The following is a 121,896-nucleotide window of genomic DNA, read 5'->3' as shown; positions in this document are numbered from 1 at the left end:
AGCTGCCCTCAAAATATGGAATTTGGGCCTGCTCTCTAACAGGGGGTTGGCAGTGAAAAACTTCTCATCAAACAAGGGGTTTCCAAGCCCAAACAGTGCTTTATTGTGTCACTTTAAGCAGTACAGATGATCTTTCCAGTTATAACATCACTGGGTGAGGTTCCAGCTCCAGCACCAGAAAGTATAAATACAAAATAAACTCCTGCCCGTCTAGGCTCTAACTAACATATAGGTCTTTATCTCATCTAAGCCACTGTTCACACCAGGGGATAGATCCGGCTTCACTCAGCCTCACGGTCTGCCAGTTGCCAAGCCTTTAATCACGCAGGTCTGCTCTCTGGGGCATATCTCTCCCCAGACTCCCCCCCCAACTGAGGATTGCTGCTGACTTTTAAATGAGAACCGTGGACATAGGCCACCTGTGAAACCCGGAGTGGATTGTGGGGAATAAGCACCCACTCAGCTCTATGCTTATTCCCAATAAAACCAGGCCCAGATTAGCTAAAACCAGCTATGCTAAAGAACAACAGTGTCCACTATCTATCCTAGTGGACACACTAGCTACTGGCTTTTACTCCACCAAGGCCGGGTACTTTGGAGACACGTCTCAGGTGAAACACAGCAAACCATGATATGCATCTTCTCTAATAGGTTTTGTGCACCATTCTAGCAGCCACATATCTTCCCTCATATATGAGGCCTGTCACTGCCTCACAATATATCTAACTATCACAAAAAAAAATTAATCGGCACAGTAAACTGAGCAGATGCAGGACGTACGCACACAGATATTGTGTGCGTACAAAAATCTACCCTAACATTACCTAAAATTGATTTCTATATAACAGTAAATATAATTTTTCTTCACAAAAAAAATAAATATAGAAAACTGAGCACAAAAGCGACCATTAAAAAATATGGTACTAATTGGTGCTCACGGTTGCAGAAAGCAAGCAAGCTGATGTTTGGTGCATCCGTGCAGACACTGCAGTATAAAAATTTACTGCAGTTAACAAAAAAAATGAACACTAGCTAAAAATGAACTTATATATAGATGAGCTTCTAACAATTACTTCTTAAAAAAAAAAAAGAAAAAGTACCTGTGCCAAAAAACTGAGCCCAGGTGCTGATCAGTGAAGTACGGACTGATCAGCACTTGGCGTTCACAACTCGCACACAGAAAAAGTGATGCAGAGCAAAAAAAAAAAAGCCAGATAAAAGTGACAAAAAAGTCGGAAAAATCGAACAGGGGTAGGGGGATAGAGAGGGATTAGGGCTTGGGAAAGGGGGGTGGTGGATTAGGATCTGGAACTGCTGCAAAAAAAGTAAAAAAAAAAAAATACAGCAGATGTTCCAGATGTTCTTCTCTTCTATTTTCAGGTACTGTATATCCCAAAAATGTAAGCCAAAAAATCTTCAAACAAACATAAAAAAATAGAGCAACCGCCCATATATATCAACACCATACAATATGCAATCCACACATGCCTATGGCAAAAGCATATACATATTAAAAATTGCCAGACCGCATGAAGTATAAATATAATTTATTGACATAATTCATGATTGACAATTCATACATAAAAACAAATGCAGGGGAAAGATAGGCGGCATCCACATAGGAGACACAAATGGTGACTCAATTACATATATAAACAATAATAAAGTGCATAGTGCATAAAAATATTAAATACCTACATACAGAACCAAGAGTCTATTTAGCCATTATGTGTCTCCTTTGGGATGGCGCACGCCCCGACATGCGTTTCGGCGGACCTTCGTCTGGGGGTCTATGAAATTGGAAAAAGTACATAAACCAGTGAGAGGAGGTGATTATACACAAATGGTATTTAAAAATCGGGAAGCGTATTGAATGCAAGGTTTCAGAAGGGCTTTAATCCCAAAGCATTTATTAATTATTAATTTATTAATGATGGTTTTAGTATAATCAAAACATCCATTTTACAGTGTCGCTCACTTTAGATCCCACCAAGGTTTTGTGATGTGGGTGGGGGGCTAGTATAGTGATATCTCTAAGTTGGTTTTAAAAGTAAAATGTAATTTGTCAGTAGTTGTGCTGTGAACATGAGCTCTAAACGTGTAAATAAACAGAGTGCATTGTACAATTTTTTATGAAGATGGAATAACCAACTGATTTGATCATGCACCAGATAATCTGTTTTGTATACTGTTGCCGCTGGTCAACAGCCTCAATGCGATGGATGTTTCAAGCTGCCTGCAAATGAAGTGGAGCCAAGGTGGTGAGAACAATGTGGTACAAGGATGACACAACAGGACCTACTATTCTGTATCAAAGAGAGCAGAGTCTAGACAACCTGACCGCTGCATAGAAATGCCACTGTATGAGGAATGAAAACCTGCCTAACGTAAGGATTACTGAGTACATGTGCCTGTTCCACATAAAATGAATTCAATGCACTAAAATACAACTTGTATTTATCCATTAACCCCTTCAAGCAACAACCTGTTTGGACCAAATGCCGGAGCCCCATTTTTCAAATCTGACATGTGTCAGTTTATCTGGTAATAACTTTGGAACGCTTTTACTTATCCAAGCTATTCTGAGACTGTTTTCTCGTGACACATCATACTTCATGTAAGTGGTGAATTGGAGTTGATCCGTTTTACCTTTATGCATAAAAAAATCCCAAATTTTTAGAAAATTTGGAAAAATTTGCTATTTTCAAAATTAGAATTTCTTGGCTTTTAGGATTGATAGTGATACTTAATAAAAAAAATTACTTAACATTCCCCATATTTCTACTTTATGTTTGCATCATTTTGTAAATGTCATTTATTTTTTCAGGAAGTTAGAATGCTTAGAAGTAAATTTTAAAATCTTTAAGAAAATTGCAAAAACCCACTTTTTTAAGGACCAGTTCAGTCACTTTATGGGGCTTACATAGTAGAAACCACCCATACTCACTTTGTTAACACTTTAGGTGTTCCACAAGAACTCAAACAAAATGCAGGGGCAATTTTAAAATTCAATTTTTTGTGCAAATTTTCCATTTTTATTGATTTTTCCGGTAACAAAGCAAGGGTTAACAAACAAACCTCAATATTTATTACTCTGATTCTGCAGTTTACGACCCCATATGTGGTCGTAACCTGCTGTATGGGCACACGGCAGGGCACAGAAGGAAAGGAGCGCCATATTGTTAATGGAGGGCAGATTTGCTGGTTTTCAGGTGTTATGTCACAGTTCAAGAGCCCCTGAGGTACCCATAGAAAGAAAACCCCAAAAAGGGACCCAATTTTACAAACTAGACCCCTCAAGGAGTAAATCTAGGGGTCAAGTGAATGCTTTGACCCAACAAGCGTTTCATATAATTTAGAAAAACTTGGCTGTGGAAATGAAAAATTAACTTTTATTTCCAATATAATGTTGCCTTGCCCCAAATGTATTATTTTCCCAAGGAGTAAAAGGAAAAAATGCACCCCACAATGTGTAATGCATTTTTTAATGAATTTGGCAACACTATATATGTGGTCGTAAACAGCAGCATTCAGAAGGGAAGGAGCGGCATCTGGGATTTTCTAACATGTAATTTGCTGATATTGTTTTTAGGGGCCATCACATTTTTTTCTTTCACCAATGTAGCTGTGTTAGGGCTTGTTTTTTGCTAGATGGCCTGTAGTTTTTATTGGTATCCTTTTGAGATATATATCTGTTTGATAACTTTTTTTAACATTTTTTGTGGAGGTGAAGTAGGTCAAAATGTCAATTCTGTCTGTGTTTTTTATGGGGTTCCTCTTGCGGTAAATATATAATTTTATTCTGTGGGTTGTACGGTTATAACTATACCAAATGTATATATTTTTTTTATTTTAGGTTTTACTACTTTTTCAGCATACTTTTTGCATCATGATATACTATAACATCTATAACATTTTTATTTTTTCACCAATGTAGCTGTGTGGGGGCTTGTTTTTTGCGAGACAGGCTGTAGTTTTTATTGGTATCATTTTGGGGTACATACGTCTTTTTGATCAGCTTGTCTATGCCTCTGTGCCCTAGTGTTGAATTCTTGAATTCATAACATAAAAACTAATCATAATACACATCCATAAAATAATAAAAAATATGTTCCGCATTTTTAATATACAAGATTGTGAAAGTGACATCATTTAAAAAAAAACAATATAATAAATATCAATTGTGAATAATCTGCCAGAAGACATCAGCGCTGTTCATGACCCGACATCCACCACTGAGGTTCTGTCACTAGATGCTCTTGATACTGTGAAAACAAAGACAATGGGGGAATTTATCATGATTAGAAAGTTAGAATTTAATAAATTTGTCTCATCCTTAGGCCTAGTTCACACGAACGTTTTTTTTTTTGTGTTCCGTATACGGTCCGTATACGGAACCATTCATTTCAATGGTTCCGCAAAAAAAACGGAATGTACTCCGTATGCATTCCGTTTCCGTATTTCCGTTTTTCTGTTCCGTTGAAAGATAGAACATGTCCTATTATTGCCCGCAAATCATGTTCCGTGGCTCCATTCAAGTCAATGGGTCCGCCAAAAAATGGAACATATACAGAAATGCCTCCGTGTCTTCCGTATCCGTTCCGTTTTTTCTGAACCATCTATTGAAAATGTTATGCCCAGCCCAATTTTTTCTATGTAATTACTGTACATGGCATACAGAAAAACGGAACGGAAAAACGGAAAGGAAACACAACGGAACTCAAAAACGGAACAACGGATCCGTGAAAAATGGACCGCTAAAAACTATAAAAGCCATACGTTCGTGTGAACTAGGCCTTAAACCTAACACTTTTGTTTATAACAGCTCCTCAAGTTATTCTACTTCACCCTCCTAATGGAGTGAGAATGCGACTTTTTAAGAAGGCTTCAGTGATAAACCTGGCCCACTTTCCCACTCATATTTCAAAACTGTAGTGAGCGATCTAAAAAAATGCAAAGTCACAAAAGCCCCATTTTGTAACTTTTTGAAGCCAGAATTCTGGAGGGAAGGCATGATTAATCAAAGCCTATGAATATTTTTTCTGGAGACTTTACGGTATAAAGTGCAGGATTGTCCTTCTAATTTGCAATCACTGTAGACCCATAAGAAACACTGCAGTTTTTACATGGAGAACTGTAATGTGTTTTTTAAGAACACTTAAAACTGGTACTTAAAAAAAAGTTGCAGGAAATCACAGCAAATCCTGTATGTATCTACATAGACAGCTGTAAAAGTAGCCTTAGACACACTTACAGGCTATGTACACCTTTGGGGGAATTTTTTATTTATTTATTACTGGATTGTACTTATTTTGAGCTAAATTATTATTTTTTAATTGGTCTTTATTAACCCCTTCAAGACCAAGCCAGTTTTCACCATAAGGACCAAGCAACATTTAGCAAATCTGACATGTTTCACTTTATGATTCAGTGTGTGGTGGCTCACCTAACAAGATGATACGGAATAGGGTGCTCTGTTAGAAGAGGTTTCCCCTAAACAACGGGGACCACATGAATGCTATTTAAAGAAATCACCAATTACAACATATGTGCCGAAAGTATCGAGGACAAAAATCACCACCCATTAACAAAAGGGAATATCCCTGACTGCAGAAACAAGCGGGCGACCATCCAGCGGGGGTGAGATTCCTACAACCCCTGCAGCGGTGAAGCACACGAACACATGGGACGCTAACTCCAACAAGCCAACATCACACTGCGGACTGAAGAGAAAGACACGGCCGGTGAAAACAGCAACTGCTCCCAGCACTGGCACAGATATGGTAACCCAGCTACATAGTAGCAAACAGCAGTATACAGTACTGTATTAACCACTGAACTCAGTGACAATATTGCACTATATGAATTGACCCAGGTCAACAATTGAGTACACATAGAAAAGACACCATCACCAATTATTATCTTCAATCTCAGCTTCATCTTTATATCAACACTAGGGAAATAATTGACTCCAAGTTTTTTTCACCGACCTATTTTTATATATATATATATATATATATATATATATATATATATATATATATATATATATTTTATACTTCATTTTCTCTATTTCTATTTTCTATACTTTGCACATTCACAGGACAAAGACCATTTTTTTTTTAAAAAAAAGCTCATATATTAATTATGGAAAGACCGAATTGATTGACAATACAGAGAGACACTGATCGATTTTTAAACTTGAATCTCTATAACTGGGAATTTTATCTGACCTTTTATATAGAGTTTTAATCTAATTGACATTGTGTTAAACTATAAATAAATTGTATATCTATGATTAACCCTTTCATGACCAAGGGTCATTGATGTCCTAATGTCCAGGTCAAAATTTACAAATCTGACATGCGTCACTTTATGTGGTAATAGCTTTGGAACACTTTTACTTATCCAAACCATTCTGAGATTGTTTTCTCGTGACATATTGTACTTCATGATAGTCATATATTTGAGTCAATATATCTCACCTTTATTTATGAAAAAATCCAAAATGTACCCAAAATTTTGAAAAATTCACAATTTTCCAAATTTCAATTTCTCTGCTTTTAAAACAGAAAGTGATACCTCATAAAATATTTATTATTTAACATTCCCCATATGTCTACTTTATGTTGGCATCATTTTGGAAATGTCATTTTATTTTTTTAGGACGTTAGAAGGCTTAGAAGTTTAGAAGCAATTCTTCCAATTTTTAAGAAAATTTCCAAAACCCACTTTATAAGGACCAGTTCAGGTCTGAAGTCACTTTGTGGGGCCTACATAGTGGATACCCCCATAAATGACCCCATTGCAGAAACTACACCCCTCAAGTTACTCAAAACTGATTTTACTAACTTTTTTAACCCTTTAGGTGTTCCACAAGAATTAAAGGAAAATGGAGATCAAATTTCTAAATTTCACATTTTTGGCAGATTTTCCATTTTATTGCATTTTTTTATTTAACACATTGAGGGTTAACAGCCAAACAAAACTCAATATTTATTACCCTGATTCCGCGGTTTACAGAAACACCCCACATGTGGTCGTAAACTGCTTTACGGGCACACGGCAGGGCGCAGAAGGAAAGGAATGCCATACGGTTTTTGGAAGGCAGATTTTGCTGGATTGGTTTTCTGAACGCCATATGTTTTTTATTTTTCTGCCGAAAGTCTTGTGCAAGGGCTCGTTTTTTGCAGAAAGTGTTGAGGTTTTAATTGGTACCATTTTTGGGTACATAGGATTTTTTGATCATTCATTATTACACTTTATGTGGCAAGGTGACCAAAAAATTGGCTGTTTTGGAACAGCTTTCATTTATTTATTTTTACAGCGTTCATCTGAGGAGTTGGGTCATGTGATAGTTTTATAGAGAAGATCGTTACGGACGTGGCAATACCTAATATGTATACTTTTTCTTATTTATTTAAGTTTTACACAATAATAGCATTTCTGAAACCAAAAAAATTATGTTTTAGTGTCTCCATAGTCAGAGCCATAGCTTTTATATTTTTTGGGCGATTGTCTTAAATAGGGTATCATGTTTTGCGGGATGAGGTGACGGTTTAATTGGTACTATTTTGGGGGTCATAAGCCTTTTTTATCGCTTGCTGTTGCACTATTTGTGATGTAAGGTGACAAAAATAGCTTTTTTTGGCACAGTTTTTTATTTATTTTTTTAATAGTGTTTATCTGACGGGGTCTATCATGTGATATATTTATAGAGACGGTCGTTACGGACGCGGTGACACCTAATATGTGTATTTTATTTTTTCATTTTTTTTATAGGAAAAGGCAATTTCTTTTTTTAATTTACATTTTTATTTATTTATTTTTCATTTTTATTATTTTCACTTTCCTTTTTTATCAAGTCCCTCTTGGATCATGAAGATCCAATGGGGCTGATGGCTGTACTATACTTTGCAATGCTCTTGCATTGCAAAGTATAATACTATTAGATGCCCTGTAGGTGGCAGCACCGGATGCCTTTGCCATGGCAACCATCGGGCGCTGCTATCAGCGCTGCAGCCCCGATGGTTCAGAGAGGGAGCTCCCTCCCTCTATTAACCCCATGGATGCTGCAACCGCGGCATCTATGGGGTTACAGCAGAGTGTCAGCATAGAGCTGACACTCGCTGCTGATGGCGGCGGCTCAGGAATGGAGCCGCCGCCATCACACACAGCGGGGGCACAGGATCGGGGGCAGCGCTGGATGGGGGGGGGTATTGGGGTACGGCGGCTAACCTTGAGGGTGAGGGAGGCTGGGGCAGGGAGACAGCATGGGGCGGACCGCATCAGGGAGGGACTACATGAATATGGATCGGGCGGGGGAACTACTTCATCAGGGGCAGGCGCACACAGGGGGGTGTTGGAGGAGCACAGATCGGGGGGCACAGGAAGGGGGCACAGATTGGGGGCCACAGAGACACTACCTGATTTCAGGCTGTGGTCTGCAGAGCGCAGATCAGAGCCTGAAACCGGCATTTTTTCCACTGCCGCGATCCGATTGGTTAGTCTGCACAGACTAACCAATCGGATCGATTGTCGGCAAGGGGCCACTCTGATTGGCCCCTTGCCGACATTACTGAACTGTATGCTTTGCAGGGGCAGAAGCTTTAGTCCAAGCGCTTTGCAGCGCTTGGATTAAAGAACTGTCTTGACGTTTATAGACGTGATAGCTGCACGGGGCATGTGCAGCTATCACGTATATATACAGATTGCAGTCGGGAAAGGGTTAAGAACTTCATGTATTCAGATATAATGATTAAGAGCTGCATGTATTAATATTCATTGATCTATATATATATATATATATATATATATATATATATATATATATATATCTTTTTTCATATTACTAGAGGCGTGCCAAACACCAAGATAGTCACCAATTATCCTAACTATACCTCTCCACCACCAATATACTGACACCAATCCATATCAATATCCTAGATACAGCCTTGGATGTAGGATTGCCTGTTAATTAAATTATGTTTCACTTTATGTGGTAATAACTCTGGAACACTTTTACTTATCCAAGCAATGCCATCTGTGTTGCATCCCTGTTTCACGGAATATCAGGAAGAGATGCTTTGAATATTATTTTTCAGTGTCAGTGAAACACGGAAGGCACACGGACAGCAAAAAACAGACCCATGGACCCAACATGGATCCTTCACGAACAGCTTCACGGATGCATCACTGACCACCTACTATCGGATTTGAGCACTGACACAGACGTGTGAATGAGGCTTCATTTTTTTGTTGTTTCAGTTTAAACATAAAAAAGCATTTTTAAAAACTAAAATAATGTTTTTGTGTCTTCATTTTCTGAAAGCTACATTTCTTTTATTTTTCTGCCCATCGACTTGTGCAGGGGCTCTTTTTTTGCAGGAAGAGCAGGACATTTTTATTGCTGACATTTATAGTGGTACCATTTTTGGGAACATATGATTTTTTTGATCATTCAATATGACACTTATTTGGGGCAAGGTGACCAAAAAATGGCTAATTGGCATATTTTTTATTTATTTATTTTTAATAGCGTTCACCTGAGTGGGTAGATCATGTGATATTTTTATAGAGCAGGTAATTACGGACATAACAATACCTAATATGTCTATTTTTTATTTATTTCAGTTTTATATAATAAAAGCATTTGTGAAAAAAACACAAAAACATTTTTTTGTGTCACCATTTTCTGAAAGCCATTATTTTTCTGCCCATGTGTATGGGCTCATTTTTAGCGGAAACAGTTGACGTTTTTAAAAGATAAAATTTTTGGGTACATATGATTTTTTTGATTACTCAATATTACACTTTATGTGGCAAAGTGACCAAAAATGATAACACTTACTGGTAATCAGATTTTCCAGACCCCATGACCGCACCACAGAGAGGATCCGCCCCCGGGACAGGAAACCTACAGAATAAAAAGGTGGAGCCTCTCTCCCACCTCAGTGGTTTACAGAGCACGGAAGTGACTTTGACTAAGGTTAATCCAGTTATCTTAACAGACTTTTTTTTATTTTTTTTGCAACCAGAAAGGAAAACCAGGGGAGGAATATGGAAGGGTACATAGTGGGTTATGAAAAATCTGATTACCGGATTTCTCCCTTCCCCCACGACAGCACCACAGAGAGAATTATAGGGGAAAAAACACTCCTCCTTTAAGGAGGGACCACCGATTACAAAACCTTTCTCCCAAGAGAAAGATCTGAGGAAGAACTCGAACTCGAAACGGTAGTGATGAAAAAAGGTAGGAGAAGCCCACGCGGCAGCCTTACAATATTTGTTCAATAGATGCGCAGGCCCTTTCTGCCCAAGAAGTGGAGACAGAGCGGGTAAAGTGAGCTTTCACCAAGTGTGGAAAACAACCTGCCTCTAGATAAGCTAGGAAAATCCCTAACCTAACCCATCTAGCCAGGGAGCTCGTCGTAGCCCTATTTCCTTTATTGGGATCAAAAAACAGAATAAAGCCAGAGATCTCCGCCAGGCTTCCATAGCCTGAAGATATTGCAAAATGCCTTGCCTCACATCTAAAGAATAAAATTCTACTTCGGGGTTGTCACAAAAGGAGGGAAGAATAATCTCTTGTGCCCTATGGAATTTTGAGGAAACCTTTGGTAAAAATGGCAGGTCTGGACGAATAACAACCCTCTCCTCAAGAATAGTAATAATAGCGGGATTGCATATAGCTCAATAATTCTATGGTCAGATGTCAGAGCAACCAGTAAAATTAATTTTAGGGTTAAGTGTTTAATAGAAATCTTGTCAATCAGCTCAAATGGAGGATGTGTCAGAGCCTTAAATACGAGGTTCAAGTCCCAGGGAGGAACTCTTGGAACCATAATCGGAGTAGACCTAGCTACTACTTTAAAACATCTAATGATCCAAAGGTCTAGTCAAATTTTGATCAAACAAAACAGAAAGGGCATAGATCTGGACTTTCAAGGTATTTTATAGCTAATCCTAAATCCAAACCCTTCTGAAGGAATCCAAAACCTGAGAAGTTGATTTAGAACATGGTAAATCTTTAGGGTCTAGCTTATAACATTCAATAACCTTCTTCCACACCATAGCAAGGATAGAGATCATCACTGCCTTTTTGCTTTAAGGTAAAGTGGCTATCAGACCTGGAGAAAACCCTTGACTAGTAGGCTCCTTTCAAATTACAAGCTGTCAAATGTAGTCCCTGAACTTCTGAATGCGGGATGGGACCCTGCATCAGAAGGCACGGGACTTCTGGAAGGATCCAGTGATCTGAGACAGACATGATCCTGAGCAGAGTGAACCATGCCTGCCTGGGCCAAAACGGATCAATCAGAATGACCCTTGCTCACTCCCTCCTGATTTTCTTCAACACTTAGGCCCCTTTCACACGGGCGAGTATTCTGCGCGGATGCGATGAGTGAAGGGAACGCATTGCACCCGCACTGAATACCGACCCATTCATTTCTATGGGGCTGTTCACATGAGCAGTGATTTTCACGCATCACTTGTGCGTTGCGTGAAAATCGCAGCATGCTCTATATTCTGCGTTTTTCACGCAACGCAGGCCCCATAGAAGTGAATGGGGTTGCGTGAAAATCGCAAGCATCCGCAAGTGCGGATGCGGTGCGCTTTTCACGCACGGTTGCTAGGTGACGATCGGGATGGAGACCCGATCATTATTATTTCCCCTTATAACATGGTTATAAGGGAAAATAATAGCATTCTGAATACAGAATGCATAGTAAACTAGAGCTGGAGGGGTTAAAAAAATAATAATAATAATTTAACTCACCTTAATCCACTTGACCGCGGAGCCGGCATCTCCTTCTGTCTCCTTTCTTCAGGACTCGGGTAAAGGACCTGTGGTGACGTCACTCCGGTCATCACATGATCCATCACATGATCTTTTACCATGGTGATGGATCATGTGATGACCGGAGTGACGTCACCACAGGTCCTGAAGAAAGGAGACAGAAGGAGATGCCGGCTCCGCGGTCAAGTGGATTAAGGTGAGTTAAATTATAATTTTTTTTTTAACCCCTCCAGCCCTATTGTACTATGCATTCTGTATTCAGAATGCTATTATTTTCCCTTATAACCATGTTATAAGGGAAAATAATACAATCTACAGAACACCGATCCCAAGCCCGAACTTCTGTGAAGAAGTTCGGGTTTAGGTACCAAACATGAGCGATTTTTCTCACACGAGTGCAAAACGCATTACAATGTTTTGCACTCGCGCGGAAAAATCGCGGGTGTTCCCGTAACGCACCCGCGCATTTTCCTGCAACGCCCGTGTGAACCCAGCCTAAAGGAATTAGTTGGAAAGGCGGGAATGATTATTCTGTACCTTCCAGTTTTGACCAGAGGCAAAGAGATCTATGACTGGCATGCCCCAAAGGTCTGTAATTTTGAAAAAATTATCGGATTCAAAGACCACTTCCCTTGTTTCAACTGGTAACAACTTAAAATCTGCCTGATAGTTCCATGGAATGCCTTGCACTAGATTCTCCCTGTTTTCCCCCCAAACCAGGTTTTCTAAGGTCCTGAAAGATATTTGTATTCTAGCCTCTAGAAACCCCTTGTTTTTCTTGAAGGCTGTCAGAATCTCTGCCTACAACTGACGGGAGTGAAATTGAGCCCATTCTACTGCCGGAATACAAGACACCATCAAGCCCAGGCCTTCCATATTGTTAGATTGGGGGATTTTAAGAATTGCAACCTAGAATGAATCCTCAATCTTTTCTTCCGGTAGGACGAATCTCTAAACAGTTAAAGAGAAGGCCCAAAAACAGTTGTCGTCTCTTTGGAACTGGTCTGGATTTTTTGGAGTTTACAATTAGAGTTGAGCGGACACCTGGATGTTCAGGTTCGGACGAACTTGAGAAAAAAGTTCGAGTTCGGGACCCGAACTTGACCCAGAACCCCATTGAAGTCAATGGGGACCCGAACTTTTGAGCACTAAAATGGCTGTAAAAATGTCATGGAAAGGGCTGCAAATGGCATCACAATGTGGTTAAGAGCATGGCAAGTGCTCTGCAAACAAATGTGGATAGGGAAATTACTTTAAATAACATAAAATAGGTAAAAATAAAAAATTATAATCTTGATCTAGGAGGAAGAGGTCCATATGGAGTAGGAGGTTGAGGAGGCGGTGGATGTGGCGGTGTAGGTGGAAGCGGAGGTGGAGGAGGAGGAGGTAGCCTACACTGCTTTTTGGTTTTACATTTTATTTTTAAAATTAGGGTACACCCCAAAACATTGGGAAATATAACCTGTGATAACCCCCTCCAGTCATGCTAAACACACGTTCAGACAATACACTGGCTGCAGGGCAGGCCAGCACCTTTAAGGGGTAAAGGGCAAGCTCAGGCCATGTGCCCAATTTGGAGACCCAGAAGTTGCAGGGTCTGACCCCTGTTAGTCAGTTCGTGTAGGCGTGTGCACACTTAGTGCCCCACCATGTCGCACGTCCCAGTGACGTTCACGATCCAATTTGATATCTGCTCTATCAACTTTTGATGTTCTTTTATGCGCCTACCATGGTGATCACGGGTGGCGGGGAATCAGGGTTCCAGGCCAGAGAGAGAGCGTGAGAAAGAGAGACCACATCCAAGGTAGGATTCCTTTTTTCAAATTTAAAATTATAGAGTTGAAATATGGGAGAAATTATTAAAGCGTAAAAGTTGGACAACTTTTCAAAGTTTAACCACTTCCCATCTGGCCCATTTGCCCCCTTCCTGACCAGGCCTAATTTAGCAAAACTGACATATCTCACTTTATGTGGTAATACCTTTGGAACGCCTTTACTTATCCAAGTCATTCAGAGATAGTTTTCTCGTGACACATTGTACTTCATGATAGTCATAAATTTGAGTCAATATATTTCACCTTTATTTATGAAAAAATCTCAAATTTACCAAAAATTTAGAAAAATTTGCAATTTTCTAAATTTCTATTTCTCTGCTTTTAAAACAGAAAGTGATACCTCATAAAATATTTATTACTTAACATTCCCCATATGTATACTTTATGTTGGCATCATTTTGGAAATGTCATTTTATTTTTTAGGACGTTAGAAGGCTTAGAAGTTTAGAAGCAATTCTTCAAATTTTTAAGAAAATTGCCAAAACACACTTTTTAAGGACCAGTTCAGGTCTGAAGTCATTTTGTGGGGCCTACATAGTGGATACCCCCATAAATGACCCCATTGTAGAAACTACACCCCTCAAGTTATTTAAAACCGATTTTACAAACTTTGTTAACTCTTTCCACAAGAATTAAAGGAAAATGGAGATCAAATTTTTAAATTTCACTTTTTTGGCAGATTTTCCATTTTAATCCAATTTTTTCTTTAACACATCGATGGTTAACAGCCAAACAAAACTCAATATTTATTACCCAGATTCTGCGGTTTACAGAAACACCCCACATGTGGTCATAAACTGCTGTATGGGCACACGGCAGGGCGCAGAAGAAAAGGAACTCCACATGGTTTTTAGATGCCATTTCCCATTTGAAGCCCCCCTGATGCACCCTTACAGTAGAAACTCCCAAAAAGTGATCCCATTTTGGAAACTAGGGGATAAGGTGCCAGTTTTATTGGTACTATTTTTGGGTACATATGATTTTTTGATCATTCATTATAACACTTTATGGGGCAAGGTGACCAAAAAATTGGTTGTTTTAGCACAGTTTTTATTTATTTATTTTTACAGAGTTCACCTGAGGGGTTCAGTCAAGTGACATTTTTATAGAGCAGATTGTTACGGACGTGGCGATACCTAATATGTATACTTTTTCTTATTTATTAAAGTTTTACACAATAATAGCATTTTTGAAACAAAAAAATTATGTTTTAATGTGTCCATGTTCTGAGAGCTATAGTTTTTTTTATTTTTTGAGAGATTTTCTTATGTAGGGGCTCATTTGTTGCGGGATGAGGTGACAGTTTTATTGGTACCATTTTGTGGGACATACGCCTTTTTGATCACTTGGTGTTGCACTTTTTGTGATGTAAGGTGACAAAAATTGCTTGTTTTGACACAGTTTTTTTTTTTTACGGTGTTCACCCGAGGGGTTAGGTCATGTGATATTTTTATAGAGCTGGTTTTTACGGACGCGGCAATACCTAATATGTATACTTTTTTAAATTTATTTTACTTTAACACAATAATAGCATTTTTGAAACAAAAAAAATGATGTTTTAGTGTCTCAATGTTCTAAGAGCTATAGTTTTTTTTATTTTTTGAGATATTTTTTTATGTAGGGGCTCATTTTTTGCGGGATGAGGTGACGGTTTTATTGGTACCATTTTGTGGGACATACGCCATTTTGATCACTTGGTGTTCAACTTTTTGACAGTTATTTATTTTATTTTTTTATGGTGTTTATTGGACTGGGTCGATTATGTGATATATTTATAGAGCAGACCGTAGAAATACACCCCCCAGAGAGGCTGTACAGCGCAATACAGCGCAATACAGCGCTGTACAGCCTCAGTGCAGGGCTGATCGAGGTCTCTGAAAGACCTCACACAGCTCCTGCACTCTCCGGTCCCGCATAGTGCTTACTGCTCTGTATACACAGCGCTCGGGCAACCCGATCAGCAGCTGCACGATTAGCGTGCAGCTGCAGTTTCAGAACGGACGTTCTGGAACGTCCATTCAGAAATAGAGAACCACCTCCCGGATGTTTATAGTCAACGTGCAGACGGGAGGTGGTTAAGCATTGACTGAAAGGATGTGGCGCGCATTAATTACTGAATAATATATTACATTTTATTCCATGTCACCTATGCATAGCAGGTGTTTATTCACGTCTAAAATTGTATAATCTCAACCCAAGAATGTAACAGAAAAATTATTGAAATTAATTAAGCTGTCAACTAGGTAGAGGAGGGGTATATTACACCCAAAAATTGCTGAATTTCACCCAAAAATGTAACTGACAAATTTTTATTTCTTTTTTCAGTCTACTAGGTATTTTTTTTTGTTTAACCTGTCTACTAGATATAGCAGTGAAACACAGAGAGGAAATGCACCAAACAGAAATGCTACTGACTATACTGGGAAGTCATACATGCAGGTATTAAAAGCTGAGACTTTTGCCAATATGTTCCAGTCAGGAAGATATCGGAGCCCATCAATGCACCACGTCACGGTCACTCAGCATGGCAAAGGGTCCTAGCCGCTACTCTAACTATGGTGTGAACATGGTCTGGGGGTGATATAATTCAGCACACAGCCAAGCCTCCACACAAAGGCCCAGCATGAATACTGTGGTAGTACAATGTGAATGAGGCCAGGCCGTGAGCCACACCTATGCCAGACCATGTGATGGAAGTTACCAGGTGCAACAGAGTGTCCAAACACACCCAAATCTAACAAGACAAAAACACAGAAATGAAGTGGCAATTCTGGAGGAGCTGCTCAGCCCCTGACACTGTGGCGTGTCTTTTATTGGGGGAGCAGCCCCACCGCATGTGGACCGCAATAATCGACTAACCCCAGCAGAATATGCATACAATGGAGGACGTCGACGCGGTCCACATGCACCACAAGAGCAAACTACACAGAATGTAGCAAATAAACATACCTGCATGTATGACTTCCCAGTATAGTCAGTAGCATTTCTGTTTGGTGCATTTCCTCTCTGTGTTTCATATGTTTATTTGCTACATTCTGTGTAGTTTGCTCTTGTGGTGCATGTGGACCGCGTCGACGTCCTCCATTGTATGCATATTCTGCTGGGGTTAGTCGATTATTGCGGTCCACATGCGGTGGGGCTGCTCCCCCAATAAAAGACACGCCACAGTGTCAGGGGCTGAGCAGCTCCTCCAGAATTGCCACTTCATTTCTGTGTTTTTGTCTTGTTAGATTTGAGTGTGTTTGGACACTCTGTTGCACCTGGTAACTTCCATCACATGGTCTGGCATAGGTGTGGCTCACGGCCTGGCCTCATTCACATTGTACTACCACAGTATTCATGCTGGGCCTTTGTGTGGAGGCTTGGCTGTGTGCTGAATTATATCACCCCCAGACCATGTTCACACCATAGTTAGAGTAGCGGCTAGGACCCTTTGCCATGCTGAGTGACCGTGACGTGGTGCATTGATGGGCTCCGATATCTTCCTGACTGGAACATATTGGCGAAAGTCTCAGCTTTTAATACCTGCATGTATGACTTCCCAGTATAGTCAGTAGCATTTCTGTTTGGTGCATTTCCTCTCTGTGTTTCATATGTTTATTTGCTACATTCTGTGTAGTTTGCTCTTGTGGTGCATGTGGACCGCGTCGACGTCCTCCATTGTATGCATATTCTGCTGGGGTTAGTCGATTATTGCGGTCCACATGCGGTGGGGCTGCTCCCCCAATAAAAGACACGCCACAGTGTCAGGGGCTGAGCAGCTCCTCCAGAATTGCCACTTCATTTCTGTGTTTTTGTCTTGTTAGATTTGAGTGTGTTTGGACACTCTGTTGCACCTGGTAACTTCCATCACATGGTCTGGCATAGGTGTGGCTCACGGCCTGGCCTCATTCACATTGTACTACCACAGTATTCATGCTGGGCCTTTGTGTGGAGGCTTGGCTGTGTGCTGAATTATATCACCCCCAGACCATGTTCACACCATAGTTAGAGTAGCGGCTAGGACCCTTTGCCATGCTGAGTGACCGTGACGTGGTGCATTGATGGGCTCCGATATCTTCCTGACTGGAACATATTGGCGAAAGTCTCAGCTTTTAATACCTGCATGTATGACTTCCCAGTATAGTCAGTAGCATTTCTGTTTGGTGCATTTCCTCTCTGTGTTTCATATGTTTATTTGCTACATTCTGTGTAGTTTGCTCTTGTGGTGCATGTGGACCGCGTCGACGTCCTCCATTGTATGCATATTCTGCTGGGGTTAGTCGATTATTGCGGTCCACATGCGGTGGGGCTGCTCCCCCAATAAAAGACACGCCACAGTGTCAGGGGCTGAGCAGCTCCTCCAGAATTGCCACTTCATTTCTGTGTTTTTGTCTTGTTAGATATAGCAGTGGTACTATACACCCAAAAGGTTGTTAACCCTTTCATGACCAAGGGTCATTGATGTCCTAGTGTCCAGGTCAAAATTTACAAATCTGACATGCGTCACTTTATGTGGTAATAGCTTTGGAACACTTTTACTTATCCAAGCCATTCTGAGATTGTTTTCTCGTGACACATATATGATAGTCATATATTTGAGTCAATATATTTCACCTTTATTTATGAAAAAATCCAAAATGTACCCAAAATTTTGCAAAATTCACAATGTTCCAAATTTCAATTTCTCAGCTTCTAAAACAGAAAGTGATACCTAATAAAATATTTATTACTTAACATTCCCCATATGTCTACTTTATGTTGGCATCATTTTGGAAATGTCATTTTATTTTTTTAGGACGTTAGAAGGCTTAGAAGCAATTCTTAAAATTTTTAAGAAAATTTCCAAAACTCACTTTTTAACAACCTCAGCCCTCCTAGCTTAAACACCCTTAATGACCAGACCACTTTTTACAATTCTGCACTACACTACTTTCACGGTTTATTGCTCGGTCATACAACTTAACACCCAAATGAATTTTACCTCCTTTTCTTCTCACTAATAGAGCTTTCATTTGGTGGTATTTCATTGCTGCTGACATTTTTACTTTTTTTGTTATTAATCGAAATGTAACAAAATTTTTGCAAAAAAATGAAATTTTTCACTTTCAGTTGTAAATTAAAAAAAAAAAAATACATTTCTATATACATTTTTTCTCTAAATTTATTGATCTACATGTCTTTGATAAAAAAAAAATGTTTTGGTAAAAAAAAAAAAAATGGTTTGGGTAAAAGTTATAGCGTTTACAATTTCCGCATTTTGAAGCAACTCTGACTTTCTGAGCACCTGTCATGTTTCCTGAGGTTCTACAATGGCCAGACAGTACAAACACCCCACAAATGACCCCATTTCGGAAAGTAGACACCTTAAGGTATTCACTGATGGGCATAGTGAGTTCATGGAACTTTTTATTTTTTGTCACAAGTTAGCGGAAAATGATGATTTTTTATTTATTTTTTCCTTACAAAGTCTCATATTCCACTAAATTGTGACAAAAAATAAAAACTTCCATGAACTCACTATGCCCATCACGAAATACCTTGGGGTGTCTTCTTTCCAAAATGGGGTCACTTGTGGGGTAGTTATACTGCCCTGGCATTTTAGGGGCCCTAATGCGTGAGAAGAAGTCTGGAATCCAAATGTGTAAAAAATGCCCTGTAAAATCCTAAAAGTACTCATTGGAATTTGGGCCCCTATGCCCACCTAGGCTGCAAAAAAGTGTCACACATGTGGTATCGCCGTACTCAGAAGAAGTAGGGCAATGTGGTTTGGGGTGTATTTTTACATATACCCATGCTGGGTGAGAGAAATCTCTCTCTAAAAGTCAACTTTTCCCATTTTTTTATACAAAGTTGTCATTATAGAGAGATATTTCTCTCACCCAGCATGGGTATATGTAAAAAGACACCCCAAAACACATTGCACAACTTCTCCTGAGTACAGCGATACCACATGTGTGACACTTTTTTGCAGCCTAGGTGCGCAAAGGGGCCCAAATTCCAATGAGTATCTTTTAGGAGGGCATTTGGATTCCAGACTTCTTCTCACGCTTTAGGGCCCCTAAAATACCAGAGCAGTACAAATACCCCACATGACCCCATTTTGGAAAGAAGACACCCCAAGGTATTCCGTGAGGGGCATGGCGAGTTCATAGAAGTTTTTTTTTTTTGCACAAGTTAGCGGAAATTGATTTTTTTTTTGTTTTTTCTCACAAAGTCTCCCTTTCCGCTAACTTGTGACAAAAAATAAAATTTTACATGAACTCGCCATGCCGCTCACAAAATACCTTGAGGTGTCTTCTTTCCAAAATGGGGTCATTTGGGGGTATTTATACTGCCCTGGCATTTTAGGGGCCCTAAAGCGTGAGAAGAAGTCTGGAATATAAATGTCTAAAAAATTTTACGCATTTGCATTCCGTGAGGGGTATGGTGAGTTCATGTGAGATTTTATTTTTTGTCACAAGTTAGTGGAATATGAGACTTTGTAAGAAAAAATAAAATAAAAAAATAACTAAATATCAATTTCCGCTAACTTGTGCCAAAAATTTATATGAATGGAGCCTTACAGGGGGGTGATCAATGACAGGGGGGTGATCAGGGAGTCTATATGGGGTGATCACCACCCTGTCATTGATCACCCTGTAAGGCTCCATTCAGACGTCCGTATGTGTTTTGCGGATCCGATCCATAGATCCGTGGACCCGCAAAACACATATGGACCTCTGAATGGAGCCAGCCTTACAAGGGGGTGATCAATGACAGGGGGTGATCAGGGAGTCTATATGGGGTGATCACCCCCCTGTAAGGCTCCATTCAGACGTCTGTATGTGTTTTGCGGATCCGCGGATCCATGGATCGGATCCGCAAAACACATACGGACGTCTGAATGGAGCCTTACAGGGGGGTGATCAATGACAGGGGGGTTATCAGGGAGTCTAATATGGGGTGATCAGGGGTTAATAAGTGACAGGGGGGGGTGTAGTGTAGTTTGGTGCTACTTATTACAGAGCTGCCTGTGTCCTCTGGTGGTCGATCCAAGCAAAAGGGACCACCAGAGGACCAGGTAGCAGGTATATTAGACGCTGTTATCAAAACAGCGTCTAATATACCTTTATGGGGTTAAAAAAAAAAATCGCATCTACAGTCTGCCATCGAACGATCGCCGCTGGCAGGCTGTAGATCAGATAGTTTACCTCCGGTTCCTGTGAACGCGCGCGCCTGTGTGCGCGCGTTCATAGGAAATCTCGCGTCTCGCGAGAGGACACGCCGGCGCGTCCAGGAGGAATAACAGGGCAGCCGCCAGGACGCAATCCTGCGTACGGCGGTCCCGTAGTGGTTAAGGACCAGTTCAGGTCTGAAGTCACTTTGTGGGGCCTACATAGTGGATACCCCCATAAATGACCCCATTGTAGAAACTACACCCCTCAAGTTACTCAAAACTGATTTTACAAACTTTGTTAACCCATTAGGTGTTCCACAAGAATTAAAGGAAATGAAATTTCTAAATTTCACTTTTTTGGCAAATTTTCCATTTTATTAAATTTTTTTTCTTTAACACATTGAGGGTTAACAGCCAAACAAACCTCAATATTTATTACCCTGATTCCGCGGTTTACAGAAACACCCCACATGTGGTCGTAAACTGCTGTACGGGCACACGGCAGTGCGCAGAAGGAAAGGAATGCCATACGGTTTTTGGAAGGCAGATTTTGCTGGATTGGTTTTCTGAACGCCATATTTTTATTTTTATGCCGATCGTCTTGTGCAGGGGCTCGTTTTTTGCAGAAAGTGTTGAGGTTTTAATTGGTACCATTTTTGGGTACATAGGATATTTTGATCATTCATTATTACACTTTATGGGGCAAGGTGACCAAAAAATTGGCTGTTTTGGAACAGTTTTCATTTATTTATTTTTACAGCGTTCATCTGAGGAGTTAGGTCATGTGATAGTTTTATAGAGAAGATCGTTACGGACGTGGCAATACCTAATATATATACTTTTTCTTATTTATTTAAGTTTTACACAATAATAGCATTTCTGAAACCAAAAAAATGATGTTTTAGTGTCTCTATAGTCTGAGAGCCATAGCTTTTATATTTTCTGGGTGATTGTCTTAAATAGGGTATCATTTTTTTGCGGGATGAGGTGACGGTTGGATTGGTACTATTTTGGGGGTCATAAGCCTTTTTGATCGCTTGCTGTTGCACTTTTTGTGATGTAAGGTGACAAAAATAGCTTTTTTGGCACAGTTTTATTTTTATTTTTTAAGGTGTTTATCGGACTGGGTCTACCATGTGATATATTTATAGAGACGGTCGTTACGGACGCGCTGACACCTGATATGTGTATTTTATTTTTTCATTTTTTTATAGGAAAAGGCAATTTCTTTTTTAAATTTTTTTTTATTTTTCATTTTTATTATTTTCACTTTCTTTTTTATCAAGTCCCTCTTGGATCATGAAGATCCAGTGGGGCTGATGGCTGTACTATACTTTGCAATACTCTTGCATTGCAAAGTATAATACTATTAGATGCCCTGTAGGTGGCAACAGCGGAGGCTTTTGTAAAGCGTCCGGGAGCCATGGCAACCATCGGGCGCTGCCATCACAGCGCAGCAGCCCCGATGGTTGAGAGAAACCCATGGATACCGCGGCATCTATGGGGTTACAGCAGAGTGTCAGCATAGAGCTGACACTCGCTGCTGATGGCGGCGGCTCACACACAGCAGGGGGACCGGGGGCAGCGCTGGAAAGGGGGGGGGTATACGGCCGCCAACATTGAAGGAGGCTGGGGCAGGAGGGAAGGGGAGAATGCATGGGGCGGACCGCATCAGGGGCAGACTACATGAATATGGATGGGGCGGGGGAACTGCATCAGGGGCAGGCGCGGACAGGGGGGTATTGGAGGCGCACAGATCGGGGGGCACAGAGACACTACCTGATTTCAGGCTCTGATCTGCAGAGCGCAGATCAGAGCCTGAAACCAGCATTTTTTTCACTGCCGCGATCCAATTGGTTAGTCTGCACAGACTAACCAATCGGATCGATTGCCGGAAAGGGGCCACTCTGATTGGTCCCTTGCCGGCATTACTGCACTCATGTTGTCCGTGACAGCAGCAGTGCAGGGGCAGAAGCTTTAATCCAAGCGCTTTGCAGCGCTTGGATTAAAGAGCTGGTTTGACGTTTATAGACTTGATAGCTGCACGGGGCATGTGCAAATATCACGTATATAAACGTATTGCAGTCGTGAAGGGGTTAATTTCACCAGAAAATGTAATTGACAATTTTTAATTTTTTTTTTTAACTGGCCTACTAGGTATAGCAGTGGTACTATACACCCAAAAATTTGTGAATTTCACCCAAAAATGTAAATGACAATTTTTCTTTTTTTGTTTAACCTGTCTACTAGGTATAGCAGTGGTACTATACACCCAAAAATTTGTTTATTTCACCATAAAAAATGTAAGTGACAATGAATTATTTTTTTTACCGATCTACTAGGTATAGCAGTGGTACTATACACCCAAAAATTGGTGAATTTTACCCGAAAATGTAAATGACAATTTTTCTTTTAACCTCTTCAGGACACAGGGCGTACAGGTACGCCCTTATGTCCTGGTACTTAAGGACACAGGGCGTACCTGTAGGCCCTGTGTATTTCTGATCACCGCCGCGCGGTGATAGGAAGCCGGTGCCTTCTCAAATCATTGAGCAGGCACCTCGGCTAAATGCGCGGGGGGGTCCCGTGACCCCCCATGTCGGTGATCGCCGCAAACCGCAGGTCAATTCAGACCTGCGGCTTGTGGCTTTTTATTGTGCGGGTGGCGGCGGTGCCATCGGGTCCCCATGGGGCTGTAGGGTGGACCCGATGGCATGAAAGGCAGCGCGATGCCTTCCTTTGGCGTGCCTGTGAGATCCAGCCCCCTGGATCTCACAGGGCGGAAGCTGTATGAGTAATACACACAGTATTACTCATACAGCCAATGCATTCCAATACAGAAGTATTGATATGCATTGTAAAGGATCAGACCCCCAAAAGTTGAAGTCCCAAAGTGGGACAAAAAATAAAGTGAAAAAAAAAGTTGAACAAAATAAAGTTTTCCCCCAAAAAAACGTAATTTTCCCCAAATAAAATACCCCAAAATTGGTAAAAAATAGGGGAATTTTTTGTTGTTGACATATTTGGTATCGCCGCGTCCGTATCGACCGGTTCTATAAAAATATCACATGACCTAACCCCTCAGATGAACACCGTAAAAAAAATTAAAAAAAAGTGTAAAAAAAGCAATTTTTGGTCATCTTACATCATAAAAAGTGTAATAGCAAGCGATCAAGAAGTCATATGCACCCCAAAATAGTGCCAATCAAACCGTCATCTCATCATGCAAAAAAAGAGACCCTACCTAAGATAATCTCCCAAAAACTTAAAAAACTATGGCTTTCAGACTATGGAGACACTAAAACATGTTTTTTTTTGTTTCAAAAATGAAATCATTGTGTAAAACTTACATAAATAAAAAAATTGTATACATATTAGGTATCGCCGCATCGGTGACAACCTGCTCTATAAAAATACCACATGATCTAACCCAGTGGTCGGCAAAGTGCGGCTCGCGAGCCATAAGCGGCTTTTTAGACCCTTGAATGCGGCCCTTTGGTGCAGGCTCCCATGGCGAAACCAACCCATCCTGCACTACAGAGGAATCTTGCCTGTGGGACGCATTTGCGTTCCACAAAGCAAGAGAGGGCGTGTTGCTCCTGCATCGGGTCCAGAGTCCTGCCCTTGCAACTCTGTCACTGACCTGACATCAGTGACATTGCTCCGCCTCTCCCTCTCTTCAGTTGGACAGTGACCAGCAACCGGACGGCCCGGTGTGGGTGGAGCTATACTAGCCCCGCCCCCTTTTCTACCCGCGATTCCTGCAGCCTGAACCATCCAATCTTCCATGCCCAGCAAGCTGAACATCAGTTGGATTGCCACAACTGCACCATTGATGTGAGTAGCAGGGGAATTACTGCGGTTATATTCAGCTTTCCCAGACTGTGCACATGTGACCTGCAGTACAGTAGGAAAGCTGGGTGAATTATATCATGCAATGTCATCCAGCTTCCCTGCTATCCTGCATGGCACAAGTGCAGAGGCATTAGAGTATGGGGGAGAGGCACAGCAGGAAATCTGGGTGTCTATATATGTGTATTGTATATGTGTGCATCCATGTATGTGGTAACTGTGTGTATGAGTGCGCCCCTGTATGTGAAGAGTATGTGTATGAGTGCGTCCATGTATGTGTGGAGCGTGTGTGTATGAATGCATCTATGTATATGGTGAGCGCATGTATGAGTGCGTCCATGTATGTGGAGAGTGCGTGTATGAGTGCATCTATGTATATGGTGAGCACATGTATGAATGCATCTATGTATATGTTGAGTGCGTGTATGAGTGTGTCCATGTATGTGGAGAGTGTGTGTATGAATGCATCTATGTATATGTTGAGTGTGTGTATGAGTGCATCTATGTATGTGGAGAGTGCGTCCATGTATGTGGAGAGTGTGTCTATCACTGCGTCCATGTATGTGGAGAGTGCGTGTATGACTGCGTCCATGTATGTGGAGAGTGCGTGTATGACTGCGTCCATGTATGTGGAGAGTGTGTGTATGACTGCGTCCATGTATGTGGAGAGTGCGTGTATGACTGCGTCCATGTATGTGGAGAGTGCGTGTATGACTGCGTCCATGTATGTGGAGAGTGCTTGTATGACTGCGTCCATGGCTGCAGTACGGCCGTGTGCAGCCCGCATCATGGACCCATTCACTTCAGCATGCGATTCCTTCCTATATATTTTAGGTTTTAAAAATGTGGCTCTCAAAAAAAATTGCAATCGTGGTTTTGGCGATATTTGGCTCAGTTGACAAAAAAGTTTGCCCACCACTGATCTAACCTGTCAGATGAATGTTGTAAATAACAAAAAAAATCAGAGCAACCAAAAATCATATGTACCCTAAACTAGTACCAACAAAACTTCCACCCTATCCCGTAGTTTCTAAAATGGGGTCACTTTTTTGGAGTTTCTACTCTAGGGGTGCATCAGGGGGCTTCAAATAGGACATGGTGTAAAAAAAAACTGTCTAGCAAAATCTGCCTTCCAAAAACCGTATGGCATTCCTTTCCTTCTGCGCCCTGCCGTGTGCCCATACAGCAGTTTACGACCACATATGGGGTGTTTCTGTAAACTACAGAATCAGGGCCATAAATATTGAGTTTTGTTTGGCTGTTAACCCTTGCTTTGTAACTGGAAAAAAAAAAATTAAAATGAAAAAACTGCCAAAAAAGTGCAATTTTGAAATTGTATCTCTATTTTCCATTAATTCTTGTGGAACACCTAAAGGGTTAACAACGTTTGTAAAATCAGTTTTGAATACCTTGAGGGGTTGTAGTTTCTTAGATGGGGTCACTTTTATGGAGTTTCTACTCTAGGGGTGCATCAGGAGGGCTTCAAATGGGACATGGTGTAAAAAAAAACAGTCCAGCAAAATCTGCCTTCCAAAAACCGTATGGCATTCCTTTCCTTCTGCGCCCTGCCGTGTGCCCGTACAGCAGTTTACAACCACATATGGGGTGTTTATGTAAACTACAGAATCAGGGCCATAAATATTGAGTTTTGTTTGGCTCCTTACTTTGTAAAAAAATATTAAAATGGAAAATTTGACAAAAAAGTGAAATTTTGAAATTCTATCTCTATTTTCAATTAATTAATGTGGAACACCTAAAGGGTTAACAACGTTTGTAAAATCGGATTTAAATACCTTGAGGGGTGTAGTTTCTAGAATGGGGTCATTTTTGGGTTGTTTCTATTATGTAAGCCTCACAAAGTGACTTCAGACCTGAACTGGTCTTTAAAAAGTTGGTTTTTGAAAATGTCTGAGAAATTTCAAGATTTACTTCTAAACTTCTAAGCCTTGTAACGTCCCCCAAAAATAAAATGTCATTCCCAAAATGATCCTAACATGAAGTAGACATATGGGGAATGTAAAGTAATAACAATTTTTGTAGGTATTACTATGTATTATAGAAGTAGAGAATTGAAACTTGGAAATTTGCTAATTTTTAAATTTTTTTGGCAAATTTGGTATTTTTTTATAAACAAAATATTATTTTTTACTCCATTTTACCACTGTCATGAAGTACAATATGTGACGAAAAAACAATCTTAGAATGGCCTGGATAAGTCAAAGCGTTTTAAAGTTATCACCACTTAAAGTGACACTGGTCAGATTTGCAAAAAATGGCCTGGTCCTTAAGGTGAAATAAGGCTGTGTCCCTAAGGAATTAACCGGCCTACTAGGTATAGCAGTGGTACTATACATCCAAAAATTGGTGAATTTCACCAGAAAATGTAAATGACAAAGTAGTGAAATGATATAAAATAGGTACAAATAAAAAAAGAAAATAAATATTTGATTTATGAGGTGGAGTTCCATATGGAGTAGGAGTTTGAGGAGGAGGTGGACGTAGCGGTGGGGGTGGAAGCGGCGGTGGAGGAGGACGAGGTAGCCAACACAGGTTTTTGGTTTTAATTTAATTTTTTAAAATATGGGTACACTCTAAAACAGTGTGAAATATCCAAAATACAAGAATGAGCAATTGCGCTGCAGTATAACAATCGCTGGTTAGTGCCAGTATACATGTCTATTCTGCACAAGGTACGGACAAGTCCATGCCTGGTTCATTTTAATGAACGTGAGCTTGTCCACATTGGCTGTGGACAGGCGGCTGCGCTTGTCTGTGATAACGCCCCCTGCCGTGCTAAACACACGTTCAGATAATACACTGGCTGCAGGGCAGGCCAGCACCTACAAGGCGTAAAGGGCAAGCTCAGTCCATGTGCCCAATTTGGAGACCCAGAAGTTGAAGGGGGCAGACCTGTAATTCAGTACGTGTAGGCGTGTGCACACATACTGCTCCACCATGTTGGTGAAATGCTGCCTCCTGCTAAGACGTTCCATATCAGCTGGTGGTGCTGGTTGTTGTGTCGTGCTGACAAAGCTTTTCCACATTTTGGCCATGCTAACCCTGCCTTCTGAGGTGCTGGCGGTGCCCCAGCTGCGTTGGCGACCTCTTCCTCGTCCTCTGCCTTCGCCTTGTGCTTCCACTGTGCCCCCGCTGTCAGGTGGGAATGCCACCAGCAGCGCGTCTACCAGCGTGCGCTTGTACTCGCGCATCTTACGATCACGCTCTAGTGAGGGAATTAAGGACGGTACGTTGTCCTTGTAACGGGGATCCAGCAGCGTGGCCATCCAGTAATCAGCACGAGTTAGAATGTGGGCAACTCGGCGGTCGTTGCGGAGTCACTGCAGCATGTAATCGCTCATGTGTGCCAGGCTGCCCAGAGGCAACGAAAAGCTGTCCTCTGTGGGAGGTGTATCGTCTGTGTCCTCTGTATCCCCCCATCCACGCACCAGTGATGGCCATGAGCTGGTCTGGGTGCCACCCTGCTGTGAACATGGTTCCTCCTCCTCCTCCTCCAGAACTGTGCCCTGGCTGGACAATTGTGTACCTTGGGTTTGTGGGTGCAGGAACCCACCCTCGAAGCCACTTGGGAATGACTGGCCGAAAACCCTACGAAATTATCCCTCTTCCTCCTCCTCCTCTTGTGCCACATCCTCTTCCATCATCGCCAGGAGCGTTTTTTCAAGGAGGCATAGAAGTGGGATAGTAACGCTGAGAATGGCGTTATCGGCACTGGCCATGTTGGTGGAGTACTCGAAACAGCGCAACAAGGAACACAGGTCTCACATGGAGGCCCAGTCATTGGTGGTGAAGTGGTGCTGTTCTGCCGAGCGACTCACCGCGCGTGCTGCAGCTGAAACTCCACTATCGCCTGCTGCTGCTCGCACAGTCTGGCCAGCATGTGCAAATTGGAGTTCCACCTTGTGGGCACGTCGCATATGAGGCGGTGAGCGGGAAGGCTGAAGTTACGCTGCAGCGCTGACAGGCGAGCAGCAGTAGGGTGAGAACGCCGAAAGCGCGCACAGACGGCCCGCACTTTATGCAGCAGCTCTGACATATCGGGGTAAGTTTTAAGGAATCTCTGCACCACCAAATTCAGCACATGCGCCAGGCAAGGGATGTGCGTCAAACCGGCTAGTCCCAGAGCTGCTACGAGATTTCGCCCATTATCGCACACCACCAGGCCGGGCTTGAGGCTGACTGGCACAAACCACTCATCGGTCTGTTGTTCAAGGCCCGCCCACAGCTCCTGCGCGGTGTGGGGTTTGTCCCCCAAACAGATAAGTTTTAAAACTGCCTGCTGTCGTTTACCACTGGCTGTGCTGAAGTTGGTGGTGAAGGTGTTACACTGACCGGATGAGGAGCTGGTAGAGGATGAGGAAGCAGAGTAGGAGGAGGAAGCAACAGGAGGCAAACTGAAGCGCCCTGCAATCCTCGGTGGTGGAAGGACATACGCCAAACTGCTATCCGCCTCAGGCCCAGCCGCCACTGCATTTACCCAGTGTGCCGTTAAGGAGATATAACGGCCCTGACCGTGCTTACTGGTCCACGTATCCGTAGTCAGGTGCACCTTTCCACAGATGGCGTTGCGCAGTGCACACCTGATTTTGTCCCTTACTTGGTTCTGCAGGGAAGGGATGGCTCGCCTTGAAAAGTAGTGGCGGCTGGGCACGACATACTTTGGGACAGCCACCGCCATAAGTCCTTGAAAACTATCTGTTTCCACCAGACGGAATGACAGCATTTCAAAGGCCAGTAATTTAGAAATGCTGGCATTCAGGGCTAGGGATCGCGGGTGGGTAGGGGGGTACTTCCTCTCCAGCGTTTTCGAGATGGAGAGCTGAACGCTTCCTTGGGACATTGTGGAGATGCTTGGTGACCCAGGTGTTGGTGTTGCTGGCAGATCCTCTGTTTGCGGGGTGGCAGGTGGCACTGTCACTCCAGAGGTGGATGAAGAGGCCGAGACTGCAGAAGAGGAAGCAGGAGGAGCCAGAGACCTTTCTTGGTTTTTGAGGTGTCTACTCCACTGCAGCTCGTGCTTTGCACTTAAATGCCTGGTCATGCAGGTTGTGCTCAGGTTGAGAACGTTTATGCCTCGCTCCAGGCTCTGATTGCACAGCGTGCAAACCACTCGAGTCTTGTCGTCAGCACACTGTCTGAAGAACTGCCACGCCAGGGAACTCCTTGCATCTGGCTTTGGTGTGTTCGGGCCCTTGCTGCGGTGGGCAGTAGCAGGCGTACTGTCTAGAGGACGGCCGCTCCGCTTTTGCACCCTGCTCCCTCTTCTGCTGTGCTGGTGGCTCTGTGCGACCACCGCCTCTTCCTCCGAACTACATAGGTCACTCGCATGACCTTGATTCCATGTGAGGTCGAGGACCTCATCGTCCTCCACATCACCTCCCCCCAGTCTTCACCCCTGCCTTCCTTGTCGGTCTGCACACTTTCGAAAGCCCCAGCAGTTGGCACCTGTGTTTCGTCATCATCCGAGACGTGCGCAGATGGTCCTCCCATGTACTCATCTTGAAAGATAAGTGGTTGGGCATCGGTGCACTCAATCTCTTCCACTTCTGGGGCAGGGCTAGGTGGATGGCCCTGGGAAACCCTGCTAACAGAGTCATCAAAAAGCAGAAGAGACTGCTGAATGACTTGGGGCTCAGACTGCTTGGCTGATTTGCAAGGGGGTGAGGTGAAAGACTGATGGACATCGGCTGCAGGTGCCAACTGTGGTCTTTCAGCAGGAGACTGGGTGGGAGACAATGTGAAGGAACTGGATCCACTGTCAGCAACCCAATCTACTATCGCCTGTACTTGTTCAGGCATCACCATTCGTAGAGCAGCATTAGGCCTGACCAAATACCGCTGCAGGTTTTGTCGCCTATTCGCACCTGAGGAAGGGGTTTCACTTGTGCGTGTAGCTGGCACAGATCGATCACGTCCTCTCCCTGCAACAGGAGCTCCACCAGCAGCACCACGACCTGGGCCACGTCCCTTATTTGACGCTCTCCTCATATTTTTCGAATTTAGGATCTTGCCATAAATGGGTGTTTAATTAATAGTAGAATAGAACGACAGTATGTAAAGGGTGTATCTCACACAGCCTGAACCAGTTTAGGCCTGAATTAAAGATTTCTTTGCCCAAAATGGCTGTATTTCAAATGCCTGAATCAAACCCCTGTATGTAGAGGGTGTATCTCACACGGCCTGAACCAGTGTAGGCCTGAATTCAATATTGGTGCACCAAATGGCGGTATTTCAAATGCCTGAATCAAACCCCTGTATGTAAAGGGTGTATCTCACATGGCTTGAATCAGTGTAGACCTGAATTAAAGATTTCTTTGCCCCAAATGGTTGTATTTCAAATGCCTGAATCAAACCCCTGTATGTAAAGGGTGTATCTCACACGGCCTGACCCACTGTAGGCCTGAATTAAAGATTTCTTTGATAAAAATGGCTGTATTTCAAATGCCTGAATCAAACCCCTATATGTAGAGGATGTATCTCACATGGCCTGAACCAGTGTAGGCCTGAATTCAATATTGGTGCACCAAATGACGGTATTTAAAGGGACTCTGTCACCACTTTCTAACCCCCCCTTTTAAAAGTATTGTTATCTCCATGGCGCCCCTGTGATTACAAAGGTGTTGTTAGAAGATAAATTCGCCGTCTCCTTTTGATAAAAAGAGCTTTTATCTAACCTGTCAATCTTCTTGATAAGGTGCCCAGGGCGTTTCTGTTGGTCTCAAGCTGCCGCCCGCCGCCGCCGCTGTTGGTGCCCAGCTCCTCCCCTGATGCTTTCAGCGCCGCCTGAATGTAATGAAATACGCCTCCGGCTCTCGCTCAGTGCCCCCTCCTCCTTTTCAAAGATCCCGCGCGTGCGCACAGGCCTGTGCCTGATGCGCCCGTGCGGACATTTACAATCAGCCTCATTGAGCGAAGTGCGCATGCGCGCACTTCGCTCAACCTCCTCATCAGACGAGCACTGCAGCCGGCCGGCTGCAGTGCTCGTCTGATGAGGAGGTTGAGCGAAGTGCGCGCATGCGCACTTCGCTCAATGAGGCTGATTGTAAATGTCCGCACGGGCGCATCAGGCACAGGCCTGTGCGCACGCGCGGGATCTTTGAAAAGGAGGAGGGGGCACTGAGCGAGAGCCGGAGGCGTATTTCATTACATTCAGGCGGCGCTGAAAGCATCAGGGGAGGAGCTGGGCACCAACAGCGGCGGCGGCGGGCGGCAGCTTGAGACCAACAGAAACGCCCTGGGCACCTTATCAAGAAGATTGACAGGTTAGATAAAAGCTCTTTTTATCAAAAGGAGACGGCGAATTTATCTTCTAACAACACCTTTGTAATCACAGGGGCGCCATGGAGATAACAATACTTTTAAAAGGGGGGGTTAGAAAGTGGTGACAGAGTCCCTTTAAAATCTCTGAATCTAACCCAAATGTATTAAGGGTGTATCTCACAATGACATCTGCATCAAAGGCTGCCAACTAATATTTTTTTGCCCAAACGAGTGTTTAACAACTGAATTTGACAGCAGTATAAAAGCCTGTAATTTCTCACGTGCTGATGCTGCAAGGCCTGAAAATAGTGTTTTTTGTCAAAAAAGTGTGTTTTTAACCCCTTAGGGACGCATGACGTACCGGTACGGCATGTTTCCCTAGTCCTTAAGGACCCATGACGTACCGGTCGTCATGTGTTGTTCCGATCACCGCCGCCCGGTGAACGGAACATGGTGCCTGCTCAAATCATTGAGCATGCACCACGGCTAAATGCGCGGAAGGCGCATGGAATGGCATGGAATGCGCATGGAATCACGCTGCCTTCCGGTGAAGAGCCTGTGAGATCCAGCCCCCTGGATCTCACAGGCCGGAAGCTGTATGAGTAATACACACAGTATTACTCATACAGCCAATGCATTCCAATACAGAAGTATTGGAATGCATTGTAAAGGATTAGACCCCAAAAGTTCAAGTTCCAAAGTGGGACAAAAAATAAAGTGAAAAAATAAAGTTTTCCCCCCAAAAAATTAAAAGTTTCAAGTAAAAATAAACAAAAACTGCATTTTCCCCAAATAAAGTTAAACAAAATAGGTAAAAAAATGGGGGGGGGGGGGGAGAAAGTATACATATTAGGTATCGCCGCGTTCGTATCGACCGGCTCTATAAACATATCACATGACCTAACCCCTCAGATGAACACCGTAAAAAATAAAAAACTGTGCTAATTAAACCATTTCTTTGTCACCTTACATCACAAAAAGTACAACAGCAAGCGATCAAAAAGGCGTTTGCCCACCAAAATAGTACCAATCTAACAGTCACCTCATCCCGCAAAAAATGAGCCCCTACCTGAGACAATCGCCCAAAAAATAAAAAAACTATGGCTCAGAATATGGAGACACTAAAACATCACTTTTTTTTTGTTTTAAAAAAAGCTGTTATTGTGTAAAACTTACATAAATAAAAAAAAAGTATACATATTTGGTATATCCGCGTTCGTATCGACCGGATCTATAAAAATATCACATGACCTAACCCCTCAGATGAACACCATAAAAAATAAAAACTGTGCTAAATAAACCATTTTTTGTCACCTTACATCACAAAAAGTGTAATCGCAAGCGATCAAAAAGTCACACACACCCCAAAATAGTGCCAATAAAACATCTCATCCCGTAAAAATCATACCCTACCCAAGGTAATCGCCCAAAAACTGAAAAAATTATGGCTCTCAGACTATGGAAACACTAAAAAATTTTATTTTTTTGCTTCAAAAATGAAATCATTGTGTAAAACTTACATAAATTAAAAAAAAAGTATACATATTAGGTATCGCCGCATCCGTGACAACCTGGTCTATAAAAATATCACATGATCTAACCTGTCAGATGAATGTTGTAAATAACATAAAATAAAAACGGTGCCAAAACAGCTATTTCTTGTTATCTTGCCTCACAAAAAGTGTAATATAGAGCAACCAAAAATCATATGTACCCTAAACTAGTACCAACAATACTGCCAGGGGTGCATCAGGGGGGGCTTCAAATGGGATATGGTGTAAAAAAAAACAGTCCAGCAAAATCTGCCTTCCAAAAACCGTATGGTATTCCTTTTCTTCTGCGCCCTGCCGTGTGCCCGTACAGCAGTTTACATCCACATATGGGGTGTTTCTGTAAACTACAGAATCAGGGCCATAAATATAGAGTTTTGTTTGGCTCTTAACCCTTGCTTTGTTACTGGGAAAAATGGATTAAAATGAAAAATTTGCCAAAAAATTGAAATTCTGAAATTTCCTCTCCATTTGCCAATAACTCTTGTGGAACACCTAAAGGGTTAACAACGTTTGTAAAATCAGTTTTGAATACCTTGAGGGGTGTAGTTTCTTAGATGGGGTCACTTTTATGGAGTTTCTACTCTAGGGTTGCATCAGGGGGGCTTCAAATGGGATATGGTGTGAAAAAACAGTCCAGCAAAATCTGCCTTCCAAAAACCGTATGGCATTCCTTTCCTTCTGCGCCCTGCCGTGTGCCCGTACAGTAGTTTACGACCACATATGGGGCGTTTCTGTAAACTACAGAAACAGGGCCATAAATATTGAGTTTGGTTTGGCTGTTAACCCTTGCTTTGTAACTGGAAAAAAAATATTAAAATATTAAAATGGAAAATCTGCCAAAAAAGTGAAATTTTGAAATTGTATCTCTATTTTCTATTAATTCTTGTGGAACACCTAAAGGGTTAACGACGTTTGTAAAATCAGTTTTGAATACCTTGAGGGTGTAGTTTATAGAATGGGGTCATTTTTGGGTGGTTTCTATTATGTAAGCCTCGCAAAGTGACTTCAGACCTGAACTGGTCCCTAAAAATTCAGTTTTTGAAAATTTCAGAAAAATTTCAAGCCTTGTAACATCCCCAAAAAATAAAATATTCCCAAAATGATCCAAACATGAAGTAGACATATGGGGAATGTAAAGTAATAACTATTTTTGGAGGTATTACTATGTATTCTAGAAGTAGAGAAATTGAAATTTGGAAATTTTTCCAAATTTTGGGGTAAATTTGGTATTTTTTTATGCAAAAAAATTTAACTTTTTTGACCCAATTTTAGCAGTGTCATGAAGTACAATATGTGACGAAAAAACAATCTCAGAACGGCCTGGGTAAGTAAAAACGTTTTAAAGTTATCAGCACTTAAAGTGACACTGGTCAGATTTGCAAAAAATGGCCAAGTCCTTAAGGTGAAATAGGGCTGAGTCCTTAAGGGGTTAAAACCCCAGAAAATGATGGGTGTATTTCTAGCTTAAATTGCACACTGACTAATCCAGATATTGTAGATTGCCCAAAAAAATGGTGATTTGCAATGTCTCAAAAGCTCAGATGCAGTGCTGGTGCACTGAGCTCAGGGCTGTGGAGTCGGTAGATAAATGCTCCGACTCCTCAGTTTTTGGTACTTCCGACTCCGACTCCTCTGTATTTAATATGCAAATGTATTTTTATACATTCCTTGAAGGAAAGAAAGGCAACATACATGTCATTACCACAGAACTACTGGCTAGGAAGCTGCTGCCTTCTCCTTTCTGTGCTGATCTTCTACTGAAGATAGGGCAGTGGGAGGATCCAGGAAGGGGCATTTATTTTAAAACATGATTTCCCTAGTAGAATCCCATAGTCATGTTTAAAGTTTAAGCTAACAATCTGAGTTTACAAGTTTTTATAGCCTTAGCTGAATGACAGCAGTTTTTCAAATGGTTTACAGCTTCAGTCTTGAACTATTGACTATCCATTTCCTTCACTTATACAAGTGTCTAGTCCTGCAAAAAACATATTTACTTAGGCCTCATGCACACAACAGTTGTTTTTTGCGTCCGCAAATTGTGCTTCCGGCAAAAAAAACGGATGCGGCATTCGTTTTTTTTTTGGACGATCCGTTTTTTTTCCCACAGATCCCTTGTAATAAATGCCTATCCTTGTCCGCAAATGTGAAAAAAGTAGGACATGCACTATTTTTTTTGCTGAAGGGAAACACGGACAACGGACGCGGAACACAAACGGATGAACTATCAGCCTTTTTTTGCTGACCCATTGGAATAAATGGGTCCCCATCCTATCCGCAAAAAAAACAGAACGGAGGCCGAGAAAAACAACTGTCGTGTGCATGAGGCCTTAATCAGTTATCAGTGAGAGGCTAGGTTAACCATGGGCGTTGCGTTCCCTGTAACAGCGGAACACAACACAATGGAAAGTATAAGTATTGCCACTCCTTAACTGTGCGTTGCGAGCCATATAGTGAAGCATATGAAAAGCATGCTTCTTCATGGTCACTTAACGTGTTCGTTTTGCGGTAACGTGACGCACTGCATGCATTGGCCTTTATTCTTACAGTAGAGAAGTACCGTATTGTGTGCAAAAGTGGGGGGAAAATAGCAGTGCGTATTATGGGGGCGAATGCTGCGACCGTCTGGTGAATAGGCTGAGAGGGAGGAGGGGCTGGGGGCCGGCATCTGTTTCTGTAATGGCAGTGGGGCTCGGTTCTACTACACCTGGCCCAGCTCACTGTAGTATACGGTAATCATATCTAACTTGTGGGTATTGTTAAAGTATTCCAATCATCTTAAATCTAGCGCTGTACTACTTACTACTAACTTCTTAACAGTCAGGAGGCCAGGTGGGCGCTCGTAGCGTAGCTCATTACGTCACGCGCCTGCTCCGCCCACTTTATGAATGAAGCTGCTGGAGGGGGAGACCGACTGTCTCCCCTTTAGATACACAGCTCTGCTGCTGGAGGCGGAGACCGTCTGTCTCCCCTTTGGCTAAACACCCCTGTTGCTGAGGTACAGGACCGACTGTCCCTACCCCCTGGGCTGTAAGTGCAGAGACCACGGTCCCATCTGCACTGTTGTGGGGCTTACTGTCTCCCCCTGGTATGTTAAGCTGCCGCTGGGGAGAGGGGGTAACAAGCTCCTCTCCCATATATACTTCCAGCCGCCTGGGAGGGCGACCGACCGTCTCCGCTCCCAATACAGTGTCCTGCTGCTGGGGAAAGGAGACTGGGCTCTCTATTCCCTGCTGGACACTCTGCCGCTGGGGTGGGAGGACAAAGCTCTCCTCTCCCAATAAAACACCCTGCTGCTGGGGGACAGGACCGACTGTGTCTGCCCCCTGTAACTCAGCCTGCCGCTGGGGAATGGAGACTGGGCTCCTAATTCCCAATAAATCCCATTGCCGCTGGGGGACAGGACCGACTGTCTCTGCCCCCCTGTAACTCAGCCTGCAACTGGGGAATGGAGACTGGGCTCCCAATTCCCTGCAGGAATGGTGGATAGACCTCGGTCCCATCTCCACCGGCCACCTGGGGTTCTTCCCAGTAAACCTCCACAATATCCTCCCAGCTGAAGGGCTCTGGACCTGGGTCTGACTTCTTGCTGTCCTGCTGAGCCTTCCCAATGGAGTGGAAGAGATCTTGGTAGTCCTGCTCCAGTTCCCACTCCAGGGTTGCTAGGTGAGCCAGGTCTTTCTCTACCTCATGGGGGTCATCCCAATCCTGCCTAGCCTCCCTCTCGTAGAAAATGTCCTGAAGTCTGGACTGTGCAGGGGTCCCGAAGTCAGGCTCTGCAAAGGACTCCCATAACAAGCTAGGACCATCAAACTCCTCTCCCTCTGGCTTGTCATGCTCAACTGTCCAGGGTATATGTTACAGTTACACTCTGGCTGATACTTTGTTGCAACAATGTATTTTGGTTATTTAAGACATGAAAGCCGGGTCATTTGGTACTTGCTTGATTTGAACAGTGATACCCCAGATTGCTATGCCATGGAGCCCATTCGGATAACGAAAGACTATGTGAAAGTAAAGACTTTGGCTCCATGGCGATTCTACTGTATTCGTGTAGTCTGAGTGCCATTTAACTAATAATATGCACTCAGATCGGAGCTATCTGGGGATGTGTTACTTGTCTATTGCTCTGCCTATTTTGTGCATAATAAATGTATGTAATGTGCTGTAAAGATTATACTGAAATGTTATGTTTGACGTTGCTGCCATCTAGTGGTCAAAGTTAGTTTCTACTTTGCCAGAACTTTACAGGAAGTGTATTTTTCTCAGAGTCAAAGGTAGTAACCTTTAACCTGGAACTGTATTTCCTCTATTTCATGACTGCTCCTGGATCTAGCAGGCTGCATGCAGAGGAGCTCTTGATCTATTCCTGGACTTATGATGGAATTGTCTGAGTACTCTCACTGATGGAGTGAGGCTGCTGTATTATGTTTAATGTATTGACACATATGTTTTGTTTATGTTTATATTGTAGTTTTACAAAGTTATTCAGAAAAAAGAATACATACAGATCTGATGTCTCACGTTTCTTGACTTCTGAATTACAGGGAGTGCAGAATTATTAGGCAAATGAGTATTTTGACCACATCATCCTCTTTATGCATGTTGTCTTACTCCAAACTGTATAGGCTCGAAAGCCTACTACCAATTAAGCATATTAGGTGATGTGCATCTCTGTAATGAGAAGGGGTGTGGTCTAATGACATCAACACCCTATATTAGGTGTGCATAATTATTAGGCAACTTCCTTTCCTTTGGCAAAATGGGTCAAAAGAAGGACTTGACAGGCTCAGAAAAGTCAAAAATAGTGAGATATCTTGCAGAGGGATGCAGCACTCTTAAAATTGCAAAGCTTCTGAAGCGTGATCATCGAATAATCAAGCGTTTCATTCAAAATAGTCAACAGGGTCGCAAGAAGCGTGTGGAAAAACCAAGGCGCAAAATAACTGCCCATGAACTGAGAAAAGTCAAGCGTGCAGCTGCCAAGATGCCACTTGCCACCAGTTTGGCCATATTTCAGAGCTGCAACATCACTGGAGTGCTCAAAATCACAAGGTGTGCAATACTCAGAGACATGGCCAAGGTAAGAAAGGCTGAAAGACGACCACCACTGAACAAGACACAAAAGCTGAAACGTCAAGACTGGGCCAAGAAATATCTCAAGACTGATTTTTCTAAGGTTTTATGGACTGATGAAATGAGAGTGAGTCTTGATGGGCCAGATGGATGGGCCCGTGGCTGGATTAGTAAAGGGCAGAGAGCTCCAGTCCGACTCAGACGCCAGCAAGGTGGAGGTGGAGTACTGGTTTGGGCTGGTATCATCAAAGATGAGCTTGTGGGGCCTTTTCGGGTTGAGGATGGAGTCAAGCTCAACTCCCAGTCCTACTGCCAGTTTCTGGAAGACACCTTCTTCAAGCAGTGGTACAGGAAGAAGTCTGCATCCTTCAAGAAAAACATGATTTTCATGCAGGACAATGCTCCATCACACGCGTCCAAGTACTCCACAGCGTGGCTGGCAAGAAAGGGTATAAAAGAAGAAAATCTAATGACATGGCCTCCTTGTTCACCTGATCTGAACCCCATTGAGAACCTGTGGTCCATCATCAAATGTGAGATTTACAAGGAGGGAAAACAGTACACCTCTCTGAACAGTGTCTGGGAGGCTGTGGTTGCTGCTGCACGCAATGTTGATGGTGAACAGATCAAAACACTGACAGAATCCATGGATGGCAGGCTTTTGAGTGTCCTTGCAAAGAAAGGTGGCTATATTGGTCACTGATTTGTTTTTGTTTTGTTTTTGAATGTCAGAAATGTATATTTGTGAATGTTGAGATGTTATATTGGTTTCACTGGTAAAAATAAATAATTGAAATGGGTATATATTTGTTTTTTGTTAAGTTGCCTAATAATTATGCACAGTAATAGTCACCTGCACACACAGATATCCCCCTAAAATAGCTAAAACTAAAAACAAACTAAAAACTACTTCCAAAAATATTCAGCTTTGATATTAATGAGTTTTTTGGGTTCATTGAGAACATGGTTGTTGTTCAATTATAAAATTAATCCTCAAAAATACAACTTGCCTAATAATTCTGCACTCCCTGTATTGTTAAGCTGTCTGACTAGTGTTATACAACAGTTCAATAACGCGAAGCAGAACAGTAAAAAGACAACCCACGTGGGGGTCTGGAATAAACTGAGACGCCATTACTGCAGCATGAGTCTAAGATCAGGAACAAAGTACCAGGCTGATGCCATGCTACCACTGACACAGCAAGGCAGGGAGAACATTTCCAGTGCCCAGCAAGACGTGTCCAGAACTTCACGGGCTAGCAAGATGTCCTCAGCAAGTTACTCAGCAGTTAGAGCTCGTGCCAAGGCAGAAGCTGCCCGCGTCCAGCTACAGTACGCAGAAAAAGAAGCCATGATAATGCAGGAGTTAGCAGCAAAGAAAGCTGCCATAGCACATGAAGAAGCGGTTTTAGAATCAAAATTGCTCATCCTGCAGCAACAGACTGCAGCTGCAGAAGCAGAGGCCGCTGCCTACATGGGAACAAGTCGGTCAGGAAGTGAAAAATCATATAAAGACTCGGAGGTTCCAGAAAAACCTCTATTCTCTGCAGATCGTACAAGAGAAGACGTCCAGAACCTTACTGATGCGCATACAAAGGAACAGTCTCTTAAACTTGAAGCAAAGGAATTCAGGCCGAGATCAACATACCCCCTGAACAGGCCCAATCAACCACATGAGGTCAGCGGCTGCCAGCAAACCAAGAATGAAGCACCAGAAAGCCCTAAGAACAAAAAACAAGTGTTCCCATCACCTCAACCTATAGATTACATGCGCGAACAACAATGTGCAGTGGATGTCACCAAATATCTCATCCACAAATAAATGGTTAGCTCAGGCTTTCTCCAATTTGATGACTGTCCTGAAAACTATTGGGCATGGAAATCTTCCTTTCTGAATGCCACTGAAGGTCTGAACTTATCACCAGCAGAAATGCTTAATTTAATGATAAAATGGCTTGGCACAGAGTCAGCAGAGCATGCTAAGAGGATGAGAAGAGCAAACCTGTTCAACCCTCCAGCAGGACTCAACATGACCTGGAGAAGACTAGAAGAATCGTATGGATTCCCAGAGGTAATAGAAGGAGCACTGTTGAAAAAACTTGAAGTCTTTCCCAAGGTGGGCTACAGAGACAACGTGCTGCTACAAGAACTAAGTGATCTTCTACTAGAGATAGAATATGCCAAAGAGGATGGCTACTTGCAAGGACTCGTATCTAGATACAGCTAGAGGCACTAATCCCATAGTAGAGAAACTACCCTCAAATCTGCAAGACAAGTGGATGTCTGTAGGAGGTAAATTCAAAGAAGATTATGGAGTCGCTTTTCCCCCTTTCTCTGTGTTTTCTAGGTTTGTCCGACAGCAAGCGAAAATCCGAAGTGATCCCAGTTTCGCCTTCACCACCAGCGGCAATTAATCACACAGACCTGAGAGACCTCACAGACCTCACGGTAGGACCTATGTATCCACACACAAAACAGCTGTACCTTCAGAAGTCACAGACTACCAAAGCACCCACAAGGTACACACCATAGAAAACCCTGACAGACATTGCCCAATACACAAAAAAACACATCCACTAAAGAAATGCAAAGGCTTTAGAAGCAAACCCATTGCAGAGCGGATGTCCTTCCTTAATCAAAACGGCATCTGTTTTCAAGTGCTGCGGATCTACTTATCACATTGCCAAAGACTGCAAAATACCAGTAGAATGTACAGAATGTGGCAGTGAGAGACATATTGCAGCCTTGCACCCTGGCCCTGTTCCTGCCCCACTAGAGACTGTAGAACCCAGGAAAGATCAGGGCAGGGAGCAACAAGAGACCCCACTCTCCTCTGTAATGTCTAATTGCACAGAAGTCTGTGGACAAGGCAAGAGTGCACGATCATGCTCTAAAATCTGTCTAGTGACTGTGTGTCCCACTGGCAAGAGAGAAAGGGCAGTGAAAATGTATGCAGTGCTAGATGAACAGAGCAACAGATCCCTTGCAAAGTCAGATTTCTTTGATATCTTTACCTTTAAAGTGGACCTTTCACTAGAATAAAAAATGTAAACTAAGTATACAGACATGGAGAGCGGCGCCCAGGGATCCCCCTGCACTTACTATTATCCCTGGGCGCCGCTCCGTTCTCCCGGTATAGGCTCCGGTATCTTCATATGTTCAGCTCAACTGGGTGGAGCCTGCCGGCGTCTCCTTCTCCCAGGCTGTAGCGCTGGCCAATCGCAGCGCTCAGCTCATAGCCTGAGAGTTTTTTTTTCTCTCAGGCTATGAGCTGAGCGCTACTATTGGCCAGCGCTACAGCCTGGGAGAAGGAGACGCCGGCAGGCTCCACCCAGTTGAGCTGAACATATGAAGATACCGGAGCCTATACCGGGAGAACGGAGCGGCGCCCAGGGATAATAGTAAGTGCAGGGAGATCCCTGGGCGCCGCTCTCCATGTTTGTATACTTAGTTTACATTTTTTATTGTAGTGAAAGGTCCTCTTTAAGGCAAGTGCAGTTCCATACACTCTACGGACATGTGCGGGGACAATTGAAACTACAGGGAGAAGAGCTACTGACTTTACCATTGGATCCTTCAATATAACAAAACAATAACAAACACAGGTGCACTCTGCAGAATCACTAAATCCTCAAACTGATTTTAAAATTGAGAGATTAGTCAACATGTCCTACGGTGTAGAACATGTCTAAGCCCGGACACCACAACAAGGTTTCTCAAGTAGCCCGGGACCCTACACTCTCCTACCTGAGCCGTATGGGCGATACCAGGAGCCAGTGGGCAAATTACAGGAGCATAAGGCCGACTCACAAACAACTCACCAGTTACCTCCAGCATGTGGCCATGCTTGCAATGGGAGGAGGGAGGAGTCTGTGAGTCCCACTCAAGACTTGCTGATATGTCCCAGGCCTCACAGGTGCACCTAAATGTGGCCTGTAGATGGAAAACAGGCACATTTAAATAGGAGTTTATACACCTCCAGAAATCTATATATACAAACTAAGAAGACAGGTTGGCATTAGCAGGAGGTGCTTCAAACCCACATGCAGTTGTGCATATATATAGGGGAGCAAATCCTGCACTTGTGGCCCGGAGGTGTATAAACTCCTATTTAAATGTGCCTGTTTTCCATCTACAGGCCACATTTAGGTGCACCTGTGAGGCCTGGGACATATCAGCAAGTCTTGAGTGGGACTCACAGACTCCTCCCTCCTCCCATTGCAAGCATGGCCACATGCTGGAGGTAACTGGTGAGTTGTTTGTGAGTCGGCCTTATGCTCCTGTAATTTGCCCACTGGCTCCTGGTATCGCCCATACGGCTCAGGTAGGAAAGTGTAGGGTCCCGGGCTACTTGAGAAACCTTGTCGTGGTGTCCGGGCTTAGACATGTTCTACACCGTAGGACATGTTGACTAATCTCTCAATTTTAAAATCAGTTTGAGGATTTAGTGATTCTGCAGAGTGCACCTGTGTTTGTTATTGTTTTGTTATATTGTTATATTAATTATTACATCCGCACTTGTTACCTTGTGTAGGATGTCTATTGTGGTACTTGTGGTTCGCTGCGGGCATCCTCCATTGTATGCATTTTGCTGGGGATTGCCATTAGCAACGGGCCACAAGTGCAGGATTTGCTCCCCTATATATATGCACAACTGCATGTGGGTTTGAAGCACCTCCTGCTAATGCCAACCTGTCTTCTTAGATTGGATCCTTCAATAAGAAAGTGCAGTTCCCACTTCCTACCCTAATAGAGTGTGGCATGATACCTGACGACAAAACTGAGATTCCATCTCCAGAAGTAGCTCATCACCACCCTCACCTCTGCTCAATTGCTTACCTTATCCCAGCTGTTGTGCCAGATGTTTCTATCCTTCTACTTCTTGGAAGAGATATCCTTCAGGTACACAAGGTACGGCAGCAGATCAATGGACCTTATAATGCCCCCTATGCACAGAGACTGGACCTGGGGTGGGTCATTGTAGGAGAAGTTTGCCTGGGGACAGTGCACCAGCCTGACAACATTAGCACTTTGAAGACGTCTGTGTTAACAAATGGACACGCATCCCTTCTCAGTCCCTGTCACAACTTCATTGTCAAAGAAAGCTTTGGCAGGTCAACACAACACTGACTCTTCTAATCTAAACTATATGGTAAAAAAGAAGTCCATTACAACATTGAGACAGACAATCTAGGGATAACAGTATTTCAGAAAACTAAAGATGATGATAAACAGGCCCTCTCTATAGAGGATCAGATCTTCTTGCAGATTATGGATAAAGATGCTTACCAAGATGACAATCACAGTTGGGTGGCTCCTCTACCCTTTCGCACACCCAGACGTGTTCTGCCTAGTAACAGGGAGCAAGCCATGAAGCGTTTGCATTGACTCAGCAAAACACTGCAGAGAAAGCCAGAAGTGAAAAGAGATTTCACTGAATTCATTAAGGGGATGCTAGACAATGATCACGCTGAAGTTGCAGGACCACTTGAGACAGACAGGGAACACTGGTATCTACCAATGTTTGGTGTTTACCATCCACACAAACCTAACCAAATCAGAATAGTTTTTGATTCCAGCGCAGAGTATAAAGGAGTGTCTTTAAATGACGTACTGTTGAGTGGCCCTGACCTAAACAATACTTTGCTAGGTGTCCTCATGCGCTTCAGAAAAGAGCCCGTTGCTTTCACAGCAGATGTGCAACAAATATTTTATTGCTTTCTTGTCAGAGAAGACCACAGAGACTTTCTATGTTTTCTCTGGTACAAAGACAATGACATAGACAAAGAAATTGTTGAGTACAGAATGAAAGTGCACGTATTTGGCAATAGCCCCTCTCCTGCCGTCGCTATATACTGCATGCAAAAGGCTGCCCAGAAAAATTCAGAGTGCTATGGACAAGAAGCCAAACACTTTGTATTGAGACATTTCTACGTAGATGATGGACTCGCTTCTGCTAGCACACCTGAAGATGCAATCTCCATCCTCAGTAAAGCAAAGCAAATGCTGGCAGAATCCAATCTGCGTCTTCATAAAATCGCTTCCAACATCCAAATAGTAATGGAAGCCTTCCCTGTAGCAGACAGAGCTAAGGACCTTAAAGATCTTTGCCTAGGTACAGACACCCTTCCCTTGCAGAAAAGCCTAGGCCTAAGTTGGGATCTAGAAAATGATAGTTTTGTTTTCAGAGTTTCCTCAGAGGAAAAGCCTTTTACACGTAGAGGCATTCTATCCACCGTAAATAGCCTCTATGATCCCCTAGGATTTGTATCACCTGTGACAATAAGAGGTAAGGCCTTAGTTCGTGAACTGTCATCTGGGAAAAGTGAATGGGATGCATTGCTTCCACAAGAGAGACTAAGTGAGTGGGTTCAATGGACAGAATCCTTGCAAGCGTTAGAGCACCTAAAGATAGACAGATGCTATGTGCCCATATCTCCATCATCAGCTTGCAGGAAAGAACTATGCATCTTCTCAGACGCATCCACCACAGCTATAGGTGCAGTAGCTTACTTGAAAGTAATTGATGCAGAAAACGTGTGTCATGTTGGATTTGTCATGGGAAAGTCCAAATTAAGCCCTAAACCAGCCCACACTATTCCTCGTTTAGAGTTGTGTGCTGCCGTACTTGCAGTCGAAATGTCTGAGCTAATCACAGATGAACTAGACACTGACTTTGATGCTGTGAAATTCTTCACTGATAGCAAGACTGTCCTAGGGTACATTTGCAACACCACTAGGAGGGTCTATTTGTATATCTCCAACAGAGTGAATAGAATCAGGCAGTCTACACACCCAGATCAGTGGTTCTATGTATCTACAGATCAAAACCCTGCAGATTATGCCACTAGGCCTACTCAAGCAGCGTGCCTTCAGAAATCTATATGGTTCTCAGGCCCATCCTTTCTGTACCAACCATACTGTGAGGATATAGACACTGCTAATGTTTTTCCACTCATAGAGCCTGAAGCTGACCCTGAAATCAGATTTAAAATTACAAGCTTCAGCACCAGAGCTTCTGAAGCCACACTTCACTCACATTGCTTTGATAGATTTTCTTGCTGGAAGATATTAGTTAAGACCCTAGCCAGACTCATCCATGTCGCTAAAACCTTCCAGAGGGAAACCAACAGCAATCAGGTCAGAAGGTGGGAAAGTTTCCATGAACAAGTCAATCTAGAAGAACTTGCTCAGGCAAAGTCTGTTATAATCTCTTCTGTTCAAAACAAACATTTCCAGAAGGAAATTGACTGCATTGAAAAACAAAAGACATTCCCAAAACTAAAAATGGGTTGTTGAGAGTAGGTGAACGTTTGTCTCTTGCAGAACTTTCAGAGGAAGAGAAACAGCCTGTCATTATACCTTATGATCACCACATTGCGACACTGCTTGTTAGGTACTATCATGAACAAGTAGTTCACCAAGGGCGACACATCACAGAGGGTGCAATTAGATTTCTGAAATCTTGGTGGCAAACGCTTGGTATCAGCTGTTATACACAAATGTGTTATCTGTCGCAAGCTGCGAGGAAGGTTACGAAGTCAAAAGATGGCAGAGCTACCAGAGGACAGAGTAATTATGGGGATGTATTGTGTCTGTGTGTCCTGAATTGTTTATCTGTCCTGTGTCACAGTCCCCCATCTGGTCCCCCTAGGGGAGTGTCCACCAGATGGGGACCTGCATAAATATGGGCGGGTAGCCCTCAGTAAAGAGAGAGATTCTGCTTCTTACCCTCAATTCGTGCTTTGACTCGTTTTGTAGAGCATCACTAATCACTAGCCCTTGTAAGAGCTCTCAGGATTTCATCTACACTTACAGGATCATGGATGACTACTAAAAGGAACCTAACAGCGCTCTCTAGAATTCGGTGACAAGGACATCTAAGCGGTCCAACCCTCAGCCAGCCTGAGGCAACAGTAACAAAGGTAAAGCAGTGGACAGCCAGAGCTGTGTGTTTATTGTTCTTATATAACATTGTTACACATTAGTACCACCCACAGGGTTTTGTAAGACAACCAGTAAACACGTACAATACACTCAGACACTCCCACACAAAATCCTCCCCTCTGCCTGTGATACAATTACCTTACACAATAGGTTAATGTTATTATCACAGGCAGGAGAATACACAGTGTTACACAATGTCTTCTGTCCTGGAGACAACTGAGGAGTAATTCAATTATCTCTCAGGACAAAGGGAAATGGCCAATACACACGTGGGGACAATAGGACAGAAATCACTATTCAAATATACAATGTCACAACCATTACAGTAAACATAGTAGACCGACTGTCCCTACCCCCTGGGCTGTAAGTGCAGAGACCACGGTCCCATCTGCACTGTTGTGGGGCTTACTGTCTCCCCCTGGTACGTTAAGCTGCCGCTGGGGAGAGGGGGTAACAAGCTCCTCTCCCATATATACTTCCAGCCGCTGGGGAGGGCGACCGACTGTCTCGGCTCCCAATACAGTGTCCTGCTGCTGTGGAAAGGAGACTAGGCTCTCTATTCCCTGCTGGACACTCTGACGCTGGGGTGGGAGGACAAAGCTCTCCTCTCCCAATAAAACACCCTGCTGCTGGGGGACAGGAACGACTGTCTCTGCCCCCTGTAACTCAGCTTGCCGCTGGGGAAAGGAGACTGGGCTCCCAATTCCCAATAAATCACATTGCCGCTGGGGGACAGGACCGACTGTCTCTGTCCCCTGTAACTCAGCCTGCCGCTGGGGAATAGAGACTGGGCTCCCAATTCCCAATAAATCCCATTGCCACTGGGGGACAGGACCGACTGTCTCTGCCCCCTGTAACTCAGCCTGCCGCTGGGGAATGGAGACTGGGCTCCCAATTCCCTGCAGGAATGGTGGAGAGACCTCGGTCCCATCTCCACCGGCCACCTGGTGTTCTTCCCAGTAAACCTCCACAATATCCTCCCAGCTGAAGGGCTCTGGACCTGGGTCTGACTTCTTGCTGTCCTGCTGAGCCTTCCCAATGGAGTGGAAGAGATCTTGGTAGTCCTGCTCCAGTTCCCACTCCAGGGTTGCTAGGTGAGCCAGGTCTTTCTCTACCTCATGGGGGTCATCCCAATCCTGCCTAGCCTCCCTCTCGTAGAAAATGTCCTGAAGTCTGGACTGTGCAGGGCTCCCGAAGTCAGGCTCTGCAAAGGACTCCCATAACAAGCCAGGACCATCTAACTCCTCTCCCTCTGGCTTGTCATGCTCAGCTGTCCAGGGTATATGTTACAGTTACACTCTGGCTGATACTTTGTTGCAACAATGTATTTCGGTTATTTAAGACATGAAAGCCGGGTCATTTGGTACTTGCCCAATTTGAACAGTGATACCCCAGATTGCTATGCCATGGAGCCCAATTTGGATAACGAAAGACTATGTGAAAGTAAAGACTTTGGCTCCATGGCGATTCTACTGTATTCGTGTAGTCTGAGTGTCATTTACCTAATAATATGCACTCAGACCGGAGCTATCTGGGGATGTGTTACATGTCTATGTTTACTGTAATGGTTGTGACATTGTATGTTTGAGTAGTGATTTCTGTCCTGTTGTCCCCACATGTATAGTGGTGATTTCCCTTTGTCCTGAGAGATAATGGAATTACTCCTCGGTTGTCTCCAGGGTGCATGTCTATGTTTACTGCAAGGGTTGTGACATTGTATGTTTGAATGGCGATTTCTGTCTTGTTGTCCCCATGTGTATAGTGGCGATCTCCCTTTGTCCTGAGAGATAATTGAATTACTCCTCGGTTGTCTCTGGGGCAGAGAGGAGGAAACCAGGATGCATTGTGGGGATGTATTGTGTCTGTGTGTCCTGAATTGTTGTTTATCTGTCCTGTGTCAGTCTTCCATCTGGTCCCCCTAGGGCAGTGGTCGGCAAAGTGCGGCTCGCGAGCCACAAGCGGCTCTTTTTATCCTTGAATGCGGCTCTTTGGTGCGGGCTGGCGGGTGGGCGGCCGCGCAGCCATATCGCGCCGCTCAAGCTTACAAAATGTCCGTCATGCGCCTCCTGCCCCGTCTGTCTGCTCCTTCCACTTTATGAATGAAGCAGGCAGGCGGGGCAGGAGGCGCATGACGGAGGGTGAGATGTCACGCTGCGCACAGCAGCAGAAGGGCGGGCAGCGGCGGACTTTCAGCAGAACACCGGCCATGTGAGGAGTGGTGAAGAGGCCGCCGCTCAGGAGGAGCGAAATGTCCTGCAGCAGAAAGGTAGGAGCTGCCCCCGATGTGTGCACAGCGTCGGGCACTGCACCGGCCCCGCCGCAAGTGTCCCTGCCTCCTCCCTTCCCCCCACTAATACATTACTTTACTTACTGGAGGGCACTTATGGGGGATATCTGTGGAGGGCACTTATATAGCATCTTATGCTATATATGTGTCATCCACAGATATCCCCCATAAGTGGGTCATCCACAGATATCCCCCATAAGTGGGTCATCCACAGATATCCCCCATAAGTGCGTCATCCACAGATATCCCCCATAAGTGCGTCATCCACAGATATCCCCCATAAGTGCGTCATCCACAGATATCCCCCATAAGTGCGTCATCCACAGATATCCCCCATAAGTGCGTCATCCACAGATATCCCCCATAAGTGCGTCATCCACAGATATCCCCCATAAGTGCGTCATCCACAGATATCCCCCATAAGTGCGTCATCCACAGATATCCCCCATAAGTGCGTCATCCACAGATATCCCCCATAAGTGCGTCATCCACAGATATCCCCCATAAGTGCGTCATCCACAGATATCCCCCATAAGTGCGTCATCCACAGATATCCCCCATAAGTGCGTCATCCACAGATATCCCCCATAAGTGCGTCATCCACAGATATCCCCCATAAGTGCGTCATCCACAGATATCCCCCATAAGTGCGTCATCCACAGATATCCCCCATAAGTGCGTCATCCACAGATATCCCCCATAAGTGCGTCATCCACAGATATCCCCCATAAGTGCGTCATCCACAGATATCCCCCATAAGTTTAATAAAAGTAAAAAATTATAAAAGATAAAATTAAATAATAATCAAGATCCAAATAAAAGAAAGTACATATAAACGTATGTAAAAACACACTCTGGGCTCATGCCCACGAATGTAAGGGCGCTGTGCCTGTGCTGCGGACCGCAAATAGCGGTCCGCAAGGCACAGACACAGACCATGGGGCAGCTGCATGAGGATCGCGGACCCATTCAATTGAATGGGGTTCGCGATCCGCATCCGACTACCAGCACCGCAAAAAAGTAGCGCATGCTGAAGTGAATGGGTCTATGATGCGGGCTGCACACGGCCGTGTGCAGCCCGCATCATGGATCCATTCACTTCAACAGGTCCAGGATCCGGGATATGAGTGCTACAGTGTGCTTCCGTGGTGCTTCTGGCTGTGCCTCCGCACCGCAAAAAAGTAGTGCATGCGCTACTTTTTTGCGTTGCGGAGGCACAGCCAGAAGCACCACGGAAGCACTCTGTAGCACTCATATCCCGGATCCTGGACCCATTGAAGTGAATGGGTCCTTGATGCGGGCTGCACACGGCCAGTGCCCGTGTATTGCGGACCCGCCGTATGCGGCCTGCAATATGGCAACGGCGGGCACAAGGTCGTGTGCATGAGCCCTAATAGTCCTCACTGGTACTGTTGACGCAATATTTTAGGTTTTAAAAATGTGGCTCTCGAAAGAAATTTCAATCGTGGTTTTGGCGATATTTGGCTCAGTTGACAAAAAAGTTTGCCCACCACTGCCCTAGGGGAGTGTCCACCAGATGGGGACCTGCATAAATACGGGCGGGTAGCCCTCAGTAAAGAGAGATTCTGCTTCTTACCCTCAATTCGTGCTTTGACTCGTTTTGTAGAGCATCACTAATCACTAGCCCTTGTAAGAGCTCTCTGGATTTCATCCACACTTACAGGAGCATGGATGACTGCTAAAAGGAACCTAACAGCGATCTCTAGAATTCGGGGACAAGGACATCTAAGCGGTCCAACCCTCAGCCAGCCTGAGGCAACCGTAACAATTGGTGGCACAACGGTGGGATGGTCCTTTATTTCCCAGGAGAGTAGCTGAACGGATGGAAAGTACTTATGACAAGCTGAAACGGACTACCTTAAAAGATTTGTTGGAAAGCCGTGGAGGAATTGCCAGCAACCGGCCCAGGAGAGAGCCGATTGCGGAGTTAACCGAGCTGGACCGGAATTGTACCATGGCAGAGGCATCATCACCCAGGGAGGATGAGGCCACCCGAATGGTAAAAGCCAGGATGCTGACGTATGGACCGAATATCTCAGAGGAGAGGATTGCTGCACTGTATACTGAAGCAGCCGAAGAGATACAGGATCGGAGGGACCATGAGTACCGTATGTATACGACACCGCCCCCTGTTGTACCCACAGTAATGACAACTGTCCCCTCTAGTCCTGGGAAGAAAAAGGTCCCTTATGCTGCGTTCAAACAATTTCAAGAGACTGAGGGGGGGGGGCAGATTACGAAAGATTGTGTGCCCTACATCAAGTAACCACCGACGATTGGATTACATTGCTTACGGGTAAATTAACTGGTAGGGCTGCTGATGCCTTCCGGGATATGCCAGCTGAGAAAGTTACCCAATACATATGGATAAAAGAGGCATTGTTAAAAAGGTATGCTGTGACACCTGATACGTATCACCGGCAGTTCAGAGAACTGGCCAAGAAACGCAGCGATACACACACAGAATGGGCCAACCGATTGCACCGAGCTACTAATCATTGGATTACGGGCAGTCAAGCGGTAACCGCTGAGGAAGTGTTACAAATATTTCTGCTAGAACATTTTTACAAAGGATTGGAGCCAAAATTATTACTATGGTTGTTAGACAAGCAACCCACCATGCTCAAGACAGCTGCCCATCTCGCTGACGAATACGCAGATCGGGTACTACACGAACTTCCAAGCTCCAGACCCACTCCACCCACAGAACCACAGGATACTTACAGACCACCTCCCCGCATCAAGTTTCAGGCTCCAATTCCACCAGGCCCCACCAGGTACCAGAGACCAGTTAATACCAGTTATGACAGAGCCAGAGGAACCTGTCACAACTGCCACGAACCAGGACATTATGCCAGGCAGTGTCCACTCAACACAGAGCGCCCCTACTGGAACCGACCAAAGCCACAAACCACTGCTGTACCAGCTCGCCACCCTAGTGCCTCGTGTGTGTCATCACCCTCCGCTCCAGAGGAATACCTAGGGCAACTCCATGAGGCCAACCAGATCTATGCAGCATCAGATGACAACCGTCAACACCACAGACAGCAGGTACAATTAAAAGGGCGGTCAGTGGAAGGACTACGTGATACTAGCGCCACCATCACGCTAGTTAAAGGCAGTCTTATTCCGGCTCACAAAAGGTCTGGGCAAACTGTGGCTGTACGAGTGGCAGGAGGAGCAGTATACCGGGTACCCACAGCCCGAGTACATTTTAATCGGGGTGCAGGGGAGGGTCAAGTGAATGTGGGCATCATGGACAATTTACCAGCGGAAGTTTTATTGGGCAATGACTTGGGGCCGATGACATCTGCCTATGCCCCTCCTATGGTGCAACAGTCCATCCTGTAACCACCCGGTCGCAAGCCAGTACTGAGAGAGAACCTTCACCAGTGCGGGAGCCACAGGTAGGACAAACTCCTACCCTGACTTTCCCTCAGTCCAATGGGATACTCCTGAGACATTTGAAGCTGAGATTAAGACTGACCTGACGCTACAGAAATATAGGGAGAAAGCTGAACAAGGCATAGGGGGGTTAGATAATGAAATGTTTGCTTGGGAACAGAATAAATTGTACAAATTAACAGAGAAAAAGAGAAACCCAAAATGCCAGTTGGTAATTCCGTTAAAATACTGCAAGGAGATATATTAAGAGTAGGGCATGACATTCCGTTAGCAGGGCATCTAGGAATGACCCGTACGTTACATAGGATCACCCACACCTTTTTCTGGCCGGGAGTACATAATGATGTGAGTACTCATTGTAGGACCTGTGATGAGTGTCAAAGGGTGGGAAAAAGGGGAGATAATCCAAAAGCTCACCTAGCCAATATGCCCATTATTGAAGAGCCGTTTAGTAGGGTGGCCATAGATTTAATAGGACCTCTCGCCACCCCTAGCCCCTCGGGAAAGAAATACATCCTTACTGTAGTTGATTATGCCACCCGGTATCCAGAGGCAGTAGCGCTATCAAAAATTCAGGCCGATACTGTAGCCAATGCCTTGGTACATATTTTTTCCCGTGTTGGGTTTCCCAGGGAAATCCTATCCGATAGAGGCACCCAGTTTACAGCAGAACTAACCCAACAGCTGTGGCACATGTTCAACATAAAATCTTTACTCAGTTCTCCCTACCATCCCCAAACAAACGGTTTGTGCGAGCGATTCAATGGAACACTCAAGCAAATGCTCAAGACCTTTACCAGTGAGTATAGGGATTGGGAGCGGTTCCTGCCACACCTCCTGTTCGCATATCGGGAGGTGCCGCAGGAATCCACGGGTTTCTCCCCGTTTGAACTACTTTATGGGAGAAAAGTGCGAGGACCCTTGGACTTTATTAGGGAACACTGGGAGGGAGCCACTGAGAATGACGGGGTCCCTATCGTGCCATATGTATTAGAGCTTAGGGACCGGATGGAACAACTAGCCAGATCTGTCCAAGCCAAGTTCCAGACCGCACAGAGACGCCAGAAAGTATGGTACGATAAGGGAGCCCGGCGCCGTATTTTTCAAATAGGACAGAAAGTGATGGTACTTAAACCAGTTAGGCAGGACAAGTTACAAGCCTCTTGGCAGGGTCCTTATAAAGTCGTAGATAAAGTGTGTGACACTAACTATGTCATCGCCAGCTGTCACGATGAAAGGCTACGGAAAACTTTCCATATAAATATGCTCAAGGAGTACAATGATAGACCTGAGGAAGTGACTGCAATATGTAGTCCAGCACATGAAGACCCTGATAATCTTCCCATACCTGATATCTTAAATAGGAAACTGCACCCCGACATACTCAGCCAAGTGCAGATGGGAGAAAAGTTAAGTACCGTTGAGAAGGGCCAGGTAAGTGACATGCTATACCAAAAGAGGTTTACCTTTTCCCAAGACCCAGGGTATACACTCCTCACCACCCATCAGGTGGACACCCCAGGTCAGATGCCCCTTCGCCAGGCCCCTTACCGAATCCCTGAGGCAGTTAGAGACGGGATGAAAAAGGAAATATCTGAAATGCTACGATTAGGAGTAATTGAGTCCTCCGACAGTCCCTGGGCTTCCCAAGTAGTGTTGGTACTGAAAAAGGACGGTACCACTAGATTTTGCGTAGATTATAGAAAGCTAAACGACAAAACGGTTACTGATGCATACCCAATGCCCCGGGTAGATGAGTTGCTCGATCGCATAGCCAGAGGGAATTACTTAACTACCATTGACCTCTGTAAAGGTTATTGGCAGATCCCTCTGGCCAAGGAGGCTGTCCCCAAGTCTGCTTTCGTCACCCCGTTTGGCTTGTATCAATTTAAGGTCATGCCATTCGGGATGAGGAATGCCCCAGCTACGTTCCAGCGCTTGGTAGACAGACTCCTTGATGGCTTCCAGGATTTTGCTTGCGCATACCTGGATGACATAGCGATTTACAGTGAGTCCTGGGAGGAACACTTAACTCAGGTAGGAACTGTTCTGGATCAGATCCGGGCCGCTGGCCTGACTCTGAAGCCAGAAAAATGCCATTTTGGGATGGCCGAAGTGCAGTACCTGGGACATAGAGTGGGATGCGGTAAACAACGCCCTAAACCAGCAAAAATTTAAGCGGTCGCTAACTGGCCAATCCCACTTACTAAGACACAGGTACTGGCATTTCTGGGCACTGCAGGGTATTACAGACGGTCTGTACCCGATTATAGCACCATTGCAAAACCCCTGACCGATTTGACGAAAAAGAACCTCCCCAGACAAGTCCTGTCGTCTCCCCACTGTGAAGAAGCCTTTTTTCAAGCTCTGAAAAAGGCTCTTGTGAATGCTCCTATTTTGAATGCCCCAGTCCCTAACAAACACTTTATTGTCCACACAGACGCTTCCATGTTCGGGCTGGGGGCAGTTCTAAGCCAGGTCGGAGAGGCGGGGGAGGGGGGGAGGGAGCATCCTGTTGCCTACATCAGTAGAAAGCTCCTACCACGAGAGGTCAGTTATGCCACGGTGGAAAAGGAGTGTTTGGCCCTGGTGTGGGCCCTAAAGAGACTAACCCCCTACTTATATGGTCAAGAATTTACACTCATTACAGACCATAATCCTCTCGTCTGGCTAAACCGTGTCTCCGGGAACAATGGTCGGTTATTGCGCTGGAGCCTGTCATTACAACCTTTCAATTTTACCATTCAATACCGACCAGGAAAACAAAACGGTAATGCCGATGGTTTGTCCCGGCAGACTGATATCAGCCCAGAGTAAAGTTGTTCTGGACAGCCTCAAGTTGCCCTGAAATAGGGTCAAACCGTGTCTGCCAGAGTGTTCCACAAGGAGGGAGCTATGTTACAGTTACACTCTGGCTGATACTTTGTTGCAACAATGTATTTTGGTTATTTAAGACATGAAAGCCGGGTCACTTGGTACTTGCCCGATTTGAACAGTGATACCCCAGATTGGTATGCCATGGAGCCCATTCGGATAACGAAAGACTATGTGAAAGTAAAGACTTTGGCTCCATGGCGATTCTACTGTATTCGCACAGTCTGAGTGCCATTTACCTAATAATATGCACTCAGACCGGAGCTATCTGGGGATGTGTTACATGTCTATGTTTACTGTAATGGTGGTGACATTGTATGTTTGAGTAGTGATTTCTGTCCTGTTGTCCCCACATGTATAGTGGCGATCTCCCTTTGTCCTGAGAGATAACGGAATTACTCCTCGGTTGTCTCCAGGGTACGTGTCTATGTTTATTGCAAGGGTTGCGACATTGTATGTTTGAATGGTGATTTCTGTCCTGTTGTCCCCACGTGTATAGTGGCGATCTCCCTTTGTCCTGAGAGATAATTGAATTACTCCTCGGTTGTCTCCGGGGCAGAGAGGAGGAAACCAGGATGCATTGTGGGGATGTATTGTGTCTGTGTGTCCTGAATTGTTGTTCATCTGTCCTGTGTCACAGTCTTCCAACTGGTCCCCCTAGGGGAGTGTCCACCAGATGGGGACCTGCATAAATACGGGCGGTTAGCCCTCAGTAAAGAGAGATTCTGCTTCTTACCCTCAATTCGTGCTTTGACTCATTTTGTAGAGCATCACTAATCACTAGCCCTTGTAAGACCTCACTGGATTTCATCTACACTTACAGGAGCATGGATGACTGCTAAAAGGAACCTAACAGCGCTCTCTAGAATTCGGGGACAAGGACATCTAAGCGGTCCAACCCTCAGCCAGCCTGAGGCAACCGTAACAGTATATACTGTGCCATATACCACCAGAGCGCCTGGTAGGCATCCTGCAGCCATAGCTCCTGCCATACCCGGTGCTCTAGTTCCTTCACCCATTCCTCCAGGGGCTGCTCTCCCAGGAAGGGCATCCACGGGGCCACTTGCTTTTGCAATCGCTGCTCTTCACTGCGGAGATTCTCGCCTCGCTGGTATTGTACATTATCCAGGGCCTGGTACCAGATGCCTTTCCATAATGCATCCCTGCCATCCAGGTCTTCCTCATCGTATGCCACTGCTGGTTCCATGCTGCTGCTGGCAGGGTTGCTGTACTGGGACATGCGTTGCCCTCAAATTGTAATTCCAGGGAATTATGTCTCCTGTAGCTGTCCTTCTGGCTGTGGGAACGATCCCGCCGCTTGCCACCAATTGTAACGGCATACAAGGGAATACTCCAAACTCCCGAACGGAACCTCACGAATAGCTGCTAGCAGAGTGAATAGGAAACGCACCCAAGCGGCTTACACTCCTAGCAATCAGTCTCTAACAGCATACAGTGAATCCCCCAAAGAACGAGACCAAGCACCGTGTTGAGGGTAAAGCAGTGGACAGCCAGAGCTGTATGTTTATTGTTCTTATATAACATTGTTACACATTAGTACCACCCACAGGGTTTTGTAAGACAACCAGTAAACACGTACAATACACTCAGACACTCCCACACAAAATCCTCCCCTCTGCCTGTGATACAATTACCTTACACAATAGGTTAATGTAATTATCACAGGCAGGAGAATACACAGTGTTACACAATGTCTTCTGTCCTGGAGATAACCGAGGAGTAATTCAATTATCTCTCAGGACAAAGGGAAATCGCCAATACACACGTGGGGACAATAGGACAGAAATCACTATTCAAATATACAATGTCACAACCATTACAGTAAACATAGACATTTAACATATCCCCAGATAGCTTCGGTCTCAGTGCATTCAATTATTAGGTGAATGGCACTCAGACTACACGAATACAGTTCAATTGCCATGGAGTTTAAGTTTAGCATGGGCTGATGAGAGGGCCCATAATCCTGGGGCAAGAGGCTGGCAACCAGGCTTCTCCAGCACCCAGTGGCGAGGTTGGTTTCGCCACATGTACCATCTGGTTTTGTAACCAGAAAAAGCGGAGAGTAATAACTAGAGATAAGCAAATTTTTCTAAAATTTGATTTGAATAAATTCAAGGCGAATTACATTAAAAAAAACTGCTATTTCCTGGCTGCAGAGAGCCTTTATAGTGGTGTAGAATACTGTGCCTTGCAGTAACACGCATAGGGAGTCTGCTTTGGTAGTGAAATAATACTGTGAGTCCGTATTACATGCAGATGACGGGCGTCGCTCTTAGAATCACTGCACACTTCACTTATTTGGGCAGTCACGGGGGCCAAAACTGACCAAATAACTCACGTATGAACTCAGCCTTACAGGCCAATGTTAACGCCAACAATAAGCGCACTCCTTTTACACGGTCATCAGCTTATTCCACATAGATGTCTACAGAACCTGTTCTATTAAACGCTTATACAAGTAGAGCCCCCCGACAGAGTGGAGAGGGTGTCAGCAGTAAATTTATGTCGACGTCGCAGATTATTTTGCCCTTCCTCTGATCCGTCAAAACAATAACCCACAAAAAAACTGATCCTGTCTGTGGAGCATCCACCTTCACTCGGTCAGCATTTGGTCAGTAATCCATCAGTATTGCTAATGCCAAAAACACAGGAGTGGATCCAAAACAGAGATGACACGTGAACGGAATATTTGCATGTCTTCTGTGTTTTGTACCCACTCCTGCTTTTGGCTACCAAATCATAGGCTGATGGGACCATACAGGCCTTACAGCTGCTACACAGACAGGATCCAATGTGCGTCTCATTTTTCTTTTCTTCTGACAGATCAGAAGATGGGTTAAAGGGAACCTGTCACCAGGATTTTGTGCATAGAGCTGGGGACATGGGCTGCTAGATGGCCGCTAGCACATCTGCAATACCCAGTCCCCATAGCTCTCTGTGCTTTTATTGTGTTAAAAAACTGTTTTGATCCATATGCAATGCCCCGCGTCCTCCGAATCTCCTCCTTGCTGGCTGACGTCACAGAGATGGAGCGCCGAAAGCTCGCGATGCGCGAGCTAGCGCATGCGCAGTGTCGGCATCATGTTCATTCCCTGTGCTGGCATCAGCACAGGGAACGAACTAGGCATGCGCTAGCTCGCGCATCGCAAGATTTCGGTGCTCCAGCTCTGTGACGTCAGCCAGCAAGGAGACGATTCGGAGGATGCGGGGCGGTGCTGGGCTCCTTTCCGCTTGACTCATCTCCGGACACAGGACTCATATCAGGTTCATTTGCATATGGATCAAAACGTTTTTTTAACACAATAAAAGCACAGAGAGCTATGGGGACTGGGTATTGCAGATGTGCTAGCGGCCATCTAGCAGCCCATGTCCCCAGCTCTATGCACAAAATCCTGGTGACAGGTTCCTTTTAAATAAATGATGATGTCAGCCAAGCTAAAAAAAAAGCCAAATAGTGGCCCAGTCATGAAGTGTGGAGGTTGGGAATAGCATGAGAAGTCCCCAGAGTGGTGAGGTTGCAGCAGCATGAGGAGACCACAGATTGTCCCAATGACAGAGCCTGAAGGTGGCGGCAGCATGAGGAGGCCACAGAGTGGCACATTGACAGAGTCTGGAGGTGGCAGCAGCAGCATCAGGAGGAGGCCACAAAGTGGTAATGTGACATAGTGTGGAGGTGGTAGCAGCAGGAGGTGACACCCGAGTGGCAAGGTGACATTGTGTGGAGGTGGCAGCAGCATCAGGAGGCCACAGAGTGGCAAGATGATATAGTGTGGAGGTGGGTGGCAATACAGACGATTGCAGGACGTTTCTTGTTGCCTACTACTCTGCTTCCTCTTCTACCGCCTGCTCGTCTGGTCAGCGTAACACCTGCACCACCAACTTCAGCACAGCCAGGAGGAAACGACAGTAGGCTGTTTTGAAACTCACCTGTTTGGCAGGAAAATGACACACTGCGCAGGAGCTGTGGACGGGCATGAAACAGACCGATGAGTGGTTGGTGCCACTGAGCCTCAAGCCCGGCCTGGTGGTGTGCGATAACGGGCAACATCTCGTAGCAGCTCTGGGCCTAGCCGGTTTGACGCACATCCCTTGCCTGGTGCATGTGCTGAATTTGGTTGTGCAGAAGCTCCTCAAAAGTTACCCCGATATGTCAGAGCTGCTTCAGAAAGTGCGGGTCGTCTGTGCGCGATTTCGGCGCTCTCACCCTAATGCTGCTAGTCTGTCTGCGCTGCAGCGTAACTTGGGCCTTTCCGCTCACCGCCTCATATGTGACGTACCCACAAGGTAGAACTCCACCTTGCACATGCTGGAGAGACAGCAGCAGCAGGCGATAATGGAGTTTCAGCTGCAGCATGCACGGGTGAGTCGCTCTACGGAACAGCACCACTTCACCACCAACGAGTGGGCCCCGATGCGGGACGTGTGTGCCTTGTTGCGCTGTTTTGAGTACTCCACTAACATGGCCAGTGCCGATGACGCTATACAAAGCATTACTATCCCACTTCTATGTCTCCTTGAAAAAACGCTTCGGGCGACGATGGAAGAGTATGTGGCACAGGAGGAAGAGGAGGTTATCCATTTCCACGGTCATCAGGCCAGTCATTCACAAGTGGCTCGGAGGGTGGGTTCCAGGTACACAACTGTCCAGCCAGAACACAGTTCTGGAGGATGATTATGAGGATGATGATGAGGAAGAGGAACCGCGTTCACAGCAGGATGGCACCCAAAGCAGCTCATGGCCATCACTGGAACATGGCTGGGGGGATACAAAGGATACAGACTATACACCTCCCACAGAGGACAGCTTGTCATTGCCTCTGCGCAGCCTGGCACACATGAGCGACTACATGCTGCAGTGCCTGCGCAACGACCACCGGGTTGCCCACATTCTAACCAGTGCTGATTACTGGGTGGCCACCCTGCTGGATCCCTGCTACAAGGACAACATGCCGTCCTTAATTCTGTCACTGGAGCGTGTTATGAAGATGCACGAGTACAAGAGCATGCTGATAGATGCGCTGCTGATGGCATTCCCACCTGACAGCGGGGGCTCAGTGGAAGTACAAGGCGAAGGTAGAGGAGGAGGATGAAGTCGCCAATGCAGCTGGGGCACCGCCAGCACCTCAGAAGGAAGGGTTAGCATGGCTCGAAATGTGGAAAAGCTTGTCAGCAAGCCACAACAACCAGCACCACCAGCTGATACAGAATGTCTTAGCAGGAGGCAGCATTTCAGCAACATGATTGAGCAGTATGTGTGCACACACCTACATGTACTGACTGATGGGTCTGCCCCCTTAAACTTCTGGGTCTCCAAATTGGGCACATGGCCTGAGCTTGCCCTTTACCCCTTGGAGGTGCTGGCCTGCCCTGTGGCCAGTGTATTGCCCGAACGTGTTAAGCACGGCAGGGGGGGGGGGGGGTGATCACAGGCAAGCGCAGCCGCCTGTCCACAGTCAACGTGGACAAGCTCACGTTCATTAAAATGAACCAGGCATGGATCCCACAGGACTTGTCTGTACCTTGTGCTGAATAGAAGTATACCGGCCGCACCAAGCCATTGTTATACTCCAGCGCACTTTCTCTTTTCATTCTCTATTCTATTTCCCAATGTTTAGGGTTTTCCCAAATTTATAATAAATAAAAAATTTATAATAAATAAATTTAAAAAAAAAAATTGCACTTTTATTTTGTTTTCTGCGGGACAAGTTGCACTTTCCAACGCCACCATTTAATATTGCATATGATGTATTGGGAAGCGGGAAAAAGATTCCAGATGGGGTGAAATATAAAAAAAAAAAAAAAAAAAGTAATTCCACCACAGTTTTATGGTTTTTTATTTTATTTACGACGTTCAATGTACGCTAAAACTGATCGGTTACTTTTATTCTACAGGTCAGTACGGATCCAGCGATACCTTATATGTATAGGGAACTATAACAATCAATCATTAGATTACTATTATCATAGACTCTAATGCACTTGCATTGAAACTATGATGATTTTACTACTTTCTTATGGAGCCTTAATACAGGCAAGGGCTCACAGGAAATACTATGCAGCAGCCTCGTGTCATTCACAAAGACAGGGGCTGCTGCACACACGCTCTGGCTCCTCAGATCGCCGCACGGGGGACCAGGGCATAACCGGAAGCGATTGACCACGGCATCTGAGGGGTTAAATGTCCGAGATCTGCATTGCTGCTTGTTGTGGACATGAGCCGCGGGTTTCTGCTATAAGAAGCAGGCGGCCACGGCGCCAGCAGCGCTCAGGAGCGGGCGCCATCTTTAAAGACCCAGCCAGCGTCGTACATGTACGGCGTTAAAGGGAAAAAAAATATATATATAAAAAAAATAAAAACAGTGTTGGCTACCTCCTCCACCGCCGCTTCCACGTCCACCGCCTCCTCAACCTCCTACTTCACTTTGACCTCCGCCTCTTAGTTCAAGATTATTATTTTTTCCCTATCCACATTTGTTTGCAGGGCAATTGTCCTCCTCTTACCCCCATTTTGCTTCCTTTTGCAGCCCTCTAGCCTTTACTATGACTATTTTACAGCCATTTTAGTGCACCAAAGTTCGGGTCCCTATTGACTTCAATGGGGTTCGGGTTTGAGTTCGGGTCCAGTTCGGGTCCCGAAACCGAACTTTCACCCGAAGTTCGGCCGATCCTGGCGAACCCGAACATCCACGGGTCCGCTCAACCCTATTTATGACCTCTTAGTGCTTTAGAGATAAGAGATGAGAGTTATTAGATGACCTGCTCAAAGTGAAAGTGTCATACACTTAGAAAAACAGTTAACCCTTTGTGACAGAATGGCTCAATATTTTTAATAAAGGCCAACTGAAAATATGATTTTTAGCCAAACATGAGTAAAATGCAATAATGAAAAAAAATTGCCTCCAAAGGTGTACATAGTCTTTAACATTAGTCTACGCTGAACAGCGAGACGATTCCTACATTCCTGATCCCTTTACATGTCATCTTCTAAACACATTTGAAAATAAGGTAAAAGATGTATGCTGCATTAAAGGAGAGATCCTTAGGCTACTTTCACAGTAGCGTTTCTATTTTCTGGTACTGAGATCAGTCACATCCCTTATCTTATCTCTAAAGCGCTTTAGTTTTGTCCCCATTGTCAATGGGGACAAAATGTAACTGAACAGAATAGAATGCTCCAAAAAGCATTCCGTTCAGCTCTCATACCAGAGAGCAAAAAAAATAAAAAATCTAAAATTGGCTGTATTTTCCCAGTAACAGCGATGCCCACTCCCTGGTACTGCCGTTCTACTTCTTTAAAGGATATGTACACCTTCGGCGGTAAGGCTACTTTCACACTGGTGTTTTTGCTGGATCCGTCGCCGCGAAACGCGTTGGTGGATTAGGGCTTATACTCTGAGGGTTTTCTAAATAGGTCCAAGGTGCCAGCTGGCTGGGGGTTACGCTTCTCATGACGGGTGCTCCCCTTTGCTAGACTAGGGCTTAATAGGGAAAGCACAAGTAGGCTAGCATACCAATAGCACTGCCTTTGTTATGATGAACTGCCACTAAAACTATATTTACCCCGACCAGCTGATGTTATCTGTATTGAGACCTGACACTTAACCCTTCATGATCTGCCAGCACAAAATATGACTATTTGAAGATTTTAATTGTTATAGTAAAAGTTAAGTTTTACAACACTTTAGAAGGAGGTCCCAGTTGTTGTCTACAATACCCTCTACTCCCTGGGCTATTCACTGAGCACTTTATTAGTCAGTTACGTTTTGTTTTAAAGATGTACATAGCCTTTAACCAGTTCGCTACCTGTACGGAGCTGGAGCCATGTGTAAACATTGCACCCGCTCGCACGTGCAGCGGGCGCCACGGCTGGCAGATCTCTGCTGTTTTAAACAGCAGACACCTGCGGCAAACTACAGTGACCGCCAATAAATACAGATCGCGGCAATTAAAGGCCTTTAGATGCCGTGATCAAGTGAGATCACACCATCTAAATGCGCAAAAACCCTGCAGCCAATGTGGGCATCGGTAGTTGCGCTGAACGCTGTAAGCCTCGCTGACGAGGCTTTAAGTGTTCATGCTGCAATTCTTATTTTGGCCACCTGATGGCAGGCCAGGATAAGAAATGAGCAATTTCTAGTGTAAATCTCATTTTAAAAATCCCTGATAGAACAAAATCAAAAATTTAAAAACATTATTTATAGGCTCATGAGCTTCAAAATCGTCACAATTTTTTTTTTAAAAAAAGTTAAAAAAATACATTAAAAATTAAAAACTATAAATGTTTAAATCACCCCCTTTCCGTATAATTAAAAAATAAATACCAACATCATCGCGACCGAAAACGCCCATACTATTTAAAAAAAAATAAAAAATTCGAATGCGAATGGCATAACGGAAAAAAGGGTAAAAATGGCCAATTTGCCATTTTTCATTGCTTCTCTTACCCAAAACAATGTAATTAAATGTGTTCAAAAAGTCATGCCCACTCCAAAATTGTATCAATAAAAATGAGATTGTCCCGCAAAAAATTAGCCCCTAAACGGCTCAACAGAAGTATAAGTATAGAAAAGTTATGGGGGTCACAACGTTTAAATTTATTTTTACACTATTTAGACATAAAAACCTATACATATGGGGTCTCGTTGTAATCGTACTGACCCAGAGAATGAAGGGCATGGGTCAGTTTTGCCGGAAACAAAACGCAGTGGGAGCAAAACCCGAAAAAGTGGAGAAATTGCATTTCTTTCCAATTCCACCCCATTTGGAATTTTTTTACCGCTTCCCACTACATTTTATTCCATAATTAACGGTGGTATTAGAAAGTACAACTTGTCCCACCAAAAAATAAGCCCTCATACAGCTATGTGACCGGAAATATAAAAAAAGTTATGGCTCAAGGAAAATAGGGAAGAAAAATGAAAACGCAAAAACTAAAAAGCCTAAGTAAACAGAGATGAGTGGCAATGTTTCTGGAAGCAGCTAATACAACCCCTTTAAAGGGAACCAGTCCAGAACTTGACGGTGACTGCATCGCCGGCATCATAATAAAGTGACAGGCTCCCTGGTTACAAACAGCAGTGTTTTAGGCCAATTTCACACAAGAGTATTCAGTCCGGGAAACACTCACCACATGACGGTGGTGAGTATAAACCAAACTGAACACTGCTCCTCAGAATCACAATGATTTCTGACTATGTGTGTTCCTGCCTGACTCATGTAGTTACATAATGCAGTGAATACAGTTTAGTAGACCTGTGGCAAGGAAGTAGCACACATAGTCAGAAATGTTAATGCTCATCAGAGGAGCAGTGTTCAGTTCAGAAAATACCCCATCACACAAAGCAAGTTTCCAAGACTGAAAAGGTGAAATTGGCCTTGCTCTTTAGGTTTAACATAGTTTAAAAATGAGCTAGGAATGAGAGAGTTTTGGGGGATGCCCCCCCAGCTTGATGCTTGGAAGCTGGAAGCAGACAAACCAGTGGAGACTGACATCAATTACTTTTCTCCCCGTTCCAGGCTCAATGGACCGATTTTGGCTTCCTAGTACAAACATGAGGATTAATAGAAGGGAGATACTACAGCTCATAAACCAGACAAGTATTTATTGTGTATTACTGTTATCTGAATTAGAACCACAGGTCAGCTGTTCCACTTTCGCTCTTAAGGGTGCATTACACCTGAAGATTTTTCAGCGTTCGTAGTAATGCTCGTTAGTGATCATCTGGCAGGCTAATACTGCCGCTGATTGCCTGAAGAACGAGCAAACTCACATTCATCCGGCAATCCAAATCTTGACAGGTTACAAACAAATCCTCGTTTGCAGGCAGCAGATCGTGGCGTCTAATCACAATCTGCTGCTGGCAAACAATGATTCAGTATAGAGATGAGCTCCTCCCTATACTGAGGAGGAGATAGCTGCATGTCACAGCAGCGGACACACAACAATCGCCTGTTAAATCGGGCTACAATCTTTAGAAAACTGACACTTACCAGATCATTACTTCTTTTTCAGTTTCTTCACGAACACCACTTCATCTCTGTTTTTAATACCATATCTAAAAGACATCATATAGTTTAGTGAACGGGTACAGCAATGATGGACTCATTAACCAGTTCAAGACCAGGCCATTTACAACCCCACCCCCCTTTCCTGGCCAGGCACATTTTTATTTTTTTTAGTACTTCCGTCTTTGAAAGCCAAATCTTCTTTTTCCATTTGTTGTTTAAATCATTTTTTCACCTCTTTCAGTGACATATAGGACTTTATTTTATTTTTGTGTTTTTTTGTTTTTTTTACATCAGGGAAAACTTAAAAAGGTATTCACATTTTATAGCACAACTAAAATATTTTTTTTAAACTACACCTCCTTTCAGTTATGACCATTTTGATATAGGGGACATACAGTCTATGATCACCAGCGGTACAGCTACAAGCTGCAGTCTGGCATGATTTAGCATTTTTAATACAGTATTCTATGCTCTAGAAATCCCAAAAATCTGGCACAGGAATTTACCTGATATAACCACTGGCCTCTGTTAATGTGGAATGTCCTAATCCGCCACAGCCCTGAGAATGCTGGACTATCTCTGCTGTCAGGTTGCTATTAAAGGGCTTGTCCAAGAATGAAAACGTAGAACTTATCTACAGGATAGTTGAGGGTCTGTGTGCCTTATTTTAAAGTGTACAACACAGCGTTCAACTAAAGACTCATTCACACGTCAGCGTTTTGGTCAGTGATTTCCATCAGTTATTGTGCGCCAAAACCAGGATTGGAGCCTCCACAGAGATAAGGTATACGGGAAAGATCGGCACCTGGTTTTGGCTCACAATCACTGATGTAAATCACTGAACTGTGAATGAGGCCTAACTCTGGCAGTCCCACAGAGTTTGAAGGGCACAGTAGCATGCATACTTAACCGCAGCTCCATTCAAACAGTGGACACAGGTCTCCCGTTTTCATGACTGTGGGGGCCTCAGGGGTTGGACTCCAACCTGTAGGCGATAAGTGGTCATTCTGGGACAACCTCTTTAACCTCTTAAGGACATAGGGCGTACAGGTACGCCCTTGTGCCCTGGTACTTAAGGACACAGGGCGTACATGTACGCCCTGTGTATTTTCGATCACTGCCGTGCGGCTGGCAGTGATCGGAACCCGGTGCCTGCTCAAATCATCGAGCAGGCACCTAGGCTAAATGCGCGGGGGGGTCCCGTGACCCCCCCATGTCGGCGATCGCGGCAAACCGCAGGTCAATTCAGACCTGCGGTTTGCTGCGATTTCTGAAGTTTCTGGTCCCCGCAGTCCCTGACCGCAGGGATCAGAAACTTTATATGCCATAAAAAAAGTTTTATTTACCCCCCCCTGCACCCCCGAATGATTTTTATGGTGGCGGGAGGTGCAGGGGGAGGGTTGCGGGCGGTGTGGGCGGTGCGGGAGGCGGGCGGTGCGGCAGGCGGGATCGCGATCCCCCGCCCGCCTCCCCTTGTATAATCGTTGGTGTCTAGTGGGGATACCAGGGTGCCAGCACATTGCTGGCACCCTGGTATAAACGGCTGACATCTGCGATGCGATGTCAGCCGTTTAACCCTTTCCATACAGCGGTCCGTACGGACCGCTGTATGGAAAAGGTTAACAGCGCAGGGAGCTCCCTCCCTCTCCCATCGGGGGGCTGCTGTGCCTTTGCAGCCCCCCGATGGGGAGGGAGAGAGCCCCCAGAGAGCCCCCCGAGAGATCCCCTCCTTACCCTTCCCCGTCTGCGAAGTTCTGAGCAGTACTGAGCAGACGGGGAAGGTTCCCATGGCAACAGGACGCCTCTCAGGCGTCCTGCTGTCCATGGTGCTGAACAGATCTGTGCTGAATGGCATAGATCTGTTCAGTGTAAGTAAAATACAGTACAGAACAATATATATTGTTCTGTACTGTATTATTCAGACATCAGACCCACTGGATCTTCAAGAACCAAGTGGGTCTGGGTCAAAAAAAAGTGAATAAAAGTGAAAAAAAAGTAAAAATCAAAAAACACATTTATCACTGATAAAAAATGAAAAAAATAAAATTCCCTACACATGTTTGGTATCGCCGCGTCCGTAACGACCTGATCTATAAAACGGTCATGTTACTTTACCCGAACGGTGAACACCATAAAAATAAAAAATAAAAAACTATGATGAAATTGAAATTTTGCCCACCTTACTTCCCAAAAAAGGTAATAAAAGTGATCAAAAAAGTCGCATGTACGCCAAAATTGTAACAATCAAACCGTCATCTCATCCCGCAAAAATCATACCCTACCCAAGATAATCGCCCAAAAACTGAAAAAACTATGGCTCTTAGACTATGGAAACACTAAAACATGATTTTTTTTGTTTCAAAAATGAAATCATTGTGTAAAACTTACATAAATAAAAAAAAAGTATACATATTAGGTATCGCCGCGTCCGTATCGCCCGGCTCTATAAAAATATCACATGATCTAACCCCTCAGATGACCACCGTAAAAAAATAAAAATAAAAACGGTGTAAAAAAAGCCATTTTTTGTCATCTTACGTCACAAAAAGTGTAATAGCAAGCAATCAAAAAGTCATATGCACCCCAAAATAGATGCCAATCAAACCGTCATCTCATCCCGCAAAAAATGAGACCCTACTTAAGATAATCGCCCAAAAACTGAAAAAACTATGGCTCTTAGACTATGGAGACACTAAAACATTTTTTTGGTTTTAAAAATGAAATCATTGTGTAAAACGTACATAAATAAAAAAAATTGTATACATATTAGGTATCTCCGCGTCCGTGACAACCTGCTCTATAAAATTACCACATGATCTAACCTGTCAGATGAATGTTGTAAATAACAAAAAAAAAACGGTGCCAAAAAAGCTATTTCTTGTTACCTTGCCGCACAAAAAGTGTAATATAGAGCAACCAAAAATCATATGTACCCTAAACTAGTACCAACAAAACTGCCACCCTATCCCGTAGTTTCTAAAATGGGGTCACTTTTTTGGAGTTTCTACTCTAGGGGTGCATCAGGGGGGCTTCAAATGGGACATGGTGTCAAAAAAACCAGTCCAGCAAAATATGCCTTCCAAAAACCATATGGTGTTCCTTTCCTTCTGCGCCCTGCCATGTGCCCGTACAGCTGTTTACGACCACATATGGGGTGTTTCTGTAAACTACAGAATTAGGGCCATAAATAATGAGTTTTGTTTGGCTGTTAACCCTTGCTTTGTAACTGGAAAAAAAATATTAAAATGGAAAATCTGCCAAAAAAGTGAAAATTTGAAATTGTATCTCTATTTTCCATTAAATCTTGTGCAACACCTAAAGGGTTAACAAAGTTTGTAAAATCAGTTTTGAATACCTTGAGGGGTGTAGTTTCTTAGATGGGGTCACTTTTATGGAGTTTATAATCTAGGGGTGCATCAGGGGGGCTTCAAATGGGACATGGTGCCAAAAAAACAGTCCAGCAAAATCAGCCCTCCAAAAACCAAACGGCGCACCTTTCACTCTACGCCCCGCTGTGTGCCCGTACAGTAGTTTACGGCCACATATGGGGTGTTTCTGTAAACAGCAGAGTCAGGGCAATAAAGATACAGTCTTGTTTGGCTGTTAACCCTTGCTTTGTTAGTGGAAAAAATGGGTTAAAATGGAAAATTAGGCAAAAAAATGAAATTCTCAAATTTCATCGCCATTTGCCAATAACTCTTGTGCAACACCTAAAGGGTTAACGACGTATGTAAAATCAGTTTTGAATACCTTGAGGGGTGTAGTTTCTTAGATGGGGTCACTTTTAGGGAGTTTCTCCTCTAGGGGTGCATCAGGGGGCTTCAAATGGGACATGGTGTAAATAAACCAGTCCATAAAAATCAGCCTTCCAAAAACCAAACGGCGCACCTTTCACTCTACGCCCCGCTGTGTGGCCGTACAGTAGTTTACGGCCACATATTGGGTGTTTCTGTAAATGGCAGAGTCAGGGCAATAAAGATACAGTCTTGTTTGGCTGTTAACCCTTGGTTTGTTAGTGGAAAAAATGGGTTAAAATGAAAAATTAGACAAAAAAATGAAATTCTCAAATTTCCTCCCTATTTGCCAATAACTCTTGTGCAACACCTAAAGGGTTAACAACGTATGCAAAATCAGTTTTGAATACCTTGAGGGGTGTAGTTTCTTAGATGGGGTCATTTTTGGGTGGTTTCTATAATGTAAGCCTCGCAAAGTGACTTGAGACCTGAACTGGTCCCTAGAAATTGAGTTTTTGTAAATTTCGGAAAAATTTCAAGATTTGCTTCTAAACTTCTAAGCCTTATAACATCCCCAAAAAATAAAATATCATTCCCAAAACAATTCAAACATGAAGTAGACATATGGGGAATGTAAAGTCATCACAATTTTTGGGGGTATTACTATGTATTACAGAAGTAGAGAAACTGAAACTTTGAAATTTGCTAATTTTTTTCAAATTTTTGTTAAATTAGGTATTTTTTGGTGCAAAAAAAATTTTTTTTTTGACTCCATTTTACCAGTGTCATGAAGTACAATATGTGACAAAAAAACAATCTCAGAACGGCCTGGATAAGTCAAACCGTTTTAAAGTTATCAGCACTTAAAGGGACTCTGGTCAGATTTTCAAAAAATGGCCTGGTCCTAAGGTGTAAAAAGGCTGTGTCCTTAAGGGGTTAAAGAAGCAGTCTCACAAAAATGTTATTTTCTGGCCCATTAGAAAAGGTAATGTTACTTGTGGCTGTATTCGCTAGTTATTATACTTTGACTCTCCAAATGACACAGCGCGTGAGGACAGGAAGTCAGTTTCTCTATGTATTCGTAGGGACGCCTCAATGTCAGTCTTATAGGAATGAATAGAGAAACTGACTTGCTCTCCACACATAAGAAGCTGTCAGTTGGAGAGTCATGAAAGGAGAGGAAAATTCACAACTACAGCAACCAGTAGGAAGACTGCCTTCACTATAATTTACATCATGTACCTTTCTAACAGACCAGAGAATATTATATATATATATATATATTTTTTTTTTTATTGGCGGGAGTGCTTCTTTAAGGTTTATAAATACGGATGTGAAGCCTATAAAGGTGATAACACCATTTTATGGGGCGTTAATAAAACCTGCTGTAAAAGGTGTGATCTCAGGGTCCAACAACTGGGAATACAGAGAACAGATCAATCTCCACTGAAATGAATGGGATAGAGTAAAATATCCAAAGTGATCTCACAGCAACTCTACCCCCACATTATACACATATAGGAGGACCAGGGGAAACTTCATGTGTGCATCTACAAACTTATCATTTTATTAGAAATCTATATCTGCAGAGAAGTATCATGCCTTATCTGCCCAAATGTAGGGTGGTACTAGAGATACCACTGAAGGTGACCTGATTCAGCAGCAAACATATTTCAGAGACAAACAATGGTCTGTTGTCGAAACAAGATGTCAGTGAAACCCATAAAATGCATCTCGTCTCTACAGAAAGCAGCTGTCACTGCCTCGTCTCAGGATACTAAGATATTCTGCAACTTACCCTCGAAGACTTTTTTCTTCATTTTCAAGCTTCTCTCCAGAAAAGGACAATTGGTAGGTTCTCCAGACATATTTCCTAGTAAGCAGAAATCTGTGTCAGCTATTACACCACTGAGGATAGCGTTACAAAGAATGCATAGAAAGCTCACCAGCTGATATGCTGTATCCCTCCTTCCCTCTGGTGCTTCAGCTGAACATATCGCTGAATGGCTCGTTTTAAATCGAGAACTGTAGCATTCTGGACAACAACGACAGCTGCAAGCAAAAGGCAAAAATATGTTAATAATATTATGGCATTTGCATCGAAACAAATTATGTATGAAATCATATGACTATTGCGTTACATTGAAAATAATAATTTTCACAGCATTACACTGATCCACCAACAGATGGCGATATAGTACAGTACATAATACTAGTACCGCGCAGTCATCAGTTTATATAGTACAGCACTTGGGACTTCTGAAGTTATAAAATGTTCATTATTGTTTGGTTACGACTATCTTTGAGCGGGATTACACAAACTATCCTGTCTGTAACAAGGCACTATTTATATGTAACCAAAAATTGTGTTCTAATGAAAAGTACCCCACACCACACATTTGAGCAAATATTTTAGAATCAAATCATTCTCATACCAAAAGGGAGGAAAATCTACTTAAAGTGGATGCCTCCCTTAAGCAAATTGCATTTATCATGTAGAGAAAGTTAATACAAGCCACTTACTAATGTATTGTTATTATCCATATTGCTTCCTTTGCTGTCTGGATTCATGTTTCCATCACATTATACACTGCTCGTTTCCATGGTTACAGACCACCCTACAATCCATCAGTGGTGGCCATGCTTGCACACTGTAGGAAAGAGAACCAGCCTATCTGGTGGCCATCTTGTATCTCCGCTGCAACAGTGTTCATAACCCCTGGATATGAGCAGTGTATCAAGAGGCAATATGGATAATGACAATACATTAGTAAGTGTCTTGTATTAGGTTTCTCTACATAATAAATGCCATTTGCTGAAGTGAGACAACCCCTTTAATCCCTTAAGGACTCGGCCCTATTTCACCTTACGGACTTGGCCATTTTTTGCAAATCTGACCAGTGTCACTTTAAAGGGAACCTGTCACCAGGATTTTGTGCATAGAGCTGGGGACATGGGCTGCTAGATGGCCGCTAGCACATCTGCAATACCCAGTCCCCACAGCTCTCTGCTCTTTTATTGTGTTAAAAAACCTTTTTGATCAATATGCAAATGACCTGATATGAGTCCTGTATCCGGAGATGAGTCAAGCGGAAAGGAGCCCAGCACCACCCCGCGTCCTCCGAATCTCCTCCTGGCTGACGTCACAGAGCTGGAGCGCCAAAATCTCGCGATGCGCGAGCTAGCGCATGCGTAGTTCGTTCCCTGTGCTGATGCTAGCACAGGGAATGAACATGATGCCGACAGCATGCGCTAGCTCGCGCATCGCGAGATTTCGGCGCTCCAGCTCTGTGACGTCAGCCAGCAAGGAGGAGATTCGGAGGACGCGGGGCGGTGCTGGGCTCCTTTCCGCTTGACTCATCTCCGGACACAGGACTCATATCAAGTTATTTGCATATTGATCAAAAAGGTTTTTTAACACAATAAAAGCACAGAGAGCTGTGGGGACTGGGTATTGCAGATGTGCTAGCGGCCATCTAGCAGCCCATGTCCCCAGCTCTATGCACTAAATCCTGGTGACAGGTTCCCTTTAAGTGCTGATAACTTTAAAACGCTTTGACTTATCCAGGCCATTCTGAGACTGTTTTTTCGTCACATATTGTACTTCATGACACTGGTAAAATGAAGTAAAAAATAAAAAAATTTTATTTATAAATACCAAATTTACCCAAAATTTGTAAAAAAATTGCAAATTTCCAAGTTTCAAATTTCTCTACTTCTATAATACATAGTAACACCTCCAAAAATAGTTATTACTTTACATTCCCCATATGTCTACTTCATGTATGGATCATTTTGGGAATGATGTTACAAGGCTTAGAAATTTAGAAGCAAATCTTAAAATTTTCAAAAACCAAATTTTTAGGGACCAGTTCAGGTCTGAAGTCACTTTGCAAGGTTTACATAATAGAAACCACCCAAAAATTACCACATTCTATAAAGTACCCCCCTCAAGGTATTCAAAACTGATTTAACAAACTTTGTTAACCCTTTAGGTGTTCCACAAGAATTAATGGAAAATAGAGATACAATTTAAAAAATTTCACTTTTTTGGCAGATTTTCCATTTTAATAATTTTTTTCCAGTTACAAAGCAAGGGTTAACAGCCAAACAAAACTCAATATTTATTGCCCTGATTCTGTAGTTTACAGAAACACCCCATATGTGGTCGTAAACTACTGTACGGGCACACGGCAGGGCGCAGAAGGAAAGGAATGCCATACGGTTTTTGGAAGGCAGATTTTGCTGGACTGTTTTCTTTTACACCATGTCCCATTTGAAGCCCCCCTGATGCACCCCTAGAGTAGAAACTCCAAAAAAGTGACCCCATCTAAGAAACTACACCCCTCAAGGTATTCAAAACTGATTTTACAAACGTCGTTAACCCTTTAGGTGTTCCACAAGAGTTATTGGCAAATGGAGATGAAATTTCAGAATTTCAATTTTTGGGCAAATTTTCAATTTTAATCCATTTTTCCCCAGTAACAAAAGCAAGGGTTAACAGCCAAACAAAACTCAATATTTATGGCCCCCCACACCCCATATGTGGTCGTAAACAGCAGGGCGCAGAAGGACAGGAATGCCATACGGTTTTTGGAAGGCAGATTTTGCTGGACTGTTTTTTTTGACACCATGTCCCATTTGAAGCCCCCCTGATGCACCCCTAGAGTAGAAACTCCAAAAAAGTGGCCCCCTTTTAGAAACTACGGGATAGGGTGGCAGTATTGTTGGTACTAGTTTAGGGTACATATGATTTTTGGTTGCTCTATATTACACTTTTTGTGAGGCAAGATAACAAGAAATAGCTGTTTTGGCACCGTTTTTATTTTTTGTTATTTACAACATTCATCTGACAGGTTAGGTCATGTGATATTTTTATAGACCAGGTTGTCACGGATGCGGCGATACCTAATATGTATACTTTTTTTTATTTATGTAAGTTTTACACAATGATTTCTTTTTTGAAGCCCAAAAAATCATGTTTTAGTGTTTCCATAGTCTGAGAGCCATAATTTTTTCAGTTTTTGGGCGATTACCTTGGGTAAGGTATGATTTTTGCGGGATGAGATGACGGTTTGATTGGCACTATTTTGGGGTGCATATGACTTTTTGATCGCTTGCTATTACACTTTTTGTGATGTAAGGTGACAAAAAATTGTTTATTTAGCACAGTTTTTATTTTTTACGCTGTTCATCTGAGGGGCTAGGTCATGTGATATGTTTATAGAGCTGGTCGATACGGACGCGGCGATACCTAATATGTATACGTCCCCCCCCCCCTATTTTTTACCAATTTTTTTTTACTTTATTTGGGGAAAATTACGATTTTGCTTATTTTTACTTGAAACTTAAAGGGTTTCTACCACCAGAAATACTGTTATGTAGCTGTTTGACATTAGTGATGCGCTAATGTCAGCACTACATAACAGTATGTTTCTAACGTTAGTCCCTGCAGCCGTTTTTGTTAAAAAAGCACTTTCATTATATGCTAATGAGACTCTAGGTGCTATGTGGGCGTAAAATCAGCACCTAGAGGCTCCGTCCACTCACCCATTATGCCGCCCAGGTCCAGTGTTGTGCCCGCCCAGCTCCTCTTGATTGCGGCGGACCGTGCACCCCCCCCGGCGTTGTGACAGGATGCCCGCTGAATGATTTCAGTGGGCATCCTGTTCCTATTAACCCCCGCCGCAATCTACTTTTAAACTTAGGACGTACCGGTACGTCCTGAGTCCTTAAGGGGTTAAACAACTGACTTGTCCTGAAATGTACCAATCAAGCCCTTTAAAATTATTTGCATTCTACACTAAATATATATTTTTTAAAGGGGTTCTCCGGGCTTTTAATATTGATGACCTATCCTCAGGATAGGTCATCAATATCAGATTGGCGGGTGTCCGACACCCGGCACCCCCGTCAATCAGCTGTTTGAAGAGGAGGCGCGCGCCGTGCCAGCCCTGCCTCCTCTTCACGGTTTACCTTCTCGCCGTCGCCTCTGCAGTGGTGAGCAGGTGTAATTACACCTAACCGTCCCATTCATTTCAATGGGGCGGATCGCTCCTATACAGGTGTATGGGAATGATCCGTCCCATTGAATTGAATCGGACGGTTAGGTGTAATTACATCTGCTCACCACTGCAGAGGCGACGGCGAGAAGGTAAACAGTGAAGAGGAGGCAGGGCTGTCACGGCGCGCGCCTCCTCTTCAAACAGCTGATCGGCGGGGGTGCCGGGTGAAGGATAGGTCATCAATATTAAAAGCCCGGAGAACCCCTTTAATATTTGCTTTCTCTTAAAAGGGTTGTGTCACATCAGCAAGTGGCATTTATCATGTAGAGAAAGTTCATACAAGCCACTTACTGATGTGTTATTATCCATATTGCCTCTTTTGCTGGTTGGATTCATTTTTCCATCACATTATACACTGCTCGTTTACATGGTTATGACCGCCCCAAAATCCAGCAGTGGTGGCCATGCTTGCACACTATAGGCAAAGTGCAGGCCTCTTTGGTGGCAGGGACCACGGGAACTCACATAGGCTGATGCTTTTTCCTATAAAGTCCAAGCATAGTCACTGCTGCTGGATGGCAGGGTGGTCATAACCATGGAAACAAGCAGTGTTTAAAGGGGTTGTCCGGGTTCAGAGCTGAACCCGGACATACCCATATTTTCACCCAGGCAGCCCCCCTGATGTTAGCATCAGAGCATCTCATGCTCCGATGCGCTCCCTTGTCCTCCGCTAGATCACGCAGGGCACGGGCTCTTTTGTTTACAATAACACACTGCCGGGCGGAGGCCTCCGCCCGGCAGTGTGTTCGGTGATGTCACCAGCTCTGATGGGCGTGCTTTAGCGCTGCCCTAGCCGTTTTACTGACTAGAGCAGCGCTAAAGCCCGCCCATCAGTGCCGGTGACATCACTGGGCTTCCTGGCAGCTCCATGTGCTGGAAAAATGAATCCCGCCAGCGAAGGAAGCAATATGGATAATCATAATACATTAGTACGGTAAGTGGCTTATAGTATCTCTCTCTACAAAATAAATGTCACTTGCTAAAGTGAGAGGACCCTTTCATCATAAATTTTGTGACCTTATTAACTTAAAAATAATAAAGAAAAGTTGTTAATAATAAAGAAAATAAAATTTTATAATGTAATATCTGTATGGCTTTTACATGTTCTCCTCATGTTTGTGCAGCTCCCTCTCACACACACACACAAATAATATCTCATGCTGATAGCAATATCTATACAGCACTGCAAAATGTGTCGGCGCTATATAAGGCTGCGTTCACATCTCTGTTTCAGAGATTTGCAGATCCATTGTAAAGATGCCTGTCCTCATCAGCAAAACAGACAAAAATAGGACATTTTTCTATCTTTTTGCGGAAGGGAAATGCGGACATACGAAAATGGAATGCACACCGAGTCATTTCAGGGTTTTTTGCAGAACCATTAAAATAAATATTGACAATAGAAGAGTTTGACTTTAATGCCCTCTAGTGGTGAATTGTTACACTGCATGTTATATGGATTTTTCAGTCTTCCTGTGTACAGCAAAAAGACAAGAAAGACTATTACTATCAGTCAGTGCACTGCAGTTTGTGTAACATCAGTTTCATCAACGATTGGAAGGAGACTACAGCAGCACTATTTTAATGTCCACATGCAATACAATAGGCATTCTGTGCTGAATTAAATTAAAATGTGCTGCTATGAGTCTTCACTTGCTTCTCTATATATGATATTAGAATGTGTAACACTTACGCATCACTTCCCCGTCAGCCTTACAAACCCGGACTGTCATTGCTTGACCAAATTCAAGTGCAATTTGGGAATTTATTTCTTCTAATGTAACCTGCATGAATGGAGAAATCAAACACCAGTAAGTACACTGGATAATGTAAAATAATATAATCACTACACTTTTTTTAATCCCACACATCGCCTTTAAAGTTTTTTTTCTCTCCAGTTTTTGGATACTGAGGACCTATTATCCATAGAGGTCATCAATACCAGATCGGTGGACGTGTGACACCCTGCACTCCCACCACTCTGCTGTTTTGAGGAGCCCAGAAGTGGAAATATAAGTGGATAAAGCCAGAAGCAGAAGGTTCCATCCACTGTGTAGACAGCTCAGCCCCCATTCACTAGAATGCAGTATACCGCCACATCTATGCTTCTAGGTCTATCTACGGTCATGTTTCTGGAGGCTGCTGAAACCAGCTGACTGGTGGGGGTGCTGGGTTTTGGACTTCCACTGATCTGATATTACTGACCTTTCTGAAGGAACCAAAAGCTGCACAATCTCTTAAGGCCTCTTTCACACGAGCGATTTTTCAGTCAGGGTGCAATGCGTGAAGCACCCAGTCTGAAAGGGGTTCTACTGGCTTTTAATATTGATGACCTACCCTCAGGATAGGTCATCAATATAAGATCGGCGGGGATCCGATACACGGCACTCCCACCGATCAGCTGTATGAGGAGACAGAGCGCGCAGTGCGCACAAGCTTTCTCTCTTCTGGCTTACCGCTGCTGTCTATGGCAAAGCAGCAGTGAGCAGGAAGAGAGAAAGGAGACAACACCGTCTCCTCACACAGCTGATCGGCGGAGGTGCCATGTGTCTGACCCCCGCTGATCTGATATTGATGACCTATCCAGAGGATAGGTCATTAATATTAAAAGCCCAAAGAACCCCTTGAATCCTGATCCATTCATTTCAATGAGTCTGTGCACATGAGCATCGCTTTTCACGCACCAATTCTGCGTTCAGGAAACATTGCAGCATGTTCTATATTCTGTGTTTTTCACGCAGCTCTGGCTCCATAGAACTGAATGGGGCTTCCATGAAAAACGCATTTCATCGGGATGCAATGTGTTTTTCAATCATGGTTGGTAGGAGATTTAGATAGTTATTCTTCCTTTTTTTTTTTAAGCGCATCAAAAACCGATCAAAAGCTGACCCACATGGGAAAAAACTTTAACACTGAACGCAATCGCAGACAAAACCATCCGTTTTTTTCTGAACAGATCCTGACACAATCCGTATTGCTTGTGTCAAAGAAGCCTTAAAAGCAGAAAAAAGTGCAGCCATTCTTAGCTAGGGGGACCGCTGCAGTCTCCAGTAGCTCTACACTGGTTCTATAATGATATATGCAGCACCCATAGAGAGCACACATGGGAAGGAGCACATTGTTCACACTGCACTCAGAGGTCTGCAGATTCAGGAAGAATAACGTCACATGAAGAGATGTTATTCCCATCCAAAGATGGAAACCACAACAGAGCCTACTGTAAGTGAATAGGATCCACTGGGCATGGGTGGTAATGTCATGCAATTGATCCAACTGTGCATCAAGGTTTGCGTTAACATAGGAAATCGCAATACCAATGTGAAGAGAGCCTTACCTGTATGGGCAGGTCACATAATAATGGGTCCTGGACTAACATTGCAAGTCCTTCCTGGAATATGTCTATGACTTCTGCATGTGGCAGCTCCTCCTCCACATCTTCTTTAATTGCATCTCCTGGCTGGTCCAAATCAGTCTCATATTTCACTTTCATATCCATTTCCTAAAAATGAACAGTGAAGGAAAAGATCAAATTATTGCTTATTTAGGAAGAGGACGGGGGGTGACGAATAAGCAGAACCTTGAAAAGCCAGCCAATGTCATGACGAGTGAATTGAATCCGAATTTCCTCACACTTCGTGGTAACGAATCACATTTTTTCCTAAAATGGCTGCTGAACGTGTGAGGACATGGAGCAAGGAACTCTGGGAACGTGAGATCACCCATAATGCCATGCATGCAGCCAATCAGCAGCCAGCCAGCCCTGTGATGTCACAGCCCTATAAATCGCCTCAGCCATCTTAGATTCTGCCATTTACCAGTGTACTTAGTGCAGGGAGAGAGGTCAGCAGGCGCTAGGGACAGTGCTAGGAAAGACTTCATTGTGCTAAACAAACGATTTACAAGTTCAGGGAAAGAATATTCAAGGTGTAGGGAAAGGATAGGGAGGAATCATTCCACAGCGTTTATGTTGAACTTGGTTCAGTATGGGAGGTGTAAGAAGGTACGTGTCACCGAGGTTCCTGGCCTCAGTGGAGTAATAGCCGGTTTTTATGTGTCAGCAGCAGTTGCTGTTTGACACCTTGATTCTTAGCATGGCTGTATAGCTGATCCGGGACGGCTCTTACTGAGAGTAGTCAAAGTGCTGCCGGTCCTAAAAAAAACAGCCAGCACTGTCAGGTGAGGAGGATTACCTCAGTCTGACAGTGGAGCTCAGGAGGTGTGTGTGCTGGGATCTGAGGCTTGTGCCGGGCTGGAGGGCTGAGAAACGTCTGTAAGGGAAACGGGCCACCTAAAAGCCTGCTATGGCCACAGAACTGCCAACAAGGTGATTTTTGCTTTGTGGACTTTCCATTGTGTGTGAACTAACACCAAGACTGCAAAGTGACATTTAGTTTTTGCTTTATGTGTGAATAAACACGTTAATTTGATTAAAGATTTCCATTATACAGCTCTGTAATTCCAGCAAACCATTCTTGTTATTAGGGTGCAAGTGCTGTTTGATACAGCCAATAACAGGGTTTATTACAAGGAAATATGTCTGTCTTCTTTGCCCTTGTGCGGTGCAGTTATATGTCCTAAAGCATTTTTTGGCTTGTATTAGTGGGAAAAAAGGGCTTATTAGCCATTGTGTGGTGAAGTGCGGTAATTATAGCCCTTTTTGGCGTCCATTAGTGGCACAAATTTTTTTTTTATTTGCCGTTCAGCGGTGCAGTTATCGATTTCAACGAAACTTGGTATACACATCCCTTGCTACCTGGAAAGAAATCTTGTGGGGGTCATAACGCCACTACACAGCAGCTGCATGGAGTTTGTATGCTCCAACTGTTTTTGCTACACAGATATTGCTCTGTAAATCAAAAACTCATTAATCAATTTCTACTAAACTTGCTACACATATCACTTACTATCTGGGAAAGAATACTGTGGAGGTAGCATGCCGGTACACAATGAGTTTCTGTCTGTCCCGACGTCTGTCTGTTCTTTATGCACGACCAAATGACTAGACCGATCTTTACCAAATTTGGAACACAGGTACATCAGGTGTCCGGGAAGGTTTTAGACCGGGTCTCAGCTCTCTAGGACTTACCTGCATTAGCCAATACAAGCCTGCAAGTCTTTCTCTTCATATCCCAACTGCCATACACACAGTCACATGTCCCTTATCAGCCAATAGAAGCTCACAGGTCCTTAGTCTCCACATACACACAGTTTTACTCCAGGTTTCCATAACAACCCAGCCATTTTTCTTCACTACTGCAGGTTAGCATTAGGCTAGGGCTACACGACGACAGTAAGTCGCATGACACCTAGGGCACGACTACACTGCTACATGTGTCACGCGACAATTTTTATAATGATAGACTACGGTAAGGTCACTGTTAAGGCAGCGGTGTACTGTGGAGGTTACTGTTAAGGGGGCGGGCCCCTAAGAAGGTTACTGTCAAGGGAGTGGGGTGCTGTGAAACTCACTGCTAAAGGGGTGGGTTGCTGTGAAGGTCAAAGTTGAGAGGATGGGCTGCTGTGAAGGTCCCATTTTAAAGTGGCGGGGCGCTGTGGGGGGCAGTGTTAAGGGGTGGGGGACTGTGGAGTTCACTGTTATGGGGGATACTGTCAATATCTTTTAACGACACACACAAACATTAGATGAAATATACCCATGCGAAGCCAGGTCCTTCTGCTAGTATGTTCAGCAGTGCAGTTATATGTTCTAAAGCCCTTTTTGTCATGTATTAGTGGAAAAAAGAAAAATATATTTGCCGTTCAGCGGTGCAGTTATATGTTCTAAAGCCCCCTTTTTTTTGCATGTATTGGTTGCACAAAAAAAGTATTTGCAGTTGTGTGGTGAGAAAATTACAGCACTTTTTGCCGTGTATTAGTGGGAAAAAAAGGGCTTATTAGTCGTGTGGTGAAGTGAGAAAATTTCAGACTTTTTTGGGGTGTTTTAATTTCCTTTATTTATTTATCTGATCTAACAGTATGTCAGACAGAGAAGTGCCAGGCCCTGAACAGGGGAGTGGCAGAGGCCTAAATGTTTCTGGCACTGGCAGAGGTAAGCAGAGTAATGGGGCGTGGCAGCAGGAGTCGCAGTGAGAGGCCTGAGCTCACGGTGTCATCTAGCGGTCGTGTCTTGACCAGCAACCCAGCGGTTCTTGAATGGTTGACTCAATCATCTACTTCGTCCCAAGTGACATCAGACACCCCCAGCCAAGAGTCGGTGGGTTCGTCAGACACAACCCTTAGGCCCCTTTCACACGGGCAAGTATTCCGCGCGGATGCGATGCGTGAGGTGAACGCATTGCACCCGCACTGAATACCGACCCATTCATTTCTATGGGGCTGTTCACATGAGCGGTGATTTTCACGCATCACTTATGCGTTGCGTGAAAATCGCAGCATGCTCTATATTCTGCGTTTTTCACGCAACGCAGGCCCCGTAGAAGTGAATGGGGTTGCGTGAAAATCGCAAGCATCCGCAAGCAAGTGCGATTTTCACGCATGGTTGCTAGGTGACAGTCTATTCACTGTATTATTTTCCCTTATAACATGGTTATAAGGGAAAATAATAGCAATCTGAATACAGAATGCAAAGTAAGAAAGCGCTGGAGGGGTTAAAAAAAATAAAAAATAATTTAACTCACCTTAATCCACTTGATCGCGATGTCGGCATCTCCTTCTGTCCCCTTTACTGAATAGGACCTGTGGTGAGCATTAATTATAGTTCAAGGACCTTTGATGACATCACTCCGGTCATCACATGGTACGTCACATGATCTTTTACCATGGTGAATCACCATGGTAAAAGATCATGTGACGTACCATGTGATGACCGGAATGACGTCACCACAGGTCCTGTTGCTGCACAGAGATCAGATGAAGCCAGAAGCAGATGCCGGGCCGCGAACAAGTGGACTAAGGTGAGTTAAAAAAAAAATTAACCCCTCCAGCAATGTTTTACTATGCATTCTGTATTCAGAATGCTATTATTTTCCCTTATAACCATGTTATAAGGGAAAATAATACAATCTACAGAACACAGATCCCAATTACAATGTTATGCACTCATGCGGAAAAATCGCGGGTGTTCCCGCAGCGCACCCGCACATTTTCCCGCAACGCCCGTGTGAAAGGGGCCTTAGTTGGCATGGCCCGGGAGCAGGCCCTGTGCCCTCACCTGTCCTCAACCTGCCTCTGGCCTTTTCTGTTCCCTCAGCCAGAGAAGTATTATATGCTGTGGGCTCAGGGGCTGCGAGGCTATAGAGCGAGGACGAGCTACTAGAGGACAGTCAGCAGCTACTGGTCAGCCAAGATGTGGATGAGACATCCACTGCTTCCTCCAGTAGGCGGGCAAGTAGTGATGAGGAAAGAGGCGTGGGAGCTGGTGTTGCGAGCGGTCAGGCTCCTGACCCAGAGACTGTTGACGAGGACATCAGTGACGTGCAGACAGTACTCGATGATGATGATGTAGCTGATCGCACTTGGGAGCCGGGTGAATTAGTGGCTTCATCATCATAATTTATTACAATAAAAACTAATAAAATAATGAGACCATATATAGTCACACTGCCACGTCCACACTGTCATTGGGCCACTCTGTGGTCTCCTGATGCTGCGGCTGCCACCTCCACACTGTCATTGGGCCACTCTGTGGTCTCCTCATGCCGATTCCTCCTCACCACTATGTCATAGGGCCACTCTGTGGACTTCTCATGCTGTTCCCAGTCCCTCCCCACTTCATGACTGGGCCACTATTTTGCCTTTCGGCCTGGCTAACATCATCATTTGACCCTACTTATGATCTGTCATAAGGGGGAAAAAATTAGTCGCACAACGGATCCTGTCTGTGTAGCAGCTGTAAGGCCTGTATGGTCCCATCAGAATTGGCCTATGATTTGGTAGCCAAAAGCAGGAGTGGGTACAAAACACAGAAGACATGCAAATATTCCATTCACGTGTCATCTCTGTTTTGGATCCACTCCTGTTTTTTTGGCATTAGCAATACTGATGGATTACTGACCAAATGAAGGAGTATGCTCCACAGACAGGATTTGTTTTTTGTGGGTTATTGTTCTGACGGATCAGAGGAAGGGCAAAATAATCAGTGACGTCAACACAAACTTACTGCTGACACCCTCTCCACTCTGTCCGGGGGGGCTCTACTTGTATACACGTTTAATAGAACAGGTTCTGTAGACATCTATGTGTAATCAGCTGACGGTGTAAAAGGAGTGCTCGTCTTCTTGTTGGCGCCAACATCGACCTGTAAGGCTCAGTTGATACTTCAGGTATTTGGTCAGTTTTGGCCCCGTGACTGCCCAAATAAGTGAAGTGTGCAGTGATTCTAAGAGCGACGCCTGTCATCTGCATGTAAGGCCTCCTGCACACGAACATATTCGTTTTGGTGTCCGCCTGGCCGTGCGGAGCCAAACGGATCCGTCCTGAATTACAATGCAAGTCAATGGGGACGGATCCGTTTGACGTTGACACAATATGGTGCCATTTCAAACGGATCCGTCCCCCATTGACTTTCAATGTAAAGTCAGGAGTCCCTTTTATACCATCGGATCGGAGTTTTCTCCAATCCGATGGTATATTTTAACTTGAAGCGTCCCCATCACCATGGGAACGCCCCTATGTTAGAATATACTGTCGGATATGAGTTAGATCGTGAAACCTCATTTCCGACAGTATATTCTAACACAGAGGCGTTCCCATGGTGATGGGGACGCTTCTAGTTAGAATATACTACAAACTGTGTACATGACTGCCCCCTGCTGCCTAGCAGCATCCGATCTCTTACAGGGGGCCGTGATCAGCACAATTAACCCCTCAAGTGCCGCACCTGAAGGGGTTAATTGTACTATCATATCCCCCTGTAAGACATCAGGGCTGCCAGGCAGCAGGGGGCAGACCCCCCCCCCCCCCCCCCTCCCCAGTTTGAATATCTATTGTAATAAATCGTTGGTGGCACAGTGTGCGCCCCCCCGCCCCCCCCCCCTTCCTCCCTCTATTGTAATAAATCGTTGGTGGCACAGTGTGCGCCCCCCATCGGCCCCCCCCTTCCCTCTATAGCATTAACAACATTGGTGGCCAGTGTGCGCCCCCCCCCCCCTTCCTCCCTCTATTGTAATAAATCGTTGGTGGCACAGTGTGCGCCCCCCATCGGCCCCCCCCCCCCCTCTATAGCATTAACAACATTGGTGGCCAGTGTGCGGCCTCCCATCTTCCCCCCCCCCCCCGATCATTGGTGGCAGCGGGTCACTAGCAAAGATTCATACTTACCTGGGATCTGCGATGTTCGTGTCCGGCCGGGAGCTCCTCCTACTGGTAAGTGACAGTTCATTTAGCAATGCGCCGCACAGACCTGAGGCTGTCACTTACCAGTAGGTGGAGCTCCCGGCCGGACACGAACATCGCAGCAGCAGCCAGCAGCAGGTAAGTATGAATCTTCTACTATTGTACTATTGCTAAGTAACCATGGCAATCAGGACTGTAGTAGCGTCCCGGTTGCCATGGTTACCGATCGGAGCCCCAGCGATTAAACTGGGACTCCGATAGGAACTCCGCTGCCACCAATGATGATGGGGGGGGGGGGGGGAGATGGGAGGCCGCACACTGGCCACCAATGTTGTTAATGCTATAGAGGGAGGGGGGGGGCCGATGGGGGGCGCACACTGTGCCACCAACGAATTATTACAATAGAGGGAGGGAGGGGGGGGCGCACACTGTGCCACCAACGAATAATTACAATAGAGGGGGGGGCCGCACTGGCCATCAATGATATTCAAACTGGGGAGGGGGGGGGGGGGGGTCTGCCCCCTGCTGCCTGGCAGCCCTGATCTCTTACAGGGGGATATGATAGTACAATTAACCCTTTCAGGTGCCGCACCTGAAGGGGTTAATTGTGCTGATCACGGCCCCCTGTAAGAGATCGGGTGCTGCCAGGCAGCAGGGGGCAGTCTTGTACACAGTTTGTAGTGTATTCTAACTAGAAGCGTCCCCATCACCATGGGAACGCTTCTGTGTTAGAATATACTGTCGGTTCTGAGTTTTCACGAAGTGAAAACTCAGCTTTGAAAAAGCTTTATGCAGACGGATCTTCGGATCCGTCTGTATAAAAAGTAACCTACGGCCACGGATCACGGACACGGATGCCAATCTTGTGTGCATCCGTGTTCTTTCACGGACCCATTGACTTGAATGGGTCCGTGAACCGTTGGCCGTGAAAAAAATAGGACAGGTCATATTTTTTTCACGGCCATGAAACACGGATCACGGATGCGGCTGCAAAACGGTGCATTTTCCGTTTTTTCCACGGACCCATTGAAAGTCAATGGGTCCGCGAAAAAAAACAGAAAACGGCACAACGGCCACGGGTGCACACAACGGTCGTGTGCAGGAGGCCTAATACGGATTCACAGTATTATTTCACTACCAAAGCAGACTCCCTATTAGGGATCGACCGATATTGATTTTTTAGGGCCGATACCGATACCGATAATTTGTGAACTTTCAGGCCGATAGCCGATAATTTATACTGATATTCTGGGAATTTTCATTTTTGAGGAAAAAAAAAATTCCTACACAAATCTGCTGAAAATTAATATGTTTATTGTTAATGTGTATTTTTTTTGTTTATTGTTAATGTGTATTTTTTTATAAATTTTTTTCATTTATACTTAATATTTTTGTGTTTTTTTTTTTTTTACTAACTTTTAGCCCCCTTAGGGACTAGAGCCCTTGTCCTATTCACCCTGATAGATCTCTATCAGGGTGAATAGGAGCTCACACTGTCCCTGCTGCTCTGTGCATAGTGCACACAACAGCATGGAGCTTACCATGGCAGCCAGGGCTTCAATAGCGTCCTGGCTGCCATGGTAACCGATCGGAGCCCCAGGATTACACTGCTGGGGCTCCGATCGGAGGAGCAGGTGAGAGGGGATCCTGTGGCCACTGCCACCAATGAGTAATACTGGGTGGGGGGGGGGGGGCGCACTGCGCCACCAATGTTTTCACTATTGGCCGGGATTGGGATGGGGGTGGGGGGCGCACTGCGCCACCAATGATTAATACTGGGGGGCTTGGGGGGGGCGCACTGCGCCACCAATGAAGATAAGTCTCTCAATCATTCATATACAGGAGGAGGGAGCTGGCTGCAGAATCACAGCCAGCTCCCGACCTCTATGAGCGGTAGCTGCGATCCGCGGCACCTGAGGAGTTAACTACCGCGGATCGCAGCTACCGCTCATAGAGGTCGGGAGCCGGCTATGTGATTCTGCAGCCAGCTCCCGCTTCCTGTTCAATTTGAATGAATAAGAAAAAAATTTAAAGTTTCAATTAAAAATAAACAAAAACTTAATTTCCCCCAAATAAAGTTAAAAAATAGGGGGGGAAAATAGACATATTAGGTATCGCCGCTGAACACCGTAAAAAATAAAAACTGTGCTAAATAAACAATTTTTTTGTCACCTTACATCACAAAAAGTACAACAGTAAGTATGCCCACCAAAATAGTACCAATCTAACAGTCAGCTCATCCCGCAAAAATGAGACCCTACCTAAGTCAATCGCCCAAAAAAAAACTATTGTTCAGAATATAGAGACACAAACATTTTTTTTGTTTTAAAAAAGCTGTTATTGTGTAAAACTTAAGTAAATTAAAAAAAGTATACATATTAAATATCACCGTGTCCGTATCGACCGGCTCTATAAAAATATCACATGACCTAACCCCTCAGATGAAAACCGTTAAAAAATAAATAAAATAAAAAAACGGTGTCAAAAAAATTTTTTTTTGTCATCTTACATCACAAAAAGTGTAATAGCAAGTGATCAAAAAGTCATATGCACCCCAAAATAGTGCCAATCAAACCGTCATCTCATCCTGCAAAAAATGAGACCCTACCTAAGATAATCGCCCAAAAACTGAAAAAACTATGGCTTTCAGACTATGGAGACACTAAAACATGATTTTTTGGGTTTCAAAAATGAAATCATTGTGTAAAACTTACATAAATAAAAAAAATTGTATACATATTAGGTATCACCGTGTCCGTGAGAACCTGCTCTATAAAAATACCACATGATCTAACCTGTCAGATGAATGTTGTAAATAACAAAAAAAAAAAAAAACGGTGCCAAAACAGCTATTTCTTGTTACCTTGCCTCACAAAAAGTGTAATATAGAGCAACTAAAAATCATATGTACCCTAAACTAGTACCAACAAAACTTCCACCCTATCCCGTAGTTTCTAAAATGAGATCACTTTTTTGGAGTTTCTACTCTAGGGGTGCATCAGGGGGGCTTCAAATGGGACATGGTGTCAAAAAAAAAAAAACAGTCCAGCAAAATCTGCCTTCCAAAAACCGTATGGCATTCCTTTCCTTCTGCACCGTGCCGTGTGCCCGTACAGCAGTTTACTACCACATATGGGGTGTTTCTGTAAACTACAGAATCAGGGCCATAAATATTGAGTTTTGTTTGGCTGTTTGTAAGCCTCACAAAGTGACTTCAGACCTGAACTGGTCCTTAAAAAGTTGGTTTTTGAAAATTTCCGAGAAATTTCAATATTTACTTCTAAGCCTTGTAACGTCCCCCAAAAATAAAATGTCATTCCCAAAATGATCCTAACATGAAGTAGACATATAGGAAATGCAAAGTAATAACTATTTTTGTAGGTATTACTATGTATTATAGAAGTAGAGAAATTGAAACTTGGAAATTGGAAATTTTTCCAAATGTGGCATTTTTTTTTATAAATAAAAGTGAATTTTTTTTACTCCATTTTACCAGTGTCATGAAGTACAATATGTGACGAAAAAACAATCTCAGAATGGCCTGGATAAGTCAAAGCGTTTTAAAGTTATCACCACTTAGTGACACTGGTCAGATTTGCAAATAACGGCCTGGTCCTTAAGGTGACATAAGGCTGTGTCCTGAAGGGGTTAAGAGGCACAGAAACAGAAAAAATTATAATATATATATATATATATATATATATATATATATATATATATATACATATATATATATACACACACACACATACACAGTACAGACCAAAAGTTTGGACACACCTTCTCATTCAAAGAGTTTTCTTTATTTTCATGACTAATGAAAATTGTAGATTCACACTGAAGGCATCAAAACTATGAATTAACACATGTGGAATTATATACATAACAAACAAGTGTGAAACAACTGAAAATATGTCATATTCTAGGTTCTTCAAAGTAGCCACCTTTTGCTTTGATTACTGCTTTGCCAACTCTTGGCATTCTCTTGATGAGCTTCAAGAGGTAGTCACCTGAAATGGTTTTCACTTCACAGGTGTGCCCTGTCAGGTTTAATAAGTGGGATTTCTTGCCTTATAAATGGGGTTGGGACCATCAGTGGCGTTGAGGAGAAGTCAGGTGGATACACAGCTGATAGTCCTACTGAATAGACTCTTAGAATCTGTATTATGGCAAGAAAAAAGCAGCCTAGTAAAGAAAAACGAGTGGCCATCATTACTTTAAGAAATGAAGGTCAGTCAGTCAGCCGAAAAATTGGGAAAACTTTGAAAGTAAGGGCTATTTGACCATGAAGGAGAGTGATGGGGTGCTGCACCAGATGACCTGGTCTCCACAGTCACCGGACCTGAACCCAATTGAGATGGTTTGGGGTGAGCTGGACCGCAGAATGAAGGCAAAAGGGCCAATAAGTGCTAAGCATCTCTGGGAACTCCTTCAAGACTGTTGGAAGACCATTTCAGGGGACTACCTCTTGAAGCTCATCAAGAGAATGCCAAGAGTGTGCAAAGCAGTAATCAAAGCAAAAGGTGGCTACTTTGAAGAACCTAGAATATGACATATTTTCAGTTGTTTCACACTTGTTTGTTATGTACACTGCTCAAAAAAATAAAGGGAACACTTAAACAACACAATGTAACTCCAAGTCAATCACACTTCTGTGAAATCAAACTGTCCACTTAGGAAGCAACACTGAGTGACAATCAATTTAACATGCTATTGTGCAAATGGGATAGACAACAGGTGGAAATTATAGGCAATTAGCAAGACACCCCCAATAAAGGAGTGGTTCTGCAAGTGGTGACAACAGACCACTTCTCAGTTCCTATGCTTCCTGGCTGATGTTTTGGTCACTTTTGAATGCTGGCGGTGCTTTCACTCTAGTGGTAGCATGAGACGGAGTCTACAACCCACACAAGTGGCTCAGGTAGTGCAGCTTATCCAGGATGGCCCATCAAAGCGAGCTGTGGCAAGAAGGTTTGCTGTGTCTGTCAGCGTAGTGTCCAGAGCATGGAGGCGCTACCAGGAGACAGGCCAGTACATCAAGAGACGTGGAGGAGGCCGTAGGAGGGCAACAACCCAGCAGCAGGACCGCTACCTCCGCCTTTGTGCAAGGAGGAACAGGAGGAGCACTGCCAGAGCCCTGCAAAATGACCTCCAGCAGGCCACAAATGTGCATGTGTCTGCTCAAACGGTCAGAAACAGACTCCATGAGGGTGATATGAGGGCCCGACGTCCACAGGTGGGGGTTGAGCTTACAGCCCAACACCGTGCAGGATGTTTGGCATTTGCCAGAGATCACCAAGATTGGCAAATTCGCCACTGGCGCCCTGTGCTCTTCACAGATGAAAGCAGGTTCACACTGAGCACATGTGACAGAGTCTAGAGACGCCGTGGAGAACGTTCTGCTGCCTGCAACATCCTCCAGCATGACCGGTTTGGCATTGGGTCAGTAATGGTGTGGGGTGGCATTTCTTTGGAGGGCCGCACAGCCCTCCATGTGCTCGCCAGAGGTAGCCTGACTGCCATTAGGTACCGAGATGAGATCCTCAGACCATATGCTGGTGCAGTTGGCCTGGGTTTGTCCTAATGCAAGACAATACTAGACATCATGTGGCTGGAGTGTGTCAGCAGTTCCTGCAAGACGAAGGCATTGATGCTATGGACTGGCCCGCCCGTTCCCCAGACCTGAATCCAATTGAGCACATCTGGGACATCATGTCTCGCTCTATCCACCAACGTCACGTTGCACCACAGACTGTCCAGGAGTTGGCAGATGCTTTAGTCCAGCTCTGGGAGGAGATCCCTCAGGAGACCGTCCGCCACCTCATCAGGAGCATGCACAGGCTTTGTAGGGAGGTCATACAGGCACGTGGAGGCCACACACACTACTGAGCCTCATTTTGACTTGTCTTAAGGACATTACATCAAAGTTGGATCAGCCTGTAGTGTGTTTTTCCACTTTAATTTTGAGTGTGACTCCAAATCCAGACCTCCATGGGTTGAAAATTTTGATTTCCATTTTTTTATTTTTGTGTGATTTTGTTGTCAGCACATTCAACTATGTAAAGAACAAAGTATTTCTGAAGAATATTTAATTAATTCAGATCTAGGATGTGTTATTTTTGTGTTCCTTTTATTTTTTTGAGAAGTGTATATAATTCCACATGTGTTAATTCATAGTAAACTCTTTGAATGAGAAGGTATGTCCAAACTTTTGGTCTGTACTGTATATATAAAAAAAACTGCAGCGCCAGATCCAGCATACGCTGGACGCCAGCGGTGCCCAACAGGCCCTGCTGACTATAATGGGCGCCTTTGGGTTTACATTCCGGCTCTCCATCATTCAACTGGACAATATATTGCTGCATCAGCTGTATTCTGTCCTGCTTTTTATCTGGAATCTGCAACAGAAGCCCTAATGTAACCTTTAGTCTGCACACTAAGGGCCCCTAGTATTGTTTTCCAGACCTGCCAGATCTAATGTTCCATCTTCCTAATGTGCACCATTTAAAGGGACATTCCAATCTCAAGCATTTACGGCATATCTACATCCATCACCCACAGGTATCTCTAGAATAGCGCCTTCTGCCTGCATGCAGCTGCTAGAGGTGGTCAGAACTAGGGAATGAGATATGTGGAAACAGTGTAGTACAGTATGCTTGGCTGTTTCTGTAGTCCTGGCCACCTCTGTCTGCCACATCCAGGTGGAAGGAGGTGCAGGGCATTCTGAGATGGGTATATCCTTTAATGGCTATATGTAGGATGCCACAGCCCATGTTTTCCCCCTTTGTCAGCCACTTATAGGCCATGTACTTGATTTGGAGACTTTTTCTTAGGACACAGGTGGAAATGTTCCTTGTGGTGTTCGTCAAAGTACTCTTAGAAAATCCCTGATAGTCACCATCCTATGCCTCGTGGTGGGACCACCGTTCTACAGAAAGGGTCCCTAAGGTTGAAGGGGTTTTCTGGGATTTTACTACTGATCGGTGGAGGTCCAACATCTAGGACCCTCGCCGATCAGCTGTTTGAGAGCAGCAGCTGCCTTCTTGCAGCGTACTAAGCACCATACATTCACTTTAATGGGGCTGAGCTGCGATACCAAGCATAGCCGCTATACTATGTACGATGCTGTGCTTGGTGAGCAAGGAGAAGGTCACAGTTCTGAAACAGCTGATTGGTGGGGGTCCCAGGTGTCAGACCACCACTAGGGATGAGCGCACAAGGTTCGAGTTAGCTGAGAAATCCGTTATGGATTCCACTACCACAGACTATAACTTACGGTCCATGGAGACGGAATGCTTAGATAACCCGAACGTTGCGCGCCAAACCTGAAAACACAAGTTTGCTCATCCCTACCCACCACCGTTCAGATACTGATGACCTGAAATCCCAGAAAACCCCTTTAAATATAGGGCATTTCTGGCACATGTGAATAGTCAGAATGCCCCTTTAATGCAGTGCAGGCTGATTGGCTGAGTGTTCCTGACAATAGAACGCTTCTTGTCTTATGAGAAGCATGGTAAACATTGAAGCAAGCAATTCCACTGGAGACGTTATAGCCTACCATGAAGTAGTGCAGCACAATACACATGTTGAGGAGCTTTCAGATTTTTCCATACGGTGCAGTAACGCACATTTACAACACCCACTAACCTGCCACTGTCACGAAACCTCCTACGATAAACTGTCCATAATACACAGCCTCCACCAGAAGCACATCCCCAAGCTGACCTACGGGCGGAAACACGTCACCACCTGAGACTGCTGGCGGAAATACGTGATCACGTAAGAAGTATTGGCGGAAGTTCTTGTGTCAGGTTGCTGTGTGAGAACATGCTGCTCTTCTGCCCAACCTGTGGCAATGTGCTGATTGTGGAGGAGGGGCAGAAATGCTACAGGTTCGCCTGCAATACCTGCCCCTATGTGCACAATATTAATCGCAAGGTATATGGTTTATTTATGTTTTTCTGTATTGAGCTTATGAGGACGTTAGTTCTAGTCGTATATTAATTCCTTGTTGTCTTAGAGAAGCCATACAATAACTACTGTATTTCTTAGTCAGCTCTTGCTTATGGATCTGATGTTGCCTAGCAACTGTTCATGAAGCTAATAAGTGACTACTTTAGGCCCTCATGCTTCTGGAGAACTGGATACTTCTGAACTGCCTGCATCCCTTCTACCTCAGTAGCAGGGTCATGTGTGTCTTACACTTCATATGTGCCTCAGGGATAATTTAGGGGTAACTGCATTTGATTAGGAGGACATCAAAACGTCTAGGTTTCAAAATTTGCCTCAGCCCCCACCACTAGGAATGAGCAAACTTGTGTTTTCAAGTTCAACGTTTGGGTTATCCAAGAAACCCGTTATGGATTCCGCTACCACAGACCATAACGGAATTCTATCACTGCATGCACCACGGAAGCCTATAAGATGCATTCCGTATTGCATTTCGTCATAATAGAAGTCTATCCTGGCCATAGACGTCTGTTATGATGGAATGCCTCTTGCAGGCTTCCATGATGCATGCTGTAATAGAATTCCGTTATGGTCTGTGGTAGCGGAATCTGTATCGGAATTCTTAGATAATCCAAACCTTGTACGCCGAACTTGAAAACACAAGTTCGTTCATCCCTACCCATCACCTATTTGTGAGATGTTGGATGTTAAGTTCTTAAGAATTTAAGGCAACACTAGCAGAGGTGCAGTGCTAAGTGAAGGTTAATAATTGCACCCCAATCTGTAAAACTGACATAACCGCACCCCTTTCTCCGGGGCAAGTGCTTTCTGAAGTGATGTGAGGAGGCGAAAGCAGCAAGCTTGACCTTTCAGATATTTTGTTAAAACCTCACTTTAAAATGAGCTTTGATATAAGGATTGTCATAAAAGCAAATTCCTTATATCCTCGGAGATCCATAGCGTTACACAATTCTTCAGGTGCTGCTCATACAATACACAAGTGTTTGATTGCTGGGGTCCTACCACAAGAATTGTGGTCTCGAGCCCGCCATTTGAATGGAGCGACAGTAAAGTGATAGCATGCACGCTGTCACTGCATCCATTCAGCAGTAATCTTATGTAGTCATAGCTGTGCTTTTTCTATTAGGTAACCAGCAGAAAATACACCAAACTCAAGGAGGTTGATGATGTTCTGGGAGGCTCTGCAGCGTGGGAAAACGTGGACTCGACTGCAGGTAAGAGTTAAAGTCAAATCATGTTTTCAGTATTAACCCATAATATTCAGGTCGAGTGGTCAGTATCACTGCCTGTTCACATTGAGTCACAAATAAGTGCAAGTATAGGGTAGAATCGTGGACTCCATAAAGTCCTGCTGAACCTGGACCTGCAGCAGCTGTTTCATCCTCAGTACAGCAGCTGCTCTGATGCGACCATCAATGGCAAACAATAGGGTCCAGCAATGAAAGCAGGTTCCCGCCTGGTACTAATGATGACCACATCAGAGTTCACAGGAGGGATGAAGAGTGCCTACCAAGGTACCCCTCTACTGTAACCGTCCTCCCAAAAGTCTCACCAATACTTCTCTGCCAGAGTGTACTATGTGGTAACAGTAGTAATAATGTCCCTCTTTTTGCCCCAGAAGTAATAATGCCCCCATAGTGCCCATGCTAGTAATAATGTTCCATGTAGTCCCCCAGTAGTAATAAAACCAAACATAATGCCATCAGTAGTAATAATTCCCCCTATAATGTGTGCCTGTGCAAACAATACCCCCTTATATTGTGTACCAGAACAAAAAATGTCCCCTTATGTTTGCCAGTAAAAAAATTCCCCCCTTACAATGTGTGCCAGTACAAAAAAGCCTTTGTGAGTGCCAATACAAAAAATGCTCCCTTATAACTAGAGATGAGCAAATTTCCGCTTATGAAATTCGTTAACGCTTTGTTTGGTGGTAAAAGATGAATTGCGTTATGGACCACAGACCATAACGCAATTCTATAACGAAATGCATAACAGAATGCCTTTAGAGGCATTCTGTTATTCATTCCATCATAATAGAAGAAGTCTATGGGCTGCAAAACAGATCCGTCCCGTTTCCGTTATGCAGGGGAGTCCTTCCCTGCATAACGGAAACGGGACAGATCCGTTTTGCAGCCCATAGACTTCTATTATGACGGAATGAATATGCCTCTAAAGGTAATGTGTGCCAGTACAAAAACGCCTCTTTTTGGCGCCCCCAATATCTCCATACTGCTTCCCCAATTACAAAATAAGCCCCCCTCGCCAATTGTGGCCCAACAGCATGCTACCAAATAATAACAAACTCATACACTTACCTCCATTCTACTGTCAGTGATGCGGTGCAGGACACACCCCATCCGGTCTATGCCCTGAGCTGTATGCGGCCTGGCTCAGGCAGTGTGATGATGGTGACACTTGCCTCTGATAGGCTACAGGCAGAGAATAGTGATGCAGTTGAATATGCAGAGGTGAGCACTTCCATTTCCTATGGCTCCTTCCGCTGCCCTCCACTTGTCCCTACCTGGTGCCACCTGAGGCAATGGCCTCGCCTCATTGGTGGTGCACCCCTGAGTACCTCCTCACATCATGGACAACATGGGGTAGACTAGATGGGCCAAATGGTTCTTATCTGCCGACACATTCTATGTTTTTTCTATGTGAGGTACATGATGGGGTTACTTACTATTGATGTGAGGCACATGTGGAGGTCCTCACATTAAAAGTAACCCCTTCATGCACCTCCTTACATAATGGACAGCCTGGGGTTAATGTGAGGTACTTTATGGCTTTATGATTATGATAAAGTTCCATAAAAATATTACTTTCGGATTTACGTTTTTTTGTATTTTTGTGGTTGTCATGTAATTTGTTGACATTCTTGTCATTTCAGAACCTTGTCCAAAATGCGGGCATCCTAGAGCTTATTTCATGCAGATTCAGACCAGATCAGCTGATGAGCCAATGACTACATTTTACAAGTGTTGCAATGCACAGTGTGGCCACCGATGGAGAGATTGATCCCTTTGTTTTGTCCATGTACTTTGTTTAATTACATTAATATTGCCGTGTGATGTTATGTAATTATTTCTTTAGATTGTGAGAATAAAAGAGGTTTACCGAAAGTTTAATATTGATGGTGTATCCTCAGGATAGGTCATCAATATATGATGACAGCACTGCGGCCTCCTCACCGTATACCAAGCACAGCACTGTACATTGTATAGCAGCTTGGTTTGCAGTGCAGGCCCATTAACTTGAATGGGACTGAGCTGCACTTAGACATGTAACCAATGAACGTGACATGACTGGCCTGGAAATAGGCCGCAAGGCTCACCTGAGTGTCAGTCTTTTCTTTTCAAACAGCAGATCGGCAGGGGTGCTGGGAGTTGGACCCCCACCAATCGGATATCTTGAGGATGGGCCATCAATATTAAACTCCCAGATCATCCCCTTTAAGAGTCTATATTCATTTAGAAGTGTTTATATATATATATATATATATATATATATAATCAGTGCTCCAGACAAAAAAAATGACCAGGAGCCATTGGCTCCTAAACTAAAAAATTTAGGAGCCAAATTACATTTTTTAGTCGCCAAATTTAAAATGCATATAATTTTAAAAAAAAAAGGACTTTGAGAAGATGAGACGCAGGTGCACTACATATAGGAGAAAACAGCACCACATGCCTCTCACATCCAGGGACATTTTCTGGGGAACAAGGTGACTAAAAATGGCGAATTGCGTGGTTTAGAGTTTTTTTTTCTGTTACGGCCTTCACCGAGCGGAAATATTTATTAATATCTCACACTTTTTGGGACGTGGCGATATGTAATATGTTCTTTATTGTTTGTAAATTTTATATGTAAAACTGGGAAGGGGGCCATTTAAACTTTTAGTATTTTGTTTTTTTTTACTTTTTATTTAACAACCATTTCTTCCCTTAGGGACTAGAACCTGGATCTTTTCATCCCTTGTGCTATTCAGCCTGATAGATCTCTATCAGGGTGAATAGGATCTCACACATCTCCCTGCTGCCCTGGGCTCTGTGCACACAGCAGCAGGGAGCTGAACATGGCAGCCAGGGCTTCAGTAGCGTCCTGGCTGCCATGGTAACTATCTGAGCCCCAGCAGTGTAATCTGCCACCAATGAAGGGGATGGGGACACTGTGGCCACCATATAACAATGGGAGGGAGACGGGGACGACTTGTGGCCAGTGATAATGGGGGGGGGAAGAGGCTTTGGGAGAGCGCACTGCACCACCAATGAATGTTTAAAGAGGACCTTTCATGGGTCCAAAGAATCTGAACTTATCAGCAGGCTGCATAGAGCGGCGCCCAGGGATCTAAGTGCACTTACTATTATTCCTGGGCGCCGCTCCGTTCGTCTTCTGTGGCCCCCGGTATTTTCAGCATTCAGAGAAAGGAGGAGGAGACGCCAGTGTCTCTCCGTCTCCATAACAGCAGCGCTGTCCAATCACAGCACAGAACTCAGAGCCAGGGAGAAAAAAAACCTCCCTGGCTCTGAGTTCTGTGCTGTGATTGGACAGCGCTGCTGTCAGGGAGAAGGACAGACACTGGCGTCTCCTCCTCCTTCCTCTGAATGCTGAAAATACCGGGGGCCACAGCGGACGAACGGAGCGGCGCCCAGGAATAATAGTAAGTGCACTTAGATCCCTGGGCGCCGCTCTATGCAGCCTGCTGATAAGTTCAGATTCTTTGGACCCATGAAAGGTCCTCTTTGACTCCTTCATACAATTGTCTGCAGCGGTATCGCAGACCGGGCACCCGGCCTCAATAACAGGGCATGCGATCTGTGGCACCTGAGTGGTTAATGGCCGCGGATCGCCTGCCCTGTTATTGAGGCCGGGTCTGTGATACCGCTGCCGACACTTATGTTTTACATTCATTGGTGGCGCAGTGGCGACAGCTCCTCCCCTCCTCCTCCCTGCTATATCCCCATTGGTGGTAGTGGCGGCAGCGTCACAGTGGAGAGGGAGGGACTCCTTCCTTCTCCACTGTGCAGTGTGCTAGTGAAGGGAACTTAGGCTGCGCAGGAGCACGGCGGTACAGTCGCAAATGGCGACAAGACTAAAAAGTCTTGTCGCCATCTGCAAATTTTAAGGCGCATTGGCGACCGTTTTGGTCGCCATCTGGAGCCCTGTGTGCATATATATATATATGACATCACATCCAGTAGAAAAAATTCAAGATTTATTCAACCACAGTGGCACAGTGAGGCGACGTTTCGGCTCAAAACACAGAGCCTTTCTCAAGCATCAAACAGAAGTGTAACATGACATATAAATAGGTGTACATAATTGAGGTGTGGAACAATCAATTAATACAATCAATGTGATAAAAATATATATAAAAACATAATTTCAGATTAATAATACAAAAATATAAGTGATATAAATAGTGATACAAAACTAGGTATAAAGTATAATCAAAAATTACACAGTGATATAACATAATATCCATGTGAATGTAAGTGGCGCCAATTTCTATCAGCTGTTGTGTGTAAACATAATTACATTAATTTAAAAATAGAAGGAGCAAACGATGGGAAAGATGACATACCACATGTAGACAGCGTATTACCCCATGTCCGCCATGGCCAACATTGGCATCTATCACTAGGAAGTGCGCAGGCGCCAGGATGCGTCTCAGCAGAGTGACGTCACCCTACGTGCAAAACAGGCGCGTCGCCCGAATTGGACACAGCGAGACCGGAAGAATCCATCAGTCTTCCAACGCGCATGCCCACATGAAATCATGTGTGGAAGCGCCATGTTGGATACTGGCAGAATGACCCAAGGTTATAAAGTATGTAATATACATGGCTCATGGGAGGCAAAGAAAGGAGCTGGACACCCCTGTCAAGGGGGTACAGTATCCTTATATTGGGCATGCGATATGAGCATAATCGGCATTGCCATGTCAATCATGCATACAAATGCCGCCCCAGCCACACCTCCTACCCATGCCAGAAAAGGGGTTCTCCTAACAACTATAGGGTCAGCATATATGTTTTAATTTGTTCACATGGTATCTGACGAGACACAACCTAAACCAGATCACTATATAAACAAAAGATGATCAAATGTTATAAAGCGGGCATTGGGGTACGGTGTCCTCCAATGTGGTAGATCAGCACCACATACATTTTGCTCTTCTTCTTATATAATATCAAATCATCTATAAATAAAACAGATGAAAAAAGAGAAGGTTAGAATCATGAGTTAGAACTTGTACAAACACTTATGTCTAACTAACATCACCTACTCCGAGACAGAGGACAGAACAGACAATACAGGAAAACATTATAGGGCAAACCACCTCTTTATGAATATACCCCTAAATTATAATCTACGTTGAGACCATTAGGTCTCAAAGTATTAAGTGTGTATATCCAAAAAAGTTCCTTCTTTTTTAGTAACAGGTTTCTATTGCCTCCACGTCGGGGCTGTGGAATATGGTCAATAATCCAACACTGTAGTTGGTTTTCAGAATGATTGTTCTCCACAAAATGCTTTGGAATGGGTAGATCCTTAAGTTTTTTTCTTATTGTAGAGCGGTGATTATTTAAGCGAGTTTTGAGGTCGGTGGATGTCGGCAAGGGCAACTCAAAACATAAATGACAAAATTGGAGTTGCAGGTGAGATAAAAAGAAATTGGGTACCCTACATTGGTGGTTGGATGTATAAACATCTTACTCTTGCAAATGTGTTTACAATTGACACAGTTGAGACATGGGAAACATCCCTTGCTCCGCTGTGTCAATATACTCTGTATCAGCCCAGGGCCTGGACCAATATCCGCTCGTACCAATTGATCCTGTAAATTCCTAGATCTCCGATAGGAAAATAGGGGAGGAGATTTGAATTCAGGAATATGGCCCAGACAGCTACCTAGGATACCCCAATGTTTACTAATGACTCGGTTAATAATATGGCTATGTGCAGTATATTTTGTAATTAATGGGATCCTACTCTGAGGGCCCTTCTTTACTTTCCTTTTCAATAAATCACATCTGTCTGTGTCTTTTATCTTGTCAATTTGAGATTGAAGCAACTCTGGGGGGTTACCTCTTTGTTTAAATTTATTAACCATGGTCTCCAATGATTTCTCCAAGTCCCCAGAGTCAGAAATGATTCTTTTGGCTCTGAGGAATTGGGAGAAAGGGAGGTGTTCAACCATATTCCGTGGGTGGCTACTGTCAAAATGTAAAAGAGTATTTTTATCAGTGGGCTTGGTAAATAAGGTAGTGTACAAATGATCATCCTGAAATTTAACAGTTGTATCCAGAAATTGTATCTCTGTGTCTGAATGGACAAGAGTAAACTGTAAATCCTTATTGATGCTGTTAAGATAACCCTGAAAATCCAACAGTTCAGAACAATCGCCAGTCCAGATGAGGAAGATGTCGTCGATGTATCTCCACCACCTCAGAATCTTTCTGTGGTGGTGGGATACATGAAAGACATCCTCCTCAAAGCACCTCATAAAAATATTGGCGTAAGTGGGGGCCACATGGGACCCCGTCGCCACACCCCTAATTAGTTTATAAAATGTATCCTGAAACAGAAAATAATTCTGTCTCAAAATAATATTTTGAAGATCCACCACAAAATCACAGGTATGTGTAGTCAGAGATGACAGCTCCAGCACACGTCTAAGGCTACATTCATACTTGCGGCAGTGTGATCCGGCGGGCAGTTCCGTCGTCGGAACTGCCCGCCGGATCTGCCGATCTGCCGCTGACTGAAAGCATTTGTGAGACGGATCCGTCTTGTACATTTTTCACATTTTTATCGGTCTGCGCAGGCCGGAAGGACGTGTCCGGCATTCCGGTATTCTGAATGCCGGATCCGGCGCTAATAGATTCCTATGGGAAAAAATGCTGAATCCGGCATTCAGGCAAGTCTTCAGTTTTTTTCGCCGGAGAGAAAACCGTAGCATGCTGCGGTTTTCTCTTTTGCCTGATCAGTCAAAACGACTGAACTGAAGACATCCTGATGCAAACTGAACGGATTACTCTCCATTCAGAATGCATGGGGATAAAACTGATCAGTTCTTTTCCGGTATAGAGCCCCTGTGAAGGAACTCTATGCCGGAAAAGAACAACGCAAGTGTGAAAGTAGCCTAAGGGCTCTTTCACACCTGCGTTCTTTTCTTCCGTCATAGAGTTCCGTCGTCGGGGCTCTATGCCGGAAGAATCCTGATCAGGATTATCCCAATGCATTCTGAATGGAGTGAAATCCGTTCAGGATGTCTTCAGTTCCGGAACGGAACGTTTTTTGGCCGGAGAAAATACCGCAGCATGCTGCGCTTTTTGCTCCGGCCAAAAATCCTGAAGACTTGCCGCAAGGCCGGATGCGGAATTAATGCCCATTGAAAGGCATTGATCCGGATCCGGCCTTAAGCTAAACGTCGTTTCGGCGCATTGCCGCATCTGACGTTTAGCTTTTTCAGAGTGGTTACCATGGCTGCCAAGACGCTAAAGTCCTGGCAGCCATGGTAAAGTGTAGCGGGGAGCGGTGTACTTACAGTCCGTGCGGCTCCTGGGGCGCTCCAGAGTGACGTCAGAGCGCCCCATGCGCATGGATCACGTGCGCATGGACACGTCATCCATGTGCATGGGGCGCTCTGATGTCATTCTGGAGCGCCCCGGGAGCCGCACAGACTGTAAGTACACCGCTCCACGCTCCTACTATAGCAACCAGGACTTTAATAGCGTCCTGGGTGCCATAGTAACACTGAACGCATTTTGAAGACGGATCCGTCTTCAAATGCTTTCAGTTCACTTGTGTTTTTCCGGATCCGGCGTGTAATTCCGGCAAGTGGAGTACACGCCGGATCCGGACAACGCAAGTGTGAAAGAGGCCTTACTGAATTGACTCCAAGGTCATGATCGATAGACGTATACAGAGATGTCACATCAAAGGATGCCAAAATAATTGATTGTGTGTCACCAAAGTCAACCTCTCCTAACTTGCATAAAAAGTCAGTGGTGTCCTGAATATATGATTCTGCCCCACATGCATAGGTCTGTAACAATTTATCAAGGAAAATTGAAATATTGCTGAAAATAGATTCGGACCCCGATACAATTGGACGACCTGGAGGGTCGACCAATGATTTATGTACTTTTGGAAGCACATACAATACCGGTGTAACCGGATGACTAAGTACAAAACTCCACAAGATCATTGTCAATGATGCCAGCTAGAGTCAAGTGGTTCTAGACACCTCTAAATACATTGGGGAGATCAGACGACAACTTAATGATACTGAGGTCTATTTGGCACTGCAGATGGACCCTAAATTTGAAATTGCCAGAATGATTGATAGATGTTTAACTAGTGGGGCTCTAGCTGGCATCATTGACAATGATCTTGTGGAGTTTTGTACTGTTAGTCATCCGGTTACACCGGTATTGTATGTGCTTCCAAAAGTACATAAATCATTGGTCGACCCTCCAGGTCGTCCAATTGTATCGGGGTCCGAATCTATTTTCAGCAATATTTCAATTTTCCTTGATAAATTCGCACCATGGCCACACTTCACTTTCTGCCCACAAATTCTCCAAATGGCTGAGTATGGCATTTTCTCCCCAACACTCCTTGCTGACTGCCTGCTACTACTGCCTCCGTGAACTCCTGCATCGCTACTTTCTGTGCCGGTAGGATCCTGCGAAGCAGCTGGTCTGCCCCGGGCACATTTGGCTCCCGACCTCCCACTGCTGCCACCTTGCTGACTCACAGCCACGCTGCCACCCCGCTGGCTCAGCTGCTGCCTCACGAGCAAGCTGCCACCCTCTTCTCCTGATGATTATGATGAAGCCCCTTCTTCACCCGGCTCTCAAGTGCGATTGGCTACATCATCATCATCTACTACTGTCTGCATGTCACTGATGTCCCCCTCAACGGTCTCAGGGCCAGGAGCTTGACCGCTCACAACACCTGCTCCCATTCGACTCTCATCATAACTACTTGCCCGTCTACCGGAGGAAGTGGTGGATGTCTCCTCCAGATCTTGGCTGGGCAGTAGATTCTGAGTGTCCTCTAGTAGCTTGTCCTCGCTGAAAAGTGGAGCCGAGCCTACGGCATATAATTAGGGATGAGCGAACCCGAACTGTATAGTAACATTTTCGTAAAGGTTCGGGTTCGGTGTTCGGCGCTTTCTTGGCGCTTTTTGAAAGGCTGCAAAGCAGCCAATCAACAAGCGTCATACTACTTGCCCCAAGAGGCCCTCACAGCCATGCCTACTATTGGCATGGCTGTGATTGGCTAGTGCAGCATGTGACCCAGCCTCTATTTAAGCTGGAGTCTCGTAGCACCGCACGTCACTCTGCTATGATCAGTTTAGGGAGAGGATGCTGCTGCTGTTAGGGAGAGATTAGGCAGGGATTTACTCAGCAAAAACACTTAATTCAGTGATCGATCTACAGCTGTGGATCATTGCACTGCTGCTATTTAATTGCTCACTGTTTTTAGGCTGCCCAGAGCGTTTTTATGTCACTTTTTTCTTGGGTGTTCGGCGGCCATTTTGTGTCTTGTGGTGCGCCAGCACAAGCTGCCACCAAGTCCATTTAACCATCAATAGTGTGGTTATTTTTTTGCTATATCCTACATCAGGGGCTTGGCTGTGCTTGCTATTTTATTGAGGGGTAAAATAGAATTGGCCAAAATAGCAGTACCCTAAATCTGGTGTTTCAGCTGTGGCTAGCCAATTGTAATACTGTCTGCTGTCTGCCGAAGCACAGTTTTTGTTCTGGGTTGAATACAATTCCCAACTTAGCAATCCCCTAAATATTTTTTTTCCGCTGTATCAGGCCAAGTTTAAATTGATCCATAAAAGGGTATATTAGATTGAAGGTGCGGATAGTGTCATCCTTAATAACTTCACACGCTACCGTGCATTTCCAAGTTTAAATAATTCTGTCCGTAAGCGTATACCTGTCACCCAGCGCCTAAATAATAGGCCTAAAATTTATATTCAGCTCAATCTGTGTTTATTGCTGAGGCTGGTCAATTTATTTAGTATCCGCCAAAGCACAGTTTTTGTTCTGGGTTGAATACAATTCCCAACTTAGCAATCCCCTAAATATATTTTTTCTGCTGTATCAGGCCAAGTTTAAATTGATCCATAAAAGGGTATATTAGATTGAAGGTGCGGATAGTGTCATCCTCAATAACTTCACACGCTACCGTGCATTTCCAAGTTTAAATAATTGTGTCCGTAAACGTATACCTGTCACCCAGCGCCTAAATAATAGGCCTCAATTTTATATTCAGCTAAATCTATGTTTATTGCTGAGGCTGGTCAATTTATTTAGTGTCCGCCAAAGCACAGTTTTTGTTCTGGGTTGAATACAATTCCCAACTTAGCAATTCCCTAAATCAGTGGTTTCTGCTGTATCAGGCCTACTTTAAATCTATCCATAAAAGGGTATATTAGATTGAAGGTGCTGATAAGGTAATTCTCAATAACTTCACACACACGCTACCGTGCATTTCCAAGTCTAATTCTGTCCGTAAACGTATACCTGTCACCCAGCGCCTAAATAATAGGCCTCAAATTTATATTCAGCTAAATCTATGTTTATTGCTGAGGCTGGTCAATTTATTTAGTGTCCGCCAAAGCACAGTTTTTGTTCTGGGTTGAATACAATTCCCAATTTAGCAATTCCCTAAATCAGTGGTTTCTGCTGTATCAGGCCTACTTTAAATCTATCCATAAAAGGGTATATTAGATTGAAGGTGCAGATAGGGTCATTCTCAATAACTTCACACACACGCTACCGTGCATTTCCAAGTCTAACTCTGTCCGTAAACGTATACCTGTCACCCAGCGCCTAAATAATAGGCCTCAAATTTATATTCAGCTAAATCTGTTGATACTGCTGTGGCTGGTCAATCTATTTAGTGTCTGCCAAAGCACAGTTTTTGTTCTGGGTTGAAATACAATTCCCAACTTAGAGCAGAAACCACAAATGTAGGGAATTACTATCAGGCCAAGTTTAAATCCATCCATAAAAGGGTATATTAGATTGAAGGTGCGAATAGTGTCATCCTCAATAACTTCCCACGCTACCGTGCATTTCCAAGTTTAAATAATTCTGTCCGTAAACGTATACCTGTCACCCAGCGCCTAAATAATAGGCCTAAAATTTATATTCAGCTAAATCTGTGTTTATTGCTGAGGCTGGTCAATTTATTTAGTGTCCGCCAAAGCACAGTTTTTGTTCTGGGTTGAATACAATTCTTAACTTAGCAATTCCCTAAATCAGTGGTTTCTGCTGTATGAGGCCTACTTTAAATCTATCTATAAAAGGGTATATTAGATTGAAGGTGCAGATAGGGTCATTCTCAATAACTTCACACACACGCTACCGTGCATTTCCAAGTCTAATTCTGTCCGTAAACGTATACCTGTCACCCAGCGCCTAAATAATAGGCCTAAAATTTAGATTCAGCTCAATCTGTGTTTATTGCTGAGGCTGGTCAATTTATTTAGTGTCCGCCAAAGCACAGTTTTTGTTCTGGGTTGAATTCAATTCCCAACTTAGCAATCCCCTAAATATATTTTTTCTGCTGTATCAGGCCAAGTTTAAATTGATCCATAAAAGGGTATATTAGATTGAAGGTGCGGATACTGTCATCCTCAATATCTTCACACGCTACCGTGCATTTCCAAGTTTAAATAATTCTGTCCGTAAACGTATACCTGTCACCCAGCGCCTAAATACTAGGCCTACAATTTATATTCAGCTAAATCTGTCGTTACTGTTGTGCCTGTATTAGTGTAATACGGTACCTAAATAGATAGCCAGATAGTGTTAGGTGCCTGTAAAAAAAGGCCTGAATTTGAATTCAATACATTGGGCCAAATAATTTTTTTCTTATTGTGGTGAACGGTAACAATGAGGAAAACATCTAGTAAGGGACGCGGACGCGGACATGGTCGTGGTGGTGTTAGTGGACCCTCTGGTGCTGGGAGAGGACGTGGCCGTTCTGCCACAGCCACACGTCCTAGTGAACCAACTACCTCAGGTCCCAGTAGCCAGCAGAATTTACAGCAATATTTCGTGGGGCCCAATGCCGTTCTAAGGATGGTAAGGCCTGAGCAGGTACAGGCATTAGTCAATTGGGTGGCCGACAGTGGATCCAGCACGTTCACATTATCTCCCACCCAGTCTTCTGCAGAAAGCGCACAGATGGCGCCTGAAAACCAAGCCCATCAGTCTGTCACATCACTCCCATGCATATCAGGGAAATTGTCTGAGCCTCAAGTTATGCAGCAGTCTCTTATGCTGTTTGAAGACTCTGCTGACAGGGTTTCCCAAGGGCATCCACCTAGCCCTTCCCCAGCGGTGGAAGACATAGAATGCACTGACACACAACCATTTATGTTTCCTGATGATAAGGACATGGGAATACCACCTCAGCACGTCTCTGATGATGACGAAACACAAGTGCCAACTGCTGCGTCTTTCTGCAGTGTGCAGACTGAACAGGAGGTCAGGGATGAAGACGATGCAGGGGACGATGAGGTCCTAGACCCCACATGGAATGAAGGTCGTGCCACTGACTTTCACAGTTCGGAGGAAGAGGCAGTGGTGAGACCGAGCCAACAGCGTAGCAAAAGAGGGAGCAGTGGGCAAAAGCAGAACACCCGCCGCCAAGAGACTCCGCCTGCTACTGACCGCCGCCATCTGGGACCGAGCACCCCAAAGGCAGCTTCAAGAAGTTCCCTGGCATGGCACTTCTTCAAACAATGTGCTGACGACAAGACCCGAGTGGTTTGCACGCTGTGCCATCAGAGCCTGAAGCGAGGCATTAACGTTCTGAACCTTAGCACAACCTGCATGACCAGGCACCTGCATGCAAAGCATGAACTGCAGTGGAGTAAACACCGTAAAAACAAGGAACTCACTCAGGCTCCCCCTGCTACCTCTTCTGCTGCTGCCGCCTCGGCCTCTTCCTCCGCCTGGCACCTGCCGCCCAGCAAACAGAGGATGTACCACCAACACCACCACCACCTCCGTCACCAAGCATCTCAACCATGTCACACGGCAGCGTTCAGCTCTCCATCTCACAAACATTTGAGAGAAAGCGTAAATTCCCACCTAGCCACCCTCGATCCCTGGCCCTGAATGCCAGCATTTCTAAACTACTGGCCTATGAAATGCTGTCATTCAGGCTGGTGGACACAGACAGCTTCAAACAGCTCATGTCGCTTGCTGTCCCACAGTATGTTGTTCCCAGCCGCCACTACTTCTCCAAGAGAGCCGTGCCTTCCCTGCACAACCAAGTATCCGATAAAATCAAGTGTGCACTGCGCAACGCCATCTGTGGCAAGGTCCAACCGTGCATACGTGGACCAGTAAGCACGGCCAGGGACGCTATATCTCCCTAACTGCACACTGGGTAAATGTAGTGGCGGCTGGGCCCCAGGCGAACAGCTGTTTGGCGCACGTCCTTCCGCCGCCAAGGATCGCAGGGCAACATTCTTTGCCTCCTTATCAATAAACTGAAGACTTATCAATAAACTGCAGTCATTGAGCATGGACTCCCATATTGTTGAGTGGATTAGGCAGAGGCTGAGTGACAGACAACAGAGGGTTGTAGTCAATGGAGAACATTCAAAACAAGGTCATGTTACCAGTGGGGTTCCACAGGGATCTGTACTGGGACCAATTTTGTTTAATATCTTCATAAGTGATATTGCAAAAGGCCTCGATGGGAAGGTGTGTCTTTTTGCTGATGACACAAAGATATGTAACAGGGTTGATGTTCCTGGAGGGAAACGCCAAATGGAAAAGGATTTAGGAAAACTAGAAGAATGGTCAGAACTCTGGCAACTGAAATTTAATGTGGATAAGTGCAAGATAATGCACCTAGGGCGTAAAAACCCAAGGGCAGAATATAGAATATTTGACACAGTCCTGACCTCAGTATCTGAGGAAAGGGATTTAGGAGTAATTATTTCAGAAGACTTAAAGGTGGGAAGACAATGTAATAGGGCAGCACGAAATGCCAGCAGAATGCTTGGATGTATAGGGAGAGGTATAAGCAGTAGAAAGAGTGAAGTGCTTATGCCGCTGTACAGAACACTGGTGAGACCTCACTTGGAGTATTGTGCGCAGTACTGGAGGCCATATCTCCAGAAGGATATAGATACTCTAGAGAGAGTTCAGAGAAGAGCTACTAAACTAGTACATGGATTTCAGGATAAAACTTACCAGGAAAGGTTAAAGGACCTTAACATGTATAGCTTGGAAGAAAGAAGAGACAGAGGGGATATGATAGAAACTTTTAAATACATAAAGGGAATCAACTCGGTAAAGGAGGAGAGCATATTTAAAAGAAGAAAAACTACCACAAGAGGACACAGTTTTAAATTAGAGGGGCAAAGGTTTAAAAGTAATATAAGGAAGTATTACTTTACTGAGAGAGTAGTGGATGCATGGAATAGCCTTCCTGCAGAAGTGGTAGCTGCAAATACAGTGAAGGGGTTTAAGCGTGCATGGGATAGGCATATGGCTATCCTTCATATAAGATAGGGCCAGGGGCTATCCATAGTATTCAGATATATTGGGCAGACTAGATGGGCCAAATGGTTCTTATCTGCCGACACATTCTATGTTTCTATGTTTCCTGTTGCCTCCTCCTCCTACTCAGCTTCCTCCTCCTCTTCTTCCACCTGCTCATCCAGTCAGCCACACACCTTCACCACCAACTTCAGCACAGCCCGGGGTAAACGTCAGCAGGCCATTCTGAAACTCATATGTTTGGGGGACAGGCCCCACACCGCACAGGAGTTGTGGCGGGGTATTGAACAAGAGACCGATGAGTGGTTGCTGCCGGTGAGCCTCAAGCCTGGCCTGGTGGTGTGCGATAATGGGCGAAATCTCGTTGCAGCTCTGGGACTAGCCGGTTTGACGCACATCCCTTGCCTGGCGCATGTGCTGAATTTGGTGGTGCAGAAGTTCATTCACAACTACCCCGACATGTCAGAGCTGCTGCATAAAGTGCGGGCCGTCTGTGCGCGCTTCCGGCGTTCACATCCTGCCGCTGCTCGCCTGTCTGCGCTACAGCGTAACTTCGGCCTTCCCACTCACCGCCTCATATGCGACGTGCCCACCAGGTGGAACTCCACCTTGCACATGCTGGACAGACTGTGCGAGCAACAGCAGGCCATAGTGGAGTTTCAGCTGCAGCACGCACGGGTCAGTCGCACTGCGGAACAGCACCACTTCACTACCAATGACTGGGCCTCCATGCGAGACCTGTGTGCCCTGTTGCGCTGTTCCGAGTACTCCACCAACATGGCCAGTGGCGATGACGCCGTTATCAGCATTACAATACCACTTCTATGTCTCCTTGAGAAAACACTTAGGGCCATGATGGAAGAGGAGGTGGCCCAGGAGGAGAAAGAGGGGTCATTTTTAGCACTTTCAGGCCAGTCTCTTCGAAGTGACTCAGAGGGAGGTTTTTTGCAACAGCAGAGGCCAGGTACAAATGTGGCCAGACAGGGCCCACTACTGGAGGACGAGGAGGACGAGGAGGAGGTGGAGGAGGATGAGGATAAAGCATGTTCACAGCGGGGTGGCACCCAACGCAGCTCGGGCCCATCACTGGTGCGTGGCTGGGGGGAAACGCAGGACGCAGACGATACGCCTCCCACAGAGGACAGCTTGTCCTTACCTCTGGGCAGCCTGGCACACATGAGCGACTACATGCTGCAGTGCCTGCGCAACGACAGCAGAGTTGCCCACATTTTAACGTGTGCAGACTACTGGGTTGCCACCCTGCTGGATCCCCGGTACAAAGACAATGTGCCCACCTTACTTCCTACACTGGAGCGTGATAGGAAGATGCGCGAGTACAAGCGCACATTGGTAGACGCGCTACTGAGAGCATTCCCAAATGTCACAGGGGAACAAGTGGAAGCCCAAGGCGAAGGCAGAGGAGGAGCAAGAGGTCGCCAACGCAGCTGTGTCACGGCCAGCTCCTCTGGGGGCAGGGTTAGCATGGCAGAGATGTGGAAAAGATTTGTCAACACGCCACAGCTAACTGCACCACCACCTGATACGGAACGTGTTAGCAGGAGGCAACATTTCACTAACATGGTGGAACAGTACATGTGCACACCCCTCCACGTACTGACTGATGGTTCGGCCCCATTCAACTTCTGGGTCTCCAAATTGTCCACGTGGCCAGAGCTAGCCTTTTATGCCTTGGAGGTGCTGGCCTGCCCGGCAGCCAGCGTTTTGTCTGAACGTGTATTCAGCATGGCAGGGGGCGTCATTACAGACAAACGCAGCCGCCTGTTTACAGCCAATGTGGACAAGCTGACGTTCATAAAAATGAACCAAGCATGGATCCCACAGGACCTGTCCATCCCTTGTGCAGATTAGACATTTATAACTACCTCCCTTTAACCATATATTATTGTACTCCAGGGCACTTCCTCATTCAATCCATTTTTTATTTTCATTTTACCATTATATTGCGGGGCAACCCAAAGTTGAATGAACCTCTCCTCTGTCTGGGTGCTGGGGCCTAAAAATATCTGACAATGGCCTGTTCCAGTGGTGGGTGACATGAAGCCTGATTCTCTGCTATGACATGAAGCCTGATTCTCTGCTATGACATGAAGCCTGATTCTCTGCTATGACATGAAGCCTGATTCTCTGCTATGACATGAAGCCTGATTCTCTGCTATGGGACCTCTCTCCTCTGTCTGGGTGCCGGGGCCTAAAAATATCTGACAATGGCCTGTTCCAGTGGTGGGTGACATGAAGCATGATTCTCTGCTATGACATGAAGCCTGATTCTCTGCAATGGGACCTCTCTCCTCTGTCTGGGTGCCGGGGTCTAAATATCTGACAGTGGCCTGTTCCAGCGGTGGGTGACATGAAGCCTGATACTCTGCTATGACATGAAGCCTGATTCTCTGCTATGACATGAAGCCTGATTCTCTGCTATGGGACCTCTCTCCTCTGTCTGGGTGCCGGGTCCTAAAAATATCTGACAATGGCCTGTTCCAGTGGTGGGTGACATGAAGCATGATTCTCTGCTATGACATGAAGCCTGATTCTCTGCTATGGGACCTCTCTCCTCTGTCTGGGTGCCGGGGTCTAAATATCTGACAGTGGCCTGTTCCAGCGGTGGGTGACATGAAGCCTGATTCTCTGCTATGGGACCTCTCTCCAATTGATATTGGTTAATTTTTATTTATTTTATTTTAATTTTAATTCATTTCCCTATCCACATTTGTTTGCAGGGGATTTAACTACATTTTGCTGCCTTTTGCAGCACTCTAGCCCTTTCCTGGGCTGTTTTACAGCCTTTTTAGTGCCGAAAAGTTCGGGTCCCCATTGACTTCAATGGGGTTCGGGTTCGGGACGAAGTTCGGGTCGGGTTCGGTCCAGGTGTTCGCTCAACTCTACATATAATACTTTTCGCGCTGAGGGAACTGAAAATGACAGAGGAAGGTTCAGGACAGGTGGGGGCACAGGGCCTGCTCCCGGGCCATGCCAACTAAGCGGTGTGTGAGAGGAGCCCACAGACTCTTGGCTGGGGGTGTCTGATGTCACTTGCGACAAAGTCGAAGACCGAGTCAACCATTCAAGCACCACTGGGTTGCTGGTCAAGACAAGACCACTAGATGACACCGGGAGCTCAGGCCTCTCGCTGCGACTCCTGCTGCCACCCCCCTTCTTCTTCTGCTGCCTGCGAAAGAAACATTTTGGCCACTGCCTGTTTCCTTTGAAGGGCCTGTCACCTGTCTGTCTGACATACTGTATAATAAAAGAATCAAATTAAAATAATACCCCCCAGAAATGGCTGTAGTACAATGTAACTTCAATTAAGACATATATACAGTACAGACCAAAAGTTTGGACACACCTTCTCATTCAAAGAGTTTTCTTTATTTTCTTGACTATGAAGGCATCAAAACTATGAATTAACACATGTGGAATTATATACATAACAAACAAGTGTGAAACAACAGAAAATATGTCATAATCTAGGTTCTTCAAAGTAGCCACCTTTTGTTTTGATTACTGCTTTGCACACTCTTGGCATTCTCTTGATGAGCTTCAAGAGGTAGTCCCCTGAAATGGTCTTCCAACAGTCTTGAAGGAGTTCCCAGAGATGCTTAGCACTTGTTGGCCCTTTTGCCTTCACTCTGCGGTCCAGCTCACCCCAAACCATCTCGATTGGGTTCAGGTCCGGTGATTGTGGAGGCCAGGTCATCTGGCGCAGCACCCCATCACTCTCCTTCATGGTCAAATAGCCCTTACTTTCAAAGTTTTCCCAATTTTTCGGCTGACTGACTGACCTTCATTTCTTAAAGTAATGATGGCCACTCGTTTTTCTTTACTTAGCTGCTTTTTTCTTGCCATAATACCAATTCTAACAGTCTATTCAGTAGGACTATAAGCTGTGTATCCACCTGACTTCTCCTCAACGCCACTGATGGTCCCAACCCCATTTATAAGGCAAGAAATCCCACTTATTAAACCTGACAGGGCACACCTGTGAAGTGAAAACCATTTCAGGGGACTACCTCTTGAAGCTCATCAAGAGAATGCCAAGAGTGTGCAAAGCAGTAATCAAAGCAAAAGGTGGCTACTTTGAAGAACCTAGAATATGACATATTTTCAGTTGTTTCACACTTGTTTGTTATGTATATAATTCCACATGTGTTAATTCATAGTTTTGATGCCTTCAGTGTGAATCTACAATTTTCATAGTCATGAAAATAAAGAAAACTCTTTGAATAAGAAGGTGTGTCCAAACTTTTGGTCTGTACATCTTACTTGATGTTCTGCGGTGAATTGTGTTTGTTATTTTTTTGGGGGGGAGAGTTTATTAATCAGAAAAAAATAATATATATGTCTTAATTGCTGTTCAGTAGTGAATATACATTGTACTACAGCCATTTACGTGGTGTATTAAAAGGAAATATACGTACGTCCCATTAGCCGTTCTGCAGTGAATTGTGATTTTTATATTTCTTTTTTTGGGGTGTAGTAATAAGAAAAAGAATACGTCTTAATTGCCGTTCTGCAGTGAATTGTGATTGTTATTTTTTTTTTTGGGGGGGGGAGTTTATTAATCAGAAAATATATACAATATTTTCTGATTAATAAACTCCCCCCCCCCCCAAAAAAAAAAATAACAATCACAATTCACTGCAGAACGGCAATTAAGACGTATTCTTTTTCTTATTACTACACCCCAAAAAAAGAAATATAAAAATCACAATTCACTGCAGAACGGCTAATGGGACGTACGTATATTTCCTTTTAATACACCACATAAATGGCTGTAGTACAATGTATATTCACTACTGAACAGCAATTAAGACATATACATTATTTTTTCTGATTAATAAACTCTCCCCCCCAAAAAAATAACAAACACAATTCACCGCAGAACATCAAGTAAGATGTATTATTTTCCCTATTACTACACCCCAAAAACCAAAAAAAGAAATATAACAATCACAATTCACCGGAGAACGGCTAATGGGACCTAAGTATATGTCACGGATGGAAGGGAAGAGTGCAGCCCTGATATCCACCCGCACCTCTATCCCTACCTACTTGCACGGCGCGTCCTAACCGACGGCGTACAACTTGGTGGCACTCCCTCGCATGCAGGGGCCTAAAGAAGATAAGAGGAAGGAAGGAAGCCAAAGTCAAAGCCGGGAGGTCACGCAGGTACACAGGGAGCAACACAATAACAAGTTCAAAACAATCCGAAGTCAGAAGCCAAAATGTCATGTCATGTCAATTCCAGGGAGGTCACAGGGTCAAGGTCAAAAGCAAAGCCAAGGTCCCAACACACAAAAGCTGGTTAGGGTAGCAAGACCAAGCCCAGGCAACCTGTGGCCAGCAGGCTGCCTGTTTAAATTGCCCCGACTGGTGAGTCACGTGATGTGGCCAGCGTCACATGACTTGCATCACACATCTCAACACAGCTGAGCGCCGATTCATCCTCGGCGCTCAGCTCCCCAGCTGCTCGTTGTCTAGGGGATGGAGGACGTCGGCTACGCTGAGGAGGGAGAGCGCGTCGCCGGCTCCAAGTAACAGTATATTTCCTTTTAATACACCACGTAAATGGCTGTAGTTCAAATTAAGACATACAGTCAGGTCCATAAATATTGGGACATCAACACAATTCTAACATTTTTGGCTCTATACACCACCACAATGGATTTGAAATGAAACGAACAAGATGTGCTTTAACTGCAGACTGTCAGCTTTAATTTGAGGGTATTTACATCCAAATCAGGTGAACGGTGTAGGAATTACAACAGTTTGCATATGTGCCTCCCGAATAGACATATAGAGTGATTCCACGTCACATGTCACCAAGAACATGTCTTCATCCAGTTGCAAACCGTCAACTTTCCGTAGCAGGTCACCGGTATCCTTAAGATATGACGGTAGACTGTCAACAAATGGTCTCAAAACATGGTCGATTAGTTTGCTGACAGCTTCACACATACTGTTGTTACCTGAGACTATCGGGCGTCCTTGCGGAATCTTCGCATTCTTATGGATCTTAGGCAACATATAAAACGTCGCTATGGTTGGATCGATGATGAATAGACAATTCTGTTCTTTGGAGGTGATTATTCCTGTATCTGCTGCTTTTTGTAAAATCCCACCCAGGTCACCCTGGAATGCAATCAAGGGATTAAAGGTCAATTTCCGATAGCAATCTGGATTCCTTAGCTGCCTGAAGGCCTCCCGCTCGTACATATGGGTTGGCCACAGGACCACGTTACCTCCTTTGTCCGAGGATTTAATTACGAGGTTCTCCATTTTGTTAAGTTGTTTCAGTGCCAGACGTTGTCCTCTATTGAGGTTGTCCCCAGATGTAAATTTTTGAACCGACCTCAATTCGTCTGTCACAACTTTAACAAAAATGTCTATGTTTGAGAATAATGACGTGGGGGGAAATTTCTTTGATTTTGGTATAAAGGCTACAGGTAGTCTACTCACCGGTGCGTCGTCCAATTGTTCATTCTGCAATTCCTCTAAAGTACGGATTGCTTCCAATTCCACCGCTGTGAACATAGTGTCCTCCGTGCCACCCCTATGGTATAACTTCTTAAAAATAAGGTTTCGTGCAAACATCTGTAAATCCTTTACCGCTGTAAAGAGATTAAATCCGGTTTTGGGAATAAAATTAAGACCCAGGCTCAACACCTCCAACTGCTCATCACTCAGAGTATGATTAGATAAATTGATTACCTGTAAGTGTTGATTCTTGGGATCACCGGTACCCTGAAATCTCCTTGTTGGTGGGCGACTTCTCGCTACTTCATTCCGTTTTCTCCCATATCGTGTGGTATATGTTCTCATATTCGAATCTGAGTTGCTCGCCTCGTTGTCAGTTGAGAGGAGTGACGACACAGATGCACTTCTGCTCCGTGGTTAGGCCCTCTTCTGTTTCCACTTGTAGATCCTGTTCTGATCCAGGTCCTGTAGATCTCTTTGAAATTTGCTGGTCTTCCTTTCCTTGATTTGTTTCTCCCATATTTTGAAAGCTTCGTCAACCTCACTTTTAAACACCTCCCGTTCATTCTCATTTAACATTTGACTTAGTTGTTCTTCCAAATTCTTCAATTCATTATCCGCTTCTGCAAGCATCATGTCATTCGTGGTAATAAGAGTCTGCATAAATGTCAGGGAGCATAAATTGCATGCTTCCTCCCATTTTGTGTTAAGTTGTTCCGTACCAAGATTATGGGACAGAAAAACCTGTACTCTTAAGCCACGCGGGATCAGATTCCTCATAATATACTGCTCAAGTGATGTTCTATTCCACCAAATTTTTAGGCGTCTATGTGAAAGATTTTTAAATTTCCCCTTAAGTTCCCGTGAATTCCTCTGTTCCACATCCTGTGAGCGGCAGCTGGCACTATTAAAAATACTTTCTGCCTGGGACTTCCACGAGGCCTCCCGGACTGAAAAATCCATTATAATGGTAACTGAAAATCTGCAAAGAGAATAAATTCACTTAACAGGAATACACACCCAAATCGCGAAGCGAATGAACGCCCGGTATTGTTGCTGTCCAGACTAACTACACGTATTTACCCAAAACTAGACTCAGAACAGCATAAATTATAGAAATACTAAATCTTTTATTGGACATACACTTGTATAAAACATAGAAATCCATATACATAAGCAGCATTAAATCACACAGGATGATCTCCACAGGTCTGTTACATTATATAGTACATATAACTTTGCAATAAAAATCCCAAGCTGTGCGGAATAGTGATCAGTCACAGCCCTCAGTCAGTATACATAAAGTGCATAGTGCTTCAGCAAAAAAATGACACAGGGAAAATATATGCAATAAAGGTAAATACAGACCAAACAGTCCTGGATCCCAACACGTGTTTCGCGGTCGCTTTCTCAAGGGATACTGGTGGTGTGTCTGAACTGGTCATATATAGTCTCCAAATTGGGTAAATTGGGATCACATGAGCTATAAATTAACAGCTAAAAACGAAAACCGGAAGTGTGATGCGTTCCACGCTGGAACGCATCACATCACTTCCGGTTCCGTCCGTGTCCGGACACTCATCCTATTCCTAATACAAGACAGTGATGCTGGGCAGAGAACACACATACACCTGTTTTCAAAAAACCTGGAGGGGGTCATGTTTAATAATCGAGATGTGAGAGGAACCCACGGGGACAGGCCGAGGAGGACCGCTCGGACAGGCCGAGGAGGACCACTCCACGAGACAAGCAAGATGAATACATGATGCGTTCCACGCCGGAACGCAAGCGGTGCTCTGCCTTTGGATTTGGTCATAGGTTCCTCTTTTCATCATAGATATATGTACCACGGCAAGGCCCACCTATATATACATCTCCCTCATATGATATAAATAATATAAGAGTGCATAAATCACAAAATACTATATTATAAAAAACCAAGTATAAATTATAAGACCATATATACAGTATGGATTTGAACACTTAGTATTCATCTGTAACTTTTTATATTAGTGAAAATTGGGGAGTGAAAAAATATATAAAAGGTGATAAGTGCAAGAAATAAATAAAAAGTGAAAAAATAATAAACGTGATAAAGTAAGAAGTGAAGTGAGTGACAGTGCTATATACCTTATACAGACATATTTTTTAATAATTATAATGATAACCCTTGTTCATGATATACTATGTAAATACATGTCCTTACTCTATCATAATACAACAGTGAATATGTCTATTCAGTACAGGTAGGACCTTTGCGCTTTCCATTATTTTTTCTAATTGCAGGAACACTCTGTGTACTCTCCATTTGTGCATCCTCATTGCTGTTGCTCCTCATCATATACGATTCATCAACGGACACTGTAACTCAATATATATACGTATACTGTTTGATGTAGCCATCGAAAACATTGCGACCCACAATAACCTAATAATGCAGAAAGAACATGATTAATAAATTAAAAACACAAAACTGTGCATTAAAAAAGTCAAGGAGATGCACACCACTTAGACCTACAGAGGAATTCATTCACGTAGGGCAAAATCTACAGATATTATTAGACTAGCTTAAAGGTGTTGGTATCACCGTATTTAGCTCAAAAATCCATTTCACCTCCTTCTGAGCGAGGACCTTTTTCCAATTGCCTCCCCTCCCGCCTACCAGGGCCCTGTGAATCCTTCTTACCTTAAAGAGGACCTTTCACCGATTATTACACTATGAACTAAGTATACAGACCTGGAGAGCGGCGCCCGGGGATCTCACTGCACTTACTATTATCCCTGGGCGCCGCTCCGTTCTCCCGCTATGCCCTCCGGTATCTTCGCTCACTAAGTTGTGGTAGGCGGAGATTCCAGTCACTAAGTTATGGTAGGCGGAGTCTGCCCTTATTCTGCTCTAGCGCTGGCCAATCGCAGCGCAGAGCTCACAGCCTGGGAGGTTATTTTCTCCCAGGCTGTGAGCTCTGCAATGCGATTGGCCAGCGCTACAGAAGAACAAGGGCAGACTCCGCCTACCATAACTTAGTGACCGGAGATACCGGAGGGCATAGCGGGAGAACGGAGCGGCGCCCAGGGATAATAGTAAGTGCAGTGAGATCCCCGGGCGCCGTTCTACATGTCTGTATAGTTAGTTCATAGTGTAATAATCGGTGAAAGGTCCTCTTTAAGGAGAGAGGCGTCACAATTATGATGGATCTTGAAGTGCCGGGGGATCGTTTTTCGATTCTGTGGGTCATCTTCGTCCTTCGCCCCCAAAATTCTGAGTACGTGTTCTCGTGTTCGTCGTCTCAATTGTCTCAAATTCATCCCTACATAGGATAAATTGCAGGGACAGGTAGCGACATAAATCACCCCCACTGTTGTACACGAGATTGTGTGCGTGATCTGATAGTTCTTCCGCCCGGTACAGTCTGTGAAGGTGTTTGTTCGTATGACATTGGGGCATTTTCTATTTAACGCGATTAATATGCGATTTTTTTATTCGGGTATTGCGATTTCCTATATGTCTCTAGTCTCTAAAGTGTATAGTACACTTTTCGTATGTTTGCGAATGGTTTGTGTATTTTACGAATATTCGCTATATTGCTATATATATTATTATTTTAGAATCTGTTGAATATTCTAAAAATCAAGTTATAGCAATATAGCCAATATTCGTAAAATTCACCAATAGACTGCAATTTTAGTAATAGTGCCAAAATCTTTTTTATTATAGTCTAATTTTTTGGTTCTCTTCTGAACTTCATTGTTTGAAAAAAACTTACTCTATTTAAAAAAAATACTAGAGCACTATATCAGCTATGTGTCTTTTACGAATATTCTCGATATTCCAATATATTATTGTTTTCGAATATTACGAATATTCTGAAAACTAAGATATATATTATAGCAGCAATATAGCGACTATTCGTATGCGCATGCGCACGTGACTAGTGAGTCACTCCTGGCAGGAAGTAACCGGTTTCATCTAGAATACAGTTTGAGTTGAGTTGAGCCGAGTTGGATGCGAATAGAAAAATGGTTGCAAGTAAATTCAAGGAAGCTGAGGAAGAGATCCTCGTCATAGTAAGTAAATTGAACATTCTAACTCACACGCTTGTTAAGTTATCTTACTAATATTCTTATGTAGGTTTATGGAATTTAAGTTTTCGGAAATGTCTTTGTATGTGAAAACTATTTACGCATGCCATTTAAATTTGCATAGCACATACTTTGATTATATATAAATGATTTGTGGAAACAAGTATTGTTGACATTCAAAAGTAATATTTATTTCACATAATCATTAACATCTACTTATACAAGATAAAATGTTATTTTATTTGTATTACTAAAATAAATAGTTAAGCATTTTTTATATGACAAATGGTTGGTCTGCCATCAAAGCACTATCTCACTGGCATCTGCTATATATTTATATGCTATCCATACATACATGTGGCCGACATGTCATTATGTATGGATAGCAGACAAATATATATCAGATGCACATTGCACATCTAATTTCCTGCCTCACACAATATACCCACACTGCATACCAACAAACCCCCCCTCAAACCCACACCCCCTCTGACCACCCCCCACCCCCAACACACAAACACACACACACACAGTCTATTCAAACTGCGGTCCTCCAGCTGTTGTCAAACTACAACTCCCATTATGCCCTTCTATAGGATGATAGCTGTAGGCTGTCATGGAATGATGGGAGTTGTATTTTTGCCACAGCTAGAGGGCCGCAGTTTGCTGGAGGGCTGCAGTGTGCGGATGGCTAGTGTAAAGATTCTAATTAGTGTCCTGTTGGTCAGGAGAAATAATTTTTGGCATTCTGGATTTGCTGGTTCATTTAGCGTTACCCGGGGTGCATCACGTGGAGGCGAACCAGCTTTACACTCCATACCATGCCGTCACGTCACTAGACAGGTACACCTCTCCTCAGATGGACAATATCTAATAGGTCCCCCCCCACACACATACAATTTCAATACAATCAGATGTTATAAGTTAACGTTAACTTAAATTCTAGTATTTCACTTTCAAACAATAATAATTTTTGGTTTGGTGGTTGAGATGATGATGACATGGTGGTGGTTAGTTATGGTGGCATCAAGGCAGCGCACGGCGAGCGGTTTCCCGGACTTAAACCACAACATGCAGAGCTTTTAGTTAGACTGCCTCTCGCCATGTGCTGCCTTGCTGCTGCCGGAACTTTGCCCCCGCCACCAGTGGTGTAGCTGCAGGCCCGGCAGCTGTTCCATCCGTTTCCTACACTGTCTATACTGTCACTGTGTTACATAATTTCATTGTGTAATACTGCCGAGGGGGCCCTGACAAAATCTTTTAGTCCTCCTCCGGGATGGGCCCCTTCTGGGTCAGGGCCCCAAAGCAGACGCTTCTCCTGCTTCCCTGATAGTTACGCCTCTGACCGCCACCATTATAGTAAATGTGGACGGATCGTCATTCTTGTGGCCGGGGCGTAGCTACAGGGGATGCGGGGTGAAGCGGCTGCTTGGGGGCTCTGACCCAGAAGGGGCCCATCCAGGAGGAGGAGAAGGAGGACTAAAAGATTTTGTCAGGGCCCCCTAAACAGTATTACACAATGAAATTATACACAGTGACAGTATAGACAGTGTAGGAAACGGATAGAACAGCTGCCGGGCCTGGTGTGAGAGAGCGATCTTTACTGTCCACAGTAATGGGGGCGGCATGAAAGGAAGGGGTTGTGAAAAAATTTCTGGGGTAGGTAGGTTGGCCCCATTAAATAATTTTCTGTGGGGCCAAGTCATTTCTAGCTACGCCACAGTCTGGGGGCATAAGGGAACTAGCGGCAGGACGGATCCGACCGAATCTTTTTATTATTATATTTTTTTGATTAAATGCTTCCTTTTTTAATTCCGCAGCACATGTTAGAGAAAGGCTATGATGAGATCTGCTCCCAGCGAGAGAAGCAGGCCATTGTTCGTCGACTCCGATTTGAACTATGGAGGGAACACGACGGACAACATAGTCGGCTGGCCGTGCTAAAAAAGTGGTCTGACCTCAAGCGGCGGCATCTAGATAGAATACGCCAGATCCGGGATAAACACTGTCAAGGTACAATGATTACTGAGTGTTGGTGAAATATCTAATGGAAGTCTAATTTGTTATTATAGGTGCTCGCCTTCCCTCTGTCAGACGCAGGCCTGCCAGGAGGGATTCGTGGGAGGTGTCTGCGTCTGAGGAGGAGGAGGGGGAGCAGCCAGGACCCTCAGGGCCACCAAATGCCCCTGCATCACCACAGGAGGGGGAGTTAATGGCGGAGGAACAGGGTGGACCCTCAACCCTACAAGAGTCATCCCCCCAAGTTTTTGAAGATGAGGATAAGGAGGAAGAGGAGGAGGATGGCTTAGTGACCACCCCACACAAGAAGGGTAAATATGTGCTTTTGCTGTTTAAACTCATTCACACACACACACACACACACACACACACACACACACAAGTGTCAGTTTAGTTATATTGGATAACAGAAAGTCCCACACTTACAGTTCATTACAAGCAGGGTAACAAGACAGTACTATCGCAACACTCTTAACAGTCTGTCACCGTTCTGGTTCCCTTCTCAGATTGTTCTGCGTTGGGATGGCCTGTCCACACTTTATCTTAACAGCCTTTTTAACCGCACCGTTCGTTATGAGAAACTAGGATGGAGTACGGGTGAGACCTGTCCCACCCAATGTCTCTATTCACTATTAAAACCCCGATCCAAAATCCATATTAAAGACAAAACCCCAGAAACCAAACAGGCGTGCTGATTCCAGGCGTACTGACTAACGTAAATTATTTCCCTGAGGCATACATTCCCATTGAGACATACCGAGCATCCCTGATTCTCCCCTTTGGGCTACTACAGTGCAGATAGCAATATTAATCCTTAGTTTAAAAATGTAATAGTGGTAAAATATACATTTTAATAATTATGGCAAAGATCAAGTTATAACAAGAACACTATTGTGCCAACCACCTGCCAATCCCGTCGTACTTTGCCACAGTTGCCATACATGGCTCGTTTGAGCACAGTTTACATTTCAGAATTTTATTTTTTTGCAAAATATAGAATACTATTTACATCTCAATGAATTAACCCCTTAAGGACTCATCCCTATTTCACCTTAAGGACTTGGCCATTTTTTGCAAATCTGACCAGTGTCACTTTAAGCGCTGATAACTCTAAAACGCTTTGACTTATCCAGGCCGTTCTGAGATTGTTTTTTCGTCACATATTGTACTTCATGACACTGCAAAAATTGGGTCAAAAAATACCATATTTACCAAAAATTTAGAAAAATTAGCAAATTTCAAAGTTTCAGTTTCTCTATGACTTTACATTCCCCATATGTCTACTTCATGTTTGTAGCATTTTGGGAATGATATTTTATTTTTTGGGGATGTTACAAGGCTTAGAAGTTTAGAAGCAAATCTTGAAATTTTTCAGAAATTTACAAAAAACCCATTTTTACGGACCACTACAGGTCTGAAGTCACTTTGCGAGGCTTACATAATAGAAACCGCCCAAAAATGACCCCATTCTAGAAACTACACCCCTCAAGGTATTCAAAACTGATTTTACAAACTTCGTTAACCCTTTAGGTGTTGCACAAGAGTTATTGGCAAATGGGGATGAAATTTGAGAATTT

General features: G+C 44.2%; 2 protein-coding genes across 2 annotated transcripts; one reads left to right on the top strand and one right to left on the bottom strand.

Annotated features, from left to right (window-relative positions):
- Positions 1–3,082: 3,082 nt before the first annotated feature.
- Positions 3,083–91,909, bottom strand: SNRNP25 (small nuclear ribonucleoprotein U11/U12 subunit 25). Its single transcript, XM_040439897.1, has 7 exons — positions 91,839–91,909; positions 78,229–78,393; positions 76,588–76,678; positions 70,776–70,881; positions 70,628–70,702; positions 65,078–65,142; positions 3,083–4,265 (listed from the first exon to the last, which is right to left on the bottom strand). Exons 2-6 carry the CDS (start codon positions 78,388–78,390, stop codon positions 65,085–65,087), a joined length of 492 nt encoding a protein of 163 aa, XP_040295831.1. The 5' UTR covers positions 78,391–78,393; positions 91,839–91,909; the 3' UTR covers positions 3,083–4,265; positions 65,078–65,084.
- A 50-nt stretch (positions 91,910–91,959) lies between these two features.
- POLR3K (RNA polymerase III subunit K) lies at positions 91,960–95,230 on the top strand. Its single transcript, XM_040439898.1, has 3 exons — positions 91,960–92,129; positions 93,289–93,376; positions 95,053–95,230. Exons 1-3 carry the CDS (start codon positions 92,019–92,021, stop codon positions 95,178–95,180), a joined length of 327 nt encoding a protein of 108 aa, XP_040295832.1. The 5' UTR covers positions 91,960–92,018; the 3' UTR covers positions 95,181–95,230.
- Positions 95,231–121,896: the final 26,666 nt, after the last annotated feature.

The sequence above is a fragment of the Bufo bufo genome, chromosome 7, assembly GCF_905171765.1.
Source record: "Bufo bufo chromosome 7, aBufBuf1.1, whole genome shotgun sequence".
In the NCBI taxonomy this organism is placed as follows: Eukaryota; Metazoa; Chordata; class Amphibia; order Anura; family Bufonidae; genus Bufo; species Bufo bufo.
This window is presented reverse-complemented; position numbering and strand designations above follow the sequence as displayed.

What these genes read in the sequence shown, in the direction of transcription:
- SNRNP25 (XM_040439897.1), bottom strand. Translation starts at nt 78,390, where the DNA reads ATGGATATGAAAGTGAAATATGAGACTGATTTGGACCAGCCAGGAGAT. An exon ending in GGGATACAGCATATCAGCTG is followed by an intron (nt 70,703 to 70,775) that starts GTGAGCTTTCTA and finishes TCTGCTTACTAG; the next exon opens with GAAATATGTCTGGAGAACCT. An exon ending in GAAGAAAAAAGTCTTCGAGG is followed by an intron (nt 65,143 to 70,627) that starts GTAAGTTGCAGA and finishes GATGTCTTTTAG; the next exon opens with ATATGGTATTAAAAACAGAG.
- POLR3K (XM_040439898.1), top strand. Translation starts at nt 92,019, where the DNA reads ATGCTGCTCTTCTGCCCAACCTGTGGCAATGTGCTGATTGTGGAGGAG. An exon ending in TGCACAATATTAATCGCAAG is followed by an intron (nt 92,130 to 93,288) that starts GTATATGGTTTA and finishes TTTTTCTATTAG; the next exon opens with GTAACCAGCAGAAAATACAC. An exon ending in AAACGTGGACTCGACTGCAG is followed by an intron (nt 93,377 to 95,052) that starts GTAAGAGTTAAA and finishes TTGTCATTTCAG; the next exon opens with AACCTTGTCCAAAATGCGGG.